This window comes from Adiantum capillus-veneris, chromosome 17 (assembly GCF_014529385.1).
Source record: "Adiantum capillus-veneris isolate H3 chromosome 17, ASM1452938v2, whole genome shotgun sequence".
Taxonomy (NCBI): Eukaryota; Viridiplantae; Streptophyta; class Polypodiopsida; order Polypodiales; family Pteridaceae; genus Adiantum; species Adiantum capillus-veneris.
The window spans coordinates 59,784,934-59,929,112 of NC_140947.1; the positions used below are offsets into that span (position 1 = coordinate 59,784,934).

Below are 144,179 nucleotides of genomic sequence, written 5' to 3' on the forward strand. Positions count from 1 at the left end.
TCTCTCTCTCTCTCTCTCTCTCTCTCTCATTATGTGAAGTGCAAAGTGCAAGAGCTCCATCTCCTTCTCCAAGCTTGTTGAGAAGTTAAGAGGCTACACCAACACTCTTGGCTATGGAATACAAATCCAACCAAGAGCCATGCTTCAATGCTTAAGCTTGCCATCTTCTTCATCTTCATTACTATGGTATTATGCTATGCGAAGCAAGAAGAGTAATGATAAGCGAGGAACTATTTTTTTCTCCTATGAATGATTCTTCTTCCTCTTCCCTATCCTCATTCCCCCGCTAGGTCTCTCCACCTTCGAAGGTGTTTGACGCCTTGGGATTGAGGCTTGGGATGGTTAATGCTTTTTGCAGAGTTTATGTTATGCTCGTGATGCATGAAGCTTTCCATCTTCATTGCATCACCTAGGTCAAAAGGAACACAAAGATTGTATTGTACCAAGTCTCTCTTCATGGAAGAATCTATAATGCAAACACCTTTTGGAGGGGGGACCGGCTCCAAGTAAATTCGGTTCTCAACTATTGTCATGTTCTCTAATACTCTCTCTTGCAAAAGTATTGTTCATGCCAAGTTAATTAAGTACTATGTTTATGTTGCTACCAATTAAGTTCACCCTCTATGTTCTCAAAGTAATCTCACAAAAATGCTCACTCTAATTCTCTTAATTCCGCTATTCTCAAAGTTCATAGGCCATTTCCTTTACATTACGCGAGCTCACAATATCCATAAGAAAAGAAAATTTCCTGAAAAGATTCCTCGAGCAGGGGTAAAAAACGATAGCAGGAAGAAGAATTTCAATAGCCTTATGTTCATATAATAGGTGACAACTTTATATGCGGATAAAAAGTGCATTAAAAAAAAAGAGCGGGATACAAAATGAAATGAAATGATGTATCGTTTCCATTGCGCGCACGCGCACACACACACACACAGGAGGAGGAGGAGGAGGAGGAGATGAAGAAGAAGAGAATTTTAACATCGTAGGAAACTATCCCAAGAGACCTTAAATATCTATCCAACGAGGAGAGTTGAACTCAAGATCTGTTATTCATGAGGGAAATGGCATAACCAATCTACCCCACTTGGGTGATAGAAAGGTTATACAATTTTCCTCTTCTTATTAGCACACACACCCACATAGACCCAAGAGGAAGAGAATTTTAATGTCGTAGCAAACTATCCCAAGAGACCTTAAATATCTATCCGATGAGGAGAGTTGAACTCAAGACCTGTTATTCAAGAGCGAAATGGCATAACCAATCTATCACACTTAGGTGATAGAGAGAGAGAGAGAGAGAGAGAGAGTTTGTAACCCTGTGCTCTTGGTGAGTGTCGCATATTTGTGTTTGTGGGTGTTTCTTTCCATAATCAAGACGATGGCGATCGAGAACCCATTTGCATCACTAGGAGAAGAATGATGATCCTATTTTCCTCATCACACGTGTTGGAGTTGCTTCTGCTCAGAAAGAGGTTAAGAAGCCTCCTTCCTAGCAATAGATTGCCGGTCTTGCCAAACATCCCACCAAGCTGCCTCCTCCCGTGCAAATTGTGAGGGAGTCACGGGTTGGTGGTGGTAGAGGATGAGGTGGTTATCGTGGAGGAGGTAGGGGTAAGTTTGGAAACCGTGACAGGGGTTCAAAAGGTGGTTACAACAAGCCCAGATGGGAAAATGGGGGTGATCGTAGTGACCATGATGACTAGAATCATCAAAATGGTGGTGAGTACAAAGGTGGAAGAGGAGGCTAAGCTAGTGGTAATGCAGTGCAAAATGGTGAATTCTCAGTATTGTGAGATGATAGGGAAGGTAGGTTTTCAGAAGAGGGGGCTTGTAGTGGTGGTTGTGGAAGAGGGCGTGGTTACTTTGGTGATGGAGAGGAACATGGTGGAAGACGTACTTATGACTAGAGAGAAACATGTTGGAAGACGTACTTATGACGTAGAAGTGAGGTCAAGCGAGATGATGTTGGTCAACTAGGGTGTAGAGCTGGACCACAATGTGGTTGAAGAGGTCAAGGTATCATGGTTTTGTGAACATAGAGCAACGCTAAGAAAACAACAATATCCGCCACACAAGAAAACGTGGAGGGTAAGTCATTCTTTTGTGAGACCAAAAGGTCGTCAATGAGCTTCACAAGTAGGAGGAGCACACTCAAAACGGTGATATGGGTGGCACATATGAGTGGTCTATGTAGCAAAATTGTTGATAGGTCGTAGCTGGCTAGTGGAGGCATTGTGGCATGAGACACTTGGCAAAACCTATATAGAGTGGCATGCAAAAACCCTAGTGAACATATCCCCAAATGGAGAGCTAGGGAGAGAAAGAGAATAGATGCAAAAGTATGAGAAGACTAGCCTTATTTCTTAATGATACTTACAATGGTGATCATGAGATGAAACCAACATCCAAAGGGGGGGGGGGGGGGGGGGGGGAGAGAGAGAGAGAGAGAGAGAGAGAGAGAGAGAGAGAGAGAGAGAAACTCATGATGCAAGGCGTGTACAATAGAATGCGGACTGGCATATGGTGCATGGCAATCTTTAGGGTTAGTGGATTAGCGACAAGATTAGTGCAAGAAACATCATGATGATGGGGACGTCGGCGACATCATGAGCAATGACAAGTGCTAGGAGTGCTCAAGAGTAGAGTGGAGTCGATGCTTGTTGCCCTAAAGTGCTCATGGTGCCTTCAAGTGCTTGCCTTCTACCTTCGTGCATGATTTTTGCATGAGTGCATGTAGTGAGTGGTCATGCGTCCCACGGTGTTTTTGTGCTACCTCACTTGTATCTCATGTCACGCACCGTGTCTTTGTAGCAATGTGTTCTTTGGTGATGTCTCGCTCTGAGAGTGATAGTGTGATGATGATGATGATGCCCCTGAGAGTGATCTCTTACCCTCCTTACATAGGTGGAGAGGAGGAATCTTTCACAATTTTTATTTGCCAAACAAAGAGGGCCCTGGCACATGGACCAACGTTGCCAAAAAGACCAATGCTTTGGCATTATTTAGGGATGATGATGCAAGCTAGATGCTCTCTAGTTAGTGGGTATGTGCCGCCAAAGAGAGGAAGAGAATATACAATGAATTTTGGTTTTAAAATTAGTGGTAATAGATATTGAGGTAAAATGAGAAATTTACAAGTGGTCGTGCCGCTGAAGACAATGCCCAAGGCTCGTGCGAGATATAACAACATGCCCGTTGATGCTTGCTCAATGATGTGATGCTTGTCTAAGTACGCCATTAGCTTCACCATGTTGTCTACAGCCACAACCGAGTGTTTTCATTGTTGTCGTCATAGTTGGCGTCATTCTTATCGAGGCCCTTGTGGAGGAGTGTGTATACATGTGAGTCCATGCAAATATATGAGTGATGGTCGTTAAAAACTTGTTTTTTCCAACTCATGGACTGATCCAGAAGGTTTTTGGAGGCAAATATGAGAGTGGAAATGTGTGTGTGTGTGTGTGTGTGTGTGTGTGTGTGTGTGTGTGTGTGTGTGTGTGTGTGTGTGTGTGTGTGTGTGTGTGTGTGTGTGTGTGTGTGTGTGTAGGCAGTGTGTGCATATGTGTATGCGAGTGTGTATGGATGAAAAACTATCGTTTTCAGCTTATGGACTGATCCAAGACGGAGTGGGAATGGGCGAGAGAGGGAGTGAGTGATTGCCCTTGATAGAGAGGGAGAGTGAGCTTGCCATCAAGGGCAAGAAGTTAAGAGAGAGAGAGGCGTGTATGGATGTGTGTTAGTGCCTATAATTGTGTGTGTGTGTGTGTGTGGGAGAAGAAAAGAGAGAGAACTTCAACTCAGAGAGACCTCTTGTTGAGAGAGAGCTTGTGGGAGGGCATGAGAGTAAGAGGTGTGAGAGAGAGAGTGTGTGTGTGTGTGTGCGCGCAAGAAGAAGAGGGGAGAGAGAGAGAGAGAGACAGAGGAGAGCTATGAGGGAGAGAGAATGGTGGGCTGAGGGAGAGAGAAAACGAGAGGAGGCAAGGAGGCCCCCATCCTCCCTCTTTGTTGACTTCTGTAGTGGCGGCATCATTATTGGCCACCCCTTCAATTAAAATATTATGCCTTAACATTAATTTTAATAAGGACAGAGCCCCATAGGAAGAAAATCTTGGGAAAAGAGATGCTTTTAGCTCCACCTTCAGTTGACAATAATGCAACTACTTGACCATCTATCCCATGGCAAGCTCCCGCCAAAGATTTAACTTTGAACCTTCGAGTGGCCGTTCATCGCGTCACACTCAAAAAATTGCCATTGAGTGTGTCCCAGGAGAGAGGTGGACAAAATAAAAAAAGAAACCCTCACTAACCCTCCCCTTGAGCTAGAGGCATTCATGGATCTAGTTCCATACTTGATTCTTCTTCAATTGAGGTAAAGGAGTCTCCCTCCTCTAGAATATCCATCATTGGTGCTTGATCAAACCTCAAAAAGTACTCCTTTAGTCTCCATCCATTGACACACATTTTGTGAAGCCTACCATCTGCATCCATCAGTCAGTCACTGCCATTGTTGTAGCGCTTTTTAATGATAAGTGGCCCCTTCCATCTGGGTTGTCATATTTTAGGACCAACATACCTTTCTTGAGGCCTTTTGCCTTGAGATCCTTGTTGAAGGTGAGTTGACGTTGCTATGCATGTGCTGCATAGTAGTCAATAGCATTTTCTTGTCTAGTTGAAGCCTCTCCAAATCAAGAGTATGGTCACAAAGATGAGCATTAGGGAATTCGATTTGCCTAGCCAACACCCAAATTTACTTTGATGGGTAAAATGACCTCCTGACCATACACCAAATGATATGTTGTGAATCCCAATGATGTTTTGAATGATGTGCAATAGGCCCAAATAGCAACCATAAGGTGCTTGTCCTAATCACTTGTGTGATCATTTACGTGCTCAGGAATGATTTTGCAGATCATACCATTTACCTTTTCCACTAACCCATTGCATTGTGGATAGTACTGTAGGGAGTTGAGTGTCGACGTGAGATGCCTAGTTTCTCCATTAGCTCTCCTACTAGGTCTCCTCTAAAACCTGGTCTCCTATAAAAAATTATCTTAAGAGGAGTGCCAAAATGGCAACAAATATTCTCAAATACAAATTTTGTCACTTCCTTAGCTGTAATCTAGGTGGTAGCTACTGCTTCAGCCCACCTGGTCACGTAGTCCACACCCATCACAATGTACAATTACCTGATTGGGTCCTTCAGCAAAGGCCCAATATCATCAATTCCTCGTTTCTCAAATGGTCCATAAGAGATAATAGGATTTTGTGGCTCGTAGATGAGCCTCCTATCCATAGTCTTCTACACTTTTTACATGTTTTGCACTAATAGTGAACATCTATTTGCAAACTAGGCCACACAAACCTGGCTTGTAGAATATTTCTACTTGTGATGTCAAGTGCAAAGTGTCCTCCACAAACACCATCATGGAAAATGGTAATTTTTTTGTGATCTCTCTAGAGAGAGGTATTCGTCTAAGAAATTTATCCTTACCCTTGTAGAGTGGTCATCATTAATGAGGTGGTAAGATCTTTAACTCACTCTCTTGTGTCCAAGAAACCCATGATTTCCGGCATAGCATCACTACCTTGAAAGAGAGATGTTGTCACATGGGATACAACATGGTCTAGGAACTCAAGGAGTTTGGTTTAGCCAGTGTGGAGTAAGGATAATGAGGGTCCCTCTCGTTCACATCGTGGAGTATTTGTAGCTACCTCCACACACAAGTACATCTCGTACTTGAAGGATGTCCTTTTTTCAAACATCCTTACATGAGACATATTCCACATGTGGAGAATATGAGTCCCTGGGACTGACACTAGCACCTGGCATATCAATTATGTGTCGTGATGATGTCCCTAGGTGCTGGTTGATCCATTTACTAGACCATTTTTAGCACGTCGTATCGGGAACAATTTCAGTGGCAAAAAATTATCGGATACGTAGAACGAGTTGTTAAGGTTACAAGTGCGGCTAAACAACATTAACAGATGGTTGTTTATGCCTATAGCAAGGTTATGACTTGTTAATGAAAAGTCTTCATTGTTTGTACCTAGAAGTGATTAATGTTTCACCTTCTATTATGGTTCAAACCTTCAGCAAGGCTTGCAAATGATTGCAGTACAAAGTATTTAGTTTCTTTTCAGAACTATTTACACTCCTTTTTAATGTGTGCTAGGAGCATCACATTCGCCATAAGTATTGGCAAGTATGATCATGGATATGCAGGTTCGGATCTGTTTTTGCTAAATGCATGCACACTAGGTGTTATGGGCCCTAGTGTTTAGCAAAGGCTGATTTAAAGCGGCATGCATATTTATCACATTACTGTTATGAAGCATTTTGCACTCTATGTGCAGTAACTCTATGAGATTAATTTTGGATCTATCAATCACCAATAGAGGTCATGGCTCAGTTAATATGTCATCATTCAAGAAAGCAGTCTCAATGTCAGATTGATGTACATCCCAACCAAAATCAGCTTCCAATGCACATAGAAAACGTATAGTAGTCATACGACAAGTGGGAGCAAAAGTATCTTTATAATCTATGCCTTTCTGTTGTGCATAACCCTTTGCAACAAGTCAGGACTTATAGCGATCAATCTCACCATCCGGCTTGTGTTTCAACTTGTAAACCAACTTCGTACCAATGGCCTTTTTGCCAAGAGGTAAATCACATAAAGTCCATGTGTCATTTTCTTTAAATGCATCATATTCAGATTGCATGTCAGCTTTTTAATTTTCTAAATTCTATGCTTCATGAAAAGATAGAGGTTCATCAACATCATGTAAGCTAGACATAGCCAAAGCATAACAATCTGATGCATAAGATGCATGGCGAGAACCTGAACGAGTACGACTAGACAAAGGTATCTCTAATTTACTATCACGCAAAGTATGCACCAGCCATTTAGGCATACATCTAGTCTGCTCATTTTCAACCCTTTCCTCATCAAGTACATCATGTACATCTACATCAATAATAGGCTGATCTATAACATTTTCAAAAACCCCCATAAGCCGTACATTTGCCTCATTGGAATTTACATTTGAACTTCCACCACTGAAAAGAGGCAACAAAGTGTTATAAATGTCATGTGAGCTTACATTACTGTCTCTAGTACATGACAACAAGGGATCTTCCACAAACACAACATCCCATGAAACCAGAATACGCTTTGTTTGTGGATGATACAACCTATAACATTTGCTTTCAGCACTATAACCAACAAAAATACATTTGACAGCCTTATCATCCAATTTTTTGTGTTGTGTTTGTGGCACCAAAGCATATGCCAAACAACAAAAAACACGCATGTGCTCAATAGAAGGCTTGCTATCATGCCATGCTTCATATGGAGTCAAAGACTGCAAAGCTTTTGTAGGACACCTGTTAAGTACATAAGTGGCACACATGATCAAGCCAGAACGAATGCGGCAAAGCTTGACTTTTGACCATACATCATGCCATTTCCATAAGTGACTTGTTTTTCCTCTCAACAACACCATTTTGCCGAGGCCTATAAGGCATTGTACATTGGTGTTTTATCCCACTACTATCCAGAAATGCATTAAATTCCTGAGACATATACTCCCTCCCTTGATCGGAATGGAGGGTGCCTATAGTACATTTCGAGACATTTCCAGCCATAGCCCCAGCCATAGCCAAGAATTGTTTGAAGCGCATAAACACTTTGGACTTCACTTTAAGCAAAAATACCCATGCATGCCTGGAGTCATCATCAGTGAAAGCCACGAAGTAAAGGTAATTGCCCAAGGATGGAGTTTGCATGGGCCCACAAACATCACTATGCACAAGTTGCAACCTTCATGTGGCCCTAACTAAACCATCCTTTGGAAACTTAGAACGTTGCATCTTACCCAAAATACAGCCTTCACAAACATGTTTGACAGGTGCTTCAAGAGGTGGCAAAGAAGCACCATATCAAATTTCTGCAAACGCAGCAAACTGGCAAAATTCAAATGACCAAAATGTGCATGCCAAAGTTTTGCATCTAAAATAGCCTTTGAATCCACAATTGCATTTGCAAAATTCTACTCACACTTGTCATAAATTGCAGATACAGACAAAAGATTCTTCTTGATCCTAGGTACATAAAGTGCATCAACAAGTGTGAAAGAACTGCCATTTGCAGTAGTAAGCACAATCTTTCCAGCTCCCTGAACCATATAAGAGGCATTATTGGCACAAGTAACTAAATTCCCATGAGGGACAGACTCCAGAGAGGTGAACAAATCACAATGTGAGGTAATGTGCTTTGTAGCACCACTGTCAAAATACCACACATGTGAATCTATAGAAACTGACATGTATGCATCATGGACAACAAGATTATAGGTACACTCTTCACTAAAAGCCCATTTTGCATCAACATCAACATCACAGTCTCCTTTCACAGAAGACTCAACAATAGCTGCATTTGTAGTGGAACCAGCATTTGTAATGGAACCACCCTCTTTCTTCTTAGACTATTTGGCCTTCAGCTTAGGACATTGTTTGATCAAGTGATCATTAGCTTTACACAAACTTGAAAACTTTAGGATTTCTTGGGTCATAAGTCTCCAAGTACTAGCAAAAGTCTGGTAAGAATCTGGCAAGGCGTCAAGAAAAGTCTGCACAAGGGAACTGTCTGAAATGTCTTCACTTGCAAAAATAATTTGCTCATTGATATCCTTAACACCAGCAAGGAAAGTGTTCATATCATCTTCCTCATGCATAATCTTCGACTCCAGCTCTTTATGCAGCAATGCAATTTTAGCCTCATTGTGACTTGCATAAAGACCAGCCACTATCTTGCCTTGAGAATCCAAGATATTTGCTCTTGATTTCTTATAATTTAAGACCCTGATCAATCATTGCTACAACTTAGAGTATATTTTCCTTGATTCTAGCAAGTACAACGCAGGTGCTTCTTGTCACCTATAGCTGCTAAAAAGGTGATGGTTGTAGACTCTTAGTGTTAGCACAAGGGTAACAAAGTTACTTTCTATTGAGCCCAAAAGTTGTAATTTCATCTCATTTTTTAATGTGAAACCTATCATGTCAGAATTCTGTACTTTCAATTATTTTTATGCAATTGTAAAGTCGGTAGTCGGGCTATGAGCTTCGAGCTTGTAATTAAGCATTAACCATAAATGATCTCAAGTCCCTTTCTTACCCCAGATTTGAGCCAATTTGATGTTTTAAAACCTTGGCTAAGGTATAAAAACCCCTTTTGTTTTTTTTGACCTTTTTTGGATAATGAATCATATGCTTTATCTTTGAGTGTTGTGTACTCTCCTTTGTTCTTTCAATGCTTGTATCTCCCTTGTGGATTGTGTTTTTGAAGTGCCATCTGCTAGGGATTGTGTGTATTTCCCAAGAGATTGAAAACCTCTTGTGGCCTCCATGCACTAGTCATGTTAGCTATGTCCCACAGATTGACATTTATGTAAGTGGTTCTCGCTATGTCTAGAATAAGTCAAAGTGAGGCTTGGCAGTTCCCATACACTTAGGCTAGACACTTAGCATTATTCTTGACATTATGTTTTTGTAAAGGCTTTCAGGTACTATAAAAATCTTGTTTACTGGTTTTCTATCAAGATGCTCCACAATTTAAAATCTAACAACCATCAACAATTTGAGTTTGAATTGATGAGCATACTTTTTCCATCGAGACCATAGTTTAAGCTTCAATTCAATATTGTTGGTTGATTTTTTTCTTTCTAATTAACTTTCAACGTGACATTCTTCTCATCCACTTTGTTGTTTCTATAATCTTTAATCTCATGACCTTTGTTGTCACAATAGAAACAACTACCATTGAATTTCTTCTTCTTTAAATTGACCAAAGATGAAAACCCCTTTCCTTTGAATTTGCTAGGAATGTAGCATCACCCCCACCTTGCCTATTGGTTAGTCACAATTGTTCCTCAAGCAACATTGCACTTAACTTTTCAAAAGTAAGAGGGGTTGAACAAACCTAATTGTTAAAATTTGTAGCAAGCGCATTATAATGAAGTATGTGAATGCAGCGCCATGCCAAATCCTCGAAAGAGATGGACACACCAACAACAACCATTTAATCTTGGAGATCTTTTATGCATCATAAGGCCTCCCCTTCAGAAAGCTTTTCAACAACAAATTGATTTTGAATTCTGGTGTGATTGTGAGTCTCATTGGTAAGCCAATATTCTCCATGCTTCATATGCTTTGGTGGTGTTCTAATCAAGGTTAGTACAAAATCACTAAAAACACATGACAATGGTGCAAAGAGCATATGCATTTCTTCTCTTCCATGTACACAGAAGAGCTGCATTAGGATAAATTGACTCAATTTTCAAGATCAAATTGTTGGAATGGACTTGAGGTCGCTTTACCTAGCAATTCACAAGGATCAAGTATTGAGATTTTGAATGAATTTTCATAAGGTGTAGTTTGTGTCTGTTAAGTATGGAGCCCAATGTACCGTTGCAATTCTCATTCTAAGAAACACACATTTGTAAGGTCCGCATTACAAGGAGAAGCCATCATGTGTGAGAAAAATCACTCTTCAAAAAATCAAAAATTCATATAAAAAAGCACTCGCCAAAATATACACTTGCATCAGAATATATTCATTGAACAATGGTTGAAAATTAATCCAAAAATGGTCACAAGAGGTAGACATATGGCCGATGGCTAGTGGCCAACTATGCATGGCCGGTGGTCGATTTTTGAGTGGACTCGTCTACACATGGGTGTCTACCTCTCAGGTGAGAGAGAAACCCATAGAGGCTCCTTTTCACCTATAAAAAGAGGCCTCTTATTTACATGAAAGTTAGAAGCAAAAGAAACAAGTGCAAGGTAGAGAGAAAATTAAGCAAAGCAACCATAAAGGGGTTTTAAGCCCTTTGTAACCTACTTCAAATTTGAAGTGTAAAGCCATTGAGTGACTGCTTTCTCATTGACGTAGTCCAAACTTGGGTGAACCATGTATATCTTGTGCTCTCTCTCTCTCCCCCCCCCCCCCCCCCCCCCTCTCTCTCTCTCTATTATCTCTCTTGTGTATAATGTATCTCTCTCCATTAAGTACACAACTCTTATCGCTACTTAGTGACTCATTAATCCTAACAACTAGTATCAGAGCAAGGTCTACTACTAGCTATTACATATAAAGGAAAGTATTCCTTGAATTGAGTGGGAGTGATGGCAGAAGAAGGTAAGTTTAAAATTGATAAATTCAATGGCAAGAACTACCAACATTGGAAGATGCAAATCAAAGATTATCTATAGCAAAAGGATCTTTGTTTGCCATCGGAAGGCCTTGCAAAGAAGCTCACAATGATGGCAGATGAAGCCTGGAACGTCCTTGATTAAAAGGCGTATGGAACAATTTGGATTTGATTGGTATCAACAGTGGCATTCAACATTGAAAGACCACGAAGGACTTGTTAAAGTCGTTTGACAGCCTCTACGAGAAACCATCCGCATCAACAAAGGTATTCCTCATGAATCAATTATTCCACTTAAAAATGACAAAGAATGGTTCAGTTGCAAAACATTTGAATGATTTCAACACAAACATAAGTTAGCTTATATCAATAAAAGTCAACTTCGGTGATGAAGTCCAAGCTCTCCTAATACTAACTTCTTTGCCGAATAGTTGGGTCGATCTTGTGATGGCCGTAAATAATTTATTCTCTGGTATAAATACTCTCAAGTTGCATGATGTTGTGGATGTTCTCTTAAGCAAGGAAATGCGAAGGAAGAGCACAAGAGAAACATCAAGTGTTGCATTGTCAGTAGAAATGAGAGGAAGACAAAGGAGGGATTCAAGAACCGATAGATTCGTGATCACTCGAGGCATAGAAAATCACGAATAAAGTCAATTCTAGAGTGTTGTATCTACGATAAGAAGGGGGGCCACACCAAAAAGGATTGTTGGTCAAAGAAGAAGAAGGCGTCAAAGTTTCAAGAAAGCAAGTCAATATTGGAGGCCAATGTGGCGAGTAAAGTAAAGCAAGATGCTCTAATTCTTTCATTGGACAGTGTGAAAAACCCTTGGGTAGTAGACTCTGCAGCTTCATTCCATGCAACACCCCACAAGAAATATTTCCAAGATTATGCCAAAGGTAATTTTGGATATGTGTATGATGGTGCGGTATGACACTATCAGATTGGACACATAAGTGCCAAAGAAATTAAAATTCTTCAATCAAAAAAATTTCTACCAGGTTTGAAGGAAGTAAGTTGGAGTTATGTGAGGACTTTGTTTTTGGTAAACAAAGAAGGGTAAAATTTCTTAAGGTAAGAAATGAAAGGAAAAGCAAAAGGCTTGAATTGGTTCATTTTGATATATGATGTCCTGCTAGGACACCATCCCTTGGAGGCTCATTGTATCCTGTGAAATTTATAGATGATGAAACTAGGAAGACACGAGTTTATCCGCCGATGAAAAATAAATCTGATCAATTTTCTATATATAAAAGTTGGAAAGCCTTTGTGGAAAATAAAATAGGCACTAAGATGAAATGCCTTAGATCCGACAATGGAGAGTATTGCAACCAATTTTGAAAGGTTTTGTGTTAGTAATGGCATTCAAAGGCAAAAGACAACAAAAGGACACCGCAACAAAATGGAGTTCTAAAAAGGATCAACAAGACAATCATGGAGTAAAAAATAAAGTAGGTACTAAGTTGAAATGCCTTAGATCCAACAATGGAGGAGAGTATTGCAGCTAAGCTTTTGAAAGCTTTTGTGCTAGGCAATGACATCCGAAGGCAAAAGGCAACACCAAGGACACCTCAACAAAGTGGATTTTCAAAGAGGATCAATAGGAAAATCATGGAGCAAGCAAGAAGCATGATGCTATATGTATGTTTGCCGCTTGAGCTTTGGGCATAAGCACTAAGCACATGTGTCTACTTGATAAAACGATCCCCTCAATAGCATTGAATGGAGGAATTCTCGAAGAGACATGGACAGGTAAAAAGGTGAACTATGCATTTCTCAAAGTATTTGGATGTAAAGCCTTCATGCACATAGACAAAAGTCTAAGGTCTAAACTAGATGCAAAGTCCAAGAGATGTTTTTTCCATTGGCTATAAAGATGGTATCATCTATGGGATCTTGAAGATGGTAAAATCTTTAGGAGTAGAGATGTTATCTTCAATAAACATAATACTGATAGCCGTTTTTTCGGCTCTCTGTAATTGCCATAGTGAGTTATCTCACCCTATCAAATCACTCAAACACTGTGGTTACCCTCACCCTTTCACTGTATATAGGTGCGTGTGAGTTAGGGGACTTTTCCCATATCTCCTTACTGAAATAAAAAACCCTCAATTAGCTAGTCATTGGGCTAGTTGAGCCAAAAATAAATAAAAAATAAAAAATATAAGTATATTATGGCCCATGCGTATGTAAATATTTCTTTGTATATAGGGCCTAAATAAAAGATTTTTTCATAATTATTTTGGTATTTATTTAAATATTTCTACCTAGGTGTGTGTTATTTATGCTCTGTACATTGCCTCACCATTACCACAATTTTTCTTACCATTTTTCATACTCTTTATTCCATATAGAAATATTTTCATGTAAGCTTCTCTTATATTTGGTGTAACTCCACCCCAACAAAAATCCAAAAAAACTAGTTTTATTTATGTGTATATTTTTTCACTATTGTGATTTTTCCCTTCCTACATCTATTTTGTTTTTTTTCTAAAAAATTAGAACACCAAAAATATTTATCTTTTTATGGTAGCCTCATAATGATAGAGATTTCTTTTGACCCCTTTATATTTTTTCCACTTATATTATTTATATTTGACATGTACATATTTTTTAGACCCCTCAATATTTGATTTTCTTAGTTATACTATTCACTTATATCATGATCTCAACAATATCTTCAATTATAGACCTACCAAATAAGGTCAAGGGTAGGTGGCATGCATACATGCACTATGGAGGGCTCACTCTTGAAGGTATTCAAAAGAATCATCCAAAGAAGGACCCCACAAGGACCTTGTGCAGTGGAAAAAAACGATCGGTTTTGCTGAATTTTTAAAGTTCACTTGCTCTCCGAATTTGAAAAGGTAATACAAACAAAAGTTGTAGCTCGTGGGCTGAACTTTTGCCTCAATTTTTTTAATATTTTTTTGAGCTACGAGCTGTGAGCTATGATTTTATTAGTGGACCCCAGTTTTCCCATGCTATGCAGCCACACTCTCTCTTCCACTTTATCATTTTCCTCTTTCACACACACTTCTCCACTCATCATCCCCACCTCTCTCACCACTCCTCTCTGCACCCTACTCACCTTCTCCTCAACCTTGAAGAATAAGAGAAACCATGGTGAACTCATACCTCCCACACACAATTCCATTCCAAAATTGACCACCTAGTCTCATTTTTCCTCCTCCAAATTACCCATATCTATCAAAAAAACCACAAAATTCAGCCTCTTCTTTTAAAAGACAGCATCATGGTGGTTGATTACTCAGCTTCAATTACCTTGTCTCTCAAGGAAGGTCAAGAGTGGAGAAAAAATGTACCGTCAAAGCTAGTGGACCGTCAACAAGCGTCAAAATTGGCCCTACTCAAGACACTTGGAGCATCAACCTTGTAAGAAATCCACCTTTTCTTACCTCTTAAGAGTTTTTCTTCCTTATTTGTATCCTACATGGATACTCCCATTGTAAATATCCAATTCCATTTGTAAATTAATACTAACTCTACTAACACTAACCCACTATGAAAAGTCCTATCACCTCCATTTCTCTCCTCTCTCTTTCCCCACCAACTTCTTGATAATTCCAAGCAAAAGAAATTAGATAAATTGCTAAAAATCTAACCCAACCATGGTTAGAGGAGTAACCCTAGCCTTCAAAATTGCTATAAAAGGAGGGTATAGCTAGCACAAAAAGGGGGGAGAAGAAAGAGCACTATGCTATAGCTTGAGAAGCCAAGCTCAACCTCTTGAGAAGGAGCTCTTGAGTGGAATCTCATTGGCATTAGGCATATGTATGTGTTGGATTAGGAGTGATTAGCAAGGGAACTCTATGCCATTGTAAGAGAGAGGGATCATTAAATTGAGGGTAGGAAATCTATCATTTCTCCTACTAGTGTAAGCCCAACATTTGCTGAATCAAGGAGGGTGAATTTGGACTAAGCATGGATACCTTGTCTCCCTTCCAACGTGAAGTCATGGACAATAATGATGTGTAAGTGTCTTGGTGTTTTATTTAAGTTCTTGATATCTTGTCTGCGGGTATTGTTATCAATTTAGCCATAAATCCCACATGCTGTAAGAGGGCGACAGGGTGGAGAGGACTCCCCTGGCCTTAAGACAGTGATTGGGGTGGCTTTTTTTCTTGTGATGTGTTGTGGTGTAATGTACTCAGGCTATGTTGAACAAATACTAATCTCACTTTGATTGGTCATGACAGATTTGTAAGAAGGCATTAGTGCAACAAGCACCCCCTTCCCCCTTCTCTCTCTTTCTTACATATATATATTTATGTTTGCTTAATCATTAACGATACACTTCAAAGCAGCCCGAGCATCTCTCTCTCTCTCTCTCTCTCTCTCTCTCTCTCTCTCTCTCTCTCTCTCTCTCTCTCTCTCTCTCTCTCTCTCTCTCCCTCTCTCTCTCTCTCTCTCTCTCTCTCTCTCTCTCTCTCTCTCTCTCTCTCTTTCTCGTGTTTTAGTGTGTGAGAGTGTTCCATTGGTGTTAGGGTTAGTGTAAATTCCTTGCTTGTTTGTGGGTTGCTCTAACGATTCTCCTCTTTTGCGTCCTAGTTCGCTCTTAAACTAGGTGGTGCCCCTTGTGTAGTTGGGATTTGGCTGGGGGTTTGTTGTTTTGGTTTGTGTTGTGTTGTGCCCCAGCCCCATTGAGCAACACGGGAACCTTGAAGGGTGTCTAGAGGTTGCTCTTATTGTTGCCCGCCGCGGACCGCTTCAAATTGGTGCCCCCACTGAGGAAAACAACTCGTGTATGTTTTTGTGTAGGATCAACTTTTAGCATAGTCAAGTAGTTTGCATGAATCACGAGAGTTTGTATGATCCTTTCATTCCCATTGCAAGGCAAAAGATACACATAATTGTTAGTACTAAGTTGCAATTTCAACGGGTACTTCGTAGAATTTTAGGTCCTCTTAGGTTAGCCGAGATAAACACTTCAGTAAATCCTTTTATTTTGCCTCTCATTAGGTACGATATTAGCTTGGACGTCTATATTTTTGTGTTATTTTAAGCATTAGGACATGCATAGGCCATGGATAATGGCCAAGGAATAGAGGTTTTTCCCTTTCGTTTTACTCCACACATTAGAATAAACGTTGCAATTAGTAGAAAGATCCATTTTCAACAACGAATGGTGTTCATGTTTGGTGCCCAAAGAGTAGGAGAAATTCTTGCATCACCAAACCCTGTCATTCTACCTCTCATCAACTACCACACTTCTTTTGATGTACATGTGTTCATTTTATTTTAAAATGAAGTGCAGCCCGGCAGAATAGTGTGTATGTTTGTTTTTTCTTTGTCCAAGTTGTTACAAGAAACAAAAAAAGATCATTTGTTCTAACAGGGAATGTGTGTGCAGTGAAAGTTCAATCCTTAGAGATCTAGCTCTATTACCAATTGAGTTGCAGGAGCAAGTAGTAAGGCGTCTCCCTCATAACAAGAGGGTGGTGAAGTTAAGACGAAAGGTCCTACGCGTGGATTCCATTTTCCTCTTGTTGTTGGGCACTAAGGAAGACCGCGCATTCATCCAACTAGTGTGTGCCCTAAGATTGGTAAATAGAGTGAAATTTGGCGTTTGGCGAGTGCATTTCACCATTGAGGAAGACTCTTCAGGAAACTTGCGGCCAGAGTTCATGCTTCATAGACTCACATTTGGTGAATTTTTCCCTCATTTGCGTCTTATTAATAGTCTTCCTTTCGCTTTCAACAAAGGAGATAGGGAGCTATTCAGAGCTTGTCTTAATAAAGAGAGCATTGACACTTTGTTCATAGAGACATTGTAAATCTTTTTATGCTTTTGAATGATTTAACCATAATCCTAAGGAGTTTTTGTCCAGGAATTTTGTAGCACAAGTGGAGTCTTTAAATCTTGCAAACTTGATTGGACTTGATGAGGATGTTCTTTATGAAATTGTGAGAAGGTTGCCTCACTCCGACTGTGTGGAACTCGAAGGAAAGGAGCTCCTAGTCAATTGCTACTTTCTCACGGCCTTCGACGAGCATGAAGATTTAGTTTTTATACAAACCGCTTGTGCGTTGGGAATTGTAGAGCAAGTGCAATTTATCACTTGGGACGTGGTTGCTCTTTTGGATCCAGAAAATGAAGTTCTAGAGATTTCTGTTTATCGCCTTAGCTTTGAAGAATTTCAACCCTTCTTAGGGCTCATCAATAGTCTACCTTTTTGTTTTGATCAAACAAATCGAGACCTCATTGAAGCTTGGATAGCTGAAGAAGAAAACCTAGAGTGGTATTTTCTTACTTCTTCATTTGCAGGCGAGTGGTTCTAAATCTCTATTGTATCCCTTATTGTAACTCGTGTTGTAATCTTTCATAATAATGGAGAGCCAACGCCAAATGTCTGGATATCCTCTTTTCTTTGGAGAGCCTGGAGAGGATGCAGAATTATTTTTAGCAAATTTCAAGATGTCTTGCCGTATCAAGAGGATAGTAACCGATCAAGAACGTGTAGAAATGTTTGAGGTGGTCCTTAGGAAAGATGCTAGTACTTGGTTTGACTCTTTGCCTGAGGAAGTTAAGGGGAATTACACAGAAGTTTTGAATCGTTTTAAGAGATACTTCTTTGATCCCCAAAACACTCAAAAACTATGGCAAGACATTGTTTCTCATAAGCAAAAAGACTTAGATGACTACTACTTGTACAAGCAAGAGTTTCTACGTCTTTGGGCTCTATGGATACGAAATGTTGCTAACCCTGGTGATGGTGCAGAATTTTTAAAGAAGGAGAGGTTCATAGCCGGACTCTTTCCTGACCTTAAGGTAAAAGTTGAGGCGGGTGCACCTGCTACTTTTGATGCAGCTGAAACTAGGGCTGCTGAGAAGTATAGGAAACTCAAGTGCTTAAGGGGAGAGGTTCCAATAGAAGGTCTTAGACCCAAAGGTAAGTCACAAGCATCAACATCTAGGGAGCTTCCTGAGGTAACGGCTGAAGTGATTGAGAAGTTAAATGAATCTTTAAGCAGCCTGTCAATTCACCTTGCACAAGCTGTAGGTCCAAAGGGACAAGCAAAGAAGTCAGAAGAGAGAGAGCCACGAACTAGGAGAGTCTTGCAATGTTGGAATTGCGGAGAGTCTGGACATGGGATGTATAATTGTCCTTGGCCCCGTGGAGAGCCAGGGAGACCTAACTTGAATTACCCAGTGATGAATGTAGGAGAAGGAGCTGGTCAACAACCAAGGCTTCTACAAAGGCCAAATGGACCAAGACCACCTCCACAAGGGGTAGAAGGAGTTCCACCTTTGCCAGATCCAAATGTGCATGTGGTAGAGGTGACAAATTCAAATGAGGTTGACATGGAAGCCAATGGCATTAAGCGTGGCCGAGGAAAAGGTAAAGAGAAAGAAGGAGTCACATCACAGAGTGACCATGGACAAGGCAAGAAGGCAAAGGAAACCAAGGAAACCAAGAGGACTCGACGTCGTATCAACCTCCAAACTTCCCTCTTGGACATGGTATGGCTCCGTACAACTTGTTGGAAGACATGAGAGGTAAGGGTCCTGATATTTCATGGCCTCAATTTCTTGCATTATGTCCACAAGTTAGGAGGGATTTAACAAGGGCAGTTAGCACTAGGAGAAAGGTAAAAGAGAGTGTGCCTGTTGTAAAAATTGCACAAGCTGAAATGAATGAGGACATTACACCGGTGCTAGACTGTTACATCAAAGGAAGATTGGTTAGGAAAGGTCTAGTGGATGGGGGTGCACAAATTTGCATCATGACAGAGGGACTCATGCAAAGACTAGGCATGCACATCCATGAGACACCTGAAATCAAAGTCAAGATGGCAAACAATAGCAAGGCTAGGTCTGTAGGCATTTGTAAAAATGTCTTTGTAGAGGCCTTTGGCATTAAGAAAGCGGTGGATTTTTATGTTATGTCGACCAAGGGAAGTGGTTATCCATTTATCCTAGGAAGACCATGGCTAATGAAAATGCGAGCTTTGCAGGATTGGGAGAGTGGGAAATTAATTTGCAGGAACGACAATCATAAGAAGGTTGTCTTTGACATGAAGGAGCAACGCCAAGAGGAGCTCCATGAAGAATCATCTCAAAGTGAGACGGAAGAAGGTTGGACCGATAGCACTTCAGAAGAAGAAAGTAGCGGCAGCATTACTGAAGAGGAGTCTTCCATCGAAGTCATGGGGGTAAGGTTTAAGCCAAGCAACCAAGAGACCTCTTGTCAAGGCTTGGAGGAGGTAGGTCCTCAAGAGAACGAAGGTGTTCAAGATGAAGGGATGCTGGAAGGTATGCTATCAACAACACTTACAAAGGATGAAAGAGAGGAGTTCAAATGTGTGCTAAGGAAGTTTCCTAGGCTTTTTGCTAAAGACTACACCGACGTGCGTGGGGTAGATGTTGTTCAGCACAAGATTGAGTTAAAGCCTGAGGCCACACCTAAAGCTCAGAAGCTACGAAGGCTAGGAGTTATAAAGGAACAGGCTCTACTCAAGGAGGTAAGAAAGCTTCTAGCAGCAGGTTTCATTTATCCAGTGGAGAATTCAGAGTGGGTCTCTCCTGTTGTTGTCACTCCTAAGAAAAATGGCAAGTGGAGGGTGTGTGTGGATTACCGTCCCCTCAATGAGGCAACAAAAAGAGATCACTTTTTCCTCCCATTCCAGGATGAGATACTAAATGAGGTAGTTGGTCATGAGAAGTACACTGTGTGCGATGGTTACTCAGGTTACTTTCAAATAGGGATTGCATTGGAGGATCAATTGAAAACAACCTTTATCACTCCTTGGGGTTGTTATGCTTTTAGAGTCATGCCATTTGGTCTGACAAATGCTCCTGCAACATTCCAACGTTTCATGAATATGGTGTTTCAAGCATTCTTTGGAAAGTCAATTAGGGTGTTCATTGATGATTTCTTTATTTATAGCTCAAAATCATTGCATCTACAAAGGGTAGAAGAAGGTTTAAAGAAGCTCTACGACATGGGAGGTCAACTCAACCCCGACAAGTGCCATATAGGTGAGGATGAAGTAATCTTGCTTGGTCATAAAGTTTCTTACAAAGGCATTGAAGTGGATCCTTCAAAGGCAAAGGCTCTTATTGAGCTACCATCACCCAAGAGTCTTAAGGAGGTCATCTCATTCATTCAAAAGGTGAAGTATATGTCACGCTTCATTCACTTAGCCTCGGAGTTACTTCACCCTTTGCAAAAGTTAACACAACAAGTAGAATTTGCATGGTCTGATGAGCTTGAAGAGTACTTTTGTAACATTAAAGCCATTTTGTCAGAGCTACCAACACTCATGCCTCCTTGTTGGGAGTACACATTCTTTGTTAGCTCTAGTTCTGGGAAAGAAACAATTGGTGCAGTTTTTCTACAACAAGATCCCTATAGTACCAGGATGCGGCCCATCTACTTTGCTAGTAGGGTCATGAATGCTTTAGAGAGAGGCTACACGGAGGCAGAACTCATGATGCTTTCTCTCATGTTTGCGATAAGGAAGTTTAGATCCTACTTGCTCCCAAAACCTTTTGTAATCCTCACCGCAGAGAATTTGTTCCCTTGGGTGTCATCTCAAATGAATCTTAGTACTAGGATCTCAAAGTGGATTATGGAGTTGCAAGAGTTTCAATACTCTTTCAAGGTAGAATATAGTGTGCGTGCACAATTGGCAGGGATTCTCACTTATAGGGTGCATGAAAAGGAGATTAAGGTGCCTGAAGTAAAGACCCTACCATTGCCACCACCAAAAAGTATCCCCAATGCTTTTACCTTGTTCTTTGATGGAGCTTTTCGACGAGCCACAGGGAAAGCAGGGGGAGGGCTAGTGTTGCTCAACCCAAGTGGAGAGGTGGTCATGAAAGAGAAGGTCAATCTACCAGGTTCAACTAGCAACAATGAAGCAGAATACGACACACTACTTCATGGTTTGAAGATGTGCATTGGCCAAGGGATAAAACGTCTCATGGTAAAGGGAGATGCACTTCTCATTGTTAAACAGATTTTAGGCATTTGGGCATGCAAGAATGAAAGCTTAAGGACAAAAGTTCATGCCATTTGTAGGATGTTTAATCAATTTGAAGAAGTGCAACTATATCATATTCCGAGGAAACAAAATGAAGATGCCGATTTACTTGCACAACAAGCAGTTACATGTGTTGAGAGAGAAGTGCAGGTCATCATGGTGGCAGCAGCTGTCAAGCAACCGAGGTACCAGGGATTGGAGTCATTGGCTCCCATCATTGGCTACATTTTGGAGGGTGAGTTTCCACCAGACTTCACAAAAGCTCAGAAGAGGAGACTCATGAAGAAGGCAAGCATGTATCTCTTCCTAGAAGGCTCCCTGTATCAAAGAGGGAAGGATAAAGTGTGCAGAAGAGTACCAACTATCGCGGAAATTCCAGCCATTCTAAAAGGTTTGCATGAAGAGGCATGTGGTGGTCATTTTTCCCAAGAATTAACTGTGAAGAAGATTTTGCTTGCGGGGTATGTTTGGCCAAGTCTGCATGTGGATGTCCAACATTGGTGTAAAAGTTGTCACAATTGTCAGGTAAATGGGAATAGAAGTTTGATTTATGGTCCAAGGCAAATCGTGCTTGCAAATGGACCCTTTGAAAAGTGGGGCATTGATGCTATTGGTCCTCTGCCTAGGACAAAAAATGATAAACTCTACATTCTAGTGGCTGTAGACTATATGACTAGGTGGGTGGAAGCACAAAGTGTGGCAAAGGTAAACGAGAGGACAGTGAGCAAATTCGTCTACACTCACATTTGTTGTAGATTTGGCACACCTTTGGAGATTGTTTCTGATAATGGTCCAGGGTTTAGAAAGGGATTGCTCACAGAAGTCCGTGAAGAACTTCACATTCTACATCGTCACAGTACACCCTACTATCCCCAATCAAATGGTTTGGTAGAAAAAGCTAATGGTGTCATTGCAGGCATCATTAGAAAGATGATGAAAAACAAGACAAAGTTGTGGGATGACTTCTTGGATGGTGCCTTGTGGGCGTATCGAACCACATATAGGGAAGCCACGGAGTTCACACCATTTCACTTGGTCTATGGTGAAGAGGCTTTACAGCCAATTGAGCTAAACATTCCAACAATGCGACTTCATGGCAAATCAGCACAAGATGATCAAGAAGCATGGATGGATCGACTTCTTACCTTAGCTGAGCTTGAGTGGAAAAGAGAAGCAGCATACGAGTGCTATAAGAGGAAAGCCACACAGACAAAGGAGAAGCTTGACAAGAAACTGAAGGACAAAGGCATCAATGAAGGAGATCTTGTGCTAAGGTATGACAATCGACTCGATAATCGTTTTGATGCCAAATTTGAAACAAGATGGCAGGGGCCATACATAGTCAAGAAGGCTTTCAATTCAAGTTACTATCAACTTATGGACTTGAATGGGAAAGAGCACTCCAGGAAGGTAAACGGCTATCGCTTGAAGCCTTACTTGAGTCGCCTTCTACCAAAGGATCTACCAGAGCAAAAGGCAACTATCCCATGTAAGTATTGTTCCATGAAGCATGAGTGTAACACAAACCAAAATTCCAAGGGGCCAAACAATGAAGATCTTGTCAAGGACTCTGAAGGACTCTCTTTGGAAAAGATTCTTTATGATGGTACATGAATATACCATCATCCTGGGGAAGGGCTAATGATAGCCGTTTTTTCGGCTCTCTGTAATTGCCATAGTGAGTTATCTCACCCTATCAAATCACTCAAACACTGTGGTTACCCTCACCCTTTCACTGTATATAGGTGCGTGTGAGTTAGGGGACTTTTCCCATATCTCCTTACTGAAATAAAAAACCCTCAATTAGCTAGTCATTGGGCTAGTTGAGCCAAAAAAATAAAAAATTATAAAAAATATAAGTATATTATGGCCCATGCGTATGTAAATATTTCTTTGTATATAGAGCCTAAATAAAAGATTTTTTCATAATTATTTTCGTATTTATTTAAATATTTCTACCTAGGTATGTGTTATTTATGCTCTGTACATTGCCTCACCATTACCACAATTTTTCTTACCATTTTTCATACTTTTTATTCCATATAGAAATATTTTCATGTAAACTTCTCTTATATTTGGTGTAACTCCACCCCAACAAAAATCCAAAAAAACTAGTTTTATTTATGTGTATATTTTTTCACTATTGTGATTTTTCCATTCCTACATCTATTTTGTTTTTTTTCTAAAAAATTAGAACACCAAAAATATTTATCTTTTTATGGAAGCCTCATAATGAGAGAGATTTCTTTTGACCCCTTTATATTTTTTCCACTTATATTATTTATATTTGACATGTACATATTTTTTAGACCCCTCAATATTTGATTTTCTTAGTTATACTATTCACTTATATCATGATCTCAACAATATCTTCAATTATAGACCTACCAAATAAGGTCAAGGGTAGGTGGCATGCATACATGCACTATGGAGGGCTCACTCTTGAAGGTATTCAAAAGAATCATCCAAAGAAGGACCCCACAAGGACCTTGTGCAGTGGAAAAAAACGGTCGGTTTTGCTGAATTTTTAAAGTTCACTTGCTCTCCGAATTTGAAAAGGTAATACAAACAAAAGTTGTAGCTCGTGGGCTGAACTTTTGCCTCAAATTTTTTTATATTTTTTTGATCTACGAGCTGTGAGCTATGATTTTATTAGTGGACCCCAGTTTTCCCATGCTATGCAGCCACACTCTCTCTTCCACTTTATCATTTTCCTCTTTCACACACACTTCTCCACTCATCATCCCCACCTCTCTCACCACTCCTCTCTGCACCCTACTCACCTTCTCCTCAACCTTGAAGAATAAGAGAAACCATGGTGAACTCATACCTCCCACACACAATTCCATTCCAAAATTGACCACCTAGTCTCATTTTTCCTCCTCCAAATTACCCATATCTATCAAAAAAACCACAAAATTCAGCCTCTTCTCTTAAAAGACAGCATCATGGTGGTTGATTACTCAGCTTCAATTACCTTGTCTCTCAAGGAAGGTCAAGAGTGGAGAAAAAATGTACCGTCAAAGCTAGTGGACCGTCAACAAGCGTCAAAATTGGCCCTACTCAAGACACTTGGAGCATCAACCTTGTAAGAAATCCACATTTTCTTACCTCTTAAGAGTTTTTCTTCCTTATTTGTATCCTACATGGATACTCCCATTGTAAATATCCAATTCCATTTGTAAATTAATACTAACTCTACTAACGCTAACCCACTATGAAAAGTCCTATCACCTCCATTTCTCTCCTCTCTCTTTCCCCACCAACTTCTTGATAATTCCAAGCAAAAGAAATTAGATAAATTGCTGAAAATCTAACCCAACCATGGTTAGAGGAGTAACCCTAGCCTTCAAAATTGCTATAAAAGGAGGGTATAGCTAGCACAAAAAGGGGGGAGAAGAAAGAGCACTATGCTATAGCTTGAGAAGCCAAGCTCAACCTCTTGAGAAGGAGCTCTTGAGTGGAATCTCATTGGCATTAGGCATATGTATGTGTTGGATTAGGAGTGATTAGCAAGGGAACTCTATGCCATTGTAAGAGAGGGGGATCATTAAATTGAGGGTAGGAAATCTATCATTTCTCCTACTAGTGTAAGCCCAACATTTGCTGAATCAAGGAGGGTGAATTTGGACTAAGCATGGATACCTTGTCTCCCTTCCAACGTGAAGTCATGGACAATAATGATGTGTAAGTGTCTTGGTGTTTTATTTAAGTTCTTGATATCTTGTCTGCGGGTATTGTTATCAATTTAGCCATAAATCCCACATGCTGTAAGAGGGCGACAGGGTGGAGAGGACTCCCCTGGCCTTAAGACAGTGATTGGGGTGGCTTTTTTTCTTGTGATGTGTTGTGGTGTAATGTACTCAGGATATGTTGAACAAATACTAATCTCACTTTGATTGGTCATGACAGATTTGTAAGAAGGCATTAGTGCAACAAGCACCCCTTCCCCCTTCTCTCTCTTTCTTACATATATATATTTATGTTTGCTTGATCATTAACGATACACTTCAAAGCAGCCCGAGCATCTCTCTCTCTCTCTCTCTCTCTCTCTCTCTCTCTCTCTCTCTCGTGTTTTAGTGTGTGAGAGTGTTCCATTGGTGTTAGGGTTAGTGTAAATTCCTTGCTTGTTTGTGGGTTGCTCTAACGATTCTCCTCTTTTGCGTCCTAGTTCGCTCTTAAACTAGGTGGTGCCCCTTGTGTAGTTGGGATTTGGCTGGGGGTTTGTTGTTTTGGTTTGTGTTGTGTTGTGCCCCAGCCCCATTGTGCAGCACGGGAGCCTTGAAGGGTGTCTAGAGGTTGCTCTTCTTGTTGCCCGCCCTGGACCGCTTCAATACTTACAAAGACTACTTGGAAAGAAAACAAACAAGGAGTACATGTGATGTGTACATGGAGCTTGAGGACAATGAATACTCAAAGATTGCAAGTGGTGACAACTTGCAACAATGCCAACAAGATGAGGAATTTTAATCTATACCCTGAAGATCTATGAGAGTTAGTAGACCTCCAAAGAAATTCTTTCCTTCTTTTGACCATCTCTTGGTCTCAGATTCTAGAGAGCTAGAGTCATATGAAGAAGCCATGCATCACGAATCCAAAGAGGAGTGAAGAGCATGCAAGCAGAGATAGACTCATTGCATAGAAATCAAACCTGAAAATTGGTTGATTTGCCTAAAGGTAAACAAGCACTACAAAATAAATGGATGGACAAGTTGAAGAAGGAAGAAGGAGAATAAAAGAGATATAAATCTAGGCTTGTGGTAAAGAGGTTTTCATAAAAGAAAGGTGTTGATTTTAATGAAATATTTTCTTATGTTGTCAAAATAAATTCCATTAGACTTGAATCTTGAGCAAATGGATATAAACACAACATTTCCTCATGGCCACTTGGGGGATAAAATTTACATGCTTCAACCAAAGGGGTATGAAGAAAAGGGTATGCAGGTTGAGAAAGAGCTTGTATAGTTTAAAGAAAACATCAAGACAATGGTACCTAAAATTCAATCGATGGATGCTAGATCATGGATTGAAACGATGCAACTCAGATCACTGTGTATAAGCAAAGAATTTGGAGGATGAAAAATACATCATTCTAATGTTATTTGTTAATGACATGCTAATTGCAAGTGCTAACATGCAAGATATAAAAGAATTAAAGGAAGAATTGTCTAAATATTATTCAATGAAGGATTTAGGTGGTGCAGAACATACTTGATATGAAAATATCAAGGGATAGATTGAAGAAGACATTAACACTATCTCAAGAGGATTACATCATGAAAGTACTAAAAAGCTTTGCAAAAAACAAATTTCTATACCTTTGGCTAGTCTTGTAGCAGTAGGTTCTCTAATGTATGCTATGGCCTATGGAGAATCTAAGTAAAGAATTTTATTGAGCTATGAAATTGATACTTAGGTATCTAAAAGGGACAACCACAAATGATTTATGTTTTGGAGCATTGACAATTTTTTTACAAGCATATGCTGATGCAAATGTGGCAGTGACAAAGACACTCGAAGAAGCACCACAGACTACATCTTTACCATTGGAGGCGCAACGGTAAGTTGGCCTTCAAAGTTGCAGAAAGTGGTCTCACTATCTATCACAAAAGTAAAATACGTAGCTCTTACAAAGGCTAGCAAAGAGATTTTGTGGCTTCACAGATTTTTGGAGTAGCTTGGATATAGACAAGACAATTGTGTCTTGTACAATGACGATTAGAGTGCCATTCACCTTGCGAAGAATTCAGCATTTTGCTCAAGTACAAAGCGTGTAGAAGTGAGGTATCACTTCATACGTACTCTTTTGGAAGAGGGACAATTAAATTTTAAAAAGGTGCACACAAGCCAAAATCCTACATACATGTTAACAAAAGTGATTAACAAGGACTTTTTCCCATCTTCAATTGGTATTCAAGGATAAGAAGTCAGAACAAAAAGCAGTCACAGGTTTGGTGGAGATTAGTCTCCAAGTGGGAGATTGTTAAGTATGGACCCTAAGTTACCTTGTAATTCTCATTCTAAGAAACACACATTTGTAAGGCCCTTGTTATGAGGAGAAGCCATTGTACGTGAGAAAAAACACTCGTCAAAAAACAAAAAATTCATACAAAAAATCACTCGTTGGAATTTTCCTTATCACCAAAATATATTGGTGGGATGGTGGCCGGAAAGTGGTCGAAAAACAACCTATAGAGGTAGACACATGGCCAGTGGGCGACGGTCAATGGCCAATGGCCGATTTTTGGGTGGACTCATTGACACATGGGTGGCTACACATGGGTGCGTCATCGCATGGATGACTGCCTCTCATGTGAAAAGGCTACCCATAGAGGCTCATTTTCACCTATAAAAGAAGGCCTCTTCTACGCATGAAAAGTAGAAGTGAAAGAAGCAAGAAGCGCAAGGTAAAGAGAGAATCAGGCGAGACGATTAAGAGTTTCTAAGCCTTTTGTAAACTACTTCAAGTTTGAAGCGTAAAGCCATTGAGTGGCTGCTTTTCCATGGATGTAACCCATACTTGGGTGAACCACATATATCTTGTGTGTGCTCTCTCTCTTCTCTATTACCTCTCTTGTGTATGTTATATCTTTCTCCATGTAATTGCTACTTAGCGACTCATTAATCCTAGAAGTGCCACCACGTTTTCTTTCTCTAAATGGTGGATGAATGTCCAATGGTCTAGCACCATAAGCAATAACATTTGAAGAGAATGACATCACTTATAAAGAAAAGTAAATCTACAGGCACTATCAAGTATTCTCACACAATCTTAACTACAAGTATCTTCACTTTGATATCATGTATGATAAATTAACAACAAAGTAGTATCTTGTATTAAACAAAAATAGAGAAATACTGCAAATTAGATAATGGAGATAATAATTATTTTTCAATTTCTAGCTATGCGATAGCGTTGTCCACCCTGCGCTCTCAAGGTAGAGCTTAAATGGAAACTTAGACAATGCAAGCTAGTAACAAATATAAGTAGCATGGGCTGGATATCCATAACATAGAATGCTTTGGCTCATTCATGACAATGACCTCTATTTGGAAAGGGTGGTAGGTTAGTCTATATAGCATGGGCAATTTGGGTGGCATTAACACATACAAGTAGCATGGACTTGATATCTATAACATAAAATGCTTTGGCTGATGACAATGACCTCTATTTGGCAAGGGTGGTAGGTTAGTGTATGTAGCAATGGGCAAGGCATGGGCATGGGTGGCATTGACTACGTACTTGTTGAGAGCCGACTATGGTGGGTGATGGCGTGGGCAGACCATGGCGAGCTACAGGTGCAGAAACGAGAGAGAGAGAGAGAGAGAGAGAGAGAGAGAGAGAGAGAGAGAGAGAGAGAGATGATAATCAGCAAGAGATCAAAATACGCTATTGTTGATTGTATTCCTTTGTTAAAAAAACCTTACAATATATAGCAAAACTTGCCATGTAAACTAAAAAGGAGCTCGAGTTCATCTGCATGCTTTCCACGGGCTTGGAAACCCAACAATAATGCCCTCGGCCATTGACCATGACCACCAATCACCGACCGTAACTAGTCACTAGTATAGAGTGTATGCATGATATAGCATCAGAGGCAATATTTTGTGAACTTTTCGGGATCCCAAAGTTGTGCACTTAAATTAGCTCACTATCGTCATGATCACAACAATGACCACTTTGACGTTTACGCCAGAATCCCACCAGAGATGTGTGCACTAACGGCTTCTCCTCATAAGGATGGCCTCACAAATGTGCAACATACAACAAAGTGAGATGCATGCTCAAAGATAAGCATTGAGTTTATACTAACACTTATGTATTTGTTGAATGTGCAAAGTAGAGTGATAGGTTGGCCATAAAGTGATGGGTATATATGTTTTTGTGTGGTGGGGGAAAAAAATCTCCTAATGGGCAAGCAAAATGAAGTGGTCCTTAGTGTGTGTGAGTAGGCAAAGTAGGAACATATCGAAAAGGCCGAGATAGGAGAGATATGCATGCAACAAAAATGGTTCACTACCTTCCAATTCCCTTATTTTTAACACATTTGAATTTCTTATCGTTTTTTGACAATAAGAATATCATCAAGAGCACTTTGAAATCCCATTCCTTATCACACATTTGTTGCTAGTATTGTGTAAAGGTCATGTACAAGATGCATATGTAGACATCAAAACAACTTCAAATTGCCTAGTTTGGTTTCAAGGATTACAAATACGAAACTATTATGTTTTTGCTAAAACTATCATTGTGGGTCTTCCAATTGGCCTATTGTGATTTTAAGCTTCAACATTTGAAGCATACGGTGCTTGATTTTGGACGACTCATGATGACAAATTGTGTGAAAATTTATATTTATTTATGCATGACGTGAATGGCTTAAACACCTAGTTAGCTAAATACGTAGGCCTCATGGTTAATCAAGCATCGACCTAATTTGTTGTCACGTATATCGACCTTGTCGTAGACCTCTTTACATCAAGAATAACAAATTTGCAGAGGGCATAGGTTGTCTTAAATGTAATTGCCAAGATTTCATTGTTAGCACTCTGTATAATTATTGCAATACTACCCCCAAGTTCAAGACTCACTTTAAGTTCTTACACAGTTGCAATGAATTTGTGTTCTGCTCTCTTGAAAGATTTGACTTCTATCATTATGTTAGAAGGAAATTGTTTTGACTAGCTATCTAGTGTTATCACAAGGAAGTTTCCAAACGAAATAGATGAAAACACATATTGGCCAAACCCACAAGGAATGTCACAGGCTATGCTCAATGTGAGTGGTGGCCTATAATCTCAAAAACATGGGTACAGATTAGAGGAAAACACACACTAGACAATAGTAAAATTTCCCCATAGTAAGAGAGCGAATTTCCAAACCTAGGCTTAAAGCAAAGGGTTTATGAAATCACACGTCGATTAAGAGCCAAAGCTGTAATTAGAAAAAGTTAATTCATGGTTTAATTAGAAAGAGATGATCGCTGGAGATCTGAATTGGTATTTGATGGGAATAATTTTGTCAGGCAGGGTAAGCCTGCTGTATAGCGAGCTGTTGGGCTTCTGCGCTACTGATCGATGCTGTAAATCGCGGTTGTTTGAGGGCCGAGTCAGTGATATGCCTATCTTTGCAGGTTAATTCCTATCGTCACTCTTTAATCGAGTTCTGCACGTTTTCAGCCCTGTTTTTTCCGGCTTAGCTCCAGAATTTTTTCTTTCCCCGCAGAGAGCTGGAAGCGTTGCTTTGCTTGAGCAAGACTCCTTTTTGCTGCTCAGGAGCTAACGGAGATGCAGTGCATGCATTAAATACACACACATTCTGCCGGTTATGGAGCCCATGGCTATGATGGCAGCTAATCATGATGACCACTTATCTGCCTTGGCCAGAATCACCCAAGATAGTCTAACAAGTCAACCCAGAAAGCATAGTGGGAAGCGGACTGCAAAGGACAGTGATGTGTACTCCAGAAAAAGAAGCCCACCCCCATACATCAACAACGTGGATCCTCGCCGAGCAGCTGAGCTAAGAGCTATAGCTGCAGTGGAGGCCCAACTTGGTGTCCCTCTTAGGGCTGATTGCCCTATGCTTGGTGTCGAATTTGATCATTTGCCACTAAATGCCTTTGATAAATATACTTGTAAGTTCATGCTGGCTTTTGCTGTCTTTAAGTTCTGAATGATGTGCAACCTTGTTGGTGTACCTATTCCAGTGGAATAGTGCCTACTTAGCCCCTTTGTCTTGAGATTCTATCTGGTTGTCCTTCACATGTATTGTTGGCACATGCATGCAATGATTAATGTAGGAAGAAACTGGTATGCCCTACCCCATAACAATCACTTCCAAAGCTGTTGGTTTCCTGGAGCTCAGTGGTTAGAGGGTGGCCTGAAGCAGTATCAACATTGCAACTTTTGTGTATGGCAGATCATTTAAATGAGAGTATAATGGCATGACGCATGGCTGAACCATGACCATGACTGTGAACCTTGATGATTAGTTCTGTGGGTGTTCTTAAACCAACGTCTAGGCATAACATTTCTTATGAGTTAGTCCTGATTTTGGACATGGCGAAGTTTCAATTTCAACAGATGGTCAGGGTTGGCACTTAACATGTTATGGGTATTTCTTGAAGTAACCTGTGCCTTATTTTGTGGTATGAGTGGTTATGAGAGGTATGAAGTACTGGTAAGATGCCTCATTTGCAGTAACAAAGAGCATGGAAGGAAGGCAATGAAATATACACATGTTTTTAAACCTCTGTTGGCTCCAGTTCCTGTTTTGAAGGGACATTGTGTTTGTCCTCTGATTCTGTGTCAGCTTAGAACATAGGTAGGAATGAATCTTATGACAATGCTTTATTATGGGAGTATTGAAGTGTGGATAGAGCACTTTTGATTAATGCGACAAGCCTTTCAACCAACCTTGGAAAAAAAAAAGACAGTTCCACTTTTATGCTCTTTAAACAGAACAACCAAAGGACCAAAGATGAAACAAAACTTTCAATGCCAGTGTAGCTTAACCATAAGGAAAGCATGCAAATGTCGCCGATCATATGCAGCAGGCACAAGCTAGAAAAGCCTGATGCTTATTCAACTGAAAGCATAATGTGATTATGTTACTGTTTAAGAAAAGCGGAAGCTGATTAAGTTACTGCTCTACAGCCTCATTGCATATACATGGAGCTTCACAGGTGTTCTCACATACCGTTGATAGAGTTATCCACCAGTATGAGATCAAGCCACAGAAGGTACATTGATCAAAGGCCCTTTTTGTGAATAATTTTGAGTTTGATTGGTTACAATTGGTTTTTCATGCTTTTCTTGTTGATCGCAGATTCCAAAACCTCCACAATTCAGCACTGAAAGTGTCTATGACAAAGCACTTTCATCTGCCTCTTTCCAGGTAGATGATATTGGAGCAAGGGCTCCTCATGAGTACAAGTTTCTTCCAGAACAGCCAGTGGGTAGACCAAAAGCAGATGAAAAACCAAATCAGTCATCTTCATTCTTTGTTGATCCGTTCCAAAATGTAGCATCAACGAGGTCCCTGGTGCATGGTGGTGAAAATTCTGCAACAAGTACTCTAAGCCTGCAAGGGAATTTTATACCAGCTCCCGATGGTGGCTCTCTGCCCCAACTTGACAGTCATAGAAGTTTTGTAGGCTCGCAGCAGAATGTGTATCCTGGCTTTCATCTTGATAATCAGTTTGGGAATCAGCAGGCTCCTTTCCAGCTGCTTCAAGGTGAAGGATCGGTAATTGCTTCTGAGAATTATGGTTTGCTGCCAGAAGAAGAGCAAGCGAAAATGGAGAGGAAACGAAAGGTAAATAGTGATTTTATTTCTTGCACATTATCTTAATGGTATGGTCTATTCAAAGTAAACCATCTAACTGGTTCAAAGGCTAGATTAGGGAAGCAATACTTAGCTGTGTCATGTATGATATATCCTCCTTGGGTGTCAGAGTGAGGAAGCTCGGATTGCAAAAGAGGTGGAAATACATGAGAAACGAATTAGACGCGAAATTGAAAGACAAGATATTGCAAGGAAAAAGGTTATTTCTGTTGGCTTTATCTGGATTCCTGAACTTGCTGCTTGAGTGTGTTCCACTGGTTGTGGTGTGACTACTATGTTCTTCGAAATGAACAAGTTAGAGATTAATATGCGGTTCTTTTTTCTGTTTTTGTAGAGGGATGAACAAATAAGGAAGGAGCTTGAGAGGCAGCGAAGAGAAGCGGAGAAAGCTCTACGAGACAGGCAACGGGAGGAGGAGCGCATACTACGAGAGCATCGTCGTGAAATTGAACGAAGGGAAAGGATTATGGAAAAGGAAACCAAGAGAGTAAGATGCACTCACATTTCCAAATTCCCTGTCTGTCAAAGTGAGTCCAAGACCTCGTCGTCCTTATCTCTATCAAACTGGCTTAAAGGTGGAACGCCAGCGACTTAAGGATGAAAGTAGGAGGCAAAGGGAGGTTGAAAAGCTGAAGATCGCGAGCGAAAAAGCAATCGCTAGGAGGGTGGCAAGAGAAGCTACGGATCTCATAGACGATGAGCGTCTGGAACTTCTAGAAGCTGCTGCTGCTACTCAGGGACTGCCATCAATTTACATGCTTGATGGTGAGACTTTGAGTGAGTTGGACAGATATAAAGGTATAGACACTTCGTATGTTCTTTGACAAGAGGTTTTTTATGAAATAGTTTGTCTTATGCTACCTTGGTGTGATGGCTTTATTAAACAGGATGCTTACAGAAGTTTCCTCCGGATTCGGTTAAATTGAAAGTGCCTATTGCAATTCAGCCATGGGCCAACTCCAAAGCGCATCTTGGCAACTTGTTCATGGTGAGTATTGTCGTATAGGGATGTATTGTTGCCTTTTCTAGTGTATTTTCCCCTACATTAATCCTGTTATGTCTTTTTGGTGCCGTCAAATGGCAGGTTAGCCTGTTTAGACACGAACTTTTTATCAATTATTTTGTAGTGTTGCTTAGTTGTTTGTTCTAACTTCCTGGTCAGTCTCTTTTCTTTTCAATACCACGACAGGTTAGAGTTTGTAAAATTTAAACCCTTAAACGAAAGGAGGATTGTTTCTTCCTTTGTTCTTGGCCTTTTGACTGAGATTTGCCAACTTCTCAAGCTTGGGATTTTTTTTGCAAGAAGCCTCTTGTTGAGCACATGAATGCTGTGTGGTAAACAATTGTATATTTGGAGTGATCAGAAGGCTAATAGTGAAATTTATAGAGGACTTCAAGCTTACAACCGTGCTGTAAAGTCTGGACTCTGATGTTCAGGAGGCCAGGCTAACATGTTGTTCATGTTGTTATAAGAAGATACAGAATGTTTAGCTTTTTCCACACCCATTGGAAGGCTCACTGGTCATGCACTCTACTCATTCTCAGCTCTTTTTGTTATTGGTGTTCGGCAGGTTTGGAAGTTCTTGATGAGCTTTGCAGATATTCTTGGTCTCTGGCCATTTACAGTGGATGAGTTTGTGCAAGCTTTTCACGATTATGTGAGTATAAAGGCTCACAATTATGGTAGTGCATCTGGTTATCAACATATTCCTTCGAAGCTTTTTTCCTTTTGTCTGGGCTGATGACATACTCAATTTTAAGGGTAGCTGTTATAACTTATTTTTGTAAAGGAAGGTTTTGCTGATTTGCAAGAATCACTCAGAAAAATGAAAGGAAACACTAAAGAAATGTATATTTACAAATTTAACCAGTAGTGCAAGATTTTAGGACAAAATGCTTCATTATATAGGAGGATCAGTTTGCATTTTGGCAGGGACTACTTTTTCTGACCATTCGTCAGTGATTCTTACTGTGTCAGATAGACAGATAGACAGAGGAGGGGTAGTGTCATGCTACTTAAACCCAGAGAGAATTTTGCTGGATACAGAGCTCAGAGAACAATTTGTGGTGCTGTGGAGAGAGTGTTTGGACACGGAGTGGACCCTGCTGCTAGCTCGTCCACTGGCCTTGTGGAGCTTAGTCGTTTCTTCCAAGAGTCTGCAACTTGCTTGGTTGTGACTAGGGAGGAGGAGAAGCGACTCCGATAGGGCATTGCCTCCTTAAAGCGGATGTAGGAGCATCAGCCAGGCAGCCCTTGGATGGAGAAGCAGATGCAGCAGGCTCAGCAGGAGCTGACCACCATCGAGGAGCGGCGCCATGAGTTTACTGGTGAGTTCTTTGAGATTGTGGGTCCTCGCCATGTGCATACCAGTCTTGGCCAACTGAGGATGCCTGATAGGTTTGTTGCTACCGAGCCCGAGGATATGTGCGCAGTTGCTTCTGACTTACACCGTGAGTTGCTTTCAGTTAGTGAGCCACAGTCAGAGTGTTGAGATGCATGCAGAGAGCAGGTGTGGGCCTAGATGCCTTGTCTAGTCATTGAGGAGATGCGCTAGAGGCTTTAGAGCCCTCTCTAGCTAGAGAAGCTACAAGAGGTCCTCAAGACACTTCCCAAGGGTAGTTGCCCAGGGGAGGATGGTTTGACTCTAGCTTCTTCGTGGAGTATTTTAAGATGCTTGGTTGAGACCTTTGTAGTGCTTACCAGCACATTCTGCACACTGGGAGATGCTAGACAACATGAATGAGGGATTGATCTATCTTATCTCCAAGGAGGGAGGCCCCTTGGACGAGATTTGGAAGTGGCAACCCATCACCATTCTCAACTCAGCCTACAAAATCTTAGCAAAGGCTATGAGTTTGAGAATTCAATGTCTACTTGAGAGCATCGTACATGAGACACAAACGAGCTTTGTGGCAACATCCTTGACAACATTTTTACCTTTTGAGACTCGACTGCCCTTGCACATCGTCGAGGAGAGGATATTGTGGTTGTACTCCTCGATTTTGAGAAGGTGTATGATAGAGTTGACTAGGGTTTCCTTGAGGGCACTATGCGCCAAATGGGGTTTTCAGATGTATGGATTAGGGGATTGTCAGCTCTCTACAGTTGTGCGCACAGTCAGGTGTTGTTGGCAGAGGGAAGAGGGGAACGCTTTATGCCCACATGATCGGTTCGACAGGGCTGTCCTCTTGCCCCCTTCGTGTTTCTCTTCTATGGTGAGGCGTTGAGCAGTTTCTTGACCTCACAAGAGGTTGGTTTGCGTGGTCTGCGGTTGCCTATTTGGGGAGCGGAGCTTTTTCAACGGTGAGTTTGCTGATGACTCATACATGTTTTTGGAGGGCCGGGAGGCCAACTTGTACAGGTGTGAGCAGTCTCTTGAGGTGTTCTGTTGTGCGTTGGGAGCATTGATCAACTTGTGAATGACAGTGGCTTTCTGGGTTGGTAGTGCTCCCATGCCCGATTGGTCGCGTGGAGAGGGCTTTAGGTGGATTTCTCTAGGGACACAAGACTCAAGTACGCTACTTGGGTTCTCAGGTTGGTTTGGATCTGTCTCGAGAGCAGCAGATTGCTCCCCTCTCTCCATCAGAGGAAACTGCTCCGTTGGAGCTCAGCACGGCCTTCTCTTTCTGGTAGGGTTGGATTTTCTCGAGCTCTTACATTAGTCAGTTGGAGAGGCTGATCAGGAACTTCTTGTGGTCAGAGCGAGACACAGTCGGCTTGGGCCAAGGTCTCATGGCAGGTCATCACTTTACCTTGCTCTCAGGAAGGGGTGGGGATCATAGACCCAGCTTGGCAGAGTAGAGCCCTCCTTGGGAAGCTTGTGGTTAGAGGGGCACAACTATCTTCCAATCTCCAACTTTTCTACCAATCTCCACCTTTCGAGACATTACTTTTGGAGCTCAGCACGGCTTTCTCTTGCTGGCAGGGTTGTGGTGGCCAACCAGGTGCTGTTGGCTACTAAGTGATACATCACCGCTTGCTGGATTTTCTCGAGCTCTTGCATCAACTAGCTGGAGAGGCTGATCAAGAACTTCTTGTGGTCAGGGCGACCCACACAGTCGGCTCGGGCCAAGGTCTCATGGCAGGTCATCACTTTACCTTGCTCTTAGGAAGGGTTAGGGATCATCGACCCAACACGACAGAGTAGAGACCTCGGGAAAGCTATCTACCAATCTTTACCTTTCGAGACATTATTTTTACAGAACAGATCGAGAAGTACCGTGTGGGTCTACCTTTTCCATTGCAGGATTATTGTATAGGAAAAGTGGTCTCAAATATGCGTCAACTAATGTCACATGCAAGAGTGGGCTATCACATTATGAAGAAAGAACTAGTCTTCCTAGAAGAGAAACTCGAGTTCACGATCCTCCGTCCAAGCTATCCCACAACCATGAGCTAGTACAGTTTCCAACACTTCTACTCGACGATTAACTTTTGAAGAGATGGCACAGTATTGATCGGAAGGAAGGTGGGATTCCTTCTGAGCCACCATGACAGTTTTGGTGATGGAGGCTTCGACTTCGTGAGCCTTTGCAAGCAGAGCTTGGCTCTCTTCCTGCACATTTTCAAGCTTGAGTAGAGGTTGATTGAGTCGCTCATTTTCCCCGATGAGTTCTTGGATCTAAGCTTCAAGGGTTGTGATCCTTGCTTCTTGGCGGGCAATGGGGTCCTTCCTTGGCGCCGCTACCACCGCAAGAAAACTCTTGCGCGAGACGGGGGTGTTGAAGGAAGCCATCGATGCTGTAAATGGGGCTTGCGAAAGTTGCTCCTATTGGACCAAATCAGAGCTTGAGTTGAATGATGCTACTCGAAACTCTCTCTAACGGGGAGAGAGAAATAAAATGAAATGAAATGTTATATTAATGTCTTCAAAAGGCCAAAATGACCTATGAGACCAAAAAGTTACAATTGGTAAATCTGATACCATGTCTGAGTACGGAAATTACAAAGTTACATAGAACTAACACAAAAACACTAAGGAGAAAGGAAAGAGGGGGGGGGGGGGGGGGGGGGGAGGGGGGTTGTGGGTTCAGATGAAATCTCTCATCGGTCGTTGTCGGATCTCATCGACCTCCTCCATGGTCAGTACTCTGGTTAGGCGTCTTGCATGTCGAGTTAGAGTGATTTGTATCTTCTGTTGCAGCCTTCGTCGGTAGTGGGAGACCCCCCTGAGGTCGTGGACGTCTGGATCTGCCAAGCTCAGTGGCTCGGTCAAGCGGTGTACCTCTAGTATGAGTAGGCTCTGAGATCTGCTGTAATGACTGCTCCGTTGGCTCTCCTTTGGCTAGTGTAAAGAAATCTGAGAGAGAGAGAGAGAGAGAGAGAGAGAGAGAGAGAGAGAGAGAGAGAGAGAGAGAGAGAGAGAGAGAGAGAGAGAGAGAGAGAGAGAGAGAGAGAGAGAGAGAGAGAGAGAGAGAGAGAGAGAGATGAAATGAAAGAAATGTTATATTAACGTCTTCAAAAGGCCATAGTGACCTATGAGACCAGAAAGTTACAAGGTGGTGGATCTGATACAAAGTCAGAGTAAAAAAATAACCTAATCAACAGTACAAAACAAAGATATATATTATGGGATTCTAGATTGAGAGAGAGAGAGAGAGAGAGAGAGAGAGAGAGAGAGAGAGAGAGAGAGAGAGAGAGAGAGAGAGAGAGAGAGAGAGAGAGAGAGAGAGAGAGAGAGAGAAATGAAATGTTATATTAACGTCTTCAAAAGGCCAAAATGACCTATGAGACCAGGAAGTTACAATGCGGTGTATCTGATACCAAGTCAGATTAACAAAATAAATTTTTAAACTAGGGATAGCAAGATATAAATACTGCGGAATCCTAAACTAAGCGGATAGGTGTGAAAGGCGAAAGGAGTGAAATGTGTGAACTGAGCAATACAATGTGTAGACAATTTGGGAGGGACGTAGAGATCTATCTTCATAGAGATTCATCTTCATCTGCACTTTGGACGACGAAAAAGTATGGTCGAATCCTTTGCTGTAGCCTCCTTCGAAACTGTGTAGCTCCTCTTCTCCATCGGGGTCGTCTAGATCTCCCTAGCTCCAATGCTCGGTCTATGAGAATGCCAGTAGTGCGGGTAGACCTCTTCACTGTTGGTTGCTCCTGTGTCTATTCTTCTGGGTGTACAATATCTAGTGTAAAGAAATCTGTGATCTGTCTCTGGGGTTGTCTCTCTTCAGCTCTCCTCAGTAAAGTTTCTCTATGCTTGTGTAGCTCAAGTATATATAGCCCAAGACATCTCTGATCCTCATAACTCATGACCCTAGATAGAGGACCAAAACCTTCTCTGAATAGACAATGAAAGCGGCCTCGTATCTCATAGTACACTGTGCAATGACATATGTAATGTACCTCTGTCTCTGGCTCTAGATGGCATAAGCGGCATATCCTGCTATCTGCTGGTGTCCCTGTGAATCTGCCAGTCTCAATCTCGAGCTGATGTGAGGACGTGCGTATCTGGCCAATGGCACATCGCACACCATGAGAAAGATGCCTGTCCATATAGCTAGGTCGAATCACAAAGCCATCCCCCGTGAGGTGGAGAAAATGCTCTCTATAGAAAGCCATCTTTGTGCCCAACTCCTGTATGGGCTCTATCCATGTCCTCCTCGTGTCCAGCTGGATCAGATCCTGACGAATGAGAGAGATGAAATGAAATGTTATATTAACGTCTTCGAAAGGCCAAAATGACCTATGAGACCAAAAAGTTACAATTGGTGAATCTGATATCATGTGAAAGTACAAAGAACTAATACTAAAAACGTTAAGGAAAAGGAAAAGGAAACGAATCTGAAGCTGATTCTGATTCGGAATTGAAACGAGATTTTGGGGTGGGGTGGGGTGTGTGTGTATGTGTTGTGGGTTCAAATGAAATCTCTCATCGGTCACTGCCGAATCTCATCAACATCCTCCATGGTCAGTACTTTGGTTGGGTGTCTTGCATGTCGAGCTAGAGTGATTTGTATCTTCTGCTGCAGTTTTCGTCGATGATGGGAGACCCCTCGAAGTCATGGGCGTCTGGATCTGCGTAGCTCAATGGCTCGGTTAGAGAGAGAGAGAGAGAGAGAGAGAGAGAGAGAGAGAGAGAGAGAGAGAGAGAGAGAGAGAGAGAGAGAGAGAGAGAGAGAGAGAAAATGAAATGTTATATTACGTCTTCAAATGGCCAAAGTGACGTATGAGACCAAAACGTTACAATGTGGTAGAGAGAGAGAGAGAGAGAGAGAGAGAGAGAGAGAGAGAGAGAGAGAGAGAGAGAGAGAGAGAGAGAGAGAGAGAGAGAGAGAGAGAGAGAGAGATGCTTTATCAATTCTTCCATGCAGACTATGGATTTACATGTAGTTTCTTGGAATACTAATGGTTTACAGACTTCTCGGGTAAGAGGCTCATGCAAGCTTTTACTTCGCAGAGATTTACATGCTCATGTAGTAGGCACTGTGGATGTATTACTAGTACAGGAGCATAAGATTGCCAGTCCCTTTGGTAATCTCATGCCCTCGGGCGCTCACACTTTTTGGGAGCCTGCTCTAGGCATTCATGGACAGAGTTGCGGTGTATGTATCTCAGTGGGGTCACGATACTTGGCATCAATTCAGCAGCATGGCACCCTTGTTGCTGGCAGAGCAGTCGATGTTTCTATTCGGATTCGGGACTCTACCATTGGCTTTATGTCAGTATATGCACCCACTACTCCTCGGGAGAGAGCTACTTTTTGGTCGTCCTTGGTTGCTGCTCTACCTGCTGTGGACTCTTGGGTTGTTGGAGGCGATTTCAACAACGTCGAGAGCGACTCTGATTGGCGATCGCTCACTCCCCCAGTTCTATCATCCATTTCTCCAGATGAGGTGCCGGCTTGGGATCGATTTCTTCTAGCTATTCAAGGTGTTGATGCCTGGCACATACCCTCTTTCGGTCATCACCCCGCTACACTTCATTACTCGTGGGGGTTTCAGAGACAACAGGGAAGACTATTAGAGCGCCTTGATCGTTTTTACATTGGCCCTTGGGCAGCAGCTCTAGGTGGATTTACTACTATTTGGCGAGGGACCAGCCTCTCAGATCATTTTCCCAGCTCATTGTTTATCTCTTTCACTAGATCCACTGCACAGAGACGAGGCTGCCGCATCCCTGACAGTGTTCTCACCACTGAAGTTTTGCAGCAGCAGATTCGCGACTTGTGGTCCACGGGAGCTTCTTATTGTGGTTCCCCTGGAGAATTCCTTGCCCATTGCATTACTAAGTCTAGTATTTACTGCCCTGCTCAAACTGCTAGTATTCATCGTCAGTTGAGAGTACGTGAGTCTGACCTCCACATTCCTCTTGGTTCCACACAGCGCTTGCTTGAGGAGTGGCCTCAGGATGCTTATCTCGCTGCTAGACAAACAGAACTCATACAGGAAATTCGTAGCATACAGGAGGCTAGGTCTGAGTTCACTCATCATGCTTCAGTATCTCATTGGATAGCTAAAGCTGATCGAATGAATAAGGACTTCTTCACTGCGCATAAAGAGCGTCCTCCTGGCACCACCCTCAGGACTTTCTGCGATGCTCAAGGAACACTTCATATGCATCCTGATGTTATTCTTGATATGCCTGCAGATTATTTTGAGGCATTGTTCACTGCTGATGTATGCACTACTGAGGTTTTACTTGCCCGTGAGCAGATTTGGCAGCACACTCGCTATCGTTGTACAGACACTATGGCAGAGATCTTGTTAGCCCCATTCACACTTGCAGAGCTTCATGATGCTATCGAGAGTCTAGATCCATCTTCCTGTCCAGGAGAGGACGGCCTCACTAGAGCTTTCTTTTTAACCTATTGGGATGTATTACATATACCACTGCTTCGTGGTTGTCAAGATATCTTTTCATCAGGCTATATGCATCCAGATCTTTGTTCAGGACTCATATCTCTTATTCCGAAAGGGGGTGACACCACTCAGCTTTGCCAGTGGAGACCTATTACTCTCCTCCCTTCGGTCTATAAAATATTAGCGTTACTGATCAGCCATCGCTTGCGACCGTTCTTACCAGATATTATTCACACTTCTCAGACCGGCTTTGTTATGGATCGATGCATACTGGACAATATCTTCACCTTTTATGAGGCAGTAGAGTGGGCCAGATCATCTTCGGAACCTCTCGCTTTTTTCATCCTTGACTTCGAGAAAGCATACGATCGTGTTCAGTGGGAGTTTCTCGAAGGATCATTGGCTAGGATGGGTTTCCCTTCAAGATGGATCTCAGGCATTTCCGCTCTCTTCAGAACTGCCGGCAGTGCTATTACTATTGGTGGTCGTGTCAGTCGCAGTTTTGAGCTCTCTCGATCTGTCCGTCAGGGATGCCCTTTAGCAGCATATCTGTATCTGTTTGTGGGCGAGACTATGTCAGACTTTCTTCGTGCTCAGAGTCATGCATTTCGTGGCTTGACCATGCCAGTACCTTCAGCTCCGGACCTTATCGATTAGGAGTTTGCTGATGACACTATGTTGATGTTGCGCTATGAGTTAGCAGCTCTTGATGCCATGCGGGGAGCCCTGGAGGTTTTTTGCATTGCCAGTGGTGCACGCATTAACTGGCATAAATCCTATGGGTTATTGGTTGGCAGTGATGACATACCTACTTTGGGGGTAACTGATGGTTTCACATGGCTACAGCCAGGTCAGACATGCAGATATCTGGGCTTCCAGGTTGGATTTGACGTTTCCTCACAGCAGCAGTTTGCACCTGTGCTACAGTCTATTCGCAGGAAGCTTTGTCATTGGTCTTCACGTCATCTGTTGTTGGCTGGCCGCGCATTAGTCGCCAACCAGGTCATTCTGGCTACAGTATGGTATACGGCCTCCTGTTGGATGCTACATTCTGGTGTGATAGCTCAGCTACGCAGACTCGTGCGGAACTTTTTATGGAGTGGCACAGATGGGACTACTGGTACTCGTGCTCGAGTTCGCTGGTCCACGATTATTCGTCCTAGATCAGAGGGGGGCCTTGGCATTATTGATCCAGAATTACAGAGTTGTGCCCTTCTTACCAAGCTTATTGTTCGGGGTCTTTTTCCCGGCCAAGAACCTTGGAAGATGCTTCTTCAGGCCGCTCTTTCCACAGCGACTTCGTGCCTCGGAACTAGAGATGGCCATACTTGGCAAACAGGGTATCGTTTTCTCTTCACGGATGCCCCCTTGTGCACTAGCACTCTCTCACCCTTCATTTGTTCTCTCCTTCAGATTTGGGTATCCATGCGACGCGCTATCAAACGCTCACCACCCTCATGCCGTGAGGAGATTGAGCGCCAGCCTCTCATTTGGAATGATGCAGTTCTTGATTCTTCGGTTAATCCACCTCGTCAACTTGGAGAGAGGACTCACATTGACTGGGTTGCTTGGGACACTGGACCTGCTGCCTCTATGCGGTTGTTTCATGAGACGCGTATGCTGGATGCAGATTTTGTGGCAGAACATTATGACATTGGTCGTGGGGTAACAGACAGACTGCTTGAGATTGGATCCGCCATTCCTTCACACTGGGACGCAGTCATGCGCGGTACAGTTCAGATGCCTCCACATTGTGGCTGGGAAGGCCTCTTCTATCAGAGCACTCTCTTACTAGTTCGTTTCGACACTATGCTGTTCACAGTTGATACTGACTACTCTTCGGGGATGCATGCTAGACTGACTTATGCTACTACCTCTCCGCACCTTGTCTACCCCGATGCTCGCTGGGAGGCCATACGAGTAGTTGGCTCCCGCGGGAAGCGTCGTCGTGTTGACCCCCGTTTCGCTTCCGCTGATGCTGCACTTTGGAGGCTTTGGGTGTGGGAGGGTCGTGCCCTATCTCAGCTTTATTGGGACCCAGGAGAGTGGCATTGGCCTCACTCTAACCCTACCGGCGCACATGTATCATTCTTTGAGTATACAGTCAGAATTGGAAGATTCGCATTGATGAGACAGCACCGAGAGCAGCCCACTCGTATGTGTTTCTGGTTACATTCAGGTCTCTCACACGCCTATCTACGGCAATTTTGGTCAGCCATCTGGGATTTACATGTGGCTCGTCGTATTTCCTTTTCCCTTTGGATGATTGCACATGCAGGACTTCCAGTTGGGACTTGGTTAGCTTCTATGGGTCACGATCCGTTATGTACTCGATGTTCTTTGCGCCTACCTGAGTCACCTGCGCATTGCCTTTGGTCATGCTCGTCTTCTCATGCAGTTTGGCTAGCAGTTGGTTTTTTACTTAGCAAAGCTGGAGTTCAGCATGGATTTCTCACTTGGGGATCTGTTTCCTGGTTGATGCCGATGCCCGGACCGCATCTTTTCTACGAGGGCTCAGACACAGATCCAACTCTTATGCTTACCGCGACTGGTTACAGACGAGGGACTTTGGCTATGTTACCACAGATTGCTTGGCAAGGAGATCCTCAAACACGTGATGAAATCTTCTCAGTAATCACCAGCATTGCACTCTGGAATGTTTGGAGAGCTCGTTGTCTTCATATTCTCAGTGCGGCACCGCAGCTCCTTCAGGATACCCTCACTGTCATTTGGCTGGACATCATTCACACCCTCATCTGGCAGTGGGATTCTTCCTCAGGCACATCTAGAGCAGTCGAGGCTCGTCGATTTGATTTCCTTCGGCGTTGGGCAAGATCTCCACTCTTCTTCACACTTACAGGTGGACAGATTACATGGCATTATGCGCCTCCTCAGTGGTTTCTCCTCCACTCATCACACAGACCACCATGAGATTGTACTAGTCGAGTTGTCACTATAGTGGCTCTCATCCTTACATTCAGCTTGTACACCCCACGTGACAGGGTATTTTGGCATCCGTTGGGGATTCTATTGTACTCAGTAATATAAAGCCCTGATTTTTCCAAAAAAAAAAAAAAAAAAAAAGAGAGAGAGAGAGAGAGAGAGAGAGAGAGAGAGAGAGAGAGAGAGAGAGAGAGAGAGAGAGAAGAAGAAGAGATGCATGATCACGTGGCATTATGGCCCTCCATGGTGGTTTATTCATCATTCTTCTTAGTTTCCACCTAGATGTACATACAGCCCTGCCACTGATCATCTATAGTTTGTACTTCATCTAGAAGACAGGCTCTCTTGAGCATCTCTAGAAGTCTCTCTGTACTCAGTATATAGCAACTGTTCTTATTATAGAGAGAGAGAGAGAGAGAGAGAGAGAGAGAGAGAGAGAGAGAGAGAGAGAGAGAGAGAGAGAGAGATGAAATGAAATGTTATATTAACGTCTTCAAAAGGCCATAATGACCTATGAGACCCGAAAGTTACAAAGTGGTGGATCTGATACAAAGTCAGAGTAACAAAATGACCTGACAACAGTACAAAACAAAGATATATACTATGGGGTCCTAAGTTGGTCGATGTGAGTGAAGCAAAAACTAAGCAGAAAAAATGGGCGGCTTGTTGGGATAGCTGAATCACAAGAGATCTAGCATCGGTCGTTGGCGACTCTCATCAATTTCCTCCATGGTTAGTAGTCTGACCGGGCGTCGTGCATGCCTGGCCAGCGTGCTCCGAATTTTCTGTCGTAGCCTCCATCGATGCTGTGTAGTTCTTCGCAGTCGCGGGCGCCTGGATTTCCCCAGTTCAATCGCTCGGTCAATCAGTGTGCCTCTGGTGTGAGACGAGGGGGAGCTCTGCTGTGGGAGTGGCTCTTGCGGCTGTCCCGTGTCTGCTCTGAAGAAGTCTGTGATCCGTCTTTGAGACTGGCTAGCCTCGCCATTCATCAGGCTATCTCTGTGTCTACGCAGCTCGAGCAAGAACAAACCCATACATCTTTGATCTTCGTATCCCATGACTCTTGAGAGTGGTCCAAAACCCTCTTTGAACAAGCAATGGAAGCGGCCTCGTATCTCGTAGTAGACGTGGCAGCGGCATGTATAGTGTAGCTCTGTCTCGGGTTCCATGTTACACAAGGGGCATGTCCTGTCCTCTGTTGGTACTCCGCTGTATCTCCCAGTCTCAATCCGCAACTGGTGAGAAGATGTGTGTAACTGGCCAATAGCACATCGTATCCCATGAGACAAGTGGGTATCCATGTATCTGGGTCTCGCCACAAAACCATCTTCCGTAAGCTGGAGGAGGTGGTCTTTGTAGAAAGCCATCTTCGTGCCCAATTCCTGTGCTGGTTGTATTCATGTCCTCCTGGTGTCTAGCTGGGTCAGGTCTTGGCGGATGAGCTTGGTGATCTCTGACTGTGTAAGAGTGAGAGATGGTGCATCCAATGAGTTATGGAATGGTGGCAACCTGTCTATGTTGAACCCATGTGCCTGAAAACATGATGTCATCTCCCAATACCAGCATGTTGTATCTCCTTGTATGGCTAGCTGTCGAGAGGATTCAAGTGCTATGCGAGCATATCTGTCTCTAGGAAGTGCCCATGTGCGGTTTATGAAGGAGACTGATCTGGTTAGCGCCTCCACCACAAGTGGGGGGGCCGCTAGCTCTGCTCGGATAATGGCCCGTGGTATTGATGCCTTGGCTCTAATGAGCCGCAAGATCATAGAGACGAGAGGTTTCTCCATGTTCCCCCATCCGTCTGAGTGACCCGGCCTCCCGTGGTGATCCAGTGAAGGTCCCCATATCTCGGTTCCATAGAGCAATGCTGAAGCCACCAAGGTGTCACAGAGAGAGAGAGAGAGAGAGAGAGAGAGAGAGAGAGAGAGAGAGAGAGAGAGAGAGAGAGAGAGAGAGAGACCTGCTGGCTGCCTTGCGAGTACTTGCTCGACTTGCTGGTTGCCCTGCGCGACCTGCCTGCTCCCTACTGCGCTACCACGCGCGTCCTGCCTGCTCCCTGCTGCGCTGCCTGCACGAACCCTAAAACGTCGCCAGCAGCCTACGCGCACCTGCTGCAGCCGCAAGAAAACCTAACAACCCGAAACTGCCAGCCCTGCGCGAACCTGTAGCCAGTCGCGAGCAACCCTCCACGCGCACCTGTAGCCGCACCCTCCTGCCTGCGAAACCCTAATTTCCTGCAACCCTAATTTCCTGGAAACCCTAATTCCCTGAAACCCTAATCCGCCAACCCCACCTGTTTCACACCTTCCCCGTCTGCATCGTTCTGCTACCTGCAAAGGAAGGAGAGAAAGAGAGCGAGCGTGAAAGCGTTCAAGCTTCACTATTGGGTCTTGCTTTTCCCGTTTGCCAGTCTCGCCTATTCTTCATGGCGGCTTTGCCGGTCTTGAGTGCCACACACAGCGCTCCATCACCACTTGCCTGTCGCGTAGATTGTACTGGTGACCTGTTGACACGCATTGACTCCAAAATTCAACACTTGGCATAGCATGCCTTGGTTGGCCGGATGATTGGACAGTCTCCACCTCGCTCTTCTATACGTGATTGGTGTCAGACTGCACTGGGCACTACTCAGGGACGGGTCTCGGAACTTACATTACTTTGATCGCAGAATGATATACTTGATGAGGTGGTATCCAGAGTTCACTATTGAGGAGTTTTACTGCCGACATCTTATTCCCAGATTCCCTCTGACGCTTTCCTTCCCGGATATGCCTCTCCATTGTATTGATGAGCATCTCCTTCAGATGATTGCTGCTCATTTTGGCACAGTAGTTCTAGGATCCTGCATCTTCTCCTCTGGTCCACCTCGCATTCAGGTCTTGGTGTTTGGGGATACTTCATTACCAGATACAGTTACTGTGGCTGTGCGTGATCGAGACTACTCCTTCCGAATGGTAGTCACTGGCCGCCCAGGACAGTGTTTACGTTGTCACGAGATGGGACATTTGGCGCGCGATTGCCCCACTGAGCCACGCCATCGGCGCCAACAACAGCCAACTCGAGGCACCCACACTCAGCCACGTGGTCAGTATCCACAGCCGGTTCCTACTACTACTACTACTCGAGCACCTCAGTAGCCTAAGGGTTCTCCCAGAGCTTCAACCCTCCATGTTCCTCCCTTTGCTTCAGTTCCTACTGAGACTGCATGGCAGACAGTAGGTCGTAACCATTCCTTCCGTCCTCGTCAGCAACCCACCCCGCAAGCAACCCCCAGTGTTAACTCTCCTGCTCCCTCACAAGTTTCCGCCACTCCCTTACCCCCAGCTTCTCCTCGCCATTCTTCTTCTTCAGCCCAGGATCACTTACCTTTGCTTCCAGCTCCTCCATCACTTGCCTTTCCCCTACCTGCTCCTTCCCCTATTCCTGAAATCCCTATTCCCATGCAGATGGATCATTCACCGTTGCTTCCTCTCCCTTTTCCTCCCCTCCCTCTCGCCCTTACTCCCCCTCCTCCACCATCTGGTCCACCCCCTCCCTCAGCTGCTCATACTTACTTCCCACGCAGTTTTCTCAGCTCTTGCCCTCTTTCATGGGGCACTCATCGAGCTGAAATGTGCGGTGACTCAGAAGGACCATTGCGAGTGCAGCTCTACCTTATGCACCACAAGCCAGGTTGTGTTCCCTCTTTAATAGGCAGTCGCTCTCAGCCTACCCATTCCTTTTTCCTTCCATTCCATGCAGCTCAGGAATGGTCCGAGGATCAGGTTCTGCATTTTGTGCATGCACAAACTATGGCTCAGCTTAATTTATGGTTGTCTACTTCCGCTCCAGATGTATTGTCTCCACACTTCCCTTCCTGTATTGGTGCAATGGAATGGAGTGATGTTTATGCTTGCTATTCATTGCCTATGATCATTCATGTATCCTCAGATGTGGTGCTTCCTATGTCTATGCGCATTTGGGGTGTCAAAGCTGCAACATCGGTCATGCAATGTAAACAAGTTGAGGTTCGTAGTTGGTGTAATGAGACGCCATATTTTAGAGAAGGGTTGCTGGTTGCTTTCCTCCCGCCAGAAACTCATCCCTTGGATGGCCCAGCTGCCTCCAAGAAGATGCGCAGTTAGTCAGATGCTTTACCAATTCTTCCATGCAGACTATGGATTTACATGTAGTTTCTTGGAATACTAATGGTTTACAGACTTCTCGGGTAAGAGGTTCACGTAAGCTTTTACTTCGCAGAGATTTACATGCTCATGTAGTAGGAACTGTGGATATATTACTAGTACAGGAGCATAAGATTGCCTCTCCCTTTGGTAATCTCATACCCTCGGGGGCTCACACTTTTTGGGAGCCTGCTCTAGGCATTCATGGACAGAGTTGCGGTGTATGCATTTTAGTGGGGCCACGATACTTAGCATCAGTTCAGCAGCATGGCATCCTTGTCGCTGGCAGAGCCGTCTATGTTTCTATCCGGATTCGGGACTCTACCATTGGTTTTATGTCAGTATATGCACCCACTACTCCTCGGGAGAGAGCTACTTTTTGGTTCTCTTTGGTTGCTGCTCTACCTGCTGTACTCTTGGGTTGTTGGAGGCGACTTCAACAACGTAGAGAGCGACTCTGATTGGCGATCGCTCACTCCTCCAGTTCTATCATCCATTTCTCCAGATGAGGTGCCGGCTTGGGATCGATTTCTTCTAGCTATTCAAGGTGTTGACGCTTGGCACATACCTTCTTTTGGTCACCACCCTGCTACACTTCATTACTCGTGGGGGTTTCAGAGACAGCAGGGACGACTATTAGAGTGACTTGATCGTTTTTACATTGGCCCTTGGGCAACAGCTCTTGGTGGATTTACTACTATTTGGCGAGGGACAAGCCTCTCAGATCATTTTCCCATCTCATTGTTTCTCTCTTTCACTAGATCCGCTACACAGAGACGAGGCTGCTGCATCCCTGACAGTGTTCTCACCACTGAAGTCTTGCAGCAGCAGATTCGTGACTTGTGGTCCACAGGTGATTCTTATTGTGGTCCCCCTGGAGAGTTCCTTGCACATTGCATTACTTAGTCTAGTATTTACTGCCGTGATCAGACTGCTAGTATTCATCGTCAGTTGAGAGTATGCGAGTCTGACCTCCACATTCCTCTTGGTTCCACTCAGCGCTTGCTTGAGGAGTGGCCTCAGGATGCTTACCTCGCTGCTAGACAGACAGAGCTCACACATGAAATTCGTCGCATACAGGAGGCTAGGTCCGAGTTCACTCATCATGCTTCAATATCTCATTGGATAGCTAAAGCTGATTGAATGAAGGACTTCTTCATTGCGCATAAAGAGCGCCCTCCTGGCACCACCCTCAGGACTTTGTGCGATGCTCAAGGAACACTTCATATGCATCCTGATGTTATTCTTGATATGTCTGCAGATTATTTTGAGGCATTGTTGACTGCTGATGTATGCACTACTGAGGTTTTACTTGCCCGTGAGCAGATTTGGCATCACACCCAACGTCGTTGTACAGACACTATGGCAGAGATCTTGTTGGCCCCATTCACACTTGCAGAGCTTCATGCTGCTATCGAGAGTCTAGATCCATCTTCTTGTCCAGGCGAGGATGGCCTCACTAGAGCTTTCTTTTTGACCTATTGGGATGTATTGCGTACGCCATTGCTTCGTGGTTGTCAGGATATCTTTGCATTAGGCTATATGCATCTGGATCTTTGTTCAAGTCTCATATGTCTTATTCCGAAAGGGCACCGGTGACACCACTCAGCTTCGCCAGTGGAGACCTATTACCCTACTCCCTTCGGTCTATAAGATATTAGCGTTACTGATCAGCCATCGCTTGCGACTGTTCTTACCAGATATTTTTCACACTTCTCAGACAGGATTTGTCATGGATAGATGCATTGTGGATAATATCTTCACTTTTTATGAGGCAGTAGAGTGGGCCAGAACATCTTCTGAACCTCTCGCTTTTTTGATCCTTGACTTCGAGAAAGCATACGATCGTGTTGAGTGGGAGTTTCTAGAAGGATCATTAGCCAGGATGGGTTTCCCTTCGAGATGGATCTCAGGCATATCCGCTCTCTTCAGGATTGCCAGCAGTGCTATTACTATTGGTGGTCGTGTCAGTCGCAGTTTTCAGCTCTCTCGATCTGTCCGTCAGGGATGCCCTTTAGCAGCATATCTGTATCTGTTTGTGGGAGAGACTATGTCCGACTTTCTTCGTGCTCAGACTCATGCATTTCGTGGCTTGACCATGCCAGTACCTTCAGCTCCTGACCTTATCGATCATGAGTTTGCTGATGACACTATGCTGATGTTGCGCTATTTGCTAGCAGCTCTTGATGCCATGCGGGGAGCCCTGGAGGATTTTTGCATTGCGAGTGGTGCACGCATTAACTAGCATAAATCCTATGGGTTATTGGTTGGCAGTGATGACGTACCTACTTGGGGGGTAACTGATGGTTTCACATGGCTACAGCCATGTCAGACATGCAGATATCTGGGCTTCCAGGTTGGATTTGACGTTTCCTCACAGCAGCAGTTTGCACCCGTACTACAGTCTATTCGCAGGAAGCTTTGTCATTGGTCTTCACGTCATTTGTCGTTGGCTGGCCGTGCATTGGTCTCCAACCAGGTCATTCTGGCTACAGTATGGTATACGGCCTCCTGTTGGATGCTACATTCTGGAGTGATAGCTCAGCTCCGCAGACTCGTGCGGAACTTTTTATGGAGTGGCACAGATGGGAGTACTGATACTCGTGCCCGAGTTTGCTGGTCCACGATTATTCGCCCTCGACCAGAGGGTGGCCTTGGCATTATTGATCCAGAATTACAGAGCCGCGCCCTTCTTACCAAGCTTATTGTTCGGGGTCTTTTTCCCGGCCAAGAACCTTGGAAGATGCTTCTTCAGGCCGCTCTTTCCACAGCGACTCCGCGCCGCGGCACTAGAGATGGCCATACTTGGCATACAGGGTATCGTTTTCTCTTTACGGATGCCCCTTTATTCACCAGCACTCTCTCACCCTTCATCTGATCACTCCTTCAGATTTGGGTCTCCATGCGAAGGGCTATCATACGCTCACCTCCCTCATGTCGTGAGGAGATTGAGCGCCAACCTCTCATTTGGAATGATGCAGTTCTTGATTCTTCGGTTAATCCACCCCGTCAGCTTGGAGAGAGGACTCACATTGATTGGGCTGCTTGGGACACTGGCCCTGCTGCCTCTATGCGGTTGTTTCATGAGACACGTATGCTGGATGCAGATTTTGTGGCAGAACATTATGACATTGGTCGCGGGGTGACAGACAGACTGCTTGAGATTGACTCCGCCGTTCCTTCACAGTGGGATGCAGTCATGCGAGGCACGGTTCAGATGCCTCCCCATAGTGGCTGGGAAGGTCTCTTTGCTCAGAGCACTCTCTTATTAGTTCGTTTAGACACCATGCTGTTCACAGTTGAAACAGACTGCTCTCAGGGGATTCATGTTAGATTGACATATGCTACCACCTCTCCGCACCTTGTCTACCCCGGCGCTCGATGGGAGGCCATACGAGTAGTAGGCTCCCGTGGGAAGTGTCGTTGTGTTGACCCCCGTTTCGCTTCCGCTGATGCCGCCCTTTGGAGGCTTTGGGTGTGGGAGGGTCGTGCACTATCTCAGCTTTATTGGGACCCAGGAGAGTGGCATTGGCCTCACTCTAACCCCACCGGTGCACCTGTATCATTCTTTGAGTACACTGTCAGAATTGGAAGATTAGCATTGATGAGACAGCACCCAGAGCAGCCCACTCGTATGCGTTTCTGGTTACATTCAGGTCTCTCCCACGCCTATCTACAACAGTTTTGGTCAGCCATCTGGGATTTACATGCGGCTCGTTGTATTTCTTTTTTCATGTGGATGATTGCACATGTAGGACTTCCAGTTGGGACTCGGCTAGCTACTATGGGTCATGATCCGTTATGTACTCGCTGTCCTCTGCGACTACCCGAGTCCCCTGCACACTGTCTTTGGTCATGTTCCGATGCCCGGGCCGCATGCCGATGCCCGGGCCACATCTTTTCTACGAGGGCTCAGACACAGATCCAACTCTTATGCTTTCCTCGACTGGTTATCGGCGAGGGACTTTGGCTATGTTTCCACAGATCGCTTGGCAGGGGGATCCTCAGACCCGTGATGAAGTTTTTTCAGTCATCACTAGCATTACACTATGGAATATTTGGAGAGCTCGTTGTCTTCACATTCTCAGTGCAACACCACAGCTCCTTCAGGATACCCTCACGGCCATTTGGCTGGACATCATTCACACCCTCATTTGGCAGTGGGATTCTTCCTCAGGTACCTCTACAGCAGCCAAGGCTCGTCGATTTGCCTTCCTACGGCGTTGGGCCAGATCACCACTCTTCCTCACACTTACAGGTGGCCAGATTACATAGCATTATGCCCCCCCTCAGTGGTTTCTCCTTCACTCATCACACAGACCACCATGAGATTGTTCTAGTCGAGTTGTCACTATAGTGGCTCTCACCCTTCCATTCAGATTGTACACCCCACGTGATAGGCTATTTTGGCATCCATTGGGGATTATATTGTACTCGGTAATATATAGCCCTGATTTTTCCAAAAAAAAAGAGAGAGAGAGAGAGAGAGAGAGAGAGAGAGAGAGAGAGAGAGAGAGAGAGAGAGAGATATGAAAGTTATATTAACGTCTTCAGAAGGCCAGAATGACCTATGAGACCAGACAGTTACAATGTGGTGGATCTGATACAAAGTCAGAGTAACAAAAATGACAAAACGAGAGAGAGAGAGAGAGAGAGAGAGAGAGAGAGAGAGAGAGAGAGAGAGAGAGAGAGAGAGAGAGAGAGAGAGAGAGAAATGTTATGAAATGTTATATTAACGTCTTCAGAAGGCCAGAATGACCTATGAGACCAGACAGTTACAATGTGGTGGATCTGATACAAAGTCAGAGTAACAAACATGACAAAACGAGAGAGAGAGAGAGAGAGAGAGAGAGAGAGAGAGAGAGAGAGAGAGAGAGAGAGAGAGAGAGAGAGAGAGAGAGAGAGAGAGAGAGATATCACAATTGCAGGATTCTAGATTGCTAGGAGAAGTGCATATTTGCTTGTTACGAACACTTGTGAAAGATGTGGAAGATGTGGCCCGAGCCTCTGCGTCTGGATTAGGTTCAAATCAATATGCTCCTGCCTTTTCGGGTGGGGGACACCCTCTTCTGGTGGAGGCTGTAAGTATACTTAAATCATTTAGTTCTTGCCCATTTTCTACTAATACCTGCTGCCATACAAGCTTTTTACCTATAAATACTCTAGAAAATTCTAGCTTCAGACTTTCATCTATCTATATTAGTTGATTGAAAAGAATTTTTGCAGTCTTTTAGCAGTGCTCTGTGCTGAAGCAGGCTTTTGCATGGGGCTTTGATATATGCGAATGGAAGCAGCACTTGAATCCGCAGACATGGCCTGAAATTTTACGCCAGTTGGCCCTTGCTGCTGGATATGGTCCTAGGTGGAAGAAGCCTAATGCAGAGGCTGACCTTCCATGTGATGATGAGGTCAGTGTGGACTTTTGTTTTCACCTGTAGGTGTTAGTGGTTTCTTGGTCTATTCATGTGAGCACACTCTCGACTTCTTTTGCAGGGGAAGAATAGCTATGACATAGTAAATTTCTTACGCTCTGGTATGGCAGTGGAAAAGGCAGTTTCCCAAATGCAAGGGAGAGGTGGATTTCGGAAGCGGAAGCGTCACAGACTAACACCAGGAACTGTCAAGTTTGCTGCATTCCATGTGCTCTCAATCGAGGGCCAAAGTGGGCTGTCAATCTTGGAAGTTGCTGATCGTATTCAGGTTTGAACCAGTTTCTGTTCAATTCTGAACTGATTTATCTAGAAAAGCTAATACTACTGTCTGCATCTTTTAGAGGTCGGGACTTCGGGATCTTACTACCAGTAAGACACCAGAAGCGTCCATTGCGGCTGCGCTTTCCAGGGATGCAAAGCTTTTTGAGAGAGTTGCACCTTCTACATATTGTGTTCGGGCAGCGTTCAGGAAGGACCCGAAAGATGCTGATAGTATTCTACAAGCAGCAAGAGAGAAAATTCACTTGTTTGTGAATATAAACAATGAGGAAGAGGACCCTGAGAAGGAAACGGAGTTTGCTGATGAGGCAGAAAGGGAGGAGGATTCTGACGAAGATGTGGAGGATGTAGAGGGGGATGACTTGGAGGGACCATTGGTTGAGGAGGACACATTAATGTGTAAGGACATTGATACGACATGCAGTTCGCTCAATGAAAATGGATGTATTGGAGTAGATCTTCCCTTGCAGAGTTCTCACAAAACCAATGTGGTGAACCAAAGCATGATGCTGGAAGATACTCATGGCAATGTGCTAGAAAGTGTAGACCAGGACTCTTGCACCTCTGACAGCAAGATTCCATCCAATGGTGTGTTACCTGAAGAGTCTGAAATTGATGAAAGTCATGTAGGTGAGTCCTGGGTTCAGGGTCTAATGGAGGGGGATTACTGCGATCTGAGCGTCGAGGAAAGGCTGAGTGCGTTGGTTATTTTGGTTGAAGCGATCAATGAAGGCAACACCGTCCGAGTGGCTCTAGAGGTTGATTCAAGTTTTGTATTCATGCAGAATTTTCAATTGATGCAAGCAGTTTTATTGAATTTCTCTAATTTTGGTCTTTTCAGGAGCGCCTAGAGTCAGCAAACTGTTTAAGGAGACAACTATGGGCAGAAGCACAGCTAGATAGGCGACGTTTTAAAGAAGAACAGAACATGAGGCCTCAATTGCTGTCAGATGAAGCATGTAGAATTGATGCAACCGGTAATTTAGAAGGTGAACAGGACAGTCTGTTCCGTGAAGAGAAGGTGGACTCCATACTAGATGCATCGACAGCACAACCTGAATGGGGAGGTGAATCCTCTGCGATGGAAAGAGAAACAACCATGATGAGAGTCAGCTCTAACCAAGAGCTTCATCCCGGCGAGAAGTCCCGTGCTCAGATGAAAGCAGAAATTGGGCTGAAAGCGGAGGAGCTCTATCCCTACAGATTCATTCCTTTGGGCTTTGACCGCAGATACAATCGGTACTGGCAGTTTGTGACAAGTAATAGTAAAAACGATCAGAGTTGTGCAAGGATCTTTCTTGAATCATCCACCGACGATGACTGGCACGTAATTGACACAAAAGAGGTTCTCTCTCTCTCTCTCTCTCTCTCTCTCTCACACACACACACACACACACACACACACACACACACACACACACACACACACACACACACACACACACACACACACACACACACACACACACACACACACTCGCGCACACACACACACATTTACTAGCAAAGTAGTAGTAAGCATGGTTATGGGGCATAGATATTACACATTTTACACACTATGTTTTTTTGTTTATCCATGGTGCACAAAGACATGGATACTTTTGTCCATGTCTCATAGGCCAATGCGGCCTCTTGAGAATGTTAATATCACGAATCTTCTCTTTCACAGGCTTGAATATTTTCTCTAAAACTTATTTTGAAGCATGCTTGTGGTAAGCCTGGTTATGGAACACAGATAGTACACATTTTACACACTTTGGACAGAGACGTGGATACTTTTGTCCATCATTTTGTCTCTTAGGCGAATTTGGCCTCTTGAAAATGTCAATTTTAACATTTTTCTCTCTGAAGCTGGAATATTCTCTAAGGACAACATTGGCTCTAATGGATTCTCTCTTCTTTCTTTCTTTGTCTCGTGTTGAAAGATAACAACACAGTGGTTGGACATTTGAATCCTCCCTTTAACCGGAAGCCTTTTAATCTCCATGGTTGAGATGCTGAATCTTGTGATTGTTCTCAGGACATTGTCCTCTCCATTTTATTCAAACAAAATGCATTGGACTAATGCTCTCTCTCTCTCTCTCTCTCTCTCTCTCTCTCTCTCTCTATGTGTGTGTGTGTGTGTGTGTGTAACAGACTTGGACACTCCAAGTCAAGAATCAATCGCGACAGCACCAAATAACCACTTCAAAACAATTCACCGATCACAACAGATTTGCACTGGCTTGGTGGAGTTCCGTGCCTAGAGATATTTGCCCCACAGACTGGCACTCCTTTCGATATTTCTTTTTGTATTAATAATCAATGTCAGAGTACAAGAGCGGTTAGGGTTTCACTCTCAGACTCTGCGTCCAGATGCCCTGAGAAGTGAGGCCCTCACCGCATATTTAAATGTTACAAGGGATGCCCAAAAGCAGAGCCCCAAAAGCTTGAAAGCAAAAGCAGATTCTTTCTCTTTCTCAATGAGAGTAAAAATAAAGCAATTCAACTCTCTCTCTCTCTCTCATCCAATTCTTTTCGTAGCAAAAAGCCAAAAGCTGAGATTTGCGTCGCTAAAAAAAAACAAAAAAAAATTTATTATTATTATTTTTTTCCCACCTCCGCGATTTTCGAAAATTAGGGTTTTTGGCAGAAATTAGGGTTTTTGCTGTCGATAGCCACGTCATCACTTTGTGACATACCCCCCTCTTGAAAGCATTGTAATCGACCGCGATTACGCCTGCAAAACCGACAAAAGCCATAAACCGTCTTAGTAGACGCTGACTGTTAGTACCTATGTACTAGGGACACACATCTAGCACATGTACCAAATCGATAGTCACATCACACGACATCACAGGACATCACTAGACATCACAAGACATCCCATGACATTCAACATTCATTCGGATCTTAGACCGTGATTTATCGGCAATGTAGCTAGCAATCACATCTAGGTCCAATCGGGATCTCATCGATGTCCGATTGACTAACCCCTATTGCAACCATGTCTATTCGAGATCAATCGGACCAAAATGCTGCAGTCATTTCGTCTATTAGTTCCTGCACTCAAAAGAAGTCAAGAACAAATCAGTATCATAATCAGGAATTCCATTTCATAAAGTCATCCAGCAGAATATTGTCAGCTCTCAGTATCCGTGAAGCTCAAAGAGACATCAGCGACTTTAGTGTCAAAATCAAGGCATCTGTTGACAAAGGAGCGGAGTAACTCTCCTCTTGTGCATCCCACTGCACCAGATCTTTGGCAAAGCTGAATTTCCGGGTTCCATTTGGAGTAGACTATGCTAAACGAAAGCATCAAGGTAAAGTTTCACAATCCAAGGAGTATCTGCTAGGCCCTCCTCCTCCATCCACTTCGCATCAAATGCAGGAAAGTTCTTGAACTTAACCAAGAACCGCCTTCGGACTTTACCTTTCTTCGTATCCCTATGTGCCAAAATCTGTTCAGGAACAAGGATCTCCTCGTTTTCTTCCACCTCGGGTTGCTCATCAGGCTCCCCATCATCAGGCACATCACCCTTAAAAGGTTTCAAGAGACATGGAATGCATTGTGAATCCTCCAAGTATCTGGCAGTTTCAATTGAAAGGAGACATCATTTATCTTTTCAGTGATCTGGAAAGGTCCGTAGTATCGCATACTAAGCTTTGGAAAAAGCCTCTCCTTTCCCTTTTTCTTTCGTAGGCGTACCTTCTCAAAACGTAAGAGCACCCAATCATTCTCCTTCAATTTCAAGTCGCGATGATGGCGATCCGCTGCCTTTTTCTCTCGTTCTTGAGACTTCTGCAAAGTCTCGTGAACCTTGGCAAAAGCCGTATCCAAATCTCGCGAATATTCATCCGCTTCAAATATCTAATCTTTCGTGCTCAGGAAGGATGGAACCTTCGCAGCACTTTCAACAATCTCAAATGGCGTCTTCCCCGTCGAAGAGTGTATCTTGTTATTGTAGGCAAATTCTACCAAAGGTAAGTTCTTTTCCCATTGAGTCTTCTGATCCGAGATACAAGACTTCAATAAATCTAAAACCACTGAATTGGCAATCTCAGATTGCCCGTCAGTCTGCAAGTGGAACGATGACGAGAAATGCAACCGCGTGCCAATGTTCTCCCAAATTGCCTTCCAAAACAAGCTCATAAATCTAGGGTCTCTGTCGGAGAGAATCGTCTCAAACGTGCCATGTAATCGGAAAATCATCGTGATCATTCTGTGTTCTCGGGAGATCAAAAATGAAATCCATTGCAATACTTTCCCAGGGGTGGGTGGGTATGGGTAAAGGCTGTAACAATCCCTCTGCCTTATGCCTGTCAAACTTGACCTTCTGGCATACTAAGCATCTGCGCACAAACTTTTCCACATCCTTTTTGAGTCTCGGCCAAAAGAAGTATCTCTCTATCCCCTTCATGGTGGTAGCAATGGCGCAGTGACCCGTAAAAGGTGGACAGTGGCATTCAGTCATAACCTTTTCCCTCAACGGCACGCACAACATGGTTTTTCTCATCAAGTAGCCTTCCCGAAGGGAGTATCCAACTATTGTCTCCCCATCCCGTATCCGTGTGAAAATATATGTGCAAAATGTGTATCTTTCTCATAAATCTGTGCTGTCATTTCCGGCCTAGAGAACAATCGGCTCTCGTAAGCAATGACATGGCCTTCTTGCATTAAGACCGCACCCAGACTAGGACCACAAGCATCACAAAATACTTCAAATGACTTCTGCAAGTCCGGCAAAGTCAAATCTGGTCCTTGTAGTCAATTTCTCTTTCAATGTTTGAAAGGCAGTCACCTCTGTGGATCCCCACGAGAAAGGGACTCCTTTCTGTATCAAGAATATGCAAAGGGGAAGCAACCTTTGCAAACTTTCGAACGAACCGTCTGTAGTACGAACACAGTCCCAAGAAGCTTTCAGTTTCATGGACATTCTTCAAATCGGGCCAATCACGGATAGTGTCTATCTTGGCCGGATCCATTTGCACTCCTGTTGCTGAGACAAAGTGTCCCAAAAAAAATGTATCTCTGAAGCATATGATCTCTGTGTTCTGCTTCATTCTTGGAGAAAACAATGGTATCATCAAAGAAAGTACCAACAAATAGCTTGTACTCTTGAAAAATCATGTCCATCATCCGGTTTAAATGTCGCAGGAGCATTGGTTAAGCCAAAAGGCATCACAAAAAAAAACTCCAATAACCCAAAAGTCGTCCGAAAGGCTGTCTTGTAGACGTCTCCCGGCACGATTCGGATCTGATAATATCCACTCTTCAAGTCAATCCTGCTAAAGCACGAGGATCCCTGTAACCTGTCGAGTATATCATTGATCCTAGGAATTGGAAATCTGTTCTTGATGGTGATTTTGTTGAGAGTGCTATAATCGATGCTCATTCCCCAAGATCCGTCTTTCTTCAAATCCAACAACAGTGGAGAGCAATATGGTGAAGTACTATGCTGGACAAGACCCTTTTCCAAGAGGTCTTTCACTGGGTTCATAATCTTTTCATTCTGTACTCGGCTCACACGGTTCGGTGGCCAGTTCGGTGGCGTGCTTCCAGGTATCAGGTCAATGGTCTGATCTTCAGGCCCTCTGAAAAACAATCGGCATGAGTGTGGAGAAAAATCTTGGCGTTCTTTTGATCAGGTCAAAACATATTCAACCTTTATCCATCATTCAGTTCTCTCCCAAAAGAATGAGTAAAGAAACTGAAGTTCATCAAGTACAATCTCTGAGCCCTTCATTTATCGAAGTCGCTTTCTCGGCCCGATAGTCAACCACGGCGTAGCTCTTGTGGTACCAAGGGATCCTAAGTAGAACGTCACTCGCGTGCCCTGAACACCTCTGTCATTGCAAACGAAGTTTGCCAATGCTCGGTGTAATGGCAACATTCCATCTGGGTGCCAGTCGAACTACCTCTGCCTGTGGCGTCAGTCTGTCGGGCGTAATTCCAAATCGAGCCGCCAATTCCAAGTGAAAAAAAGTTGGGCTTGGCTCCTTCAAAAGAGCTTCCTGATCCTTCACTTTGCCCCAAAAGTGGCAAAGTTTGTACTTTCATTCATTAGATTCGGTGCAGGTCCCACGCCATGTGGTACCAGTTCTGCTTTTCTATCTTTTCTATTTGCCTTTTCTGCCACGTTCCTCAGCTGCTCTTGAACTCTCAGGCTTGTCGTCGTCTTTACCATTCTGTTCTTTCTGTGCCTTTTTAGGGCACTTCGCGGAGATATGTCCATGTTCCCCGCATCCAAAGCACTTCCCCTCTCTGATGAAGCGAGCTCTCTACTCAGGAGTAAGCTTGGGTTGTGCATCCTTTTTCTCTGGATTGCCCTTTTTCTTTCTACTTTCATTCCCAGAAGTCTGTTCGGCTAAATGTGTCATGGCCTCATCTGTGGGGTAGGTCAGATTGCCAGATTGAATGGCAAAGCCCTGCTTCGCATGACTCATCAACTCCTGAATAGAAGCTGACTTCTGTTCCAAGCAGTGATCTCGGATCTCTGTAGGTAGACCCAAGGGAAACCGCTCAATCTGTTCTCTGAACGAGATCTTCTTGAATGAAGAGGCGGGTAGAAAAGAGCTCCAGAATCTTTCACAGTAAGCATTGATTGTATCTTTCTTGGTCATTTGAAGATGGTTCCAAGCAGCTCGTACATCTCGTTCATATTCTTGCGTCAACCAAGAAGAAATAAAAAGCTTCTTAAATTTCAGCCATTTAACTGGCGCAACCTTGTTTAAAAGAAGCGTGGACTACCAAGTACAAGCATTCCCCTTAAAGTAAGAGGCAGCTCTCCGAATCTTGGAGTGCTCTGAATAGCGTCCTCCCGCGAAAGCGATGTCAAACTGCTGTATAAAAGACAAAGCATTCGAAGCATCTGATATCCTGAAAAAGTATCAAACTTGATCGAGTGGCCACCTTCCTTAAACTCTCGGACTTTCTTGCTTTTATCTTCGAGAAAGTCATACTGGTTGGCTTTGTAAAAATTCTTCTTGTTCGCATAAAAGTTTCCGTCATCCGAATCTGAGCTGTCTGTAGACGAGTCCTCAGTAGAATTGTCAGTCTCTGGGCGAGATTTAGCCTTCTTTGCCTTTTTCTTGCCCTTTCCGAAGCTTTGTTTCTTACTTCGCTTTTTACCTTTTCTGTCTTCTTCGCTCGAATCTGAAGAGCTAGAAGTACTGTCAGAAGAAGAAGAAGAACTGGGTACTCCTTCAAATCGAACTCGCTTCTTCTGTTTCTTTGCCTTGTCAAAAGTCGACTGACGACCCAAATATCCCGGGAAGTCGGTGCTTTTCTTCTGCTTTTTGCCGTGCTTTTTGGCTTCTTTTGCGCGTCAAAAAGCTGAGCAATCCGTGCATCAACCACCTCTTGTAATTCCTTCTCTGTATACTATTTGTGATCAGAAGGTTTCTTGAGAGTGGGTTTCAGGGGTGGTGTAGTGGTTTTCTGCCACTGTGCATGCACTTCCTGAAAAGAAGTCTCGCTCATATATTTTGCCAATTTCGGATCCTTCGCAAAATTGAGCATCATCTTTGTTGCATCGCTGATCAATTGACGACGCTTCATCTCTCTTTGCTCTGCCTGAGTAGGCCGAGGCAGGCCATACTCTCTGTCTGAATCTTCGTTGTGATCCCTGCCCGCATCTCTAGATGCAGAGGGAGTCGACTGATCCTTGTGTGAAGCCATAGGTGCCGCGGAAAAAAAAATTTGGGGATCTGATTTCCCGTAGAAGAGAAATCGGCCGTGCTCTGATACCACTGTAACAGACTTGGACACTCCAAGTCAAGAATCAATCTCGACAGCACGAAATAACCACTTCAAAACAATTCACAGATCACAATAGATTTGCACTAGCCCGGCGGAGTTCCGTGCCTAGAGATATTGGCCCTAAAGACTGGCGCCCCTTTCGGTATTTCTTTTTGTATTAATAATCAATGTCAGAGTACAAGAGCGGTTAGGGTTTCACTCTCAGACTCTGCGCCCAGATGCCCTGAGAAGTGAGGCCCTCAGTGCATATTTAAATGTTACAAGGGATGCCCAAAAGCAGAGCCCAAAAAAGCTTGAAAGCAAAAGCAGATTCTCTCTCTCTCTCTCTCTCTCTCTCTCTCTCTCTCTCTCTCTCTCTCAATGAGAGTAAAAATAAAGCAATTCAACTCTCTCTCTCTCTCTCTCTCTCTCTCTCTCTCTCTCTCTCTCTCTCTCTCATCCAATTCTTTTCGTAGCAGAAAGCCAAAAGCTGAGATTTGCATGGCTAAAAAAAAACCAAATCCCCTCCCCCCCCCTCTGCGATTTTCAGAAATTAGGGTTTCTGGCAGAAATTAGGGTTTGTAGGAATTTTAGGGTTTTTGGCAGAAATTAGGGTTTCTGCTGTCGGTAGCCACATCATCACTTTGTGACACTCTCTCTCTCTCTCTCTCTCTCTCTCTCTCTCTCTCTCCACTGTCTGTTCAGAGAGGGTTTTGGACCATTTTCTAGAGTCATGAGATACGAAGATGAGATGTCTTGGATTGTTTCTACTAGAGCTGCGCAGACATAGAGAGAGCTTGCTGAGGACATTACGGGAGAGCCAGTCTCAAAGACGGATCACAGACTTCTTTACACGAGCCAGGGGACAGCTAGAGGAGTAGTCATCACACAGATCTGAGATCCCACCCACACCAAAAGTATGCGGATCGATCGAGCCATTGAGCTAGGCAGATCCAAGCGCCCACGACCGCGGGGGGCCTCACATCATCGACGGAGGTGGCAGTAGAGGATCCAGGCCATCCTAGCTCGACATGCAAGACGACCAGTCAGTATATTGACCATGGAGGATATTGATGAGATTCTGCAGCGACCGATGAGGGATCTCATTTGATGATTTGTATCTCATTTGACCCATCTTTGTTTCAACTTTGTATCAGCTAACTTATTATATCAGTCCTCACCCCATCACCCCTCCCCACCTATTTCGTCTCAGTTTCAGTTTTTTAGTTCTTTTTACTTTTTGTACTCAGACACTGTATCAGATTCACCAATTGTAGCTTTTGGTCTCATAGGTCACTTTGGCCTCTTGAAGATGTTAATATAACATTTCATTTCATTTCTCTCTCTCTCTCTCTCTCTCTCTCTCTCTCTCTCTCTCTCTCTCTCTCTCGGCAAGAAAAGGGAGGGCTTAGACCCTTTTGCATTACGTAAACAAGTAACAAGGCTTGTTGGCATTACATAAGCCTGTAGGCATCACATAATAGTGAAAAAAGCCCTGAGATATAACAAAGCCTCAAGCCATCCCTTGAACAGAACTATGACGTTCTTGAACCTGCGGAACATCAACGAGGAGGGGTCCAAGGCCAAAGATGATGCAAACACCACCTATCAAACCCGCATCACCATCCACCGGCAAAAGAGACAAGCATGCACACACGCACCTCACACATAGGAAAGCACCTGTTTGGAATGTGTTTGAAATGGATGGTATTTGTTTTGAACCTGTCTTGGTACCGATTTGAATTGTTTGACTCTGGTTTTAATAGTGGTTTCAATTATTGGTGATTTTACTCCCGGGTGGAGTAGTGAGAAATTATGTTTGAGAATGCTTGTTCATACTCATGGCTCGGACCCTTGTGGTTATTTGCGGGGGGAGTGCTGTTTGTTTTACTTAGGGCCCGGACCCTTGTGGTTATTTACGGGGGGAGTATTGTTGTTGTGACTCCTGGCCCGGACCTCGATGGTTATGCAGGAGGAGTATTAAGAAGTCTGAGCAGTGGTTACTCTCATCACCTCAAACAACGCAGGCTGCGGTCTGGGGGGCGTTTGGTTGTAAAAGGCCTATATATCTCCCGGCCCGGACCTTTTTAGGTTATGCGGGAGGAGTGATGAGGGAGTCGTTGAATATCTCCCGGCCCGGTCCTTGTTAGGTTATGCGGGAGGAGTGTTCATCGGCGGCTTTATGTTTCTATGTCTTGTAACATGCATATGTGAGCATTTGTGTTGCATTGTGATATGCCAACCAATGAATATTCCTATTTGGATGAGATTGCCTGGGTATGTAATTTTAGTGCATCAAGACACCCGTGGAAGATCACTACGGTCTGGGTGTGATGGCTAATTTTACTACGATGGAATATCAAGAGTTCCGATCTGGACGAAAGGAGAAGCTAACTCCTTGATCAAAAGAGCAGAAAGGAGAAGCTAACTCCTTAATAAAAAGAGCAAATTGATTGTCCCTCGGAATGTTTTTTTAGCTAACTTGAGTTGTTTTGCAGATATGCTGTAATTGCGGACGATTACTCTCTTTCAAGAAGGGGAGATGTAACAAACTGCTGACGTGTCAAAGCCCTGAAGAATGGAGTCAACTTGCAGATGTCGGCCGAGGGGCCTAAACCCTAAGAAGAACAAGTAACAAAAAAAGAAGTCCTACCAACTTATGGGGACCCCGTTCGATGGGGCCCCAAGTGACAAAGGATTAAAATAAAGTAGGACTTGCGCACACACAAAAACTGATGACGTGGCAGAATTTCGAAAATTGCACTGACATGATGATGTGGCAGGCTGTACGGATTTCTGCGTTTTGCGTTGGTTGATGACGTGGCAGGTTGTACGAATTTCCGTGATTTACAGTGGTAGCTTTTTGGCTTTGCTTTTGGACCATATGCTTTTAAGTTTGAAGGCTTTTTACTGTGAACTGCTTTTTAGGCCAAGTGCCTTTAAATATGAGGTTAGGGCTCATTCTCTGGCATGCTTCCTAGAGAAGGTGCAGAGTCTGGAGTACCGGCTTGTATTGTGTTGATGCAATATAAAGAAATACCGAAAGGGGCGCCAAGGTTTGGGGCCAATACTCTTTGGGGTGGAATTCTGCCACTCTGTGTCGCGTGTCGTCTCTGTCTTTCAGTTCAGTTGTTATTGAAGTGTTAAAAGTCTGTTTAGTCTGCTCTTTTCTATTGGCACGTGGTGCCCGTTTTGTGACATGAACCGGTGTAGATAGACCCTGTGAGGTGCATACATGCCCCACTACGGACTTGTATAATGCCATGATCCCCCAAATGAGCTCTGTGGGTACTCCCATCTCCTGTAGTCTGCGTATTAATCTAGCTCTAGATATTGTGTCAAATGCTTTGCTGAAGTCCACAAAGCTACAATAGATCCATCTCCCATTTGATCTGCCCTCCTCAATGATGGCTCTGAGTGTCAAGATATGGTCAAGAGTAGAAAAGCCTCTCCTGAACCCTGCTTGCCCGGCTACGCGTATCCTCTCCCTCTCTACCCATCTACTGAGTTGCTGCTCAAGAATGGATGCGTACAACATAGTAACAGTGAATGGCCATTTTCAAATCCTTGTTCCCCGTTCCCATCCCAATTTCCCGTTCCGAATCTCCGTTCCGTGTTTCAAACGTGAGTATCGAAACAGGGAATGGCATTTCATGCATGTTGCCGTTCCCCGTTTCCTGTTCCGATTTCCCGTTGCGGGTAACTATGGCGCACAACCGTGCCAATGTGTGTCCAATCATGAGAGTGCAAGAATTCCCAGGCTCCATAGGGTCTCCTAATTGGAACATAGGTACAATAGTAGATAGGCTCCAAGTATAAGGCAAGCCTTCACAAATCGCATGGTTAAACATAACTGCTAGAAGCTCTGCTAGTAGATCTCTGGCATGCATGAAACGCTCAGCCACTAAGCCATCATGATCATATGCTCTCCCAGTCCTCATCCTATCAATGGCCTTCTTCACCATCTCAGCGGTGAAAAAAGCACATGCGTGTGGGCATGGATCTGTAGGGTCGGGAAGGGGCGGCTGTCTAGGAACTGTGTACAAAGATGAAGTGTATTGGTCCTAGGTTTGTAGAGGTAATGGCAGGGGGGGGGGGGGGGGGGGGGAGAGTGCTCATGAAAGAGCCGCCATGCCTCACGTGAGTCCTGACTCAAGAATAGTTGGTATAGATCTTGCTCTAGTCGAGCCAAAAATGCCCTCTTCTTCCGCCACACTAGGCGTCGGAAGTCATGTGATTGTTTGTGAGTGATGTCCCCCAAAAGCACCTCCCTTTGAAGTCTGGCTCTAGTCTCGTGGCATTCCGGATCATACCAATTGATCTGCGGCATGCTCCCAGAACGGCGTCTCTGCTCTCGTTGAGTGTGTGGGTATGCCTCTGTTGCTGCCTCATGTAATACCTGTGTGAGTATAGTAGTAAGCTCCTCGTGGCTCCTCAATGCACAGCCGTCTGTATATCCCATCTATGTATACAGAGTTCGTCTCCCGAGTGAAGGTGTAGCGAGTAGGTGCTGTTGCCCGTTGACTGTGTGGTACATTAAACTGAAAAGAGATGTTCATCGACAGAAGGGCATGATCCACTGCCACCCCAACAGGTCTGGGTCCAACCGTGAGATCCTGGATTACTAGAGATGACGCTCGTCTGTGCCATGACATAATCCACTGTGTGGCTCCATGTCTGTATGGAAAGCATGTAAAATCTCCCGCAACGGAAAATCTCTGTAGGCCATTCAAGATGGCCAGTCCATGTGCAGTTCCCATGTCTATCAAGTGTCATCTATATTCAGTATGTTCCACATCCTGTGATAGTCTGGACAAACCCGTCTCTACAACATCTAGCTCTCTCAGCATCTCCTCTAAAGTATCATAAAATATTGTCTGGTGATGGGTAGTCCTAGCATTGAAGTCCCCTAGAACGATAATGTCACCATCTGTAGAGAACTCCCATATGTCATCATCCAAAATAGAAAAGGGGGATTGGCCTTTGGGTGATGCATAAAGTGACGTACTCGGGGGAAAGTTAGCAGACTAGCAATGTAAAGATATCTGCCCGTCTTTGCTCTCAATCTCACCCACATGTACCTAGCCTGCTCATCCTTGCGGGCTATATGTATCAATGGTTGTACCTCCTCGCTGAATAACATTGCCACTCCCCCTGATCCCCGCCCTCTGTGCTCTGATCGTGTCTCGTGTCTGCAGGCTGTCTCCCATCTGTATCCACTGATGTGAGGCATAGATTGCCCAGGGGCCTGATGTGTCTCAGAGTAGAAGATGAAGTCCCTTCTAGTAAAACTATCCTCAAAAGCATCCACATCAAGGCGCATGGATCCATTACAATTCCAAGTGGCAACTTTGAGTGTGGTCCCATAGGTCTCACACCGTCATGTGGAGCGTCGCTCCAGTCTTACCACTCTTCCATCTTGGTAAAAGGCAATCTTGCCTTTTTCCCTTGCCGCTCTACTCTATGGCATGACCTCCTGCATATGAGCGATCTGCGAGAGGGTAAGATCATCCCCGAGAAAGATGCCCGTCTTCTTAAGAGTTGGCCTTTTCTTCAAAAAGTCCTCGCTTCCATGGAGGGAAGACGAAGGATGAGTGCCCTTTCTTTCGAGGTTTCCCCATTGCTTCCATTTTTCTTGTTGCCCACTCTCCAAGCTCTTGTGTGCATCGGCTCATGAACCCCCATCAAAGCCACAAGTTCTTTTACCTCTTCATCCACATTATCTTTGTCTTTAAGGTCGCAAATTCTCACATGTAAAGCGCGTACACGTCTTCTTTGCTCCTCTAGTGTGAGATTAATAATAGTGGGTGTGGACGTGGATGTTATTTCCTTGCCTTTTTCTTTCTTGGCAACCTCGATCCATTTCTCGGCTTCATCTGCCTTTTGTTGAGTCTTTGTGATAACATCCACCCAAGAAGTCGTCATTTCTTTGTGCTGCTCTTCTAAGTTCTCCCTCTTTGATGGCCCGTACTTGCTCCTTGATCGTGTTGAGTTCTTCTATTACTGAGGGTTGCAATTCTCCCTCTTCAAGTGTGTTTCTTGATCGTGCTTCAACGAGATCCTTCTTGAGTGACGCAATCTCCTCATCCTGAGCCGTCATACGATCTTCCAGTGCATTTATCTTGCTTTCTTGGATCAACACGCATCCTTTGAGCATTTTTATTGTGCCCAATAGGTTGCGGTTCATCTTGTTAATGGTTTCTGTCATTTCTTCTTTGCACTTTTGGATGGCATCCTCTAAGGGGTCGATCTTATCATTCTGCTTCCTCATGCTTAATCGCCGCCAAAACGAGAGCCACTATGCGCACATATGTTTCCACATTATGCATACATTTTCTCTCGCATCAAGTATATATTTTCTGAATTTCTTCAATTTCTCCCCCCCTCCTCTGTAAGCGCGCAGGTTTTCTCCCTCTATGCTTTCTCTCTCTCTATGCGTGTAGGTTTTCTCTCTATCCTTTCTCTCTCTACGTTTTCTCTATCTAGGCTTTTTTATTTCTCTCTACGCTTTTTTTTCTCCACTTTCTCTCTCTACGCATGGGGCAGAGGGGGGGGGGGGGGTACGCTTTCTTTTTTCCCTCCACTTTCTCTTTCTGCACACGGGCAGCACGGGGGGCGCGAGAGGGGGGACGGGGGGGGGGGGGGGGGGGGGGCAGAGGGAGTGCGAGGGGGGGCGGGGCTGCAAAGGGGGGGGGGGGGGGGGGGGGGGAAGCACAAGGGGGCAGGGCAGCAGGGGGAGAGTGCGAGGCCGGGCTGCAGAGGGAGAGAGCAAGAGAGAGCGCGAGGTGGGAGGCAGAGGGAGCGCGAGGGGGGGGCGCGGGGCTGCACACACACACACACACACACACACACACACACACACACACACACACACACACAGAGAGAGAGAGAGAGAGAGAGAGAGAGAGAGAGAGAGAGAGAGAGAGAGAGAGAGAGAGAGAGAGAGAGAGAGAGAGAGAGATCCGGTGGGGTCCCAACCAACCCTCTCAAAGGCCCCCCACAACGTTGCTAATGTGGTATTGTCACGTGCGCATTGCACTTGAGCTACTGCTACAGTCTAGCGTCAGTCTTAGTTTGGTTTAGGATCTAGCCTGACACTTTGAGCAGGACGTGCATGTTCATGCAAGTCATAGTTGCATACCTTCTCTTGCACAGTACAATCAGTTTAGCATGTAGGCATATGAACAGTCACTTAAGTCACTAAATAATAATAGGCATGTATTTTATTAAGATCGTGGGGGCTAAAGAGACACTACTTGACCCAACATTAAACTCCTATATAAGTGACCCTGGGGGTCACCTCACATGGCAAGTCAGGTTCCGCAGTACTAGGACCAAAGTACCCGCAACATCATTGTGTTCCATCTTTAGCATCGCCAGCAATTTCAGCCCTCAGCATCAGCGTTTTTCAGCAACACAAACGCTTGTAGATCAAGACCAGCCCTAGCGTTTTTGCATTTCAGCCCTCAGCCTCGCAGAACCAGGCATCTACATCAAGTTCTCATCATGGTTGGGACCCGACATGCAGTGTCGTCTCTCTCTCTCTCTCTCTCTCTCTATCTGTCCTCTCTCTTCTTCATTGTCTTCAATTCAGTTCAGTTTCTCGTTTCAAGTGAAGTGAAGTAACCTTGTGTTTGTGCGGGGTACTAAATCTGAGCTAAATCCTTAAAACACTTCCGCTGCACCTGACATTGGTATCAAAGCTCTGTGTGCGCTTCGGCTTCGCGAACTCAAGGGAAGAACTAAGAATCTAAGCACAACCAAGAACCCAAAGAACCTCTCTCAATTTTTTCCCTCAAAGAAGTCTCACGTCTGTGCCTTGGACTTATTAGCTACTCCCACCCTTAGTCCGTCGCGCATCGAATGCGTTCCCGTCTTCATCGCTGTCTTTGAACGAAGATCGACATCGATACACGAAAATCCAGACCTTGAGTACCAAGATCTGCTTACCTCTTATGCGGATATAGGAGTTGGAGACAGGTTCCCTAACCCTCTTCTGCATTCGCATTTGCATTCTCATGTAGCGTGCATCCACTTCCGTCGACAAGCAACCATTGAAAATACCTCCGAGCAACCTTATCTTTCATCTTCACCCGCAATGTTTTCACGATAAGACTATTTGAGTGCTAGTACTTGCTCGCAAGGTAGGCTGGAATTTTGCAACAATAGTAAGGCTGCCTAGTAACTCGTATGGTCGGGTTTACATTGCAACAATACCTACATCCGTAGTATCCACAAGTTTGGAGGAGTTTTCATTGGCTTATGCATCCACAAGCATCAGAAGCATTCAGCATGTGAAGTATAGAAAGTATCTAGAGGTAGAAGTTTGACAGTTGTATCTCACCTTTAACAGGGGGATGTCATGTGCAAATTGCACTTGAGCCACGTGGACAAGCTATTGCTACAGTCTAGCGTCTGTCTTAGTTTAGCTTAGGATCTAGCTTGGCACTTTGTGAGCCTCTAGCAGGACGTGCATGTTCAGGAAGGTCACAGTTGCATACCCTCTCTTGCACAGTATAATCAGTTTAGCATATAGGCATATGAATAGTCACTTAAGTCACTTAATAATAAAAGGCATTTATATTATTAAGATCGTGGGTGCTAAAGAGACACTACTCGACCTAGTATTAAACTCCTATATAAGTGACTCTGGGGCCACCTCCCATGGCAAGTCAGGACCTGCAATACCAAGACCAAAGTACCCGCAGCATCAACGTTTTCCATCTTCAACATCGCCAACAATTTCAGCCCTCAGCATCAACGTTTTTCCGTCCTCAGTATCACTTGCAGAGACCAGCCCTAGCATTGTTGCGCAGAACCAAGCATCTACATCAAGTTCTCATTAGCATCTTAGCATCGAGGACTGTCACGAGGACGTGGCAGTTATTAACCATGTCACAGAGATGTGGCAACTGCTAACCTTGGTTGTTGGTTTCTTTCCAATGGGGTTTATTTTATTTGTTTAAGACCCTCTTCTTGAAGTAGCAAACGGTCGGACATTGTATGGCCAATGTGAACGGTAGATTCACCCGCAGACGGGAAGTGGTCGGCACTGGAATTCGTATGGTAAGAGGATGTCTAGGCTCAGAGCAAGATCATATAGGTCCCCCCGTCGCACTTAGCAAGTTGGTGGATACTAGGAAGTGAACTCAATTAAGGCGTAAAGTCAAGGTGGGACTTCCAACAAAAAGTATCCGACAGTTGGGCCACATTGCATTTTTGGATGCGGTCCCAATGAGGATAGATGGTCAGAAGACCAGTGGGAGCCCAACGGAAGCATCTCCTAAAATTTAGGGAACTGCTATTTTGGGCCACGAAATGTGTTCGCGTCATTACCTTCGGTATGACTAGGGGAACACTTTACAACTCTACCGCGAAGTCAACTGACGCACCAGTTGAGATATTTTTAGCAGGGAAAGCCCAAACTCGGAAACTGGGCGACGTGTCAGCTTGTGAGCGATTCTGCCACTCTGGGAGGCAAAAACGAGCTGCATATCATCAAAGGGGGCGCCATTTTCAGCCACAGGCGGATTGCAACAGGTACAGAAGCTATGGAATGCTTACCTTGCCCTCTATGTACAGTATGGTGACGGGAGTGATGCCCGCACGCTACATACTGCTCTCTTTCTCCCCTACGTGCAGTTATGTGATGCCCCACAAGAGGGCTACTCATTTGATTGATGTACAGTTGTGTGGGTTCATGCTTTTGTGCTGAGGCAAGAGCCTCCTTGAGCAGGAACAGGGGTAGCTAACTGCTGCTCCAAAGCAGGCACTGGTGAGGGTCATAACCTCACCGTACAGGTGCAAAATCAGCGCTGTGTATGCGCTGTAAATTCACTGTTTTTCAGCCATATGGACGCCAGGATCATTGGGAATCGTGCCCCACTGGCAAAGGACAGTTAGGGGACTGTTTAGGGCTGAAAACTGGGCAAAAACCAGTAAATACAGCGTGCTGAATTTACTGTTTTTGGACAGGAATCAGAGGGTATACGACAGTGCAAGCGAGTTCCAGCAGGGGAATTGGTTTCGCGCAAGTTTTGGGGCTGTTATGCTGCCGAAATTTGGCCAAATCAAATGGTATCTAGGTGGATACACGTGAAGGATTCCCAGGACCTTACCTTGTAATTTACCCTCCTAAAGAATAAAGAAATACCGAAAGGGGCGCCAATTTTGGGGCCTACAGGTTGTCGGCGTCTGCTCGGAGCATTCTAGCTTCCGAGCCGTGTGTGAGTTGAAGTGTTAACTCCCGTCGCAGGTTCTCTTTGCAAAGTGCTCTGTGTGTGTGTATAAAGTAAAGAATTTCGGGTGAAAGCCAACGCCTACCGCCCTACGGGCCGGTTTCATGGTTCCATTGCCGGGATATCAATCACTTTTTCCTCAAAGAGTGAGGCTGGATTGTTCAGGGTAAAGACACACAGTGCAAGAACGCGGGGATTACACTATGGCCGACAAGGGGAAGGGAATTATGGAAGAGGGTTCCTCTCCAAAGGACAGGCAGGAGATTCCTATGGTTTTTGAGATTGGCGAGAGCTCACGGCCACGTCAGTCTGTACCTCCTGTCAACGTGAATGTCCCTCCAGTAGTACAGGGCTTTATGACAGGGCAACTCGAGGATGATGCGTTTAAGACTCAGTTAGTTGCCGCGGTGAATGTCTTTTCGCAGCTGGTGCAGAATCCGAGGTTTATGGAATTCTTGCAAGCGCCACCAGTGCAACAGCAAAATAGGCAACCTACGTCGCGTACGGAGCTTGTTGAAGCTCAAGCCCAGGTACTTCATGAGGCGCAGGAGGAAAGGGAACACTCGCATGTTGCGGAGTCAGGGGCTCCAAAGCAGGTTCCTCCCGTGCTTGAACAGGTGGCTAGAACGCCTATTCCATAGGTTATGCCAGTTCAGCCCGCCACCTTTCAGAGCCAGCATGCTGTCTTGAATGGGCAGGGAGCTGGATACCAGGCTATGCACTCAGTTTTTCCACCACCCACGGTACATCCTGGGTATTTCGGGGGTGGATCAGTGTTCCAAAGTATGGCTGGTTATGCGTCTGGAAGTCAGCCGTACATGCCAGGAACAGTGTTCGGGGGTATGCAAGGCATCATGCCAAACCCCATGTATGGTACTATCGGCATGCAGCAAGGTTTCCACGGCAACCAGGGCCAGTTTGGGGTGCCACAGGGTCATTTTGGCATGGCTGGTTTTTCTGGACAGCAGCCAGATATCGCACCTCTGACGCAAAATGTGAATGGCCAACACGTGCCGATCATGCCTAGTACAGTGCCCATGTTGCAGACCATTCCGTATGACAACTTGGGGGCACTAGAGAAGCCGAAGGCTTACAAAGAAGGTGGTGCAGCGGTAAAGTTCAGTACCTTCAGTGGTTTCGAGGATAAGACAAAGGCACTCACTTTCCTCCAGCAGTTTGATACAGCTTATGCGGGAGGGAATTTTACAGAGGCCTCGAAGGTCAGGAAAGATGCCACTTTCTTAAAGGACAATGCGCTGACATGGTGGACGACATTGTTAATGCAAGGACAGGCACCCGCCACTTGGGTTTACTTCAAGCAAATGTTTGCATCTGCTTGGCTATCAAATGAATTTGAAGCCGATGTCTTGACAGATTGGCACCAGCTTACGGCAGCTTCGTGCAAGAGCTTGCTGGAGTACAATAGGAGGTTTTGTAAAGCATTACTCTCAGTGACCTCCTACAGATTTGTGCCATTGATAGAGCAGATAGAGAAGTATTGTTGTGGGTTGCCTAAAGGGCTTCGCGATTACTGTACAAAGAATAGAGTGGCTACCCTTACTCAGCTTATGGAAGTTGCGAACACTGGTCTTGCCCTGTTGAAAGGAGAGGACAGTGGATTTCCGAGCAGTGATAAAGGAGGGCAGCAAAAGAAAAATTCAGCGAAGAAGCCCTTTGTGAAGACGGCTCCTGATGCGTCACAGGGGTCAGAAAAGGCCACCAAGGACAAAGATTCAGCTGGGACTTCTGGAGCGCAGGCAAAGAAACAGAAAAGGAAGCCTTTTGTGCGCAAGTCGCTCGAGGAAAAGAAGGTCCTAATGGCTGAGAACAAATGCTTTATATGCGAGCAGCCTGGTCATATTTCTATCAATTGTCCACAAAGGAAAAGGCCAGCTGACTCAGAGGATAAAGAAGACCAGAAAGGCAAGAAGCCAAAACCCACGGCAGGTTTAGTGCCAGACATGGTGGGTGACAGGCCCAGCACAGATGCCAGTGAGTTATGCAGGGCATGGGGTAAAGTTAGAGATCAGACGGCACTCATCTTCTTTGATCCAGGTGCCAAAGCCAACTTTATCTCACCAGAGTTAGCTATGAAGCTCGGCATCAAAGCTGAAGAGATGGGGTACACAGCAGAGGCAGGGTTGGCATGTCCTGGCCACTCAGAGTGTGTTACTCCCATCATTGGAAAACTGCGTCTGCATATTCAGTCGTATGTGGACACTGAAGAGTTTTACATCATGCCGCTGGAAGGTTGTGACGCCTTGTTGGGGATCCCGTGGATGTTCCGAGTGCATGGAGTCTTGGATGCCTACAACAAAAAGATCACTGTACAGCATAGGGGCAAAACTCACATCTTGGATGTAAAGCTTAAAGGAGAGTCAGTCCCTATTGTATCTGCTTCTGCTATCACTTCTGTAATAAAGAATCATCTTTCTGTGTACTTGATTTTTGCACGTGATGTCTCAGATAGGGATCAGTCAAATTTATCTGTGTTAGATAAAGAAAGGTCAGCATTTTTGCAAAAGTTTAGTGACTGTTTTTCTGATTCATTACCGTCGCAATTACCACCAGAGAGACCTGAGGACCATCGGATAGATTTGGTGCCAGGGTGTAGCCCACCAAATAGACCTCCCTACAGGGTTAGTGCGGCGCAGCAGAAAGAGATTATGGGCCAGGTTGAGGAGTTATTAGAGAAGGGGCTGATTCAGCCTAGTTCTTCACCCTTTTGCTCCCCAGTGCTCCTAGTGCAGAAGAAGGATGGCTCATGGCGCATGTGTATTGATTACCGTGCGTTGAATAAGAATACCATCAAGAATAGGTTTCCTATTCCTCGCATTGATGATATTCTCGATCGTTTAGAGGGTGCTGCAATTTTCAGCAGGATAGACCTGAAGAGTGGGTACCATCAGATTCGTATAAGCCCAGAGGATGTGCACAAGACTGCGTTTAGAACGACATTTGGTCTTTATGAGTTTCTAGTGATGCCGTTTGGGCTAACAAATGCTCCAGCCACGTTCAACAGAATGATGGACCGGATTTTCCGCTCGCATCAACAGTTTGTTGGAACATTCTTCGATGACATGATTGTGTATTCGAAGAATGAAGAGGAGCATAGGCGTCACTTGACCATTGTGTTCGAAGAGCTGCGCAGTCACAGGTTGCTTGTCAATCCTAAGAAAAGTGAATTCTTCCTTGAAGAGATCCACTTTCTGGGCCACATAGTCTCAAAGGATGGTGTAAGAATGGATCCCGCAAAGGTCGAAGCTATCAAGACATGGCCAGACTTGAAGACTGTGCACGATGTCAGAAGCTTCTTGGGATTGTGTTCCTACTATAGAAGGTTTATCAGAAATTTTGCAGAGATAGCATCGCCTCTTCACGCATTGCAAAAGAAAGAGGTCACTTTCAGATGGACCCAAAAAGAGATTTCAGCTTTTAGTCTCTTAAAGGAAAAGTTGACTTCAGATCCAGTTATTGTTTTGCCAGATCTCAGGAAGTCATTTGTGGTCCAGTGTGACGCATGTGGCAGTAGCATCGGAGCAGTGCTAATGCAAGATGGACGGGTAGTAGCCTATGAAAGCCGAATTTTGCAAGGGCCAGAGAGGACTATGCAAGTCTATGAGAAAGAGCTCTTGGCCGTGATTCATGCGCTTTCTAGCTGGAAGCACTACCTCTTAGGTGCTGATTTTGTTGTCCAAACAGATCATCAGACCTTGCGATACTTCTTGACACAGTCAAAGTTATCCGAAAAGCATATGCGATGGGCAAACATTCTTTCCATGTTCCACTTCCAGATTATGCATGTGGAAGGCAAGAAGAATGTTGTGGCTGATGCGTTATCAAGAAAGCCACAAATTTCAGCTGTGTCAATTCCTTATCATCATGAGTTAGATGACATGAAGGAACAGTATACTGCTGATGAAGATTTTGCAAGGATCTTTGAACAGTTACAAGAGGGGCAACATCATGAGCACTACCTCCTCAGAGATGGTTTTATGATGATGCATGGCAGACTTTGTGTCACTAGGCCATTGCGACGTAAGGTCATGGAAGAGAGTCATGTCCCACCGTATGCAGGGCATCGTGGCATGGATGCAACAGTTAAAGCGGTAGAGACGTTCTTCTATTGGCCTACCTTGAGGAGAGATGTGGATGCCTTTGTGCGAGCATGCATAGTTTGCCAAAAGGTCAAGTTTGACAGGCAAAAGGCACCAGGGTTGTTACAACCACTGCCGATTCCGGATAAGCCATGGGAAAGCATTGCTATGGACTTTATCTTTGATCTTCCAAGGACGCCAACAGGGAATGATGGTATATGGACCATTATCTGCAGGTTCAGCAAGCAGGCCCATTTTATCCCTGTCAGGAAGAAGATAAAATCTGATCAGATGGCACGCTTGTTCATGTACAATGTGTTTAAGTACCATGGTATGCCACAATCGATTATCAGTGATCGTGATCCTCGCATGACCAGTTTGTTCTGGAGAGGATTGTTTGAGAACATGGGTACTACGCTCAAGTTCTCGTCTTCGTTTCATCCACAAACTGATGGACAGTCAGAAGAGGCCAATTCTACTGTCTTAGATCTGCTGAAATGCTATGTGTCAGATAATAAGGGCAAGTGGGAACAGTATTTGCCTATGCTTGAGTATGCGTACAATAATACAGTGCATTCGTCTACTGGCAAAGCACCTTTTGAAATTGTTGAAGGCGGCAAAAAGGTTCCTCCCATTTTGCATACAAAGGACAAGATCTTTGAGGCAGATCGATATGTTGAGAACTTGGATGAGATGTATAAGAAGATTAAAGTTGCCTTGGAGAAGACTCAGGCAAAACAGAAAAAGGCTGCTGATCGTCACCGTCGTGAATTGCTACTATCACCTGGTGATTGGGTTCTTTTAAGGTTCGAAAAGGCAAGGTTAAAGAAGATGAAGGGTAAGGAACGGCTGTTTCCTAAGCTCAGCATGCGTTACTATGGGCCTTTTCAAGTGCTTGACAAGATCAGCGATGTGGCTTACAGGCTGAAATTGCCTGATGCGTGGAAGATTCATAATGCGTTTCACGTGAGTCTTCTAAGACCCTTCGTGGGTGATGTGCCAGAGGATATGCCAGTTGAGGATCAGCCAGAAGTTGAGGAACTTGATGAGATCCTGGTACCTGAGCAAGTTTTGGCACATAAGGACAGAAAAGTTAAAGGACAAGTTGCAAGACGCTATTTGGTGAAGTTCAAGAACTATCCGCCTATGGATGCAAAGTGGATGGAAGAGCATGAACTGTCAGAGTCACCAAATGTATTGCAGCTTTACCTTGAAGCCTTTGGGTTACAGCCTACTTATGCCCCAACCCAACGTGTGCAAAGGAGGGGTAATGATAGAGCTAGTACATCAAATGTACATATGAATTCAGTGCCATAGATGGAAATGGCAAAAGTATGAAGGCCTCATTAAGTCATTTGTATCTATGTATGTTACGACCTTTCTTGCGGATACATGCGATGATAAAAGAGTGTTAATAGCACAAGATCATCAGTGGCGTGTATTTATGGTATGCAATCGAGGACGTTTGCGATTTCAAGAGGGGGGTATGTCACGAGGACGTGGCAGTTATTAACCATGTCACAGAGATGTGGCAACTGCTAACCTTGGTTGTTGGTTTCTTTCCAATGGGGTTTATTTTATTTGTTTAAGACCCTCTTCTTGAAGTAGCAAACGGTCGGACATTGTATGGCCAATGTGAACGGTAGATTCACCCGCAGACGGGAAGTGGTCGGCACTGGAATTCGTATGGTAAGAGGATGTCTAGGCTCAGAGCAAGATCATATAGGTCCCCCCGTCGCACTTAGCAAGTTGGTGGATACTAGGAAGTGAACTCAATTAAGGCGTAAAGTCAAGGTGGGACTTCCAACAAAAAGTATCCGACAGTTGGGCCACATTGCATTTTTGGATGCGGTCCCAATGAGGATAGATGGTCAGAAGACCAGTGGGAGCCCAACGGAAGCATCTCCTAAAATTTAGGGAACTGCTATTTTGGGCCACGAAATGTGTTCGCGTCATTACCTTCGGTATGACTAGGGGAACACTTTACAACTCTACCGCGAAGTCAACTGACGCACCAGTTGAGATATTTTTAGCAGGGAAAGCCCAAACTCGGAAACTGGGCGACGTGTCAGCTTGTGAGCGATTCTGCCACTCTGGGAGGCAAAAACGAGCTGCATATCATCAAAGGGGGCGCCATTTTCAGCCACAGGCGGATTGCAACAGGTACAGAAGCTATGGAATGCTTACCTTGCCCTCTATGTACAGTATGGTGACGGGAGTGATGCCCCGCACGCTACATACTGCTCTCTTTCTCCCCTACGTGCAGTTATGTGATGCCCCACAAGAGGGCTACTCATTTGATTGATGTACAGTTGTGTGGGTTCATGCTTTTGTGCTGAGGCAAGAGCCTCCTTGAGCAGGAACAGGGGTAGCTAACTGCTGCTCCAAAGCAGGCACTGGTGAGGGTCATAACCTCACCGTACAGGTGCAAAATCAGCGCTGTGTATGCGCTGTAAATTCACTGTTTTTCAGCCATATGGACGCCAGGATCATTGGGAATCGTGCCCCACTGGCAAAGGACAGTTAGGGGACTGTTTGGGGCTGAAAACAGGGCAAAAACCAGTAAATACAGCGTGCTGAATTTACTGTTTTTGGACAGGAATCAGAGGGTATACGACAGTGCAAGCGAGTTCCAGCAGGGGAATTGGTTTCGCGCAAGTTTTGGGGCTGTTATGCTGCCGAAATTTGGCCAAATCAAATGGTATCTAGGTGGATACATGTGAAGGATTCCCAGGACCTTACCTTGTAATTTACCCTTCTAAAGAATAAAGAAATACCGAAAGGGGCGCCAATTTTGGGGCCTACAGGTTGTCGGCGTCTGCTCGGAGCATTCTAGCTTCCGAGCCGTGTGTGAGTTGAAGTGTTAACTCCCGTCGCAGGTTCTCTTTGCAAAGTGCTCTGTGTGTGTGTATAAAGTAAAGAATTTCGGGTGAAAGCCAACGCCTACCGCCCTACGGGCCGGTTTCAAGGACCATTGTATCAGCATTTCTGCAAGTAAAATAAATTAGGTACTTGCTCTGGCAAGGGGGCCCTTGAGGGTGGTTGGGACCCGACATGCAGTGTTCTCTCTCTCTCTCTCTCTCTCTCTCTCTCTCTCTCTCGGGTGGTTGGGACTTGACATGCAATGCTCTCTCTCTCTCTCTCTACCTCTCTCTTCTTCATTGTCTTCAATTGAGTTAAGTTTCTCTTTTCAAGTGAAGTAAAGTAACCTTGTGTTTGTGCGGAGTACTAGACCCGAGCTAAATCCTTAAACACTTCGGTTGCACCTAACAAGTATTTGCTTTTGATTGCGTAAATGGAATGTACACACATGCAATACCTCAAGTGTAGACTCTACTAACTCGAATGATGAATGTTGCCGCTCTAACTCCTCAAGGCGAAGCACCTACGGGGCTGCTTTGATGCACCTTTGGATCCTTCTCGATGTGGGAACCTGGATGGCCACCAAGGGGTAGATTTGGGGCTGATTTGCGCTCCTGATGTGAGAGGAATGAAAGGCTGAAAATGCAGATCTCGACGATGCCGATGACGGACATCAATGGGAGCACTTGATGCCGGCAAGGGAATGGCCGAGGAGAGGCTCGATGGGCTGCCAAACTCACATGCAACTTACCCTATCTTCCAAAATAGTATACCCCACCCTGCACATCCACGTCGGTCCGACGAGGGAAGGGCTGAAATCTGAAAATGCATTCTAACTCACCAATAATGCACCCTAACTCACATGCAACTTACCCTATCTTCCAAAATAGTATACCCCACCCTGCACATCCACGTCGGTCCGACGAGGGAAGGGCTGAAATCTGAAAATGCTATGTATAATCGGCCATTACAAGGGCGGTACTAATTCGATGAGCAATGAGAAGAAAAGAGAGCACATATGCGTCCAGTGACTAGATCGTCCTGCGCGTACAAAGACCGACACCCTGTAGGCCCCAAAGACTGGCACCCCTTTCGGTATTTCTTTATTCAATTGAAAATAGATGATCCGAACATTTAGATCAAATTCTCTCCAAGCTGTCCAAACCTATCAAGGGCTGAAATTGCAGGTTTCCGACTTGATTTCGGCAGCATAACGGCGCCTTTTAGAAGCTTTCTGGTGAGCTGTAGCCAAAATCCAGCATGCTGTAATTTACTGTTCGGCGACTGACAGGTGCCCAAACTCTTGTATGACCATCCCAAGGCTTCCTCGAGGCTCCCCTCGTGCTAATTTGCAGTTTAGGTGCAAAACCCTAAACTTGCAGAAAAACACAGTAGGTTGTAATTCTCTGATTCTGATCGCTTTGAGCGGAGTGAACACATCTATGCGTGTCCCAAGAGCTCCCGCATGGAATGGGACAGTCCCCTTGTGATTTGGACGAGTTTTCACGCAAGAAAACTCTCCAAATTCGCAATCTTTCACGATGGAACTGTGCGTATGTGTGGGGATTAGCAATTAGCTAATCTGGTTCCTGTTCAGAAGGCTCTTGCCTTGGCAAACGTGCATAAAACCCATAGAACTGTACATGATCATTTGAGTAGCTCAACTAGTGGGGCATTACGATATGTGTAAGGGAGAGAGAGAGATGCATGAGGGAAAATCATCACACTACATGAGACCCAGGAGAAGGTAGATTTCCATTTAAGTTGTGAACTTGCACCCACTACTCACACACACACACACACACACACACACACTATAGTCCACTTATGAGCTTCAAAACAGCCCCCTCTCTCTTGGGCGTCCCCTCTTACTGAGGTGTCCTTTTGGAGCTTGTAGATTAGCCATGTGTCCACTTTGCCCATTTTGGTTTAATTTCGTAGCCCCTACCAACTTATAAAGTTGTTAGTGACTTGACGAGTGGCCCGGATTCCTTTTTGGTGCACACGAGTTTCCACACTGATCAGAATTCAGTGCGAACTGGTCTGACTAGTTCCTGACTTTGTAAGGTGCAGCGGAATGAATGTTTGCTCTTTGCTCAAGATGAGTGCTCCGAACTGTGCTCAAGGTTCCTTTTGTTCTTATGGAAGGTAGAGCCTTTCGTTCTTAATGATAGAATGCTATGATCACAAACAAAGTGAATGGACACTGTGCGTGCAAGTGTATGAGACTTAGAGATAGAGAGAGAAGAGAGATACGACACCAGAGAAGTAAAAGCCTCCTCCGAAGGCCCCACTCTTGTCGGAAAGAGTGGTCTACTATTGATTGCACAAAGTGGTACAATGACGATGCATGGAACTGATGCAACTTGGGACTATGCCGGTGACGACAACGGGGACGACGACGATGACGTAAAGGCTGAATTTTGCAATCTTCTAACTGCTGTCCATAAAAACGCTATGGCTGAAAATCTGGGACTGTTTAGGACTGCTGAAAACGCTGGTTTTGGCTGCGTTTTGAGAGGCTGAAAATGACGATCTTCTGCAATGTCTAGGGCTGAATCTGCTGCTATCCATGAATGCTGAAAACGCTGACTATTTGCTGTAGAAATGGGCTGAAAATAGAAAACGTTGGCTGGCTAGCTGGTAGCGTTAGTAAAAACGTTGGATCTGTGGGTATGCTGGCGATGAAGGAACTGAAAACGCCAGGGCTAGGGAACTGTGACGATGACAAAATGCTAGGCTTGATGTTTGCGACGACGGCAAAGCTGAAAACGCCAAGAGCTTGTGGGTATTGAGGGGTTCTTGCTGAGAGAGAGGGAGTACCTGCTGCCTGAGGGCCTGTTGTGCTCCTTGCTCATCTGCCCAAGAGTACTAACTTGGGTTTGCTTATATACAAACTTAGCAAAATTGCCCTACCTACTTTTGTTGGAAAGTCACTTAAATTAATAAGTGAAAAATGTCAAAAATAGAGAAAATAAGCTAAATGCACTGGAAAAATCCCCTAACTGATATTAATGGATTCTGATGGGATTATTGATGATCATGCTGTGTGCAACCAGAGGATACGCATCTACACTAAGTGACTGGGCATGCACGGTCTGCGAATAGACTCACAAAAGTGCCAGATCACTTCCTATTCTAGACTGACTTGACTGAACTGAACCCTGATCATGTTGTAGCTTGTCCACGGACATATAGGGTTGGATGTGTCACGTGACATCCCCTCCTTTTCAAAGTGAGGTACTGGTACCGAACTGTATGGCGTCGAGGGAGATCGCCAATAGCATCCGGAAATTGGAAGGGACTCTTCTCCGGCCCACTCTGATGTGTGGGTCGTGTGGTACTTGAACTTCATAAAGGTCTGCAACGCTTGCTTCTTTGGGCCGCGCCGAAAGCGACACAAAGTCTTCTGTGGCTCCTTCAATGTTTCGACTTCGTCGAGAGTCATGCTTCTTTCTTCTTCAAGAATCTCCATGGCTGAAAATTTCTAAAACCATTTCCAACACAAAACCATGAACATACCTATTCCATGTAAAGTGAGTGGAAAAAATCCTGTCGTCCTAATAGACTGTGCATGCAATGTAGATGAACAAAGAGACGGAGTGCCAAACCGTTCACCAACCAGCGTTTTCTATTTTCAGCCCATTTCTGCAGCAGATAGTCAGTGTTTTCAGCATTCATGGATAGCAGCAGATTCAGCCCTAGACATTGCAGAAGATCGTCATTTTCAGCCTCTCAAAACGCAGCCAAAACCAGCGCAGCAGTCCCAAACAGTCCCAGATTTTCAGCCATAGCGTTTTTATGGACATCAGTTAGAAGATTGCAGAATTCAGCCTTTAGGTCATCGTCGTCGTCCCCGTCGTCGTCACCAGCATAGTCCCAAGTTGCATCAGTTCCATGCATCGTCATTGTACCACTTTGTGCAATCAATAGTAGACCACTCTCGCCGACAAGAGTGGGGCCTTCGGAGGAGGGTTTTACAACGTCTGTGGTGTCATGTCTCTCTTCTCTCTCTATCTCTTAGTCTCATACACTTGCACGCACAGTGTCCATTCACTTTGTTTGTGATCATAGCATTCTATCATTAAGAATGGAAGGCTCTACCTTCCATAAGAACAAAAGGAACCTTGAGCACAGTTCGGAGCACTCATCTTGAGCAAAGCGCAAACATTCATTCCGCTGCACCTTACATTGGTATCAAAGCTTTGGCAGTGTTCTGTATCACTCAAGGAAAGAACCACAAGAATTTGTTTTTGCTTGTTGCGGTCGCACGAACCCAAGTTCGCTTGGGCGTGTCGATTCCTAATCGTGTTTTTGAAGAGTGACAAGAATCCCAGGAAAGAAGGGCTTGTCCAGCCTCCCCTTGTGTCTCTTTTCACTCATTGAGAGCGGACCGTGCACTTAGCGGCCGGCCAATCGACGTGAGGTGGAAAAAAGCAACCTTGGTGTGAGCGCAAGGCCGCCAAGGGGTGCGCCCGCAGAAAGGAGTAGAACTCGGGTGAAGAGAAGATCCTTCTCAAACACGGTTTGCAAGCGAAAGAAAACCTCAAGAATCTCAAGATCCTCAAGAACCCAAGAACCCAAGACCCTCAAGAACTCAAGTTCCTCGTGAACTTAAGAACCAAAGATCATAGTGCATGGTCGTCACCCGAAGCGGAATGGATACTTCGCATACAGGTGATGAGCATGAGAGAGGCGACGAAGAATTTTCCCCACCAGGAGATTTTTTCGACCCTCCCCCTTCGCCATCTATGCCACAAGTTGTACTAACTCCTATGGAGATGATGGTCAAGTCAATGATGGACATGATGCTGGCACAACAAGAAGCAACTCGCATTACTTTGGAACGAAATGAAAGAAATGCAATACAACAACAGGAAGAGAATCGAGTTGCGTTGGCATAGCCAGAAACAAATCGCCTTGCTTTCGAACGCGAGCACGATGAACGAAATGAACGAAAAGCAGAAAGGGAGGCCGAGCGTGAAGCTCAAAGAGAGCTACGCACTCGAGAATTGCTTCGACAAGTGCTAGCCTCGAAGACCGACCCACCCAAAGATCATGGGAGTTTATCAAGTGGCGCAAGCCATGATGCGGATTCCAACCATCCAGTCATAGAGAAGTTGACTTTCAGTAAGTATGATGGTAAGATGGATGCTACAATTATTCATTGTTGGTTGCATCAATTTAATGCTTATTTTGCGACAACTAAGAAGACAGGAAATAGCAAAGTTTTGACCGTGGCTATGTACCTTGCCGGTGATGCCATAAATTCGTACGACGCATGACAAGAGGCACAGTTAGCCGCGCACCTAGAGGAAGCCGACGAATTCACGCCCCTTTCCTTCAATTGGGCTGATTTCCAAGACAAGCTCAAGGCGCGGTTTATGCCACCTCAGTACCTCGCACGATTGAAGGACGATTGGCGCGCTCTCAAGCAAAATGGTATGCCGGTTATGTCTTTTTCTAATCGTGTTTTGCAGCTAGGTACCCAATTACGCAAGTCGGATGATGAACGCAAAGAGGCATTCCTTTTTGGATTAGACGACTATATCAAGTTTGATGTAGAAGTCTTCGATCCTATCGATCTCAACAAGGCGGTAGCGATTGCTCTCGCACAGGAGATGAAGCACAACAAGGGAAAGCTTAAGGAGAACAAGGCTTCCACAAGTACCTCGCAGACTTCTCAGAACCCTCAGAACGGTAAGAATGGTAACTCTTCTAACCAATCTTCCAACAGTCTCTCAGAAAAGAATTCTTCCAATGAATCTAAGGGTAAGGCTAACACAATTGCTAAACCTAAGCTTACTCCAGATGAAAAGGTAGCACAAGGAATTGTAGGAGGATACATCACGTCGGAAGAGCAAAGCAATTATTCTAAGGAAGGTCATTGTTTTCATTGTCACATTAAGGGTCACATAAAAAGAACATGTCCTAAGCTTGAATCGAATGAATCTAAAGAATCCACAGAACCCACTTCCTCTGTTAATGCAATTAATGATAACACGAGTGTGCTCCAAGTTTCTCATGACCCTCCTATTGATGATTCTCTCATTAAATGTTATGGTCGTACGTTGGGGCAGCGTTTTATCATATTATTTGACCCAGGTAGTATGTATGATGTGATCAGTCCCTCTCTTGTTGAGAGAGCCCGCCTCGAAGTTACTCAGAGATCTTCTATCGAGGTCTCTGGCTTTCTTCCCTGTATGGACGCTCTCATCACGGAGGAGTGCCTTGATGTGTTGTTTGCAATTCAACAGGCTGCCTTCACTAGAAGATTTGTTGTCTCTCCTCTCTCAGGATGTGATATGATTTTGGGCATTTGATGGTTTCGAGATGCTAACCCTCTCATTGATTGGGAGGCTAACTGTAACCGGCCTGTTCAATCCAAAAAGGGCGGTAGACTTTACTTCAAACCTTGATTTAGCTTTCACCCATTATTAGTCGTCTATTTTACCTGTACTTTCAAGACACAACAAAGGGGAGAGGGATACAGGCTGCTAGATTGCACCTGTATGAGTAGACGGACACCAGATTGGCCCCTAACTTAGGCGCCCCTTTCGGTATTTCTTTATTGTTCAAAAGAGGGAAATAAACGCTGTGGTTCCCTACAAGCTGCCCCGCACAAACTCGGCTGAATTTCCACTGTTCCAGCCCGATTTCGGCAGCATAACTGTACTAGAACCCTTCACAGTCAGTATTCCCACGCATTGAATGACTTTCCCGACGCATACGGGCACTTTGCAAAACCTGGCGAGAATCTGCAGCACGCTGAATTCTCTGTTTTCAGCTCTGAAAATGCGCCAGATCACCTGTACAGCGGTCCCCTTGCGTCCCCGAACCTCCTGGGGGTATTAGGGTCCGTTTAGGGCCAAAACCCTAAACCTGCAAAAATACACAGCAGGCTGTAATTTACTGTTTCGGGCTCCGTTTCGCGTGCCGGTCGCATCCGTAGCAAGTCCTCGAGCTCCCGCACCTGTAGGGCTACTTGCCCTTTGAATCGGACGAGATTTCTGGCGTGAAACCTCTCCGAATTCCACCTGTACCTGCGGGGGGATTAGCCGCTAGCTAATCCAATACCTGTACAAGAGGCTCTTGCCTCGGCAATCGCGCATGAACCCACACAACTGTACATTGGTCAAATGAAGAGCCCACTAGAGGGGCATAACACACTGCCAAAGGGGAGAGAGAGGGCAGTGCGTAGCGTGCAGGGCATCACTCCTGGCACCGCACTGTGCATAAGAGGGAAAGCAAGCACTCCATAGCTCTTAACCTGTGACAAAAACTGAAAATGAGGCTCTCCCCTCTTCAAATTCAGCGCCATTTCTTGTTGCAAGAGGCAAGTGCACCAGAATGTGCCACTTGGCACATTTACAAGCATTTTCCCGTTTCGGGGTTGCCGCCTAAAAATATCCCAACCGGTTGCCCAGTTGACTTCACGGCAGAGTAAGAAAATGTTCCCCTTGTCATTCCGGAGGTAATGACGTCAACACATTTTCAGGTCCCAAAATAGCAGTTCCCTAAATTTTAGGAGATGCTGCCATTGTATCTTTCTAGGTCATCCGACCCTCTTTGTACACTGCGGCCACATCCAGAACTGAAATGTAGCCTCTGTAGCAAAGGATTCCACTTTGGCTAGTCAATGACCCCACTTGGCTAACCATAGTCCTTGTCCAACCTTAGTGCTCTCTTGCCCTCAGGCCTGGACTCCCTCTGGACAGTTCCTCACTAGCTATGCAATGCAGGGCAGTTAGATTTCCCGAGGGGTGTTTCCAAAAAGTGAGTAAATAGATAATAAGAAAGAAATCAACAAAAAGGATAGATAGTAGTCACACGCTGGTGACACTAACACTTTCACTCTCAATGCCAAAAGTGATTCTCCCATTGTCATTCATGGAGAGGACATTGTTCATTCTCCATCTCTCATTGCTAATATGCAAGACAAGATTGAATGGATTCATGAGAAGGCGACTCTCTCAGTCTCTTTTTCTCTAAAGCATGACACACAGGATTTGCATGATTGTGAGCAGCATGATGATTTGGATGATAAAGATAAGCATGATGCTTTGCATAATCAAGATGTGATTTCTCACAAGCATGATGAGTTGCATGAAGAAGATGTGATTGTTCACAAGGATGATGTGTTAGTAGATGCTTTTTCTAGCGAAGCTAACCTCGTTGTAGAATCAATCAATCACGAAGAACCGATCTTGGCTTTCGAGTCGAGGTCCAAAGAACCCCCACAGGACGATTCGATCATTCAGGAAGAACAGATCTTGGCTCTCGAGCCTAGGTCCAAAGAACCCTCACAAGAAGTATTATGTGTTCGTATGATTAGTACGCACGCATTGTACGCTTGTGTCATTTGTGATCGTTTCTTGTATTTTAGTCAGCGTCTTATGTGGTCCCTTTTTCCTAGGCATGACATTTTGTACGTTGAGCACGTTTCACTCATGAATGAGCACGAATGTATGCGGATTGTTCATGAAAAGCTGAAAAGTATGTATGTAAGGAAGTCACATTCCATGTCTCTTCCTTGGCATGACAAATTTGTAGAAAGAGCACATGAAAGTATGAGCACCAAGCATGGGCATTTCCGTTGTGAATTGCCACAGTTGATTGCTTTAGATCGAAAGAGAAAGATTCGATCTCATTGTTTGCGTGTTGGCTGGCTGGTAGCGTTAGTAAAAACGTTGGATCTGTGGGTATGCTGGCGATGAAGGAACTGAAAACGCCAGGGCTAGGGAACTGTGACGATGACAAAATGCTAGGCTTGATGTTGGCGATGACGGCAAAGCTGAAAACGCCAAGTGCTTGTGGGTGTTGAGGGGTTCTTGCTGAGAGAGAGGGAGTACCTGCTGCCTGAGGGCCTATTGTGCTCCTTGCTCATCTACCCAAGAGTGCTAACTTGGGTTTGCTTATATACAAACTTAGCAAAATTGCCCTACCTACTTTTGTTGGAAAGTCACTTAAATTAATAAGTGAAAAATGTCAAAAATAGGGAAAACAAGCTAAATGCACTGGAAAAATCCCCTAACTGATTTTAATGGATTCTGATGGGATTATTGATGATCATGCTGTGTGCAGCCAGAGGATACGCATCTACACTAAGTGACTGGGCATGCACGGTCTGCGAACAGACTCACAAAAGTGCCTGATCACTTCCTATTCTAGACTGAATTGAACCCTGATCATGTAGTAGCTTGTCCACGGACACATAGGGTTGGATGTGTCACGTGACATGGCTGACCGACCTCGATGCGAGAAACCTGTTTGGCTGCAGCTGTTTCACATTGGCCATGCAATGTACACTTGCACCTTTTAAAGGGTCTCGAGGAGGACAACTAAAAATAAAAAAAATAAAAATATGTAGTACATATTTAAAGAAGGCAACATGAAAGATACACCTATTGGTGACATACCCCACCCTTGAAATACTTCAAGCGACCTCGCTTGCATGCCAATAATACATGCTGATATCTCCTAATATCACATTTATTCTATGATGGGAATCAAAGGTGTACATGCTTCGGAAAATGTAGCGTTGGACGATTAAACAATCCAAGTCTTCTGGTGTACTCTCAAGTACAAACTTCTCTAGCCAAATTCTGTATGGAAAGAGTAGATACAAAAAAATTGCTTAACTACTCCTTTGAGCATCATGAACCATGCCCTCACCTTGCTCCATAGAGCCTACATCAAGTCACTGTGGGTTCCATCTGAAAGGCTTCGAGATACAGTTGCAGCAACTGAGATAAGGCAACCAATTCAGACTCTTCCATCCATTTGGCATCGAATGATGGAAAGTTCACCAAGTAGCGTCTTGCAACCTTCCTTCTAACCTTCCTTTCCTTATGTGCCAATCTTTGTTCAAGAACAAGAATCTCTTCCAATTCTTCCACTTCAGGCTGTTCCTCATCAAGCATATTCTTTGGCACATCACCAACAAAGGGCCTTAGAAGGTTGACACGAAAAGCATTATGTATTTTCCAGCCTTTTGGTAGCCTCAACGTGTAAGCTACATCGCCGATCTTTTTTTGAAATCTGAAAAGGACCATAATATTGCAGACAGAGCTTTGGAAACAAACGTTCCTTGCCTTTCCTTTTCCTTAACCTGGCCATTTCAAAGCGCAAAAGTGTCCAATCACCAAGTGAAAATACAAGTTCACGACAGTGACGCGATTAGCAACTTTCTTTTGCTTAGCTTGAGTCTTCTCAAGAGCAATCTTTATGTCACATGACACATCCAACCCTATGTGTCCGAGGACAAGCTACAGCATGACCAGGGTCCACTTCAGTCAAGTCAGCCTAGAATAAGAAGTGATCTGGCACTTTTGTGAGTCTGTTCACAGAGTGTATGTCCAGACACTTAGATTAGATGCATATCCTTTGGTTGCACACAACATGATCATCAACATTACCATCAGAATCCATCAGGAGCATTTTATAGTGCACAGAACCTATTTTCCCTATTTTTGACATTTTTCACTTATTTATTAAGTGACTTTTGTTGCGAATTGGGTAGGGAAATTTGGCTAAAGTAATATATAAGCAAACCTAGCGCTAGACCTATCTTGCAGAAGAGGAGAAAGGGCATCAGGCAATTCATTGCAACAGGCTTCTCTCTCCCACTCTCAGCAAGAACAATCCCCCCTCAGCCTGGCGTTTTCAGCAGCCACCTTTCCTCGCTAGCAGCCCCACTCATTAGCACCTGCAAGACTCAATGTTTTCAGCGTTTTCAAGATCTGCAGACTCAGCGTTATTCAGCTTAAGTTCAGCGTTTCCCAGCCACAAACTTCAGCGTTTTTGGAACCTAAGAAGGCCAGCAACCCAGCGTTTACAAGGCAGCAGAAAGGCGTTATTTTACAGCAGTAAGACATCGTTTTTTTACAGCAATAATCAGCGTTTTTATTCAGCAATAAACAGTGGCAAGGCCAGCGTTCAGCAGTTAGAGATTCAAGTCGTCGTCGTCACCGTCGTCTCCACCTTGAATCACAGCCTCACGAGTTTGCATCAGCATCTTGTACCAGATTGTGCAATCAATAGTGCGTGTTGATGTGTGCACAATGCATATTCAACCAATGAGAGGTGGTGTTCCTAAGTTGCCTTTTGCTCTGACACATAACATTTGAGCAGATCTAGGACAATAGAATTTGCCTCTTTTGACTGTCCATCAATTTGTGGATGAAATGAAGATGAGAACTTTAGCGTAGTTCTCAAACAATGGCTTCCAGAAAAGACTCGTCATACGTGGATCCCTGTCTCACTGACAATTGAATGAGGTATTCCGTGATACTTAACGATATTGCTCATGAGTATCTTGACCATGTGTTCTGGCTTTATCTTCTTCCTAACATGAATGAAATGGGCTTGCTTACTGAACCTACAAATAGGCTACACAGGCAACGTGCGAAAGAAAGGGGGATTTTGGGGGGGGGGGGGGGTTGCCTCCTGAGATCGGACGCATATGACGGGAGTGAATTGTTCATGGAGGGTGACCACGAGCAAGCGGGCTCGGGGCAGCTCAGACCGTAGGCTAGAAAAGCAAGCGCGCGTGTAGGCAGAGAGCAGCGCGAGAAGATCTTTGTTTAGGGCAGATCTCTCTCTCTCTCTCTCTCTCTCTCTCTCTCTCAAATAGGGCTTGTACCTTGCGGATGTACAAGCATATACAAGGAGGGCTCTATGTCGCTCAGGACCAGTAACTAGCTTGAGAATGTCTTGAACGTTCCGTAATAGCCAAATATGGTTTAAGTTCATGCATGCGTTGTACCTGTCCATAGTTGTCAGGTTTTTCAACAATCCGGGGTATGGTGTCTTGAGCCTTGGACAAGGATGTGGCAGAAACAAAAGCTCGGCACCTTGGTATCACATATCCATATAGGGAATCCCTACTTTGTAAGTTTGTTAACAATCATGCTGCAATTCTGCATCGAATTAAAAATCTTGCCAAAGAAATTTCCAACATTATCTTCCAAAGCAATAAGTAGCAAGTCTGTTGAAAAGAGAGCAGAAAGGAAAAAAAGTGTAACAAAACAGTGATGAGGAGCAGCGGATAGCAGAATGAAACATGGAGGAGTGGGGGTGTGACACGTGCTCACTTAGGAGTAATTAATAGGGCAGGATGAGAGCGAGCTAATTTCTTTCCCTTTATGCGTGTGCATGCATTGTATGCTGTGATATTTTTGAGAAGCTTTGAAGGTTTGCAAGTTACCTAAGTAATTTACTGTCTTCATATGTTCTATGACCTTTCACAAACTACTGGTTGAATTTTTTGCGTGTGCACCAGTCGCTTGCAGCATTGTTGGCATGCCTTGATACAAGAGGTATCCGAGAAGTACAACTACATGAAATGCTGCGAAAGTGTGAAAATTCCTGGAAAGACATTCAACACACAAGTGATTCAGACTGTGGAGCCGAAAATGAAAGTGCTACACAGCAATCATATATAGAGAGGTTGACACATAATGCTAGGAGTTCACCAGACAGCTTTTCTGCTGACTCAGCACAGGAAATTGGCTCAGTACGTGTTGAATGTGGTGCTACTGTAAATGAAAAGGAAAGGACATTGGAGCGGTACATAGACTTTGACAGATGGCTTTGGAACAAGTGCACTAGGACAGATTCATGCTTGAATGCTAAAAAAGTTGGTACAAAGCGATCTTCAAACATCTTAAAAAGCTGTGACATGTGCCATCAGCTTTATTGGCCAAGGGATCGGCATTGTGTCTATTGTCATGTTACAATGGAAAGCTCTGCAAAAGTAGAAGCCAAGTTTGCTCAACATTCTTTGGAATGCGAAAAGAAATACCGGAAAAAGAGGTGGAGGCTTGACATTCCTCCTGGATCACTTCCATCGAGGGTGCAGTTACTCAAGGTGGAGGTTCTGGCTGTGGAGGTTAGCATTTGATTGTTTTGGTATATTTAAAGTTGATAGCTGAGTGTTATCCTCATTTTGATTCTTGTTTTGGGTCCTCCAAGGTTGCAATCCCTTTTGAAGCATTGAAGTCCTCATGGACAGATATACAACGCAAGACTTGGGCCTCAAAGCTCAAGTCTGCCTCATCCGCAAGAGAGCTGCTTCAGGTTCCTCAATATTTCTTGTTTTGGGTTACTGTTAATTTCCGTTGCTTCCTTTGTGAGTTGGTAATATTCGTAGTATGAGTCTCCCTTTTATGACTTGCAGTTACTGACGGAACTTGAGGCTGCTGTTCATCGGGATTGGTTTGCTCCATCTTACGAGACCACGGAGGAGTTGCTACAAGTTAGCGTTGATGTGGAAAACACCAGATCGACCAACCCCTCAAACAACTCACCTTTGCTACTTCCATGGGTGCCGCAAACTACAGCCGCGGTGGCCCTCCGTCTTTTTAACATGGATGGGGCACTTTTTTACAGCCAGGAACATAGGCAATCAAGTTTAAGGACAGCTGATATTAAGGAGCCTGCTCAAATGGTGAATACTCATCTTGAATGATGCTGATTTGAGTTCGGTCCATTCAATCAAACAAAACTTTGAGTTTTGTCCACTTAAATATGTTACGAGTGAAATCTCTGGTCATGAAAAAATGCTCGAGGCATTGCAGCTATTCGATGTAACCTAGACAGCTTCTTACACAGATCTCTTTGTCATTGTGCAGGCCAATAATGAACCTGCTATTGCAAGTGTTGATACATCCTTTGAAGAGTCCAGTGCCAGTGATGAAGACAAGAGTGACGATTTTGTGGAGGTTCTGGCACAGCCTACATCTAGCCGAGGTCGTGGAAGAGGTGGTCGTTCAAGAGGCCGTGGTGGCAGGGGCCGGACAGCTCAAGTAGGTGAAACCTCCAGAGTGCCAAAGGGCAGAACGAAACCTTCAGCTGTCGATGATGCCAATGATGAACAGGTTGAGAAGGGAGGAAGAGGGGGAACCCGAGGTCGTGGGGGCCGTGGGCGAGGACGTGGTAGAGGTCGTGGTCGTGGACGTGGTAGAGGTCGAGGTCGTGGTCGGGGCCGTGGTGCAGGTGTCAGCCCTGGAAGGAGAGGTCGAGGACGCGGGGGTCGCGGCAGGAAATCACCATCAGAAAAAGGAGAACCTAAACTAATCAGAATCTCCCTGTCTGTGCCTCAAAGAAAGCGGACATCTAAGCAAGTCATGGAAGATCCGTATGAGCAACAGGAGCAACAAAGTGATCATAGTGATGGAGATAGTGATCAGGGGCATGAGTGGGATGGTCAGGAGGACTATGGAAGAGAGCCTTATGAAGGACAACAGTATGAAGAATATACAAATGAGGGGAATGCTAGTGATGTCTCTGGAGGACAAGAGATGGGTAGTGATGGCTCTGGAGGGCAAGGGATGGGTAGTGAACCTGAGCAGGAGGATGAACCAATGTTTGAATATGATGATGATGAAAACGGTGTGGAGGATATTGGCAGACATCACGAAGCTGACCATTACGCAGATGTGGGATTAGGTGAGAGTGGCGACGACGATGATCAGTTTGAAGGTGGATTTTTAGGTGGAGAGGAAGATGAAGATGCTGAAGATGGGGGTTTTCAATCTGACACTTCTGGAGAAAGTGGGTAAGATCAAAACACTGCTCAAGATTGATGATTTTTATAAGTGCAGAGACAGAGGGAGCTACAAGATGCACGTGCAAACCAACTCAAGGTGGCACATATGCAAACCTGACTGGCTGACAGGTTCCATAAATTCAAGCATTTGTACATCGATAGTGGTTCAAAATTTTCAGTGCTGGTGTCTCCCATACCTAATATGGTTTTTTGTTCGCCTGTTACAAGCGGCACCAAAGTCTCTTCCCAGGGAACTTGAGTTGTGCTGCTGACCGGGTGATTCAACAAAACATGCAAACTCAAAAGTAGGGATCTCATGTAAATCATAAAGACGAAGACACCCGTCTCTGAAGCCATAGACGATAGAAGGAAGCTTCTACAAGAAGAGGATACCTCAAGAGCTGAAATGGCATGTTGTTCTTCTCCTTATTGCAAAGTTGAAGAAATTGTCACAAATGGGAGAAATGCTGGAACTCTTCCTTTGTTTACTGGGCTCTGTGGTGCCATTCCACAGGCTCTCATTTTATTATCCTGTAATTTATTCTTTTTGTGCACTTGGAATGGGCATTTCATAGAAGAAATAACCAAGGTTGCCTTCTTGAGTTAGAAGGGCTACTCAGCTTCACAATCTCAGTGCTGTGCTTGTCGAAGTGTACATGTAATGTATAAATGGAGTTATGATATTGGCACGTCAGATGGGTGCCCTAACCAATTTCATATGTATACGTCCTTAATGTGGGCAGCACCTATATACAAGGAAAGTTTTTGAGAAAACCAAAGTTTTGAGAAATTTGTTTGACTCATCCTGTATCAAACTCCTTTACTCAAAGGTTAGTAAAGATGGTTCGCTTGTTTCGAATTCTAGCAAGTAAAATATGTTTTGACTCCTTGCGTATCTACTGTGCTGACATGTTTGCCAACACGTTGCATTTAAGAGCCTTAGGTGGATTCATTTTGTTGCAGGATAATGAAGATTGTGAAGTGCTCTGGAGAATAAACTTGGTTTTTGGACTCCTAATGGGCGGTAGCTTGTGTAATGTGCAATGCTTGTGGATTATAAGCCCTATCAAGTTGAGTTATGCCTGACAATCTACAGTCTCACTATTCTGCAGAATGGACTTGAGGGGTTTGTTCCCATGAAGATCTTGAGGGGTTTTCCACCTATGGTTGTGTATGGTAATTGGGGTTTGGCTGTGTTTTCTAGTTGGCAATTGCCTATATGTTATACCAAGGTTATGCACCCAAGTGTCAACGCGCGCGTGTGCGTGTGCGTGCGCGAGCGTGTGGTCATTTCGTATAAGGAAGCAATTTACAAGAGAATCAGCTTCTTTGCCATGTGCTCTTCAGACTTTCTCTGCTACCCCTTGTGATCCACCCATGGTTGCTTTTGCAGTGGACGTGGATGTGCCGATGGGCACTTCCACTTGATTCTCTTGTTCCATTGCCCTCTGTGCATATATCATAGATGCATAGTTCATTGAGATGCATTTCATATAATGTGCGTGGGTTATGCAATCATGACAAGTGGAGGCTAACTTGGCACTATTTACATATATGTATAGCATATGTAGTAGTTCTTCATGAGCATAATCAACATCATTTTGCTAGCCAGACTTTGTATTTTGTGGGATACTGGATAGCCTATGCAAGCAATGCCAATTACTCGGGAGTCTTGTTCGACATGAATTGCAACCAACTATTGCTTACAATGACCCCGGGAGATGGATGGTGGTTCAATGTATTGTTAATGGGGAAGTCTTCGAATTTGGTGGGGTTTATACTTTTCAGCCTCTAATGCTCATGCAAGGTTATGGAGAGATATTTCCTTGTATAGTCGGTGTCCTGATGCATTTCTTTGTGGAGATTTTAATAATGTTGTAGCTGATGTAGATGGCCACTCGCACATCTTGCGTATGGAATGTCAAGCATGGGATCATATAATGCGTTCCTGTAATGCATTGGATTTGTGGCCACTTTTACATGATGGGAGGTCCAAGAGATCCCTTTCAACATAATGCTCGATCCTCTTATCGAGCTCGTAGTGACCGATATCTTTTTCGCAGACAATAGTATGATGCTTTTGTGTGATATGAGGATTAACTACAGTATGCCTTTCGTATCATGTTCCTATATGTTGGCTTTACATTTTGGTCCGTCTATAGATGTTGCTTCTTTGCTCAGGAAACTGTTTTTACATGTGAATAATGTGTATCTAAAGCATGAAGTTTGTAGCATGATTGTGGGTATAATCCTGCTTTTGATCTCCCATGTGTACATAGACATGGATGTTGCATGGTTTTGCTTTGTTATGTGGATTTAGAATGTTGTTAGTAATTGTGGCAAGTATTATGTCTCAGATGTGGGGCAACGTGGAACAGGCAAGGGATACTTGTCAAAGATTTATGCATATGGCTAATTCCTCGACGCTTTCGGAAGATAACTTAATGCATTGATTTCAACTGTACTACTATACGGCATAATGATGAGCGAAAATTGGCTAAATGGAAAACGCGTGTATGCTTTTGTTGATAAAGGCTGTGCCTCAAAACAATTTTTTAAGTGTTTGCATCATTCTCGTCAATCTCACGACAAAAAAAGTGTGTGTGTGTGTGTGTGTATGTTAGAGAGAGAGAGAGAGAGAGAGAGAGAGAGAGAGAGAGAGAGCATTAACAAAGGATCTTGGTTTCTATTTTATTTCTCATCTTTCTTGCTTTTCTTCACCTATCGAACCTTCAACCTAACCATGTAAATGTTTTGCTGTGCCATCACTTCGTGTCATTTCTATGTAGTCTCTTGTTGGACATATTATATGTGAACATCAATCATGCACATGGTGGTTGGTGCTGACACAAACATTAGTAAATTTCGTGACCAAACCATTGAAGAAATCATTGTGTGCAATTGTGCATAGAATCCATGGCTACACGCTTAGAAACCAATGTGTGTGCAAGAAATCCATGGCTTTGTGTTGACTCTTGATGATTGGTACCGATACCAATTAAATGACAGTTGTATGTGAATGAAGAGACAAGATAGTTCATGACTCCAACCAAAATGTGAGGTGAGCCATGAAATTGAAGATAGGTTTCAAGTGCCTTACGAGGTACAAGTAGATTGAGAACTTTTGTTAGGACTTGCTTTTCTTATTGGCCCCACAACAAGTGTCCATAATCAATGCAATTAGGCTCTAAAGTGGGCAAGAAACAGTAAAGTCAATTTCTATGCACATCACATGTAGTGCAGTTGTAGTGTCTCAATTCTAGGTCTTTCCATAAATTGTGTCAATTTTGGGCCATGACAGTCTAAAGCATTGAATGAAAGTGCTCTAGAAAAGAGATAAGCCTATAAATTGATCTTTCCTTACTACTTCTCATGAAGATTCAAAAAAGCTCAATAGAGAAACTGTTTAATGATGAGGGTTGGATGTCAACAAAGTGTTGAGAAATAGTGTTTGATGATCATTGCATGGCAGTCTATTGAGCTTCTTCTTCAAAGAGGAGTTGCAAAGCATAAAGAACATTGAGTGGTTTGTTGAGAATTAGGTTCGATCAAAGAGTAGAAGAAAAATGAACAAATTTTATTGGATTGTAGATTCAAGAAATTGCACTGCAAATCACAACATAACACATTTGTAGTGTCTCTAATTAGGCTAACTCATAAATTGTCTCAATTTTGGGTCATGTCTGGAGCCATAAATGGACGTTCTCTAGAAAAAGATAAGCTTAGAAATTGACATTTCCTTACTAACTTTCATGACAATTTAAAAAAAAAAGCACTCAATAGAGAAACCTTCTATGAGTAAAAAAATAGTTGATTGAATAAGATATATTGCTTAGGATTGGACGTCAGCAAGGTGTTAACACAGGTCCATGATCATCCCATGGTAGTCTAGCAAGATTCCTTTCCAAAGAGTTGTTGTAAAGCACAAACAACACCAAGTGATCTGTTGAGAATGAAAATTAACTAGAGAGTAGAAGACAAATGAACAACACAACAACTTGATTTCCATTAGAGAGAAGGGGTTTATATACATGTACAAGGAGGCATATTGCCTAAGCAATTATACAAGGTAGACCATTATCTCATCAATGATTCCATATCTAGAAACATTCTAACCTCGTATGAGTATCCAATGAGCCACCTAACCACGCTACATGTGACCAATCATTCAAGGCGCTTATCTCAGCGACTGTTGTGGGTGTGATGTGGAATTAGGATGTTGGTAGATGTAAGTTGAGTCTAACCTAAGTACATAGTGAGCAATGTTTGGTTCCAGTAACTATCAGTTAGGGTAAACTTATCAGTTTGACGTTCATAGGTTGTATGTACAAAGGCTTAAGCTCATAGGAATTATTAACTGATGAGAACATTCAGAAGGGAGGTCTTATGGTCATGCTAAATAGCACGGGCAGTGTCTAACCCTTGAAATACAAACACTACATGAAGTTATACTGAACCAAGCAAAAAACTCTATGAGGGAAAAGGACTGTGATTTTTAATACAAAAGCATGCTTACTTTTTAATCTTTCTTATTTTTTAAGGTGAAGATGCTGGAGGGAAATCTCTTTAGAACACCTCCAACATCTACAGTTGTAGTTGGAATTTTTCTTGCTTGCTTTTAATTGGCTTGTTTAGCTTGTTTCCTCCCTCTAGTAAGTAATTTTGATTTCGTAAAGCCCATTTAGATGAATTTTATTTGCCACCAAAATTTAGATGACGATGTTGATGCTCTTCTTCTTTTTGGTCTTTGTTGATGTTGACTTTATAAGTGTGACCACAAATAGACTATGAAAATCAAAGTGGACAAGTTCAATGACAAAATTATCAATTGTTAGCACCAAATAGAGAAAAGCCAAATTTCTCCATTTTTTTGAGTAAGATTGAATGGGTAGTTGTTGAAGTTGGGCTTGGAAGGGGGAAAAAGCTTGTTTTGCCTCGTTTTCAAGAGAAGTTGGCTAGTTTGTAGGAATCTTGAACGAGCTTCAAATTGAGCATAGTCGTCTTTGATTGAAAGCTCTTAGAGAAGGCTTTACACACATAATTGAGATTAGAGAGCGGTAATTTACAAGTATTTACTTAGTGCTAATAGGTAAGGCTACACTGCGGGTGTACTGTAAGAAGCTTCAAATGCCATAATCAAGGAACTAATTAGGTACTGGAATAGGATTAGCCATAAAATCTCTAAGCCTGCTAGAGAGAAGTGGTTATATACATGTATAAGGAGCATACTGCTAAAGAAGTGATGCAAGGTAGATCATTACCTAATCAATGATGTCTTAGCTAGGATAGAGATAGAGTAGGTTCCCATAGAGAAGAGCTTTAGTAGTGGAGTAGAAAGGGTTCCCACATTGAATGGTTGCATGGAGTTTATTTTTCCTTTTTGCAAGCATTGGAATGCTCTCTCGATGGAGTTTTCTTGACAAACCTTATGGTCTTTTTCACTATCAAGGGCTCTAGGTTGGACCATTCATATCTACATCCACAAGTTCTTTTAACAAAATATGCACATCTAATGTAGCATGCATCAAGGCTTGAAAAAAAACACAACCACTTTATGAGCTCATGTGGGTGTGGAAGGTTGAAGGGTTTCCTCAATAGCTTTGCACAACGACTGTGGAAAACCATAATGGGTCCTAGCTTAATTTAAACGTGGCCATTTCTGAAGATAAAAGTTAGGGATTGGTTTCTGCTAGTTGTGTTGGGGTATTTTGAGAATATTGGATACTTGTAGTGAACCTTCTTAAAGTAGGTCACATTAGATTTGACCGTGGTTGATGCTTGAGACTTGTGGTTGCGTTGGAGAGATCAACATTGAGTTGTGAGGTTGTTTTAGAATGTTTTTTAATTTTTTCCACTTATATGACTTGTTTCTGTTTCATAGCAGTAGGGCAACTAAGAATCAATGTTGGAGGTGTGAAAAACTCCATAAGTGTGTCCAGAATTGTTGTTAGTGCATTTCATAGTCTACATGATTCGGGTAGCTCTAGAGTCCATATAGAAAGTTTCCATTATGTTTCACACTTGAAGGAGGAACAAAATCACTTGCTGCATAGTCGGCTATATGCCAAAAATCAAAAGTTCAAAATTTCTTCATTTATTACTTTGTGTGTAGCAGGTGACTTTGACCTTGCAAACACAGTGAACATATTGTCTATTGGTAGTACATGAAATTTGAGTGTGTTTGAACCATTAAATGGTCCACTAAGCCACATACTTGTCTGCATACTACACCATTGTATGATTTTCTTAGGATGACTAAAATTGAAACCAAATTTATATTTGAGGATACCATTGTATTCACAAAGCAGTGGTGAACACTACCCTTGTCCTGACATTACTCCCCCTTAAAGGAGAGTTTTTGTCCTAGAAAACATCAATTAAAAATTCCTTCATAAGGTCACCAATATTTTCATAAACTAAACCTACATCAGGTTTACTAATCCATTTAAAAAATACTAACTCTTGCACTCATATGTGAAACTATCTCGTCATATCTAAAATTGAAGAGTGAAAAATTGAATGACTGCAATCAAAATATCCTCCAAAGAAAGTGTTCCTTTGGCCACAAGGAACCTTCGCATTAAGATTTTACTAATAGTAGAGCCTAAATCTAATTGAGAAAAAATAATTGCTTCTACTTCTCAAGCAATTCCTTTAAAAAATTAGAATGTTGACGTACTAATGCAAATTAGTCAAGCGACTGACTAGCATTTGGAATTGCCTCTGTGACTCATAATAAAGCTTGGTGCCTTTTGTCAAAGTCCATGGGTACATTTACTCTCCACATGCAAAGTAAATTCCAAAACCGGTGATGTTATCCTTGAAAAGAAGAAGGTCTTGGTGTAGAGTGCCACTACTAAGGATCCTTACAAATTCTTAACTCCATAATCTAAAGGATGTTACAGTGTGCCCAATCATGATTGCATAGTAAGTAATCTTACATCCCTTTGCTTAAAATTGTGTGCCCTTACAATTGCACATTTCTTCTAATTTAAGTAGCCAAAGGTGACCCTAGATGTGACTTTTCAATCTGACCTTTCAATATGCACACCCATAACATGCTGAAATAATAATGCTAATAATACAAACTTAGCATTAGCAACAGAGACATACTTGCTCGTAGTCAAATATACGTCATAATATCCGAAAAGAGAAATATGAGAAATGAATTGAAAACACATCTAGTGCACCTGGCATCAACAAGATCTCCAACATCATGAAGACTCAATTTCAAACCTGTTTCCATTGGACCAATCATGAAGTCCAAACTTACATAGTAATGTTTCTATGTATCTTGCTGACACAAAGAAATACCTCCATCACACTGCTTAAATTGTATGCCCAAGTAATGATGCAAAAGCCCCAAGTCTTTCAACTCAGAAGTGGCATTCAATTCAACTTTGAATCAGCAATGCATGTCTCATTCGGACTAGTAATTAGATAATCATCTACATACAAAATGACAATGAGAAATACATCACCCTCATGTTTGACATAAAGTGATTTCAATTGAACTGCTACAAAAGAATTGTTTGACCAAGTGAGTGTCATCTTTTTCAAACCAAGCATGAGGAGACTGCTTCTTTAGCACTACATTTTTAGCATCAAAGCATAAGGTAAACAACCAAAAATGAGCATGTGATTAATAGATGGATTTTTATCATGCCATGCTTCATAAGGAGTCATATACTACAAGGATTTTCTAGGACACCTAGTAAGTACATAAGTAGCACACATGACAACAAGCCAAAAGGAATGTGGTAAATATTGACTTTTAACCATACATCATGCCATCTCCGTAAGAAACTTATTTTTTCTTTAAAAAACACCCTTTTGCTAAGGTGTATACGGCACTGTACATTGGTATCACTACAAGCTATGCTTGACATTAGTGACACTCATACTGCGACGCTTAAACATGAAAATGCACGGTGTCGCTATGAGCGTCGCTATGTTACTTGTAACATAGCGACGCCTATAGCGATGCATATAGCGACGTCGACAGGGCTAAAAAAATAACCGAGAGCGTCCGAAAACTCAAATCTCAGATCTGAATTTTTGACGCGCGCTCAAGCAAGCAAGGTAACGCTCTCCCTCTCTCTCTCTCTCTTTATTCTCCACACACACACACACACACACATGAGGAGAGGAAGGAGAGCCAGGTATGCTCCTTCCCTCTCCTCACTCTCATGTTCCCTTCCTCTCCTTCTCTCTCTCTCTCTCTCTCTCACACACACACACACACACACACACACACACACACACACACACACGAGGAGAGGAAAGAGAGCCATGTATGCTCCTTCCCTCTCCTCACTCTCATGGTCCCTTCCCCTCTTTCTCTCTCCCTCTCTTTCACACACAAACACACACACACACATTGTGTTTTTGAGAGAGAGAGAGAGATAGAACGCGAGAGAGAGAGAGAGAGAGAGAGAGAGAGAGAGAGAGAGAGAGAGAGAGCAAGCATAAACAAAAAACGCACACACGTGCATACACAAAGAAAGTACACACATATTGAGAGAGGAAAAGAGAAAGAGCATGTATAAACCAAAAATGCGTACACACACACATGTATAATCAAAGAAAGCACACACACATTGAGAGAGGAAAAGAGAGAGAGAGCATGCATAAACCAAAAAAACGCACATATACATGAATAATAAAAAAATGCACACACATTGAGAGAGGAAAAGAGAGAGAGAGAGAGAGAGAGAGAGAGAGAGAGAGAGAGAGAGAGAGAGAGAGAGAGAGAGAGAAAAGAAGAAGAAGAGAGTCTTAACATCGTAGGAAAGTATCCCAAGAGACCTTAAAGATCTAGTCGACAGGAGTTGAACTCAAGACATGTTATTCATAAGAGAAATGGCATAACCAATCTATCACACTTCGGTGATAGAAAAGTTATACCATTTTTCTCCTTTTTTTATTGGCGTGCACACACCCCCGAGAAGAAGAGAGTTTAATTTAACGTCGTAGGAAACTAATTAAAGAGACCTAAAAATCTAGCCGACGAAGAGTTGAAACCAAGACTTTTTATTCAAGAGGAAAATGGCATAACCAATCTACCACACTTGGGTGATAGAAAGGTTATACCATTTTTCTCTTTTTATTGGCATACACACACCTACACACACACACACAAGAAGAAGAGAGTTTTAACGTTGTTGGAAACTATCCCAAAAGACGTTAAAGATTAGGTTAGATGTAGACTTTCATTAAATTAGATTTAGGTTTATTTAAGTTAAATTAGATTAGATTTATGTTTATTTTTAGTTAGATTTACGTTTGATTAGATTTAGGTTAATTTACGTTAGATTTAGATTTACGTTATATTAGATTAGATTTAGGTTTATTAATTTAGGTTTAGGGTTGTTATATTAAATTAGATTTAGGTTATTTAATTAAGGTTAGGAGAAATGGCAAGGAAATCGTTTAAGATAAGGTTAGAACAAATGGCGAGAAAATTTCCTGCGCTCACAGCCTCGACAGTCCATGCGGACCAGCAATTCCACCTGCATGTTCGACTGCTGCTACCATACAATAAACCGTCATGTTCAACTAATGGAAGAGCAAATTGAGCATACACAGAAATTAGTGATGCAAGATGACGATTTCAAGGGTCACACACACACACACACACACACACACACACACACACACACACACACCACGCACATCCCTTCAAATCTAGAATAAGAATTAAGTGCCTTGAGCAGACATCAGCTACATTGCAAGAATGACGTACCTACATGCTACAAACAAAGATCTACTATGAAAAGATGTTAAGGTGCTGTGAAATGCTACAACTAGAGAAGAGGCAAAGGGGTTTTTTCCACACATGCAGTATCATGTAGACTTGGGTGTGTAGATTTCTTGTACCCACAAATATAGGCATTGACCAATAAAGACGAGATTATAACCCGGTGGTTCTGATCTCCGTGCACCTCTAGATCGAGGTGTGCGGGGATTGGACATGACTAGAGAATGTGAGGTAGTTTACAGTGTGAACAGAGAGAGAGAGAGAGAGAGAGAGAGAGAGAGAGAGAGAGAGAGAGAGAGAGAGAGAGAGAGAGAGAGAGAGAGATAAGATTCTAAATGTCAATAGAAGATTAAATTTGTTTTCCAGGTTATAAGATTTTTGCCCTCATTATGAGTAGTGACGAGGATGTGGGGCCGTCCAACCGAAACACCTATCTCTCAACGAGGATCTTATGTCCTTGTAACCATTGCAAGCATGCTGTGCGACGAACAAGACGCGTTTCTTTGCAGCACGCTCGCGAATTTGGCGAGTTCGATTCATCTATTATAGATCGAGTTGTTGCCAATTATAACTCGTCGGACTCTGACACTGGCCAACAGGCAGCAATCTTGCAACCCAATAGACGTGTTCGCAGGCGCTTTGGTCAAGCAGCATATATGAGGCCACAAGATGTAGCCTCTGACAGCTCGGGGGATGATCATGCAGACCACATTCCCAACGAGGCAATGTTTGAGCCCGAAATTGATGAAATGATCGAGACGATCATGGATTCAGAAAGGCTTGTCTATGATGATATGAAAAGTGAAGCCGATACGCCATTGTATAATGGAGCACGTGTGTCTAGATTGAAAGCACTCCTGGTTCTTCTCAACATGTAGACAAAGTTTGGATGGAGTGACACTAGCGTCACAACGCTTTTCAGGTGATCTATTACAATTAGTTTAATTTAATAAAACTCTAAATGTATAATGATCTGATAGATTTTTACACAATTGTACCGTATTTTTATGTTGTGTAGATTGCTAAAAGAGCACATACTACCAGTTGATAATGTGATGCCAGATTCTCGAGAGGAAGCAAGAAAGATTTTGCGAAACTTGGGGATGGATTACAATTCGATCCACGCTTGTCCTAATGACTGCATTCTTTTCAGAGGGGAATACATAGACATGGAGAAGTGTCCGAAATGTGATTCCGAAAGATACCGAGTAGATCTCCACGGAACAAAAATTCCGCAAAAGGTTTTGTGACATTTTCTTCTGCTTCCTCGCATCAAGCATTTCTTTGAATGTAAGTCCATGGCCACCCTAGCATCATGGCATGAGGAGAATAAATCTTCGGATGGTAAGCTACAGATTCTTGCAGATTGTGCAGCCTGGAAACATATAGATGGAACATGGACGGATTTCGCCAGGGAAGCTCGAAATTTGCGCTTAGGCCTGGCTATGGATGGCGTAAATCCATTTGGTCAAAGATCAACATCTTACAGTGTATGGCCCGTTGTCATCATCAACTACAAAATTCCCCCGTGGTTGACTATGAAGAAGGGGCACCTATGGCTAAGCTTGATTGTGCCCGGGCGATATAAAGTGAAGAATATGGATGTGTATCTTCGTCCACTATTGGAAGAGCTACAACAATTGTGGATTGGCATAGAGGTGGTGGATATGAGCCGACACACAGGTCGACGGAATGCTTTGATTAGAGGCATTCTAATGTGGACCATGCATGACTATCCCGGACTAACAGAATGCTCAGGTGATCTATTTACACTCCTCACTCAGACACTGTAAATCTTGCTTTTTCTCAAGTTGATCTATTATCATGTGTATACATGCAGGGCTTCAAACAAGCGGATACAGATCATGTGTCACATGTGGACTTAGACTGAATGCACGTAGGGCGCCCTCACTGAAGAAGCAAATCTACGAAGGTCATCAAGCGTATCTTCCAGAGAATCATGTGTTACGCGACGGCTTTTTGGGAAGAGAGCCACCGAGGATGTCTGCACAAGCATGGTTAGAGCAGAAGGAGATGTGTGATGACGGATTGCCCCCAGGGATAAAGAGACTATCTCTATGGTATGAGTTACCATACTGGCCCCGACTCATGATCAATCACTTGCTTGATCACTTGTTTGTATACATGCAGGGATTCAAACAAGCAGCATGGTGTAAAGGTCGACATTTTAGGGTGGAACGGATCGACAAAAAACGTTTTACTCAAGATTGTGGAATCATGGCAAATTTTGAACAGTCTAGTGGACGACGGTCCTCTGATGCAGATCGTGTGGTGGCAGAACTCACTTACTTTGGCACGCTACAAGAGATTTTAAGGATCGATTATAGAGGATTTTTTGTCGACTTGTTCGACGTGCAATGGTTCAAGATAATCATGGAGGGTCGCAACGCTACTGTGCGTAGAGGAGAGTCTGGTTTTCTTGAGGTGGATTCAACTAAGAAATGGACTGATTCAAGAGACACTTTCGTACTACCCGAGCATTGTGAACAAGTAAGTATGTAAATAGTTAACGTGTGTTTTAGAATTTATGTGCTTGGAAGCTCTCATGTAAGTTATGTGGCTCTGGCAGGTGATATTTCATCCCACAAATTCTGCATCAAACTGGTGGTACGTCATAGAGGTAGCCCCTCGTAGTGCACGGACGTATGAAGGCTACCATGTGCCAATCACAGCGGCATCAATGGAGGAGATCGGAGAAGATGCCCAGTCAGAAGCCGTGGAGGTGGTGCCAGACGAACATCAAGCTGCTACTCTCTATGGGGTGCATGCAGAGGATCTACAAAATGAAACAGAGGACATCTGTTTAAACGGAGAGCTCTATATAGATATAGGAAGTTATGCTGAGCTATGCGAGGATGAGAGAGAGATCTCTTAAAGCCATAAATATTGTATTTAAACAAGATGGCCCCGTTTTGTAAATTCAGAGTTATGCACTTGCCTCTTTCATCACTCAAGTTGAATAGAAGAAGAACGCTTTCTGTTGCTGCTAGCCTTTGAACATTCAAAAGCTACATGCACATTCAAGTTCTTGTACGATTCTCTGGCTCTTTAAGTATTTGCGTCATTGTATTTATATGCGTCATTGTGTCATTGTATTTAATGGTCTTTGCGTCCACTATAGGTACGTATGCTCTAGATATGTTCTCATTAGCAGAGACGATGAGAACCTCCTCCTCCTCTCTCTCTCTCTCTCTCTCTCTCTCTATCTATCTACTTGTCCATGTTCTCTACTCCATTCATTCAATATTAAGTTTAAATGTTCGTGTGTTTAATGCAGGTATGGATGATGACGAGTTTCTTTCTTCTTTGTCACCCCAGCAGAGATAGTGGTACGTGGAGCGTCATCGCTTTGGCGGACCATCGTGCGTTCCTACTCCATCCGCATCTCCCTCTGTTTCGGAGTCCTCAGCGCGCTCCGAAGCTTCGGTGCCGATGAGATGATCTTCACACTCGTCTAGGCACCGGCGCTCTAGTGGTGGCGGTGGCAATGGTGGTTGTTGTGGGGGTGGCGCCACCGATGCTTTGACACCGCCTTGTGTTCGACGAGGCTCTTTACCCTCCCCTTCTTTGCCCGTCCGACACCAGCCATGGCATCGCCATCGACACCAGGTTTTGCACGGCTAAGTGCCGTTCCCCATAGCTACACACCACTAGCTACTCCTCCAGGAGTCACTCCAGTGGACACTCCTCGCTTCGGGGCTCAGACCTTAGTGGAGACACGTGGCATCCGTACCCTCGTTGACACGCCGCTAGAGACCCCTGTCGAGATGCCCAGGTTCACGCGTCAGCGGCGAGAGGGCTTGCCTTACTCCATTGACTTCAGCGGCGACATCATCTTGGATGATGACAGCAAGAAGGTGATTTCACACATGCGCGGTCTTTGCTCTCAGGTGTTTAGACACTACATACTAAACACCTGGAGTGAAGTACCGAATGAATTAAAAGACAGAGTCATCAGCATGCTTCATGACGAGTTTCCCGTTCCAACACGGGATGACCGCTTCAATGAAGATGTGATGAAGGTTCGAATGTGTGAATACTGCAAGCATAAGCGTTCCGAAGTGCAAAAAGCAATCAAGAATGGATGGAATAGACCAGATTGGCTGGCCAAAGAAGATTGGAAGCATGCGAAGAAAGAAGAGCGTGAGAATCCCGACAAGTGGAAGCAACAAAAAGAGGCAGCCAGAGCGCGAGTAGAGGCAGGGAGCTCGCACCACTTGGGGAGCGGCGGGTGGGCATCATTTGAGGCCGATTTTGTAAGTGTTTTTGCATCTATGTTTGATAGTTTAGGGTTTATGGGATTTGAAATTCTAACATAATGGATTCTTTGTATGTTTTGACAGTGGTCGTTTACAGGACGTGATCCCACTCTGTATGAGCGTGAGTACGCAGGCAGGAAGGGCTTAAACGCCCTTATAAACATCCTGACTTCTCGCAGTGGCATGGTTAGTATTAGGGTTTATTCTTTTCTACTTATTGTATTGTTATATAAACGTCGCTCGCTATATGTTTATACTTACAATGGGCTATCTTATTGTTTTTTGTTGCAGAATCCGACAGATACGCCGCTTGGACGCGATGAGACGTCTGATTAGACAACGTCAGTTTAGCCATAGCTAGATAGCATTAGTTTCTTTTTGTCCTAGCTTATGTATCATGAGACCATGTAACTATGTATTTTTCAAAACCATGTATATTTTTTAAATAATGACAATGGTTTGTAACTATTACATTTGCAATGATTAACAATCAAGTGATTTTGCTGCTGTGTACAATTGTCATTTATTTACTTCCACCAATTCACGCTTGTCATTTTTGTATCTTTATTTTGCAAACAATACGTACTATGGATGTTGGAGTTAATGATTATATTGTCTTGTGGGTGACTATTTTGGGTCTATATTTACCTTTGCACTTTTTTTCAAAGGTAAATAGACCAATGAAACATTCAATATGGTTGATGGGTGGCAGGGCATTGAATTTTTTTTAATCTCGGACGTCGCTATGGGCGTCGCTATATTAGGCTCTGCAGCGTCGCTATCTATGGCTCTGCAGCGTCGCTATATAGCGATGCATATAGCGACGCTTATAGTGACGCTTATAGCGACTGCAATAGCGACTACTATAGCGGCGTTCTCTTATCGACGCTAATAGCGACGCTTTTAGTGACACCGGGGGTTTAAAAAACCAAATGTATTTTCGTTGCTATAAGCGTCACAAGAGCACATAACCTCTTGTAGTGTATTTTATTTCATTACCAGTAAAAAATGCATTAAATTCATGAGACATATACTCCCTCGTTTGATCTGAATGGAGGGTGCCCATAGTACATGTAGAGACAATTTCAGCCATAGTGATAAATTGCTTGAAACACATGAACACTTCGAACATAGCTTTAACTGGATACACCCATGCATGCATTGAGTAATCATCAATGAAAGTCATGAAGTACATGTAATTATTGCTATGCACTAGTTGTAACTCTTCATGTTCCCCTTACTGAACCACCGTTAGGAAAATTTGAACACTGTATCTTACCCTAAACACAAAGTTCACACATAGAAAACATCTTGAAAATATATGTGTCATTGTCAGCCATGGTGAGTGGTTGCACCTGATGTGGAAATAGTTCCAAAAGAGGTAAAACAAAGTAGGATTGGCACATGCTATGAAGAACTATCCAAAGAGGACTTTTAGGGACTTGTATTTTGCAAAAAATTGCACTAGCACAAATTCTACACAAAAGGAAAAAATTTCTTGCGTAGTACTACTATACTGGAAATGGAGATTGAAATGAGACCGAATCAAACTTTTGAGCACACCATAGCTCACCCAATTTGGAGAAAGTGAGCTAGGGGGTGTTGGAAATGCTAGCGACAATGCTTGGGAGGATGCAACCTACTCTCATGGCAATTGTTGGAAATACGGTTGCAAGGATGCATACACAACTTGGAAAAGATGAAGAAGCTCACAAGGCACACCACAAAGAGTGTATTTATTAGTGTGCAAATAGAAATATAAGTTAGCATTATAATAATGGGCATACATACAATGCACATGGGAAAAAAACTTCTTAATGAGGGAAAAAATGCCCCGACGATCCTCACCACATATGGCAACAAAAAATATGTTCATCGCATCTTATATTTAGTTCTTAATCTTCACCTTTGTAGATTTCAGCTTTAAATCCTTCATCCATGATGAATTCTTTTGACTATCGTGCCTACCCCATGTGCCGCTTGGCTATTTGCAAGTGGAAGCTTTGATCGATTAGTGGGAAACTTGCAACATAAATTTATTGATTAGCTTTGTGAGTACAATGGAAGCTTTGATTGATCATGGGAAACTTGCAACATAAATTTATTCGTTAGCTTCGTGAGCACAACTAACTTTGTATTAATTGATGCCAAATCCTACTTAATTTACTCAGAATGTTGTAAAGTGCATTACAATCTTGCATGGCAGCTAAACCATGATTGTTTTATGAAACTTTGTTCTTGTCTACTTGCCGTTCTGGTATAGACACATCCGGACCTGATGATGGAGGATGTACAAAATCAACCTTTGATGATCTAAAATATCATGTTTCAATGACATGATTGAGAAATTTTTCCTCAAAGAGAGCAAGCTATGCTTGCAAGAGAGCGTTGAGAAATTCTCGAAATTTTTTTTGGCCTTCAATCAGAAACTATGCCATAGTAAGGTAATTCTAATGTAATCAAAATGGATTCTCTGCAAAAGATCTTGGATAACACCTAAAAAATCCATAAACTTGAAATTAACATACCTTCTTTTCAAATAAACCTTGTGCTTAATGATGTAAATTTTTCACTCAAGAGCAAAGCGAAGCTGCAAAATTGTCAAGCACCATTGAACAAGAAGAATATAGAAAGCAAGATAATTTTTCACTATCTTGATGATGCAAGAATCTTCCTCTATTGTGGTGAAGGCTACCAAGTTGGTATTGAACCTCTTTCTAAAATTGATCAACATTTAGGAGAAAGTCACAGACATAGGTTCCAAAATTTAATTATAGATAAGTGGGAACAAAAATGTTGCAGAAACTAGCTGTAACCCCTTGTGATCAATGTTGTCATAAACTTGGGCTCAAGCATCATGTGTGCACAAACTTCAAGCCTTGTATGTGGTGGGAATCAACCTTCAATAGAACTTTTTCAAGGGAGTTTTGTCCACGATGCCCAATTTAGGGCACCCTTAATGTGAAAAATAAAGAGCAATCATGGTGTGGTATGATGCTGACAATGTAGAGAAGGGTGATATGTGTGCTATGAGCCCTAGAGCATGACATTGATGAGATAAAAATTGAACACCATGCCAAGGAAAAGTCATTAGGCACAACTCTTACCTATTCTATGTAGGCCAAACCCTGTCCTCCTTCCTTGGAAGCAAAGCTTCACACCACATATTTGACTTCTCTCCTTGTCCATGCACATGTACATGCAAAGTTACTGCTCCACAATTGTCCTCCCTAGAAACTTAACATTCTCTAATACCATGAAAGGACCAAGTAATTGTGCACGATCTTCTCCACTCAAACACCCCCTCTTATAGGCTCCAAGCCTATCTTTAGGAGACCCCTAATCATTGCATGCATAGTCAATCTTGCTTAGGAGCCATGCCGCCCCTTGTTCCTACCCTTTTCTTGACATATACAAAAACCAATACTGATCAAATACGTTGCAATCCTCTCATGCCAAGATCTAGATGCTTGCTTCATCCCATAAATAGATTTCTTTAACTTGCATACATACTAAGAATGTCTCACATCCTCATATTCCTGTGGTTGCTCTATATACACCTCTTCTTGTAGGTCACCATGAAAGTGTATTCTTTACATTCATATGATGCAAAATCCAACCTTTTATTGTAGAAACTATTTAAATGGTACAAATAGTAGCCATGTTAGATACAAGGCTAAAAGTATCCTCATAATCAGTGCCTTTAGTCTATGCATAAATGTTTGCTACCAATGCACCCTCATACTTGCTCATTGTGCCATCTCCATTGTGTCTCTCCTTGTAAACCTCTTTACATCTAATCACATTCTTTTCTTTTGGAAATGGAACTAAATGCCATGTTTCATTAGCATCAAGGGCAGCCATCTCCTTCTTCATAGTTTAAACTCGCTATGGATCTCCAGCAATATCCCCAAAATAAGTAGGCTCTAGATCTTGCAGAACCTTTGCCATAAATGAACAATGGTCAGCCACATAACTACCAAAATTCAATACCTGCATAGTTAAAATTGGAGATCATTATTGATGCATTGCAAAAGTTGCAGTGGTGAGCATAGTATCAACACATGAGGGAGGAACCCTTACCCTCAAACATTTCTTTCATTGTGCTTCTCCTTGCTACTCATAACTCCTTAGCCAGAACCAAGATTTTATACCATTAAAGGAGATAGAGAAGGAGAGTACTTGAGCACTTGCAAGAATGCACATCCACAACCAAGAGAGCACACATTAGAGATGGAGATACAAAGCTTCTTAATATTCTTTCTCACAACACAAAATGATGAAAAGGTCTACAAAATATAAGTGGGAAATAAAACATAACAAGAATAATGTACAATTCAATAGTAAGTGTGATGGCAAGATAAGTGGCCATCACTCTCGATAGGTAGACCACGTTGGTGAAGTCTAGATATAGTACCACATGCGATGATCCTCGTGTCTACTACCATGTTCCAATGATAAGATAGGAAAAATATCATTAAGGGGTACCATGGGTTGAGCTTGATACCTCAACACAAGTGCCCAACTAAACCTGTCAAGACAAGGGTCTAGTAGCCATGAGCCTATGGGACATGAACTAGAGAGCTCCCTATTCCATGAATACACACTAAGTATAGGGGTACTTAATACAAATTAGGCCTATCAATATAAGGGTGGCTAGGTGGAGATTTAGTCCCAGTGCTTTTCCAAAGGCTCAAGTCTTATTAGTGTTTTTTCCTTATTGTGGTATCATAGCTTCTATGATCTTCTTTCCTACTTCTCCTACTCATGAATGCAGTCAAAGCTTAAAAGGGCATGTCGGTGCTATCTTGGGCTCTACTTGACCCTCATATGAAGGTGCTCTTGCACACACAAAGGCTGAAGGTTGACCTGCTCGAATCACAAAATTTAGATCCATTCCAATCTACTTCGTGAGAGGAGGCAAAGCCATTTTTCAACACCAAGTTCTATTTTTGGCACTTGTTCATTGTGCGGGACCATACCCTTGACAAGAGAGGGGAGGTCTACAAAATTTCATTGTTTTGGGTAGGAGTTGTTTCCAAAATGGGTCAACATGGGATACTAACAATTTTAGTTGTAGGTGCCAAGGCCAATTTGGGCTCCATGGCCCGCAGTGAGTGCTTCTCTTTGTTTGCACACTAGTTGGCTACCATCATGGTTTCTCAAGTCCTTTGTTCTAATATTTGTAAAAATAACGTTTCTATTCTATTGAATAAAGGTCATTTAGTATTTTCTACACAGTTCTTTGTATGTGGGCAAAGTTTGCAAAGCCAATAGTGTTATACAAATGTGGAGATTCTACGATAGTGTAAACCCGCCTAGAAGAGGGTTTTTAGATTTAGTGCTCTTTTTTCACCTTTGCTCATTGAGAGATTTACTTTGTCTTATGATCCTTGATGGATTCCAACCAATCCTTATCAAAGCATCATCAATTTAATTTTGAGCAACCATCCATGCACGATGTATTTCTCCCATGATAGACATCCATGACATGGTTACTGACAAACTTTAAACCAAGCATGGACTCATTGATATCCAATATTTCAATGCATTGATGACTCATACTTAATAGATCATGGAAAATTTGGTTTTGAGAAGAACCCACCAAGGCCTATTTATATAGGCCTCAATAGAAGCTACCCAAACCCTCCTGACTTTCCATGTCCTAGAGAACATAATAGAATAAATGGAGAGAATAGTTAGTAATGAATAAGCCAAAACCTTGGGCTACACATGGCTAGATATAACTTTTGAGAAAGCTACCTCATTCTAACTTGACACAATCACAAACCATCCCTCACTCACAAACTAACACCTTTCGTTGGGAGATATTGGGACTGGCTAGACAAATCTAGGGAGATGCTAAAATCTACCATCGCCTCTCACCTCCTAGAAAGGAAGGTGGGTCATGGAGCTAGAGTGAGAAATCTACAATTGTGAAGTAAGGGTTTTGTGGAGAAGGATATCTACAATGAATCACCAAAGTCAAATAGTACCTAGCCAAAATACTATCCAAGCATTACCCTCAAAAGATGTATGGGAAGTGTAAATGCTATTTGATCATGATGAACCCCAACTCTTCTAAGATTCTCCTCAACCAATCAACTCACTAGTCACTATATCCACAATTTGCAAAAAATATTGTTGACTACTCTAAGATATAGCATGAGAATTGAGGGTAAAGGCATAATTTATATGTAATTGGATCATTTCCCAACTCACAAGTACTCCACTCGTCAAAAAGTTACATCTCCCCTCACTACCAAATTTGGAATGACCAAACTACTGCAAGAATGCCTATGGGGATAATGTAAGTGATAGACTATACACTCTAACTTTTCTCTATTGATTTTCTTCCTTATAAAATGTTCAATTCAAATATTGAACCATTTTTCATCAAAACATCCTATGTGTGTGTGTATGTGTATACCCAAAACACACACACACACACACACACACACACACACACACACACACACACACACACACACACACACACACACACACACACACACACTCATCTACTTGGATTTCATTGTCATGTTTTCATAACCTTCTAATCTTTGACATAATAGAGATTAAACACCACTTTTCCTCTAAAATAACCTTCTTTGTTATATCTTGTAGGTGGGTTCTTCAAATCGATGCTTACTGGAGGTGGGTAGTCGCATCATAATGCATATTTTAGCATTGTTTAGTCTAAGTTAGATGAAAATACTTGCAAATTTGTACAACATATACTTAGAAAGTGTGTTATTATACAACTTGCAAATGTAGAACTCATGTGTTTTTTTGTTTGAGCAGGTCTCTAAACCGTCATGGTACAAGGTGACCTCTTACTATGTTAGTTGAGTGGTTGTCATTGTGACAATGGCTCAAGCTGCTCGCATAACATGTCTCACTTATGGTGGCACAAAGCTCTCCTCAAGCAATTTCATTGTATAAATAAATGTACCACCACCCTAAGCAAGACATTCTTGCTTAGCAAGGAGCACCCCCACTAGAGATATTTTTATGAAATAGTTTACCATGAGTACACTATATCATGGAATGGATGCAATAATTATGACTACACTGCCCTTGTATACTTTCATGACCAAATCTTGATCAAGATTAATAAGAAGAAATTTGAACTCTATTGTTTTTGTTGTTGTGCCAGAGCATCCTATGTCTACCAGATTTTGAGTTTGTCAATAACCTAAATTAGATTTGAAACATTTTTTAAGTGTAAACTGCTTCTTGCTTTGGCTATTTTGTACATAAAAAGGTATTATAGAGTAGATTACAATCTCTTAATGATATCTAAGGAATAAACCTTGGCGTAATTCCCACCATGCACTTGTGCCATCCAAAACTTAACATATATTAATATAAATGTGTTGCTTGATTATAGATCAAGGAGAACTTCCTTGTGTTAAAGAAGAATTTCTTTGTGTTAGTACTCAATTCCTTCTTAGAGTGCAAGAGAGGGAGATTGAGAGAGAGATCTACAAGCTGGTCTATATCTTGTAGTCTGTTACAAGTTGATGAACTCTAAAAGGATTGAGATTTTGCACATAGGAAGATAAAATAATTTAGAAGCTTTAATGAACTAATCTTCTCAAAAGTAACCTTGAGGTGAGGCTCTACCCAATTATGTACTCTTTGAAAACAAGAAAGCAACAACTTGTGCTATGATAAGGTAAGATTCAATATTTTGATAAGTAAGCCCTAAATTTATCATTCTTGGGTGTTTCCAAAGATCTTAGGAGTGACTTGAAGTATCCCAATCTTGTGTATGTTGCATCTTCCAGCTACTTTAGCGCCTTTTGATGCCTAAAATCTCCCAATAAAGATATTTTTTGGTATCTTTGCCAGCTCCTCCTCCGAGATGTGAGCTTTCTCATTTGATGAGATCTCCACCACCTTGTAGGGTGGTGCTTCCCACTACTTTCTTGGTCTTTTTTGAGACATTCTGTCATAAAAAATCTTTCAATTAGCTCCACAAATTGGCCATAAAATTGTCAAAAAAGTAAAAAAAAAGAAAACGCAAACTTGAACATATAATAAAAAATGAGTATAACTTGATCAAAACAAGTCCAAAATTGACCAAACTTCACTAGTGCATCTAGGAAAACTACATGCACTAGGTCATGTGGTTACATGTCAATTTTGGCTTAGGGGGTCATGGATCACAATCGATGTTGGAACACATATTGAACTTCTTGTGATACAATCTGGTAAAGCATGCTTTGAGGATGCTATGGTCCACTTCTTTTAGAATTTGGATCACTGGTTGGAAATTCTTGCCACTTTTTGGAAATTTTCTTAGACTTAGAGAATTTTGGCATTTTGACAAGGGTTTTGAAGTTTAAATGACTTGAAACTTTAGGGTTAGTCTAGTCTTGGCATTTGGCACTTGCTGGTACGAATTTGGTCATAACAGCTTCTTGCAGGGGTCATGGATCGCGATCCATGTTCAACAGCCATTTGAGGTGAAACTTGAGGTACCTATTCCTATAGCATATCCTAACAAACTGGTAAAGTCATTTTCAAATTTGGACAAGTTTCTCTCAATTGTTCCCATATTCCGAAGTTATGGCCCAATTTGATTCAACTTTGCCATATTTGGTTTTGGTTGGCAACTTTGATCCCTGATGGTGATCAATTTGTTTGGTATTTTGCTCTTTTGATCATTTGGGGTTGAAATATTACCCAAATAGTAGCTATCTACTGGTTTCTGGCCCAATTGGAGTTTTCTCTGATTATCTTAGTCCCTTTGGCAAATATGGACCATTTTCTTAGCATTCTCTGGCATTTCTTGTACTATCATAAGTTCACACAAGTTTTCTTTGACTTTGCAATTAGATCAAAAAATAACTTTCAGTCTCTAACTCTCTGACATTGCCAAACTTGACAAATGAAGCACTTTTTAGGTCCAAAAATTGAAATGATGGCACATTACATAATCCCTAGCTTGTTTACACATTTTTCACTAAATTCTAACAAAATGTACATGTGGGGATTATGGATTGCAATCCATGTTCAACAGCCAAATTCGACAAAACTTCATTGTAGGTTTCTAGCATGTTTGCCAAGCTATTGATGCACTTTTTTCCAAGTTTGGAACAATTCTTTCATCTATGGGTCAAAATGACTTTGGTGGTTCTGATGTCCATTTTAGACCAAATTTTTAGGTCACACTTCCCAAAGCATTTGCAAGCTGTCTGTACCAAACTTTTCTAGTTTCCAAGTTGGGGGCATGGATCGCGATCCATGTTCAAGAGCAAAAATTTTATGTGATTGTAGCAAGAAGTAGGCACTTTCATCAACATGCTTTTTCACTACTCAGATTTGAAATTGGAGGTGGGGAGTCATGGATCGCGATCCATGTTCCACCCTATTTCCAGACTGTGATTGGATGGTTGAATTTTCCTAGTAATATGGGACTTTCCCATGTACTTGTTTGTTGATTTGGATTTGGTTTACCTTCCCTAAAGTGCTTTGACAGTTTCCCAAAATCCCGTCTCGGATTTGATTAATTTTGTGGTTGTTGTTGGGGTGTGTGATACATCCACACCACCACAAGTGAGAACAACCTCTAATTTGGAAGCCTACACATTTGACATGATTGATTAGGTCACCAAATACCCTCTGCCAACTCTATATAAGAAGCCCAAATCTACACACTTTTGTATCCACTCATTAGCCATCATTTGCACCTACTTTGTACCCACCATTTGCATGTATCATTTTCTCTTAATCTAATTACGATTTTCTATTAGCACTAGTGTTAATCTCTCTCCAATATCTCTTGTGATTAACTCTCTAATCTCATCATGAACGACTCGTTTACATTTCTGCCATAACGCTGTTACCTTTCATGTGGTATCAGAGCCGACGGTTCACTCCTAGGCATTATTTTATATGCTAGATCTTGTGAGCTCTCCTCTCCCTCACAAGATTATATCAATTTCTCATGCATAAGCATTTAGATTAGCATTGTACTCTATGATAATTTCTCTATTCATTGGGCACATTCTTGGTGAAGAACTTGAGCCACTACCTTTGCTAGAAGTGTTTGGAAATGAGGGCATGCTAGATTAAGAGCATCATTAGTTATCTTCCATTAATCATCAATTAATTTGCATTTGCATTTCATTTCAATGATTAATTTTGTGCAAGTTTTACTTCATAATTAGATTCTATTTGTGTTTCAACTCATTGCATTGTGAGTGTGTGCAACAAGTGATTACCAAGAGCTCTCCATAGAGCTATCAAACTTTGCATTCTGAGATGAAGAACCCTCTCAACCCCATCATCCAATTTTTTCCTATTTTAGAGTGTGTATGTGAGATTCTTGTGTCTGAAGTCCTGTAAAGTTGTGCATATAATTTCTTATTTTGCCTTTCCTCACACATGGAAGCCACGAGGTGGTCTTGGCTAGCTCTCTAAAGATAGGCTATTGCCTGTGACGTGGTCGAGGGTTCAAGCAACCTGTTCTTGGGAGTGTGGATCAAGGGCGGATCTCAATGCTGGTGCTCGATTACAATTTAAAGCGCATTTGAGTCCGTAAGTGGCCAATCCCACGATACATGCGCATGATCATGAGCCAAACACCAAAGCCAATGCAATTGGATTCATTGAAGGCATTCAGGTCCACTGGACATCACTCACACGGGCATCATTTTTCCTTGGAGCCGTCTTTGCTAGACCCCATTCATGCGAGAAAAGGCTTCAAAGCCTTGAGCCTCAAAGAGCCTCCAAACATAAAGGCTATTCCCCCAGCTGTAGAGAACCAAATTTTCCAACATATGCGTGGGGTTCTCCCTTCATTGTTTAGGCTAAACCATTGGCTAAGGGCACTTTCCCACAATTTTCCACAAAAAGCCAAGGTTAGACAAGCATTCGATAGAAAGCAAAGAAGTTCAAACCCTTCAAGGACCGAAACAAAGATCAAGCACACAAGTAACAGCTGCAATGTATGTAAAATTCAAATTTGAGATTTTGAAAACCCCATATTTTTACAAACCATTTTGCAATCACATTTGCACAAATATAAAGCACAACCATTTGGATCAACATTTTGCATTTGACACAAGGCATATCACGCTTGGCTTCATAAAAGAAACTTCTATACAAGGATTAGACACACTGCTCGACATCGGGTAAGACCATCCTTACACACATTTTCACAACAATTTGTTTCGTATGCCATGCCAACATCGGCATCAACTTTGATTCTGATGACACATTTAAAGGGGAGGAGCACGAATGACAATAACACTCTGCGCCCAACCCCAACAACAAATCTTAACACAAACTTTGACAATTTGCAATAGGACTTCACCTTTTTTATAAATCCCCAAGTGTATTTTGTTTTGGCCTACCGCCTAGTTGCATACAAATCTCTAGGGGAGGTACACACTTTGATCCTACACCCAATTGAAAAAATCTGCGGGGAGGATGTTGTGACTATGGTCTTACACCCAGTTGACAATTCTCCAAGGAAGATAGTTTTGTACTATTTGGCTGCTACTACATCACACACGGGGAGGCTTGTTTGGGTGTGTGATACATCGATACCAACACAAGTGAGAACACCCTCTATTTTGGAAGCCTACGTATTGGAAATCACTGATTAGGTCACGAGATTCCCTCTCCCAACTCTATATAAGAAGCCCAAAGCTACACACTTTTGTATCCACTCATTAGCCATCATTTGCACCTACTTTGTACTCACCATTTGCATGTATAATTTCCTCTTAATTTAAATATGATTTTCTATTAGCACTAGTGTTAGTCTCTCTCTAATCTCTCTTGTAATCAACTCTCTAATCACATCATGAACGACTCGTTTGTGTTTCCACCATAACGCTGTTACCTTTCAATTGTGAGTGTTTATTTGCACATTTGACCATTCACAACTATTCATGTAATGGTAAGAATCTTACCTATGAAATTTGGTGTAGAGTAGGTGTTCGTTGTGGCTGTTAGCAAGAAAAAATCCAATGGACAACTATAGGTAAAAAAATCTCTCTCTATGTGTGTGTGTGTGTGTGTGTGTGTGGAAGTGATTGTCCGCAAATGAGGCTTGATTTCCCATTTTGCCTATATATGCCGAAGTGCATTGTGAATACTGACCTTATTTGCCCATATTTTGCATGTCATACCACTTGCAACTCAAACGGCTCATCCATTGGATGCCTGGTCGTGATTCTGCAATTCAGGTTCGTTTTAAGTTGGCCCAAATTTTCACCTGTGCCAAATTCTTCCATATTTGACACATGCTCAAAGCTCTTGCTTTGTAGGTTTGGTGTTTGCTTTCAGAACTTGTATCCTTTTTGGCTTTGCTTATTAATTTTTGATCGTTATTAGGTTAAAAGGGCAATAAAATTACTAAAAATTATCATTAATTGGCCAAAAATTTTGCCAAAATTATTCTTTACACTTGTATGTACATACTCTCACTCTAGGCATCTTGCATGTTGAAATTTGTCAATATGGCTTAACACTATGCTTGATAAGAGCAAAAAAATGTTAAAAGTACAAAAAAGACAAAAATTTAAGCGTCAAAACACACTTTATACACTACACATAATCTCTCATCATCTTGCAGCGTTGCAATATGCTTACATCCCCTTTTCCATTTTGAGTCGCCCCAAACGAAGGTTTGTGGCATGTGCATGGGCACAAACAATGTGTCTATGCAAGACCTTGAAATGTGATCGTATCATTCTTATGGAAGAGATGCATTGGGTAATACAATGCTATGAAGATGTGGGTACTGAACTAATTGTTTAGTGCTTTTTTGCTGGTGAGGTTTCATCAAGGCCATGTTTTCTAAACAAAATTTGTTGAAGACAAATTTCCTACTCTTTGATGGTTGGTTTGGTTAGTACCGTGGGTTGATTGTTGATTGGTTTGACTTGTATTTAGGTACCCACTTTAAGATTGGTTTGGGAGACTGTGAAGAGGGTTGGCTATGTGATTGTTTCAGTCACCGTTTCTATGTCAATGCTTTGGCCGCCATTGGCTTTTCCGATTAACATTTGGGTATCGATTTATTCTTGTTGGAGCCCCATGAAGCATTGAGTTGCTGTTTGGATTAATGCCACTATTTTGGTTTTCATTGAGGTGTTTGTGTAATTAAGAAACCAAGCTCGGTTGAGTTGGAAGATTGACTGTTAAGAAATGCTTTCGGTATCCATATCTGTTGCGGTTTGGTTACCATGATTGTCATTTTACCCAAACTTGCTTAACCTTCCTTCCATGAGTTCTTGTCGAATGTTGCTATTGTAGATCTGACTGTGTATCCCTGTCGAGAGCTCTCTTGACTGAGGCTATACATTCCATAATGAGCTATTTGTGCCAAGGGTCTAACATAAGCTATGCCTTTGAGATTGTACTTCAAAGTGTCGTCTTGTCACTCGAGAACTGCCTTGTAAGTGCACTGAAGTCGCGGAGTGGAGCTTAGATTGACTCACTCACACACACACACACACACACACACACACACACACACACACACACACACACACACACACACACACACACACACACACACACACACACACACACACACACACACACACACACACACACACACAGATACACAAACAGAGAGCTTACACACACAGTATGTAGAGAATTCGTTGAAGGGTTATCTCACAAATCTTATTATTCACAAAAGTATAAGTGAGTATATACAAAGAGTAAGTGATAAGCGATTTAGGCATGCAGGCAGCCATATCTGTATAAGAGGCCACTTGGGCTTTAATCCCAACAACCTCCCATTTAAAGTCCAATGTGGCACTTTAAGTAACTGTAAATCTATGAACATAAATGTACAAAGATTTACATGGCTGCCATCTATCCAATGCCCAATAACTCATGACAATGCACAAAGCCCTCCCATGGAAGTCCCTTTGTGAGTAGATCAGCAGGATTGTCCTTGGTGTGGATCTTAATCAGTTGTATCTGCTTGTCTTCAAGTACTTCCCTAATGAAGTGATATTTCACATCAATATGCTTTGTCTTCGAATGGAACACTGGATTCTTTGCCAATTATATAGTACTTTGACTATCACAATATAACTTTGGCATATCTACTTTGATTCCCAAGTTTGCTACCAAATTACCAAGCCAAATAGCTTCTTTGCATGCCTCACTTGCTGCAACATACTCAGCTTCTGTAGTAGACCGTGTAATACAATCTTGTAATCAAGATTGCCATGATATGGCACCTCTAGCCAATGTAAAGACATAGCCTGATGTAGATCTCCTCTTATCCAAGTCTCCTGCATAATCTGAGTCAGTGTATCCTCTGACACTCAAATCCTGACTACCATAGCATACGCACATACTCTTTGTATGTTTTAAGTATCTCAGGATACCTTTCACTACCTCCTAATGTTTCTCGCTGGGATTTGACATATATCTGCTAACCACTCCCACTGCAAATGCAATATCCAGACGTGTAGCAATCATTGCATACATCAAACTCCCACATGCAGACACATACGACACCATATCCATTTCAACTTTTTCCACCTCAGACTGTGGGCAATCTTGGTTGCTTAGTTTCACATATGACGACAATGGTGTCATCAATGCCTTTCCCCTGTCCATATGGAAACGTTGCAACACCTTGTCAATATACTCTTCTTGAGATAAGTAAAGCATCTTCTTTGACCTATCTCGCTGGATATGCATACCCAGTATATGACTTGCCTCACCCATGTCTTTCATGTCAAAAAACTTTACCATTTTTGACTAAGAGCTGAAATTTCTGCCATTTGTCTACCAGCAAGTAACATGTCATCCACATACAAGATGAGGATTATCAAGCTACCATCCTTAGCTTGTCGAGTATACATGCAATGATCTGTCTCACTTCTCTTGTATCCTTGAGAAAGCATAAATTGGTGAGACTTTTTGTACCATTCTCCATAGAGACTCTTTCTCAAACGACATACCAATTTCTCTTTGCCTTTCTCAACATACCCTTCTGGCTGCTGCATATAAACCTCCTCATGCGAAACTCCATGAAGAAATTCCGTTTTCACATCCATCTGATGTAAATGCAGATCATGTTTGGCAACCAAAGCAAGTACACTTCTCAATGTTGTCATCTTGCCAACTGGTGAAAAGACTTCATCAAAATCTATTCCGTGTTCTTGTAAGGAAATAAGACGTAGCTAAATAGATAATTGAGTAGATTACTTAATGGAGAGAGACATATTTATATACACGAGATTATAGAGTAGAGAGAGAGAGAGAGAGAGAGAGAGAGAGAGAGAGAGAGAGAGAGAGAGAGAGAGAGTACACACGATATACGTGGTTCACCCAATGTGGGCTACGTCCACGGGAAAGCAGCCACACAATGGCTTTAGTACTTCAAAACAAGAAGTAGTTTACAAAGGGATTATACCCTTAATGGAGCTCCCACCTTGCTTCACTCTCACCACCTCACACTCACCTTGTTGCATCAACTTCACACTATGAAATGTGTGTAGAAATGGCCTCCTTTTATAGGCCAAAAGGGCTGCCCTCTCTTATGAGAGACAGCCATGTGTAGCCGCCCTTGTGCGAATAAGTCCAAATCGGACCCTCCAATCCGCCCATGTGTGGCCGCCCTTGAGAAGACAAGTCCGCTTTTGAATTCGGCCACCGGCCATTGACTTCCGACCACCGGCCACCGGCCATTGACTTTCGACCACCGGCCATTGACTTCCGACCACCGGCCATCGGCCATTGACTACCGACCATTGGCCGACCAACTGGTTGTTTTCCGACCACTTTCCGGCCGCCATCCGGCCATAATATTCTGGTGAAAAGGAATATTCTGGCGAAAAAAAAGTCTCGGGGGCCTCTGCCCTCAAGGCCTTTAAAGTTGCCCCTGATTCTTGTCCGTGAAAATTTTGGTTTCCGGTGAGTGATTTTCCTTCACGCACGATGGCTTCTCCTCATAATGGGGGCCTTACAAATGTGCGCTTTTACCACAGAAAATTACAAGGGTAAATCAGGCTCCATACTTAACAATCTCCCACTTGGAGACTGATCTCCAAACCAAACCTGTGACTGCTTTCCATTCTAGCTTCTTATCCTTGAATGCCGATTGAAGATGAGCAAAAGCTCAACTTCTCCTTGTTGACCACCTTTGTAAACATGTCTGCAGGATTTTCACTTGTATGCACCTTTCCTAGCTTTAGTTGTCCCTCTTCCAAAAGAGTGCGTATGAAGTGATATCTCACCTCAATGTGCTTTGTCCTTGAATGAAAGGCTGAGTTCTTTGCAAGATGGATAGCGCTTTGGCTATCACTGTACAAGACACAATTGTCTTGTTTGAATCCAAGCTCTTCTAAGAATCTGTGAAGCCACATAATTTCTTTGCTTGCCTCCGTCATTGCTACATACTCTGCTTCCGTGGTAGAAAGTGAAACCACTTTCTGCAGCTTTGAAGCCCAGCTTACTGCTGTGCCTCCAACCGTGAACACATAGCCAGTAGTGCTCCTTCGAGTATCTTTGTCACCTGCCATATCTGCATCAGCATACTCTTCTAGAAAAATATCAATTCCTCCAAAATACAAAGCATTTGCTGTTGTCCCTTTTAGATACCTAAGTATCCACTTCACAGCTTGCCAATGCTCTTTACTTGGGTTGTCCATGAACCTACTCACAACTCCCACTGCATATGCAATGTCTGGCCTTGTCTAGACCATAGCATACTCCAGAATCTGAGATCAAGAAATGGTTGAAGGAAGGAACAAACCTTTCTGGAGGTCTACTTGCTCTTGTAGATCTTCGGGGAATAAGTTGAGGCTCCTCATTTGGTTGACGTTGTTGTACATTGTCACCGTTTGCAGTCCTTGAGTCTTCACCGTCCTCAAGCTCCATGTACTCATCACCTGTTTCTTTTGTTTGTTTTCTTTGCAAGTAATCTTTGTACATATTTTGTTCGTTAAAAATTACATCCCTACTTCTTAAGATTTTACCATCTTCAGGATTCCATAGGCGATACCCAAAGTCTCCTTCTCCATAGCCAATGAAGAAACACTTTTTGGACTTTGCATATCTCCCAAGTATACATACCCAAAATTACCTTTGTGTAGTCTTGGAAATGTTGCTTGTGTGGTGTCGCATGGAATGAAGCCCCGGAATCTACTATCCAGGAATTAGACACATTGTCTAATGAGAGAATTAGAGCATCTTGCTCTACTTTACCTGCCACATTGGCCTCCGATGTTGGCTTGTTGTCTTGAGACTCTGTCTCCTTCTTCTTCTTGGACCAGCAATCCTTCTTGACGTGGCCCTTCTTGCCGCAGTTCCAACATTCAAGAACTGACTTTGTGCGTGACTTGCTCCACCTTGAGCGATCACGACCCTTTTGGTTTTTGAACCTCTCCTTAGGCATTCCTCTTGTTTCCACTGATAGTGCAGCACTTAATGATTCTCTTGTGCTTCTCCTTTGCATTTCCTCGCTTAGGAGAACACCCACAACATCATCAAACTTAAGAGTATTTGTACCAGAGATAGAATTACTTACAGCCATCACAAGGCTGTCCCAACTATCCGGTAGAGATGATAGTATAAGGAGAGCTCGCACTTCGTCATCGAAATTGATTTTCACTGATCGAAGTTGACTTATGTTTGTGTTAAAGTCATTTAGGTGTTCTGCAACTGAACCATTCTCTTCCATCTTTAGATTGAACAAGCGCTTCATAAGAAATACCTTATTGGATTTCTTGTAGAAGTCGTCAAGTGACTTCATTTAGTCCTCCGTGGTCTTCATCTCCGAAACATTGAAGGCCACCGTTGACGCCAAGCTTAACCGGATTGTTCCCAGTGCCTTTCGATCAAGGACAATCCATGCTTCATCTGCCATTGTTGCGGGCTTCTTCGCAAGACCGCCTAGTGGCAAATAGAGGTCCTTCTGGTAGAGATAGTCTTCAATCTGCATCTTCCAATGTTGGTAGTTTTTGCTGTTGAACTTCTCAATCTTGAGCTTCCCTTCCTCCGCCATAACTCCCACTCAATTCAAGGAATCCTTTCCTTGAGATAATTTAGCTACGAGAAAACCTTGCTCTGATACCAGTTGTAAGGAAATAAGACGTAGCTAAATAGATAATTGAGTATATTACTTAATGGAGAGAGACAGATTTATATACACGAGATTATAGAGTAGAGAGAGAGAGAGAGAGAGAGAGAGAGAGAGAGAGAGAGAGAGTACACACGATATACGTGGTTCACCCGATGTGGGCTACGTCCACGGGAAAGCAACCACACAATGGCTTTAGTACTTCAAAACAAGAAGTAGTTTACAAAGGGATTATACCCTTAATGGAGCTCCCGCCTTGCTTCACTCTCACCACCTCACACTCACCTTGTTGCATCAACTTCACACTATGAAATGTGTGTAGAAATGGCCTCCTTTTATAGGCCAAAAGGGCTGCCCTCTCTTATGAGAGACAGCCATGTGTAGCCGCCCTTTTGCGAATAAGGCCAAATCGGACCCTCCAATCTGCCCATGTGTGGCTGCCCTTGAGAAGACAAGTCCGCTTTTGAATTCGGCCACCGGCACCCGGCCATTGACTTTCGACCACCGGCCACCGGCCATTGACTTCCGACCACCGGCCATCGGACATTGACTACCGGCCACCGGCCAACCAACCGGTTGTTTTCCGACCACTTTTCGGCCGCCATCCGGCCATAATATTCTGGTGAAAAGGAATATTTCGGCGAAAAAAAAGTCTCGGGGGCCTCCGCCCCTGAGGCCTTTAAAGTTGCCCCTGATTCTTGTCCGTGAAAATTTTGGTTTCCGGTGAGTGATTTTCCTTCATGCACGATGGCTTCTCCTCATAATGGGGGCCTTACAAATGTGCGCTTTTACCACAGAAAATTACAAGGGTAAATCAGGCTCCATACTTAACAGTTCTTGCTTAAAACCCTTAGCAACCACCCGTGCTTTGTATTTTGGCTGTCCACCATGAGGAGTAAGCTTATACTTGTAAACCCACTTACAAGGTAGAGATTTCTTGCCCTCTCGCAATTGAACCAAATCCTACGTTTGATTCTTATGCAGAGCCGTCATCTCTGATTGCATGGCCAACTGCCATTTTTTCGAGTCAACCACTTGTAATGCCTCCTTGTAACAAGATGGTCCTCCGCAATATGTGAGCATGACATAATTTAGAGGTGGCACATAATGATCAGGTGGTTTGGAGACACGCTCAGAACGTCTCACCACAACTGATTCTGCCTCTCTAGCCACTATAGGCTATTCCTGAGCCTGACCATGTTGTCTTGATGTGCTAGCACTAGGTCCATCTTCCCTGAAGACAACTCTTCTGATCTCCTCTATCTTCTCTGGCTTAGCGTGAAACTTGGCTTCAATTAAAATCCACATCATTGCTATGAATAACTTTTCTGGACTTAGGATACCAAAGCTGGTAATCTATCTCGCCCGATTCTCCGTAGCCAAGAAATATACACTTCCTGCTCTTTCGTTCTAACTTATTCCTCAAATCCTTAGAAATATGGCTATAAGCTTCACAACCAAAGACTTTGAGATTCTTATATGAAGGTGCCTTGCCTGTCCATAGGATCTCGGCCACTTCGCTCTTATCCAGAACCCTACTAGGAGACCTGTTGATCAAATGGACTGCTATAGCCACTGCTTCCGCCCAGAATCCATCAGGCAACTCAGCATTTGACAACATGCTTCTGACTTTTCTTGTATGGTCCTATTCATACGTTGTGCAACTCCATTCTGTGAAGGATTGTATGGTGCAGTAAATTCCCGCTTTATCCCTTTTGCTTCACAAAAGTCTTGGAAAGCCTTGGAAATGCACTCTCCACCATTGTCTGTCCTTAAGAACCTCAACTTCTGACCACTCTGATTCTCCACAAGTTGCAAGAATGTGTTAAAGACCTTGAGAACCTCATCCTTGTGCTTCAAGAAGTAAACCCATACTCTGCGAGAATAGTCATTTATAAGGTACAAAAGTACGCTGCTCCCCCTAGCGACAAACTAGGCATTGGTCTGCATAGATCACTGTGTACAAGAGCTAATCGTTTGTCCCTACGATTCCTCTTTGATCTGTGGGATTCCTGTGTGTTCTTACCATAAACACAATGCTCACAAAACTCAAAATCTTGAAATCAAAAGCTAGGTAAATGACCATAACGAGAAAGTATTTCCATTCCTATGTTTGACTTATGTCCCAGCCTACAATGCCACAGTGACACACTTGGCTTCTCAATCACATTAATTACATGGTTTTTAACCTTTGAAACATGTAAAGTGTATAGAGTTCCTGACTTGCTGCCATGTGCTACAGTCATCAAACCTTTGGAGATCTTCCAAGCGTTGTTCCCAAAAACTGTCACATAACCCGCATCATCCAACTTCCCTATACTGATCAAACTCTTTCAGATTGCTGGAACATATCTGACATTCTTGAGCCATAAAGAAGAGCCATTCTGAAACTTCAACTGCACATCTCCCACTCCAAGTATGTCACAAACCTGCTCATTGCCAAGTCTGACATAATCTTTAGTAGCAAGATATGATGTAAACCACTCTTTGTGCGGAGAAACATGTAAAGATGCCCTTGAGTCAATGATCCAATCACTCATAGCATGTCCATCCTCTACAATCAAGAAAATAGAATCAAAATCGCTTGTGAGGAAGATGTCACCAGCTGCTATACCAGAATCACTGTCTAAACCAGATCCTATGACATTCACCTCTTCAATGTTCACTGAAACTCTTGTTTTCATCTTGCTCAGAACTCTTTGTTTTGCCTTTTTCTTGTTTCCACTTCGTACAGTCTCTCTTCATGTGACCCTTCTTGCCACAATGGCAGAATTTTATGTCATCCTTTGACTTCGAGTCATGAGACTTACTTCGGTTTTGTGCCTTCTTACCCTTCTTCTCTTTAGAATGTTGTCTTCCTTGAACGACCAAAGCACTATTGCCTTTGCCTTTATCGATGTTCTTCCTGTTCACTTCCTTTGTAAGCAAGCTGCCTTCTACATTGGCACTTGTAAGACCCTCTGGCACGACAAAATTACTTAATGTCTTGCGAAAAGTATCCCAACTGTCTGGCAAAGTGATTAAGAGAAACATAGCCTTCACTGAATCTGGAAAGGCTCTCTCTTGTGCTGTTAACTGGCTGAAAATTGTGTGAAATTCATTGAGATGATTTGACATGGTTGTCCCTTCCTTCATCTTCAAATCCACCAATTTCTTGAGCCAGTAAATCTGAGAAGCAGCACTTTGTTTCTCGTACGTACCACACAGCTTTTGCCATACGCCATACGCCATACGCTGTAGTCTCTTTTGCTACATTGAAGTAAACATTTTCTGCCAGTGTCAACATGATTGTGGACAAAATAACTCATCAAGCTCTTTCCACTCATCTTTAGCCATACCTTCTGGTCTCTCCCCTTTGAGCTTTAGTGGCTACACTTGTTTTTTCTACACCGAAACCTGCCAAATCTGCTTCTTCCAGAATGGAAAGTTTGTGCCATCGATCCAACTTCTTTATGTTGTAAAGAGTCTCACTTTGAGAAGATGCCATGTCTGCCAAATTGTTTACTCCTGGGAAAAATCCGGTATAGTTTTCCTTGTAAACTGGCCTCTGTACACAATAAACAAGCTGTAAACAACAAGCCGAACACCTCTCCTCAAGAACTGCCAGTATTTTGACAGAGGCCCCCCTGTAGACTGAGCTCTGGAAACCAAAAGATAGCTCAAAAACAACCATAAATAGCTGACCAGTGAGACAGATCTAAAAATCTCTGTAATATGCTATCCTATAAGCATACATTGTCTCATGTTTGGGCGATCATAGAACTTGTATCTATCTCAAGAGTGAACCCTGAAAAATGCCTCAACGGCCTCACACAAAAGATGCAATCCAGTGTCTACACAAAGTCATACATCCTATGGGATAAAAGTCACCGAAGAGGATGCGTGTAGAGGGGAACTCCAGAAACCTAATCCACCTCACACTGGGTAACCCAACCCCCAGTGCTTGGCTTCAAAAGACCTCACACACGACCCTCTCAGATGGCTCATCAAACTGCCCAGAACTAGCATACATCCTACAATAGACTAATCACTGTCCTATGACCACTGCGGCGGTCTGTCTGCTAGCATGGCTCACAACTAGCAGACCCACAATCAAAGTACATCAATCTGCAATACATGCCAGTGGTGTCAAGCCGTCGTATGGCCACACCTTCCCTGGAACCTGGCGAGCACAAGAAGTAGCAATGTAGACTGCAATATATATATCTGATGATATATATGTGTACCTGGTCTATAGATGATGATTTGAAGACTAATGAGTGATGTATGTCAATGCTGATATTGATGTCGACCACCTCCTGTTTGCCAATCTACACAAGATGGGTTTCTTTGTGGCTGAAACCTATCTTTTGATGTAGTTCTCAGAACGAAATTCTGAGGGCATAAACAAATTCGAAAGGGAGGTAAAACCTTAGGTACCCTATTGGAAATACTCCCGGAATGCCAAGTGTGAATTTTCAAGATCTGGATCCAGAATCTGCCTAAAATGTGCGTGCACGCGATTACGCAAAAACGCACTGAAGCTTGCTCTGATACCAATTGAAGTCGTGGAGTGGAGATACACATACACACACAGAGATACATAGACAGAGAGTTACACAATACGAAAAGAATTCGTTGAAGGGTTATCTCCCAAATCTTATTATTCACAAAAGTATAAGTGAGTATATACAAAGAGTTAGTGATAAGCGAGTTAGGTGGGCGGGCGGCCATATCCCTATAACAGGCCACTTGGGCTTTAATCCCAACAGTGCACATCCATGAAATGCCCAAGATGATTTCCTCATATAGGTCCATATCAGTTATGATGTGGGTAGTGGCTACCGTCAATTTTAATTGAGATGTTTGCTTGCCCCAAACTAACCATTGTTCCTTTGTTAGTAGCTAACTTTGCTCAATTTGGACCGCTATAATAGGAGGAGAAGGTGCTTCAGCTTGTCGTAGTGGAGCTAGATTTTGTCATTCCTTGTGATTCAAAATCCGCAATCGAGCTTCCTCCTGTGCTTGGTCATTTATAGCTTGAGCCTTTTGATTCCTTTCCTTTGCTTTGTGTATCTTCTCTAACATTTCTGTAGTGAGAGGTTGACGACACTTCTTCAATTTGCATCCATTGATCCAATTAGACATTACCTCTCCCTCCAATGTTGCAAGTTGGATGGTGCCACTTTGTGATATGTTATTGATCACAAATGGTCTGTTACCTTGCCTTTTCAATTTCTTGGATCGTTGTTTCAAGGTGTAGATCAATACATAGTCACCTTTTTGAAACTCCTTGTTTATTGGTCATGAAATTATTTCATCTATCATTTTTGCGCATATATGGTTGTAACCACTTTGAGACTCAACTCATCTATTTGAACAAGCTATTCCAATCTATCCAACAACTCGTGTCTTGTCCATCCTAATTGTCGTGCAACATGTAGTGTAGGAACAAAAAATTCCATAGATAGTATAACATTTATTCCAGATAGCAAATTGAAAGGTGTCGTATTCTGTGGAATTTTGTATGCTACCAAATATGCCCATAAAGCTAAGTGTAGTTTTGATCCCTATCCGTTCTTGATTCCCTTACAATTTTTTGTGAGTATAGTGCATATAATTTTATTTGTGCTCTTGTGTCCATTTGCTTGAGGGTGATAAAGTGCTGATTTCAAATAAAGCACCATAAACTCTTGCAATAGATAATCAATAATGTCATTGAGAAAATGAATCCCTCGATCGCTCACTATCTCAATTGGAAGCCCATATCTCGTGTAGATGTTCTCATACAAGAACTGCACTGTCGTTTTGGCATCATTTTTTGTGTCGCTTTGGCTTCTACTCATTTGGTTAAATAATTTGTGGCCACTATGATGTATTGAGCATGTGTTTGATATGCTGGTGGTGAGATAGGTCCAACAAAGTCTATTTCTCATTTGGCAAAAACCCTTCCTCCCATCATTGGTCTCAGTGGAATTTCATTACGTCGCATCAGTACTTTTGTTCGTTGGGAATTATCACATCATTTGACATAGTGCTCTACATCCATGAACAGAGTAGGCCACCAAATTCCTACAAGGACAACTGCTTTTGTGGGTTTATTGGACAAAATTTGACCTCCTGCTGGTCTGACATGTGCTTGCTCAAGAATCGATAAGTACTATGCTTCGCAACACATATTCTCAAATTGTCATCTATCCCTCTTTGATAAAGGTTGTTTTCCACGATAAAATTTGTTAGGATTGGGTGGTACAATTAACTCATGGAGGTTTGAAGAAAAAAATAGCCATAGCCACACATGCTGGAGAGAGAGAGAGAGAGAGAGAGAGAGAGAGAGAGAGAGAGAGAGAGAGAGAGAGAGAGAGAGAGAGAGAGAGAGAGAGAGAGAGAGAGAGAGAGAGAGAGAGACTCACACTCAATCCTTAATAACTATAATGTACAATACCTATACAACATGTGCTATCACTCATATACAAAAGGAAAGGTTTATGTACAAAAGGTCTCATAGCCAATATCCAACAACTCATATCTCCACGTGCTTTTCAAATGGCTACACACATATATGTAATATGTGTCATATCAAAACCTAAACTAGGTGTAGAAGGAGTTCCCATGCCCACCTTTCAATCCTCCTCTTGGGCATGTAATACATACTGAAGACCCAATTATCCACACAGGGTGACACTATCCACACCGGATGACAAGATCTATCCACACAGGATGATGAAAATACCTCCCCTTGAACTAGAGAGAGTAAAAATGGATCTTCAAAGTACATCTGTAACAAAAGAAACTTCTCCTTTGTCCTCAACTTCTTCTTCTTCGACTATATGTGCTGCTTCTCTCACTAGCTTCTTGTCTTTGTTGTTACTGTTGCTGCTTCTATCGTGAACTTTTGAATAACACCTAGAAGGAGGATATCCCTTCTTTCCATGATTGCTACAGAATTTATTGATATAGCAGTCCTTATCTATATGACCCATTTTACCATAGTCATAGCCTTTTTGGACGTTGGAAGAGGATATAAAGTCTATGGATGATTCGCCTTCTCTTGCTATAAAAACCCCGTTTGTCGGTGTAGGTGAATTTTTATGCTTCCTTTCTTCTGACTGAAGTGAGCTTACCACATCTTTAAGTGTTGGAGTTAGGTCCTTTTCTTCAAGAATAGTGACTATATGGTCATAGTTGGAAGGAAGTGCACTAAGGAGGACATCAACTTTGTCGTCTTCTTCAACTTCGCTTTGGATGTAGGTCAATTGTGTAATCACAAACTAGCTATGTCTTCCCCCTTGAGCATAGTGAGTTTGTAAAGTTTCCTTTTCAAGCTACCTTTACTTCGTTTTGCTTTAGCTCCAAAATTCTCCTCTAGAACTTGCCGGGCCTCGTATGCATGTGCACACTAATCTATAAAATGTACATAATTATCATGGAGTGCAGTAACTATGATGCCAAGTGCCTGTTCATCTTTTTCTTGATTGAGTGAAGTAGAAGCCCTGGTTTGTGTGCCTTTGTGATCACTGAGAGATGTTTTTACTACGGACCATAATGTTTTCTTCATTAAGTATCCCCTTAGCTTAGTTTGCCAGGTATGGAAACCGTCCCCATTAAATTTTATGATTCCTTTCTCTTCCATGGTGCAAACACTTGTGAAAGATACCATGGACTTGGTATTACCGATAGAGAGACTCTCTCTATGGCAGTGTCTTGCCCAAAAAAAAAAGGTGCAAGAGCGAGCTTGATAAGAGCCAATTGTGCAGTCACTCTTCACAAACTGTGTTTTGTGAAGCAACCCTTCACAAGAGATTAAGGAACATTTTACCCATTTTAAAGCTTGAAAATTTGGTCAAAAAATCATTTTGCCAAAGTCTTGCCGAAAGGAGGTCTCCTTTGCCAAGACTCGAAGGAGAACTAAAGGTTTCTTCGTTGAATTTGAAAAATTTTTCCCTCTTCAAAGTCGAAAAAGGGGGATGCCTTTAGCATCATTCAAAAGGAAGAAACTCAAAGCAAGTGGGAGCTTTGCTTGCTTTTAAACAATTTGGCTGCCAGTTTGTAGCAAGGGCCCAAAGGCTTAATAATTTAACCAGTTGTTGAAATCGGATGGTGAACTGGACCTTATGTGAATGTGTTACAATTTGAAAACTTACTGAGTGATAATGAGAAGCCACAGAGAAGCAGTTGCCATCCAATAGTGTGGCGTATTGATCTTCAGCTATGGCATGGTTTGAGGGTACTAGGGAGGTCACTTCAGCCTTGTATTTTCATCCACAGAACTTGATCATCACGTGCTTGAAGCCGGGTAGGGAGCAGTCGACATTGCGTGCGCGCGCGCGCGTGTGTGTGTGTGTGTGTGACCTTCGATGATGCGCAAAATCACACATACAATGCAATGTAGCAAGCTAGTCTGGCGGTGCAACTGGAGCAGCCAATGAGGGGTGCACCAAGGGGACTTTAGTGATGCACAAAATTACTTTGTGACATTGTAGAGCTGAGGTAGAACGAGGCAAGTTGCAACTCATACAATTGGTTCCAAGGAGATTCTCGTGAAAGATGTGGCAAGTGACAAAAGACTTGCCCGCCTATTGAGCACCTTGCATGCCTTCCTAACCAATGTTTGGAGCACCAGATGTTGATGTGCTCTTATACGCTGTGGCAAGTTGATTTTGGATGCAATCTACTACTGTTACCGAGTGGTGGTGACCTTAGGAACATCCAAAGTGTAGATCCGATAGAACATAGTAGAGATTTTGTACACACACAAGAGGTGAAAGCCAAGAGGATATGCTAACTCACACACTCCATTTTCCAGATTAATGATTGATTTGTATGCTCAATTGAGAGGGCTTACTAGAGAAATATAAACACACTAATTAAAGAGTTAATAGGACACTGAATAAATGAGTTTATTAAGTGATTACAATTAGCATCAAGTGCATTGTAACCTAAGCTCTGATACCACTTGTTAGGATCGGGTGGTGCAATTAACTCATGGGGGTTTGAAGAAGAAAATAGCCATAGCTACACACACATTAGAGAGAGAGAGAGAGAGAGAGAGAGAGAGAGAGAGAGAGAGAGAGAGAGAGAGAGAGAGAGAGAGAGAGAGAGAGAGAGAGAGAGAGAGAGAGAGAGAGAGACTCTCACACTCAATCCTTAGTAACTATAATGTACAATACCTATACAGCATGTGTTATCACTCACATACAAAAGGAAAGGTTTATGTACAAAAGGTCTCATAGGCAGTATTTGGTAGCTTATCTCTAGGTGCCTTTTCAAATGGCTACACACATATATGTAATATGTGTCATATCAAAACCTGAACTAGGTGTTGAAGGAGTTCCCATGCCCACCTTTCAACATTATTTTTTGCTTCTCTTTGGATTGAGTAGGCTCTGCTTAAGTTTGCTGGCAAAACTCCTTGTTCGATATAATCAACAATGTACTTTTTCCACTTGGGTGCTTTTGTTATCTTGAACAATGTAGCATGTTCAATTGGCTTTTGGATAGCACAAGTATCACATGAAATAACATTGTCATGGACACTTTTTTGCATATGAGGCCAAAAAACCCATAATCTCATTAGTCTTTGGTATGTCTATGCTTTTGCATTGTGAAACCCTATCATCTGTATGTGAGCTTGCCTCAAGTACAATTCTTTCTTGAATGGCTCTATACATAGCCTAAGTATCCCATTGTTTCCTTGCTTATATAGCCATGTGGCTATTAGTACTAATGAGTGTGAATGCTCAATGATTGATGATTGCCTTTCAATCTACAGAGAACCAATGGTGAGCAATGGTATGACATGTTCACTCCACCTCAAAACCATCTGGATGTTGAAAAGATAAGAATTTGGCAAGTCATCATCAACTCCTAGAGGTGCTTCTCCGTGTATCAATTGCAATAAACGGTCTACCTTATGATGAGTAGTCCCTTTCTTGACCACTACAATGAAATCAAACTCTAACAATATAATGAACCATTGAATGATACAATCAATATTGCATGGTTTGTTCACTAAGTACAATAGTGCCTGGTGATCCATAAATTTGTTTGCAAGAAGTAATGTCTAAACTTTTTAACTGCATAGATCATTCCCAAGCCTTCTCTTTCTATGGACGTGTAATGTTGTTCCACACTATTGAGATGTCTATTGGAGTAACAGATTGAAAAATCCATATTTTTCTCTCCAGGCTGTGCTAAGATGAATCTAATTGCATAGGCCGACACATCTACATGAACATGAAAGATCCTATTCCAATCAGGTGCTTTTAAAATGAGAGCACAAATAAGTCTCTGCTTCAATTGTTGAAATGCTTTCTCACAGTCTTCATTCCACTCAAACTTTGTCATGAGAGCATAGAGAGGTTTAACAAGATTTGCATACATGTAAATAACCTTTGATAATAGACGCAATGGCCCATAAATACCTGTACCTCTCTAACTTTGGTGGGTCTCAAAAGAGCAACAATCACATGTATCTTTTCAAGATCCAAAAAAATGTAAATTTTTGGACACAATATGCCCCGAAATCTTACCTTGTCTAACCATGAAAACACATTTTTCAAATTTCAGGTAAATGTGATAAGATCTGCACTTCTCAAAGATCTTTTTTCAAGTGTTCAACATGTTCATCTCTTTGGAGAGAATGCACACACATGTCATCCATATGAATTTTTAAGAATTGTCATAGATATTCCTTAAATGTATGACTCATCAGCCTTTGGAAAGTGGCAGGTGCTTGGTTAGTCCAAATGGCATTACCTAGTAAGCAAATATGCCACATTCTGTGGCAAAGACCGTTTTGTGCTGATCCTCTAGCTTATGGCAATATGGTTGTAGCTCAAAAAGACATCAAGAAATCTGTAAGCTTTCTTGTCCACGACTCTCTTAATCACATGATCTTTGATGGGTAAGGTATAGTTGTCTCTAATCCTGGTAGCATTTACTTGTTTCAGTTTTACACACACTCACAATGTACCATTCTTTTTGGGCACTACCACAATGGGTGACACCCACTTCGTGTGCTCAATCTCATAGATAAACTCCACTTCTTTGAGTTTGTCTATCTCCTCTTTGATTTCTTTGCAAATGTTTAGTTATAGGTATAGGACATTGTCTATGCGGCTTAGCATCACTCTTAAGGGGTATCATATGTTGACATATGATTGGATCTACTCACTTAAGATCCTTGTATGACCAAGAAAAAACATATATATATTGCTTGAGAGTAGCTATCAAAAGCTGCTCTTCCTCTTTAGTGAGATCTGTGGCTACGTAACCCGATCTTGGTTCTTCTTCTGGTTCAATAAGATCAATTCTCTTTGCATTCTCAGGTCAATTCTCTCTGCATTCTCAGGTCCATCATACGATGTCCGTGGTTCTTTGGGCTCTCGCATTGATTGTTCAATCACAATACATTGGTCTTGAATGTTGTATTTTTTGTAGTGAGAGGGTGCATCCAAATTTTCTTTGTTGAAATCCCCTTCACTTTCCATTTTTGTCGTCCATAGTGTCTGTTTTAACTTTTGGTATTCTCTTGTTTGTTCAATTTTGGATATTTTGGTTGATGTTTCATCCGTGTCCTTTGTTTTCGTTTTGCTATGATTCTTTGAACTTGCTTGAGAAGTTGTCAATTTCAAGTGTTTTTTGGTTATTTTATCCCGAACACAGTCATCTGCTCCTAGAGCATGAGATGCTACATTTTGGTCATCAACTTTGGCATTGGTTTCTCGAACTTGTTGTATCGTTGTTTTGTTCATCTCATTTGATGCCTCTTTTGACTCATCATTTTTCAGTTGGGAAACTCATAGAAGATCGGCTCATTTGGTTTTGGTGCAGTTTTGTTTTCTGAGCCACTTGAAAGCTCTTCTTCAACATCATTTCTAAAATCATCGCTTCTCGAATCATGGAATTTGACTTCGTCATTATCACTAAGACCTTGAACAAAAACTTGTCCACTATCCGTTTGCAATCAATTGTTTTGTTGGTATTTTTTTGTTTCAGTCTTCTTTTCTAGTGTCAAGATAACATTTACCATCTAGAAGGGAATTATGTCGTACCATCTTTGTCGCAAAAGGTCGTGTTGGTCACTTCATTCAAAAAAATATATAGAGTCACCTGTAATTTCTCCCATCCAAAGGGTTCAAACAACTCCTTTGGAAATGGCAGTAGTAGTTATCTTCTTCAGAGTGCTCTAGGATGAAATCCTCTCTTTTTAGAATACCACACTCCAATGCTCCACACATCCAAACATGTATATCTTTCATTAACCAGGCAGGAAACCATGTTCCTGAATTTGTAGTTACACCAAAGTCTTTCACTGTGGCTCAATTTACATCCCTGTAACTATGATCCTTTGTGCTAACCCTCATTTTGTTATACCCTTATGCTATAAGTAGAGATGGTTGTAGTCCCAATCCCGATCCATTTTGAGTTGACATAAATGGTCATCCCAAAATAGCTTCAAAGTTGTTGCCTTTTCCAAAGTCAACTACAGTAAAAGTATGTTCGTATTCTATTCCGCAAGATGATACAATACTTTGTTCAAACATTCCTTAGTGTCTCTCCACATATTCATCTACTAGCTGCAACTTCATTCATGTATTCTTGAGAGCTAGCCTTCCCCATTTCTCCCAGATTTCTTTTGTAGCAATGGCTACTCCGACTGCACTGTCAAGTATTGCTATTGATTTTACTCCCTTGTATTCTAGCAATTAGGTTGTGTTCCCTCTTTGCCTTTGCAATAATCACCCACCTTATTCACTGGTATAGGCTCTACTTTGGCTTTTGCTGGTTGATTCATTTCCATGATTTCACATACAAGTTTGTCCTATGATCAGATTCTTAGCCCCATTTTTTCCAAGTTTCTGCTCATTTATCCCCACAAATGTGGTCTAATTTTTAGAAGTTCAGGGAGAATAATGGTGCATTTGATAGGAGAAGACATCAAATTGTGTAAGCTCATTGGGATGGGACAATTCTCACTTTGAATTTTGTCTCATATTCCCCTAGAAATAATGGTAAGGTTCTTATGGTCGTTGGTGTACTCTCCACTGATAATTCTGTCTCCCTGCATCCCCGTATAATGACCAAATATCCCCATGATAAATCTCATGATCCATGTTGACTTGAGAGATTGCTGCTAATAAAAATGTGGTGCTTTCATATTTTTTGTTTATTGTCTCCCACAGTGATTGTGGACATGGCTCGTCCACTTCAAGGATTGGTGGCATCTCAAGAGATTTAGCCTCATCGTTGTGTTCAAAACAACCTTCGCATCCAATGGTTCTTCTTTTTCCATTAGTGTTGGTTTGCTCATGTTGTCTAGATTCTTAGCGTAGTGTTTGAGTAGGTCATCCCATCCACAACTGTCAGAGAAATTTCTCAATGATTTTCAAGGTTTGTGACTGTATTAGAGCTTGAGCAGTCTCTGTAAGCTTTTTGCACATTTCCATTTGTTTGGTTTCTATTTTAGGATTGAAATAGGTCAACAATCTTTGCTCTAAAGTTTGATTTTTCTTCACCCTGGCCTCATAGGCTTGCAACATAGCATTTAAATTCTCGTTCACCTTTGCAACCAAGATTGATCTGCCTGATACAGTCTTTGACTCTTTCGATTCCATGGCATTTTCTTTGTTCTCCTATTTAGTTTTTTTTGTTGCAAAAAAGAGATCCTTCTATTAGTTAAAAATTGCACATTAGGCTACAACACCCTCAAAGGGAAAGATACGGACCCGAACTCCAGAGTCATAAGAATCCCTATGGATGCTCCCTCATGTGATCTGATCCACCTTGAAGCCGGTCAAGCTGGCCTCATAGGGTGTGTATGAGTTCTAGCCAAATGTCTTGTACTGTCTCGACATGTGGAACTGATTTGGCCTCAAAAATGCAAAATCAATGGGCCCACCATATGAACCACAATTTCAGGCTACTAATGAGGGCCCATCGGCCATTTAACTCATGTCTCTAGTCCTGGGGTTCACCTCCAAGGTTGGGCGTGGTCGGCCATCTTGTATCTCTATCATCATGACGATTGACTTTGCCCTGTGTTAGCGGGTTGCCGCGACGGACGTCTGCAGCATAGCTTTTTGGTACTAACATATTGTCAACACGCAAGGAAGTGACTCAGGACGGGGCACAGAGAATCAATGAGGTTGCCAATCTCAAAGAGGAAAACCTAAAGGACTGTTCATACATCTACAATAGCAAATCAACCAGGTCCTAGTAAAAATATCAGCCTATGTCCAATCTCAACGCTCTAGGTCATCACGCCTTTTTGGCATCCAAACAAATTTGGTGTCATAATAACTAATATCTAATTCTCCTAAATGATTTTCTCATGTTAAACTGATAACTTAATATGGGGAAGTGCCAGGGGAGAAAAAGCTAGAATATTGGTTAAGCTGGCAGACCGGCCACATTAGGGATCCAAAGGAGGGAAAATAGGGATTCAAAGGGGGGGCCATCTGCAAAAGAGCTATGTGCAACAACGGGCTCCAAAGACCTTAGGGTTCAGCCCATTAAGACTTCCAAAATGCTAAGGTTCCAAAATTCAAAGGTTGTGTCCAATGGTCAAAATCTTAGGAAATCGGATGCTTTGCGTGTGTCCCAAAAACTATTCATGCATCCCTACATAGGAGGTGGCGAGCCCTAGTCGTAGGAGATGAGAGAGAAACTCTCTCTCTCTCTCTCTCTCACACACACACACACACACACAAGCTCCCTTTACACAAAGAGAATGAGGGACACATGTCAGCTCCTTAGCCCAGATGCCCACAAGGTGTAGTCAAATCCTATTGGATGGCCATGGAGGTGGACCAATGAGAATTAGGCTAGAGTAAATCTAGTTTAATCAATTTAAAAACACTTAATAAAAGAACCAATAGGAATTAAGCTCTCTAGAAGACTATTGGACAGTCTCCCAAGGGGTCCAATGAGCATTCAATAGCCCACTGGCTTGCCTAATTCCTATTCCAGGAGGCAAAGGAATCCAATGAGAGTTTAGTTGAATTAATTAATTACCTAAAGGTCTCAAAAAAGGGGAAAGGGGGACACATGTCAGAAGACTATCACTTATGATGCTTAATGTTGAAGGGTAAATACAAAGTCAGATATGACATAGGCTAATGTTGAAGGGTAAATACAAAGTCAGATATGACGTAGTTGGATATTGGATGTACTCTCTGATTGTTAGTAGCTAGTTGGATATTGTAAGCCTGAAGACTTTAATCGAATATTGTTAGTGTATGCCAAGAATCAGGTAGTTCTAATTGCATTCAGGGCGCAACTTTATATTTGGGAATGGGGAACTTTGGGAGTCGGGATTGTATTAAGTCTTGTTGAGGAACTTGTACTGGGGATTTTCTTGATATACAATCTCTGATGTTTTGTCTGAGTCTCTCTCGTTCTCTCAATGTCTCTCTGATTTTCTAATTCTATCTTAGACATAGTACTACTTAGCTCTGAATTAATCAGAACTCAATCTCTTGGTGATTACTCATTGTATGTGTGGTGATTCAACAACACATTTGGCGATCCTGCTGTTTGCAGATCTCTCATTGAGGCTGTAATTTAGGTTCTAAGGATCGTACTGTGCTTTGTGTATTATTCAAAGATGATGCATGTCTGAGAGGGGTAGGAGAAGGTTGAGGGTGTACTATACCCGTGCTCAGACTCAAGCAAGAAATATAGATCCTTTTCATTATGATTATGCCAGTGATGATAATGCACCTACTTCACCACCTACAGTTCCATTGCTGAATCAAGGACAGAAGAGTGCAGGAGCATCAGAGGAAAGGTCAGTGAGGCAATTCTTGGGGGCACTACTCTTGGCAAGAAGACCAATTAGAAGTAGGCATCAACTAAGCTTTGACTCACTGTTGTTAGCTGCCAGGCAAAGACCTAGGAGGCTCCAACAACCTATTCCGATGGCTCAACCACCCCCTAATCCACATATCAAATCAACAAAGTTCAAGGAGGGCAGTTCTAAGGAGGATGCAGATTGCCATGTGGCTCAGTTTGAAACAAGGTGGCAGGCTAGTGGATATCAGGGTATCTTTCCTGATAATATCAAATTACAACAGTTTGCAGCAACTTTGGAAGGTAAGGCTATGAGTTGGTTTAGCCAATATGGTGTTTCTCAATTTACAACTTATGATGAGTTGAAAGTTTCTTTCTTGCAAAGATTTAGAAAGGAGAAAACTCCTACGTCTGAGTAAATTCAGAAGAATTAAACAGGGTTCAATGTTGGTGGAAGATTTTGTCCAAAAATTCAGGATTTTGGTTGAGAGACTTCAAGGTAATGAGAGGCCCACTAATGAAATGTTGGCAGCGTACTTTCTCAAAGGGTTAAGGACAAGTTTGAAGAATGCTGTGGCAAGTATTGATATTGTAGGGGGTTTTGACAATTTGGTGGTGGCTGCATCTAGAGTTGAGAAACAATTGGGCATGACTAAGTCCATAAGCAGGAGGAGTTCTGATTCCAGTGGTGATTCGGCATCAGCTGAACACTCAAAGACGGATTCTCAGTCTGAAGTTTCATCTAATAGTGACAATAGAAAAAGTAAAGTGAGGAAGAAAAAGGGGTCTCCAGGTAGTGGTAAGAAAAAGGATAAGAAGGATGCTGAAGATGAGTTTGTGCAGAAATTGAAGGGTATAGATTATTCTATTCTTGCTCCTAGTGACAAGAGGTTTTGTGAAATTTGTGAAAAGGATGGGCATACCACTGCTCAATGCTGATACAATCCAAAGGAGAGAAATAAACCACCTCCCAATGTGGGTAGGGGTAGGGGTAGGGCTATGGATGATGTAAATTAGGTGGCTCCTTTCAGGGGAAGACCACCATTTCAGGGACCTCCCAGACAGCCTGGTAGAAATCAGGATAATAATCAGAGGAGACCACAGGGGGTCATGCCTTGTGTGTATTGTGGAGATCCTAATCATTTTGTAGGAATCCGATGTGACTTATGGGTCAAACACAGAGAATAAAGGGGGATACCTATTGTACCTTATAATCAGAACAATCAACAGGCAAGACCACAACCAGCTGCTCAGAATAAGCCTCAGGCTCAGGCTAATGTTATCATTATTGACATTCCAATTTTTACAGCACCTGTACATGGACCAACTTCCTCTGGGATTATTGAGGAGATACCTGATGAGGATGCAGGTAATAGTTATTCAGATTTGAGCTTTGAGGGAATTGAGGTTGTGGCAGTAACTAGGTCCAAGGCCAAGGGTCCTATTGATTGGGAACAACAAAAGGGATCAAAGATAGGGTACACCAGCAGGTGGAAAAGGAACAAAGATATCAGGTTTTGGATAATGGAGTTTCAGAGTTAGCAGAATCTTCATCTCTTAAAAGGGAGGAAGTGCAGGTTTTAGGTGAAGCAAGGGATTGGTTTGAAGAACTGATCAACTCTCCTTTACAATTGTCCCTAGATCAGATGCTGTGTTTGGTTCCAGCTTTCAGGGAAATATTGTTGAATAAATTGTTGAGTACAGGAGCTGAATTGTCCTCACAACCCATTATTGAACTAGGTGTTCACTCTATACATCATTCTGATGTTGATTTTGTAGTATTAAGGTGATTTTTCAAGGAAGACTGTTTGAAGAAGTGGTGCTTGATGGAGGATCTGGAGTTAACATATTACCTTACTTTGTGTATCTTGCTCTGAATTTGGGGAAATTAGAACCAGCACCTTTCCAGGTTAAGATGGTTGATCAAACAAGGGTGCAACCAGTTGGAAATTTGAGGCAGACTTTTGTGCTAATATCATGTATGCATTTTTGGTGAACTTTGTGGTACTCAGGATGAAAGAAGGGCATAGTTCTTATGAGATGTTGCTTGGCAGACCTTGGTTTAGATTAGCCAAGGTGAAACAGGATTGGGGGGAGAATCAGGTTGTTCTTACCAAAGGTAAACAAGTTCTTACTACTCCTATGCTTGGGAGGAAGAAAATTTCAGGCAAGGAGAGACCAATGTTTGCCCAATCAATTAACTTAGTAGATGAAGTTGAGGATGATGAGGAAGAAGCATTCTTGCAGGATAATCCTACAATTGTACCAATGTTTGAAGTGGATGTTGAGGGTATTTTGTAGAAAGATGAAGGATCAGAGTTTGAAGAAGAAGCACTTGTTTCAGGTCAGGAAATTCAGGGAGTTGATGTATTAAGAATGATGGATCAGAGTGTGGCTTCTAGCTCTAAGGAGGTAAGTCTGCAGGAAGAACAGGAGGCTAAAGATATGGTCGAGAGGTTGTGCAACAAAAGGTTTGGGCAATCCAAGAGAGTTGAACAGGATGAGTTGAAGGAGCTTAATTTGGGCATTGAAGAGGATCCTAAAATGGTGAAGGTCAGTGTACATGTGGATGGTCAGTTTTTGCAGGACTTGTTGCATTTGTTACAGG

At 42.9% G+C, this 144,179-nt stretch overlaps 2 protein-coding genes and 1 pseudogene across 2 annotated transcripts; all 3 read left to right on the forward strand.

The window, feature by feature from the left end:
* The first annotated feature begins 1,419 nt into the window (after positions 1–1,419).
* On the forward strand, positions 1,420–1,980 carry LOC147437337 (uncharacterized; annotated as a pseudogene).
* A 28,082-nt stretch (positions 1,981–30,062) lies between these two features.
* LOC147437338 (homeobox-DDT domain protein RLT1-like) lies at positions 30,063–93,908 on the forward strand. Its single transcript, XM_086486887.1, has 18 exons — positions 30,063–30,360; positions 30,453–30,864; positions 31,886–31,971; positions 32,058–32,546; positions 32,686–32,775; positions 32,911–33,063; positions 33,152–33,374; positions 33,464–33,564; positions 34,148–34,234; positions 53,428–53,580; positions 53,755–53,907; positions 53,993–54,199; positions 54,273–54,968; positions 55,052–55,555; positions 91,411–92,019; positions 92,103–92,207; positions 92,308–92,577; positions 92,762–93,908. Exons 2-18 carry the CDS (start codon positions 30,555–30,557, stop codon positions 93,689–93,691), a joined length of 5,166 nt encoding a protein of 1,721 aa, XP_086343013.1. The 5' UTR covers positions 30,063–30,360; positions 30,453–30,554; the 3' UTR covers positions 93,692–93,908.
* Positions 93,909–93,939: 31 nt separating this feature from the next.
* Positions 93,940–94,779, forward strand: LOC147437339 (uncharacterized). The gene is made up of 3 exons (XM_086486888.1): positions 93,940–94,267; positions 94,422–94,508; positions 94,642–94,779. Exons 1-3 carry the CDS (start codon positions 94,085–94,087, stop codon positions 94,762–94,764), a joined length of 393 nt encoding a protein of 130 aa, XP_086343014.1. The 5' UTR covers positions 93,940–94,084; the 3' UTR covers positions 94,765–94,779.
* Positions 94,780–144,179: the final 49,400 nt, after the last annotated feature.

What these genes read in the sequence shown, in the direction of transcription:
- LOC147437338 (XM_086486887.1), top strand. Translation starts at nt 30,555, where the DNA reads ATGGAGCCCATGGCTATGATGGCAGCTAATCATGATGACCACTTATCT. An exon ending in TGCAAGCTTTTCACGATTAT is followed by an intron (nt 34,235 to 53,427) that starts GTGAGTATAAAG and finishes TCACAATTGCAG; the next exon opens with GATTCTAGATTGCTAGGAGA. An exon ending in CCGTCCGAGTGGCTCTAGAG is followed by an intron (nt 54,969 to 55,051) that starts GTTGATTCAAGT and finishes TGGTCTTTTCAG; the next exon opens with GAGCGCCTAGAGTCAGCAAA.
- LOC147437339 (XM_086486888.1), top strand. Translation starts at nt 94,085, where the DNA reads ATGGCATGTTGTTCTTCTCCTTATTGCAAAGTTGAAGAAATTGTCACA. An exon ending in TCATAGAAGAAATAACCAAG is followed by an intron (nt 94,268 to 94,421) that starts GTTGCCTTCTTG and finishes TAATGTGGGCAG; the next exon opens with CACCTATATACAAGGAAAGT. An exon ending in TCAAACTCCTTTACTCAAAG is followed by an intron (nt 94,509 to 94,641) that starts GTTAGTAAAGAT and finishes ATTTTGTTGCAG; the next exon opens with GATAATGAAGATTGTGAAGT.